Consider the following 144,179-nt stretch of genomic DNA (forward strand, 5'->3'; position numbering starts at 1 on the left):
TTGCAACCACAGAAGGCCACTAGGTTGGTCAGGCAGGACTTGCTCTTGGTGAAGCCATGCTGGTTGTCTGGTATCACCTCCCTCTCTTTCCATAGCATCTAAAAGGATCTGGTCCATGGTATAACCTGGAGCAGTGGTGAGGCTGACAGGTTGGTTCATAGTTCCCTAGTTAAACTCCTTAGGAGTCAGAAATCATTCTCACCTTTGTGACTTATATAATGTTCTGCTTTGCTTACCAGTCTCTATATTTGATATATATTTCATAGCCACCCATTTTATCTCTCCCAAAAGAAGAACAAACATTCAGAAAGCTTTTCACAAAGTTTCTCAGCATTGCATCACTGCTATTGAAAGGTTATTTTCTTTGTCATGCCAAGACCTGAACTACTGCTCATAGAACTCAGAAGGACTCCAGAGGGAAGTGGGGAGATGTCTCAAGCTCAGCATATACTTTGCTAATGCTGCTGCATCCACATCCCTCCTGTCAAAAGTGCCAGTGTTGATGTGTTACAGTATTCAGAGATTTCCATGTTAGGTTGCAGAAGTAGACTTCAGCCTGTGCCAAGGTAATGAAAGAAAAAAGTAAGAGTCAGTGTTTAAAAATAAACAAAATAAAAAATAAAATAAAATAAAATAAAATAAAATAAAATAAAATAAAATAAAATAAAATAAAATAAAATAAAATAAAATAAAATAAAATATCCACCACCAACACCCCCCAAAGCAAACACGTGTAGCTAATACTTCCCGCTTCACATTTTTGAACACCATCAATTTCTCTCAAGCTTTGAACGCTCTCAAGAGACCTGTCAGGAACACGTCAAGCAATAAATTTCACTGGAAGCCTTCCAAGGAAAGCTTCACTTTGTATTGATTTTTTGTGACTGGCAGTTGCTCCATCAGTAGGTCTTCTTCCCTCTTGTAATGAGGTCTCTGTTAAGGTGAAGAAAAGAAGCTCATGCAGGTGGCTGAGATGTTTCATTTTCGTGCAGGATGGCTTTAAGCATGTTATTCAGCACTCAGTCCCTGTGTGGTCTTAGGCAATTTGTATTTCTATCTTCTCTGTACATCTGATGTAAAATGGAAATAATTTTCCCTGCATCACCCAAGCTGTTATAGGGCACAGAGATACTACAGCCTCAAGAGCCCTGCAGTACCCACAATAGGTTAAGTGTAAACTCAGTCGTTTGAGTAAAGAGCAAAACAGTACGTTATTCTAAATGTTATCCCAAATGATACCTACCAGAGGAAGTAGCTGATATGTAATAATCCCTTGTCTAAAATGTGATAGAAGAGTAAAATGCACAAAACTTTCATCAAAAAGCCTGATTTTTTTTCTCCCCCATCTGAGTGTGAGGGAGAAACTTCAGGAGGGTCCTGCAGATCTCAGGTTTCAAGGGAGGATCAGGGGCCATTTGGAAACCAGCAGGAACTCATAAATCAGACAGGAGGGGACTCTGGGTCTATGGAGGAGGGAAAAGAGATCACTAACCCCTTCATCTCACATGTTGACATAGCCACATTGACTGGACACCTCAAGATAAACTGCCAGACATCTTTTGAAGAGAGGGCCCTGCTGCTTACTGTCTCTTGCCAAGAAATCAGCACGTTTTGTCTGCATCTCAGCTGGAGTTCACAGCTGTGGTCACAGAAGCCATGAAAGTGTCTTACCTAAATTCCTGTCTCTCTGTTTTGCGCTTTGCTGAGCACTTTCAGGTCTCCGTCACCACAGTTACTTGCTGTCGCAGTCCTGCCTCTATCACAGATCACCGTCTATCAGTGAGTCTGCTCATTCATTCCTTTGAACTGCCAGTGCATTTCAAACTGTGCTTCCTTCACTGTTAAATGGGGTTTGAAAAGCCCATGGTCCCTTGCCCTTCAGCTACAGTCGCACTGTAGCACTGAAATCAGCCCCATTCCTCCCACAGCTTCTGGCATGCCAGGTCCCTGCAGGCTGGGGACATGAGGAGGGCACAGTGATAGTGCCCAGTTCTGTTTTCTGATATGAAACTTGTTATTTCCCGTGGGCAGGATTCTCTTTTATATTTACAGATTCAATAATTAGTACAATCATTTTATTTCATGCTCAGGTTTGAATAAATACAAAGTAAATGCACTTCGCTATTCAAATCCTACTGAAGTTTGCTCTCTAACTACACGACTGAAAAAGCAACTGAGTTTGTATTAATCAAATTACAATAATAATAATAATTCTAACAAAACTAGATTGCAGACCTTTCACGGTAAACAAAGTCTAGATAAACACATTTCAGTCTGAGCAGATTGTAGCTAGCAAATGTAACCTTTGTCTCTGGATGACTGGTGTATTTGGCACTTAAAGATATTGGGCTGAATCATTACAACTATTCCAACCCTTCAAATTACTTGTGCAATGAAAAGTAAAAAGAAAGATAAATTGCAGTGCATTAAATATACACTTGCAGAAAATGTGCAAGTCGCTCTGGTGCTACCAGAGGTTCCCACTCTCTGCTGCTACAAGTTTCAAGTGGATATGGGATTAGGCTCAAAAATTCATTCCTTTCCAAATTAAAATCATAGAATCGCAGAATTGTAGGGCTTGGAAGGGACCTCTGGAGATCATCAAGTCCAACCCCCCTGCCAAAGCAGGTTCCCTACACCACGTCACACAGGTAGGTGTCCAAGCAGGACTTGAATATCTCCAAAGGAGACTCCACAACAACCCTGGGGTTGTGACAGAAAATGACAAAGCAGTGTGTAACTCCTGTACTATCATCCAAGCTTAGCAGGGGGTTGTGTTCTTGAAAACAGACAGCTAACCAAAGCAATGAGAACCTTAAGGTTTTTTAATTGTAGATCTGAAGAAAAAAAAGAGACCAGATGTCTTTAGTTTCCTGAGAGTGACCAAAATGGGAAAAACAAAACAACAAAATCATTACTCACACTGAGAGTCACACTTGTTGAGTGATAGGGTTACAGTCCTATCCCCAAAAGATTCCATATGAATGCAAATGATTAAGCATAAACATGCAAAACAAGTCAGAGTACTGGACAGTTCTCAACAACTTATGAAAAGACTGTTTTTCTCCTAACTCTGCAGTGGTCCTTCACACCACGGCTGTACTCGTTTCTACACCAGATTCTTGGTCAGAGTGCAACAGAAAACAGTTCCCATATGGTTGGTCTTTTCCTTTGGTATACAAGCCCAGGGCCACTGTGTCGAGGTTTCACTGCCAAGGGCTTGGTGGAAAGTTTTGTACAATGAACAAGGAACCTCCTACCAAGGGAGTGCCCTTTGCTCTCAGAGGTGATTCTGAGGATTACCTCTTCTGGGATGATGACTAAAACTCGTATCTGAGACCTAGGTCCTCACCAGCTAGGAAGATCGAGAGGTCCAAGGTCACGTGCAAATGAGTTTGAACACAGGTTGTACAGGAAACATGTCATGACTTCATCATTAAAAAATTAACTTAAAAAAATGGAAATTAATCCAATTTATAAGTCAAGTGTCTCTATGTATTGAAATATTTCTCCACTGATCCATCCTGGGTTCTAACACTGTCGTTTCATGCTGATAGCCTTACTGCACTTCTTGCAGTGCCCAATTCCCAGGCGCTGCTATCATCATGCACTTGCCGTGAATTATTTATTTGATTAAAAGGTTATTTAATAACATTGCTTGACAGACAAACACTCTTTCAGGGCACTCAGGCAAAAGGCATTGCTGTCTGCTTCTTTCACATAACGTCGTAACTCATGAATAACCTTTATGATGTTTTGCCACATAGTCTTCTAATGCTGCTGCCAGCATCATGGCTCACCAGGTTGTCCACTGATATTTTGGTTGTTTTGCTTGTCATTTGCTGAGACACTATAAATGTATTTGAAATTGTGCTCCTATATTAAAGATGTTGAAATTGCCTTCTCTCTAATCTAGGAGTACTCATGTGGGAACAAATATTCTTCCCAGTCGCACTTAATCTGCATCTGACCTTTACAGTTACAAAGACTACAAAGGAATCATAGAATGGCTTGGGTTGAAAGGGACCTTTAAAGATGATCTAATTGAACCATAACAATTTTCAGTTCTGGGTACACTTTAGTTTGAAATAATTTCTTCTTACGGGTATCCATTCTACATAAGGCATATATTGTGTGAAGAACATGGATGTGTCTGTCAAGAATATATGCCCTGTGAAGAAGAAATAAACTGGGTGTTTCAGCAAGCATCTTAAGGATATCAACAATAGGATATGAAGTGGAGACAGCAACAGTGGGTCACTGTCACAAGCACAGCATGCAGACTCTTGTTCATTGGTGGAAAAAAAATAATGCCTGATTAATGGTGGTGACTATGTTGAAAGACAGCACTTTGCAGATGAGAATTTGCTCTCTCATGGTTTTATTGTGCTCTTTCTATTCATTGTCATTTCCGCAGAACTAAGTAGGAGGCATTACTTTCAGAGCAGCCTACTTACTATATAGTTTCATTTCTACATCAGACCAGAACGTGAAACCATACCCTCAACCCAACAGATGTGAATACTACTCTTTCTGTTTTTAGTCATTTCTTTCTGTATTTCTGTTAAGCCTTAAAGACAACCCTTTACTGAAACTGGTTTTCCAGGAAGGGGTGGTTGGCATCATGCAGTCAGTGCAGCTTGTCTTGGAGACCAGCCTTGGTGGAAACTAATGTGCTACTCAAACCTCATCAGGTGCTGTCACAGACTCATATAATTGTAGGGGTTGGAAGACACCTCTAGAGATCATTGAGTCCAACCCCCCTGCACAGCATGCCCCCTACAGCAGGTTGCACAGGCAGATGTCCAGGCAGGTCTTGAGCATCTCCAGAGAAGGAAAATCCACAGCCCCCTTTGGGCAGCCTGTTACAGTGCTAGGTGCTGCTCCTTAACACTTCACTCAAATACGTGCATCTTTATCTTGGTATTATCGAACCAGTGAAAATTCACAAGCTCAATTCACTCCAGTGGTAGCTGTGCAGACTACATAAAATATTTGCTTTTTCCTTCATCTTCCTCCAGCTCTGGTTGTTGGCTGTGCCTTCCCAGTGACACAGAACTCTTTAGTGTCTCCCTGTAGCAGTTTTCCCAGCCATGAGTGATCATTGCCGTCTGCACAAACAAAATCACTGATTTAATACCCAACCTGCTTTCAGCACCAGGTGCAGACATATTCAGTTTCCTGCTTCTGCCTCATGCAGTTCTGCTTATAAATCCGCATAGCAGAAAATCGTATTCTTTCTGTACATGTTCCCCACACTTCACAGCCTGCAGGCATTCTATGGACAAAAACCAGGGCTGAGTTGCAGTATCTTTTTTTACAGTAAAGGTGATGAGGCACAGGGACAGGTTGCCCAGAGTGGTGGTGGATCCCTCATCCCTGGAGACATTGAAGGCCAGGCCAGAGGGGTCTCTGAGCACCTGATAGAGCAGTAGGTGTCCCTGTTTATTGCAGGGGAGTTGGGCTGGATGGCCTTTAAAGGACAGCCTTCAGACTCAAATGATTCTAGCCACCTGAAAGACTTTGGAAGCCTGCTGATGGAGAGAACCTGTTGAACCTACCCTGCAGGGCTGTTTTTTTCTTTGCACTCTTAGCACCCTTTTATCAGCCAGCCTCAGTTGTTTGGATCAAATTCGCAGCTATATTCCATTTCCAAAACTCAAAGAACAACTTATCAAACCGTGGCAGTTATCCAAGCAGTGTTTAATTTTCTCTTGTCACAATTAGGGTCACAAATTGTAGGGATTTAAAATGTTCAGGCCCCAGGCACCAATTAATAACTTAAAGCAATGCATGATAAAATCAACCAAATTCTGCAAATGAACTTCAGCACAACTCACACAACCGGAAAACAGTCTTTTCTTTAGTAGAAATAAAAAACAGAGACACATAGTTGCCTCTCTGTGCCCCAAATTGTCTCTAAAGACAAAGTAACAAAAGCATTTCATGCGTCGCACCGTCGCCGGCTTTAACCCGCTTCTAAGCCGAAGTACGGCAGGGCGATCCCCCGCCTCCTCCTGACACCTAGCGTCGGGATGCGACAAGGACAGGCGCTGCCTCCCGCAGCACGGGTGGTTCTCGTTTCACTGCAAATGAGTGGTGAATTTCACTGCAAAAGTGGTGAATGCGAACCAGCGCTGTGCCGGGAGATATAATGCCCCGCTGTGCCTGGGGTGCATCCAGACCTGCGCTGCCACCGGGCGAGGGGAAGGGGTTGTGCAGCTGTGCTCTGCTCATCCAAGGCGTCCTTGGCAACCTCTTACTCATGCCTGAGAGGGGGAAAAAGTGCATCGTTAAGATACAATTATTTGATAACAGGTCTGAAATTGCTTTCCCCTCTCTAGGAAAACTAGTACAGGTCCTGAAGTGAATTAACCAAGTTCATTCCTTCTGAGGAGGTAAGTAAAATAGTGAACACATACATTCTATCCCTGGTACAAATAAATAAATAAATAAATAAAAATAAAATTAAAATCATTGCAAAAATAAAAGCTGTCCAAGGAAACAGACTTCACTGAGTGAGTTTTAGTGCTATAACTTCTATGCAGAGTGCAGGGATGTTGGAGCTGTAATTTAGATACTCAGTTGGATATCGAAGCAATGGTCACTGCTGCACAGTTATGGGCATTTATAATTTCTGTCATTGTCATTGGACCGAATGAGTAATCAAAGCATAGAGATTTTCAGATCTTTTAACAGCAACAACATTAAAGAAAATATAATAATAATAATAATAATAATAATAATAATAATAATAATAATAATAATAATAATAATAATAATAAAGGATTCAGAAAGCAAACAGTAGCTCTGTTCCTAAATTCCCCTCATGATATGGTAAACTTATCCTTAGTACCCCACTTCTGTTGCTTATTTTCAGGTTAAAAAGCAAAATCTGCAAGGGGAGCTTTTCTTCTTGACTGGCTGGTAAGAAGAAAAGGAGTACACATTTAGATGCATGGTGTGTATTTTCTGTTTGAAACAGTATTTCTGGCTAAAGATTAAATTTGCTATTTTAGCAGAGGTCATGTAAGAATATAATGAAAGGCAAAGGTTATAGGCAGATCTGTGTCTTTCATTCATTTCACTGGCATGGTTTGTTAAAAAGACTGCTTTATAGCAAAGGGGGAAAATACACCCCCTCAATTTTTTTTATTTTTTTTTTCCTAAGAGGAATGCTCAGAAATTGCTCCTGGGACCACAGCACTTTCTTTTCCCCCTCTGCACGCAGACAATATTTAGGTCAAACTGTAGAGCTCAGACTTGAATCTCTGTGGAGCCAAATTCTGCAATCCAACAACACCCAAAGAGCTGTCATATCACAACTACATCATGACTACAGATGGTGGAAGACAGCCTTTTTAAAACTGAAGGATATGCCTTTTCCATGCCCGAATATCCCTAGAGAAAGAACATGGTACATTTTCCTTGTAAGAAACCAGAGGAAACCGTGAATTCATAGGCCATATGAGGTCACTTTTTCTTACAAACCAGAAAAAAAAATAAAAAAATCAACAGATGGAGTATCCGAGAGTAATTTGACCTGGCATTGCTTGAAGCCAAATCAGATTGCGAGAAAGACACCTTGTATTGCAAGGGACAGAAACTAATCACACAGCTAATAAAAATAACACTTGCCATACTCAGCTACTAACGGGAAATAAAACTGCCAGTGGAGAAGCAAAAAATCAAATGTCCAAGAAACTCATTTATAAAGTCTTGGCATGCAAAGCACTGATAGGTTAACTGAGAATGCTCCATCACCGTAAATTGGTAATGCCATCATCAATTTAGAGTGTTGAGAGTAGAAGGACCTAAGTTTTAGAGCCAGTGGTCTATAAGCCTCTTCACCCAAGGACAATTACGTCCAACGTGATTACGGAAGACAGACAGGGCAGGAAAGAAGAAATCCTGGATGACAGTTTCAGGCACTTCTCCCTCGTGTGGTGAAGGGCGAAAATTACATCCCAGCCAGCAATAGCCATCACGCCCGAGCCCTCTCCAGTATTTGCCATAATCACCTGTCAAGGTCTGTCCCCCAGAAAACAATAAGGATGCCCCCAGCAACACTTTGCATCTGGCACAAATAATGAGTGCTCATCTGAAAGCTGCTCAGAAAAGAAGAAATTGCGATGAAAAGAACAAATGGATGCTGGCTGTCTCCTCGCTGCTTTGCCTGAAGGCGCTAACAGAAAGGTGACTTCAGAAAGCTACAGCTCAAGGAGCAAAAAACATTTGTTTCAATCACCGCCGTTCACTCTCTTCTATCATAGATGCTGCTGTTTGAATGCTTAACAAAAGGGTGATATGATTTGCTCCTCTTAGTTTACAGAATCACAGAACTGTAGGGGTAGGAGAGCAACTAGTTGATAACTGTGTTAAAATTTATCCTTCCAGACCATCTCTTCTGTTTTATCTGCAGCTGCAGATGGGAAAACGTCCTGTGGTTCTTGTTTGCCAAAGCAGATGGAAACAGAGTGGCATTCTGTGGAAGTGAGGTACTGGTATAGTGGCAACAAAGGAAGTAAAATAAAGCTGTTGGTATTCATCTCTGATGATGATGCATAATTAAACAAAAAAAAGATAAAATGATAACCACTAAGTTGGTGGGGCCTAATTCCGTCCAAGAGAAAGATGTGTTATATTACACACGCTATCACTCGTGTTCTTAACCCACATTAGGTGGCTTTGAGCAGAGGCTTGCCACAAGCATTTCAAAGCACCTTAGCTTTATTGCCTCTTAAACTGCAAAATAAGTCAAACTAGCACACAAGAGTAAATCACAGTCTGAGTGCAGCCAATTTACCCAAAGAGCAATGAAAACTTCCTCCTAGATTTCTCTTTGAATATGCATTCATACATTTAAAGGGATAATTTGTCACAGCCGATCATCAGGCAGCCTACCTCCAGCAAAACATTCTCCAGCAAGCATAACATGCTCACAGGTGCAATTCTGAGAATCTTCATGGGGAAACAGTGCTCAGTGTTCCCACCCATCCCTCTCAAAGGCCTTGAGTGTGCTCTACCCCGTACTGAGTGAGGTTTTACCAAATGGCCCTTAAATTCACCGGTCGTACTTAGGTAGAACACGCAGGAGGCAACGCAGAGTAGGCTGATGATTCAAGCTTGTCATTTCACAGGGACAGGCTGTTAGCTGTGAACTTCATTATGATGTGACATTTCCTGCTGTTTGTCCAGCTTAGTCTCAGCACTCAGGTGAGATGCACATTATACATTTCTATTACAAAGTCATATTTGAAAATGGACCCTAAAATAGTGACCAGCAGTAGATTTCCCTTGGAGCAGTCAGCACATCAGTGAGGGGGAAAAAAAAAAAGAAGCATTTTCAGTGAAAACATGTGATTCTACACTACCACTAGTGTTTTCTGCTTATATAAATGGTGTTTGCCCGTAACACGAAGACTGAGGCAGTTGGGGGAAATCATGTTTTTCCTCTCAGTTTCTACACTTTGACAGTGGCCACAGAGAAAAATAAACCAGCAGGCAGTGGAATGTCCCCTGATGGTTCTCCATTACATTGTCAATAACATGTACACAGCAGTCATCCATGCAGGTCATTGTGGCTCAGGTGGAGATTTTGAATGTGCTGTTGTATGTGTGTAACCTAAGAAACTCTGTTTGTTTGTTTGTTTGTTTTCTTTACAGGGAATTAAACATTTGTACCTCAGGACTGTCAGTATTGAGGATTTTTGTTGAAGTTCCCATTCATGCTCCTATACAAGAATTCAGCTTTCATTCAGAATCAAAGCAAAGATGTCCAGCTAATATTTTGCATTAAAAACCTTAAAAAAAAAAAAAAGAACCAATATCATTCTGAAGTTAGAAATCAGCTTTCTTGACTAGGGACTTCTTTGAGCATTCAGTGTTAGCCAGATTCTCTTTTGCTAAACATGTTAAGCTTAAAGAAAAAGAAAAAAAAGCTGCCTTACCTTATGTTTTGTACTGGCAAGTGGAGAAACACTGGCAATATTTTCAACATTTGCTCTAAAATAGGAGAAAAGAGACGGGCATAAAATAGGGAAGTGCTAAACTGGAACAGCTCATGGTTCAAATGAAAGCTAAGAGGTAAATGTATGTTGGGTAACTCTCAAAGGCTCAACAGATCCATACATGAGAATGTGCAAAGACACATGTTCCTATTGCTCCTACAAAAAACACAAGCATTAAGAACTTGCACTTCCACAGTGTTTCCCCTGTGTTCTTTTTCCATCTGGATGTTTGAGGCTACAGGAAGTAGCATTTTACATCTGCCCGCTTTAACCCAGCTGTTTTGAACTTGGTCCTGAACACACAATGAATAAAGGCACGAACATTTTGTCATTTGTTTATTTAGTTGTCTTTGGCTACGTATCAGTAAGCATGGCCTTGAGGCGTGATGTTAACCTTGTTGCGTAATGAGATACTTACCACATTAAAAAATACTGGAGCAAATCCCCAGATCCTGGGTGTACCAGACCTTTTAGTACTGAAAATTAGTTTGCAGAGCCCAGGTCTATTGAAGAGTAAGTGTGAGGAAGTGCTAGAATATTATAAGACCAACCTCTCCATGCTTATGCATTTCATTATGATCCCTGGACAGAAGGTATGACCATGCAGTACCATGATGCTGTAAAACACATCTTACCAGAGTACTTGCAGACTTCAAAGATATATATATAAATGCCTCCACCTCTAACTCCTTGACTATCCGTCTCTGAGGAATTAGGCAGCTATATGCCTGCTGCAGGAAGGGTGCAAAGCAGGGAGACACAGCTCCTGTGAGAAAGATTTTCGTTGTCTCCTGCTGTTGTCATCCTGTTGGTTCTCTCATCTGAAAATATCTTGGCCCCATGGCATAAATATATCACTTTAGTTTTTATGTGTGTGGAAAACTGAAGAAGTAATGAACTTTAATGAGACCCGTGTATTCCAATGCTTTTTCGAGCTTATCTCACTCTTGGACGTGGCGAGGCTGCTCTTGGAACAAGACTTCCTAATGCCTACCAGAACCAATCCCAACAATATTTTTCCCAGCGTTACCCTGTTTTCATAGCATCACCAAATGGTTTGTGTTGGAAGGAGTGTTTGAAGATACCCTGCTCTTTCCTTTTCCTCCTCTTCTTCCTTATCTGTACGTGTAATGTATACATTTGCAATGTTTGTACTGAAATCAATGCTCTCCCCATTGTAAAGGCGAGGCTGAAGGAAATGACCCATGCCTTTGTGCTTTGCTGAGCAGTATTAGCTGGTATTAGTCCTTGCTGAAAGCACACGTCAGGGGCAGCTGCTTTCCTGCACTCTGCCTGAAGGTGAAGAATTCTGGATGGCATATTTGACAACAGAGATGACCTGATGGCTTCAAAGTGAGTTGGTCCTTCAACATATCCCTGTGCTTTTACGTTTTCTCTGAATCTCATGCTCTGGGTGGGTGGGGGTGTGTTGGGGGGTGGTTAAGTGGCTGAGAAAAGTGCTGCAGTGCCCTGCTCATGATCCGGTGTTTGTAGCCCTACCTCCATGTGCTGAGTTCTCTTGCAGTCAGATTGCACATGAACACACAGGTAATTGAGTGAACAGGTGAAATAAATACTGGGATGCAGCTGCAGAAGGGTGCAGAGCAAGGGCAAGGCCTGCAAACTGCAGAAGTGAAGTGGAGCTTATCAGTGGTGGGGTTGGCTTGCAGAAGTGTCTTGTCTGGCTACTCCAAGCAACGCATGAAGCATGGCAGCAGATTATGCTGTGTGAAGGGATAATCTTGATCTGCACCCTCAGCTGGAAAGTCACAGTGATTTAACACAAATGGAAATGTACTCCCACAGAAATGAGCTGCAGCTATCCTAGCAGCCTGAAGATTTGTTGCACCATGCATATTATCCTTATCTGCAAGTTCAAACCTGTTTTACACTTGTTCCAAATGCATTGCCTTGAACATGCCTATGATGCCAGTCCCATCTACCCTGCTTTCTCTCTTCCTCTCATAGCAGACCTTTCATTTCTTCAGAACATCCCCCCTCCCTTCTTTATTTTTTCCTTATCTTTCACATTCATCTTTGGGAACAACTGTAGGAAACACCAGATCTCCTAAGCTATTCACTTCAGAAGTCATTTCACTTTGGCACTATGTTGATTTTGCTTGAGGTGTACCAAAAAAACCCCCTTTTTTGTGTTTCCATTGTTTGTCATTTTAAACTCAAATGTTTGGCTTTAGTAGTATAAATAGCTGTTCCTAACCATTTTCCAGGACTAGGAAGCCACTGAACATGTAGCCCACTTGTACAAACACCGTCTGGAATGTCTGTACTAAGTAAAGTCCTGAAGGATTGTAGGAGCTTTACAAAATTCTAGTAACAAAGTGCAAATAAAAATTCAGATACTGAACACAAACACATTCATTTAAGCCTGTTTATTGAAAACCACGGCAGCATATATCTTATATTATAGTGATGTACAGTCACTGGGAATATAACTGTCCAGCTGGTGTAAATGTTTTATTATAAACTCAAATTCTACCCTAAGACAAATTTGATATGGATTGACTTACCATTTTCAAATCAATTGCTATGTTCTTTTCATCCAGACTTTCTTCCTGCATTTTTCCCTCTGACTCAACAACTTCTTTTGGTAACAATATCATTTTCATAAGATTTTGGACCATTTTAACCTGCCTTTGGAAATGGCAGCCTGGAGAGCGTGCCCCTGGGAAGAAAGCCAGGCTGCTGGCATGGGAAGGACATGGGGGGGTAGGGGTGGAATCTTCACTTTTTCCAGTCATGCCTTTTTCCTTAGAGCACTGCCCTCTGTCAGTGACCACACAGTGGCAGGAGAAACTCCTTTGCTCCAGAGAACATGCTGCAGATTTCGCACGGAGATCCCACCCACATGGAGATTGTCACTCAATGGCAGGAGATTGATTAGGTACCACAAATCACTCTATAGTATGTGTAGGACCCCCTTACACCTCAACAGTATTAGAAAGGTAGCATGAGCTGTCCAGTCTACCTTGTTTTCCCCCAGGCAAAGGGTCAGAGGCAAGCAGTGTGGGTGGGAGTCTGGGGCCTTTGGAGAACGCACTGGAGACACCTGGATGGGTATCAGGGAGCTGTGGCCCAGCCACCAGCTGTGGTTACCTCTCAGTCCTTCAAGTAAGGGTGTTACCATCACAGGACTTCACACCTGTGCCTGTGGAATAAATACTTCCATCTTCTGGAAACCTTTTTCTTTTCCTTTTTTAACCTGTAAAGGAGTAGGGCCCTCAGGAAGCACAAATTCATTTCCCAGGTCTGCTACAGATTTTTGTATGCAGTTTCTGCCAAGCCTCTTTTTTTTCCCTGCTGTGTAGGAAAATTATTTTTGATTAACACCATGATCACTGCAGTGTAAGAGATGGAGGACACCTGCTACTACCTGCAGAGACAACCATGCTGCTTCTTCCCTTTCCTGAGCTGATCTCCTGCTTTAAAGCAGGAAGGTCTTCTACTATCACAGAACTTTTCACCCCTGCATGAAGCAGCTCCTACATCTTACAGCAAGAAGCTGTATAGTTATTAATTAGAACTGCTGTATTGGTGCAGGACCACACAGCCTGTGTTTGCTTGGCCTGTAGCTTCCCCTCATGGAATCACAGAACATCTTATGTTGCAAGGGACCCCACAGGGACTGTCAAACTGAGCATCTTCTGACCATTCATGAAGTAGAACTCCGGACCACTTCCAGCTCGAATTGACCTCCTGGCAGCGGGATATCTGGTGGCAATTCTGTAGCATCATGAATCCACTCCCATCCTTGCAAGGAATTCTTCTGATACACCTCAAGGTCCCACTCCTCTTTTTTCTCTCTGCACTTAGACATTAAATTAGCCTTTCGCACAGTACTAGCTGATGACTTCCTCACTTGAAAATATGTGTTTTCCATGAAAGCTGGAGTTTGCATCACATTGTGCTTTGCAAAATCCTGCATTTCCCTCAGTTTCAACTACGTGAATGTTCAGATCATAAACTTTTTGCTGCATTTTGCTTCTTTCCTTACAATTACTGTAATTCTTGGCTGCACCGTCTTAATGACCTCACATGGGCTCTTTGCATGTCACACCTTTCCTCAGTGCTCAATTCAAACAGCACCTCTGTCCCTTTCACAGCTTGTCAGGAAAAGCAATATGCTTGTAGAGGCCTGTGCGTGTTACTGCTTGTGGTAAATAATACAACGAAAAGACACAAATTTCCCCTTTAATGCATCTGTGCTGAAAACAGAAATATTTCATCACTTTTAATATGTGTATGTAATAAGCAGGTATCACTCTGTGGGGCACGGGGTGGTGAGGAACAGACAATAGCCAGCAGACACAAATATATCCCCTCTGAATGTCAAGTTACTAAAGCAGCAGTGTGCAGAGATCCACAGAGGATTTAATTATATCCACAAGCACTATTAGGACTTGTACCATGACCCCAGTTTTCACCAGTTATATAATAATGTTTAGGTTGGCAGCTGTAGCTGCTGCTTGCCTTGCTCCCACCAGCCAGGCCGCTGTGCCAGAGCTCTTCACAGCTCCGATCACATTGGCTGTGACAGCTCCATCATCCTCTTGCTAATGAAATGTCGCTGCATGTATGTGCTGGCTTCTGCATCTGCTCAATGAGGATCTTTCATTTACGGTGACATGGACCCAAACCATACCGACTGACTGATCCCCCCAAAAGTGGAAGATCAACATTCAGCCATGGCCCTGGTGAAACCCTTCCACACTGCAAAGATCTTTTTGCATGCTATCTCTTCCTTTGGTAGCCCCTTGCCAGCCTGTTTGTACATTGTATATCCAGGGACTTGTATTTTCTATTGTGTCATGCTTCTATCCCCAGCCTCTGATGAGTCTCTATTTGAGACACTTCAATGTGATGTCCCAAAGGTGCCAATATCCTGCAAGAAGATAAGGCTGTCTGTTTCTACCTGGATTCAAGTCATGCAGCCTTTATGGTGTAGCTGGGATACAGGAATGTTTCTACTAGGCAGCACCTCCATAGTGCACTACCCCTTAGAGATGCTCTACCAGAATAGGTGGCATGGTTCGTCCCTACCCTGTTTAAGTGCTAAGCTCTGCAGGAGAACCTCATCTGCAGAGGGGGGTATGACAAACGTTAAACAGGATCCTGGGTAAACTTGGAAGGCAAGAGAGGAGAGCTAAGGAAGAGCATCCGAAAAAAGAATGTATGTGAATCCCTGGCTTTGCCAGCAGTTCCTGTACACTATCAAATGCCCTGTGATGTTCTGGAGGTTGATGTTCCTGCAGTGACGTCCCAGTGTCCCACCAGACCTGCCCTGTGACGAGTTCCAGCACTGGACCACATGGGATTCAGGTCAGGATTAAAAAAGCGTTTAATTATCTGTCTAAATAAACAAGCATGGGTAACAAGTTGTATTTTTTTTTCTTTTTTTTTTTCTTTTTTTAATAAGGAATGTTGTCAGTCCTACTTTATTATGCGTAATAGAAGGAGATGAAAAAAAAAATCAATATAAGCACTGCACCTAACCTACTTAAACTACAATCACAATGTTATCTGAATGCCTTACAACATTGTTTAAATCCAGCAAGTAGACAAGAAAACAACAAATCTATGCAGGGTTTTTTATACATATGGTGAGAAAGTTTGCAAAGTGTCAAAATATATTTTCTGTTCTGTATGCTTCTTGTACAAGGAAGTGATGTGCAGAATACTGTATACTTATGAGCAGAGCCTTGACTCATACAAACAATAATCAACTTGAAAACATAAACTGCATATCTTAAAACATTACTCCAAATATCCTACTGTTGCTCATATAAAATCAAATCCAGCACCTATTAAAAAGTTCAGCCAGCTGATTCTCTTTGACTCCAGTGGGCATTTGACCAAGCCCACGATGGCTGTGAAGTACCTGATAGTCTAATTGTATTCATATGAAAAAAATCACATTGCATAGATTTAAACAGGAAGACATGCAATAACAAGACAAGTCACAGTATAGCAAAACCTTGTTTCTTTGGTGAAACAGAAGCAGATATAAAAAGTTACAAAGATTTTAGACTCATTCACAAAAAAACAAAACAAAACAAAAAAAAAAACCCAAAAAAAACCAAAACCCAGACATTCACATTATACACTATACAAGATAATATAAATAGAGAAAAGTATTATGTGCACTGTTTGGGGGCAGGGGTGGGGAATGAACCAGCCAACGCAGTGATGCATTGCCAGGCCGAACACACAAAGGTCAGGTACCCAGGATGGAGCAGTCACTGCCATTTTTTAAGAGATATTGTCTGGGACTGTAATCAGAGCTCCCGATAAGCCATGGCAAGGCTGCCTCAAGGATAGCTCTGCCTAGGACAAACTCTTAAATGTTGGCTGTGTTTTCTATTCTTTTCTTTTCCCTTACAACTTTTTGTATCATCTCCCCACATGACACAAAGGCATAAACCTCATCTCATCTGTCTCTGTTTTTGCAATGCTATGTTAGAAAGTGTATCCCAGGGAACTTACTGTTCTTTATTTTCCCTTTTTCTTTCCTTTTTTTTTTCCTGTTCCCAAAGCTGTGCAGGGAACTTCCCAGAAATAATCAGACACAGTCCTTTATGCGGAGAGGTCCTTTCAAACATTACCTTCTACATTTACTGTACACATCCAGGTCAGTTGTCACACTGACCAGGGTAAGAAATCATAACAGAAAACTCCTACGCACACACTGCACCAATTACAACCTATAATCTCTTTGTGCACACACTTCTTTCTAGAAAGCCAAGATCCTGATTCTTCTGCAAGTCACACAGATCTCACCCATCTAACCACAAACAAATGACCCTGTTTAGCAGGAATTTTGTTCTCTAGGGAAATAGCAAAAGATGGTTCCAAAAGTGGAGCTCAGGGGCTAATACTGCTCTGGCGAGCTCTTTTAATCTTCTTTGCATGGGTAAAATAACATCCAATAAATTAAATCAGTATGGCTTACTTCATTTATTTATGTACGCTTCACAGCTGCAGCATTCATACACAAACATTCATTACTTTATAAAAAGATTAAAAAATGGTTATATATACAAAATTATTTACTTTTTTGATTTTGTTTGTTTTTTACAAAAATTGATCCCCCAAACACTAGGTCTATCTCCATTTTAGAATGCAGAGACCTGTAATATAGACCTTGTAGTTAATGTTGTGAAAGTCACTTTTTTTTTCTTCTTTTTTTCTTTTTTCTTTCTTTCAAAAAAGGTGGCCCTGGTTGATAAAGTTAATGTATTAGCACTTGGATTTTTACAGGCCCTCCTTGTCATATACAAGTCCTCCATGCAGTCCTTTCTCACGAATGATGAGGCTGGAATGGAGAGCAGAAAAGAAGTTCCACATTGCAGTCCCTAGTTCATGCTATATCCCCACTTATGTGCTCTAAATTTTGTGTCACATGGACACACACTGTACCTTGAATGATAACTGGCACAGTTTGCATTTTAAAGAAAATTCATGTAACTTTTGTGTTTATCTTCACCTGTTAATAGCAAATTTCAGTCAGTAAAGTTATTTCAACCATTTCCAGCCTAGGTAAACATAAAAACAATGTCATAAACGACTGAAGACCTCTGAGGCCATTCTAACCATAAATATGCCCGAACTTAGTGTGACTTTTCATTTTATATACAGGATTTTAAAAACAACAACAACAACAAAAAACAATTAAACAACATTAAAATCATCTTATTTACATTTTCATTGGTGCTAAAATTGAGCTGTTTAAATATTGCAAAAGGCTGGTAAGTATCATAAAATGATCCACACTGATGGCATATAGAAAACTAATGATCATTATAGGCTGGAAATGGTTTCCTTTTATCCCCATAAGCACTTCTCCTCTATATACTTTCTTAAATTTTCTGATAAACACTTTTTGTTTTTTTTGCAAAATGCATTGTGAAATACCGGAGTCCGTAGTTTCAGAACTATTTCATAATACTCCTAAAAGTGATAGAAAAGGCACAGAAAGTTAGAACTTTGGCTGAAATGGTGGAAATCCCCATTCACCATTTAGCACTCAGCGCCTTGAGTCCTGCCACGTCCTGATCCAGCGATGGTAGTGTTTTGATGAGTTTAATGATGTTCCCTTTCCCGATGAAGAATGTTTATAATAGTATTTCTTAGAATAAGTCCTTTGGTATGTGGACGCTGCAATGAAAAGGAGGAAAAATAAAAGGAAATCAAAATAATTCGAGCATGAATCATACATCTTTACATCCTTTTCTATTTATACTTGGATAATGAGAGGGCTAACAAATGATTAACTAGTATGATCGCGTTATGGACAGGAGAATCGTCTCTTACACAAAGTTAGAACACTCCTATAGGAGTTAGTGTTGCTAGTAATCTATTAATTTCAGAGACTTCATAAGAGTCCTGCTGTTTAATTTAAAAGAATCTTAATGGCTTCTGTAAAAACAGAAAAGGAACTTTCATATTAGTTCATCTGTAATATGAGACTTTGTTTATATCTCCTGCACTTCTCTTAAAATATGTGCTTGTAACTTATCATTACTTATAATTATAGATGATGGTTTTTATGTTAATGAGTGTATTGATCCCAGTCCAACACGGACTCATTTTCGAAGAACTTACGATTCATGCATGTAATTTTAGGCATATCCCATCTTCCATTCCCTTGGCAACGTATAGTTGGAACATGACGCTGGATGAAACCATCTTTGCAGTGATATCTAATAAGGGAGTTAATCTCATAACGAGGTTTCATCTTCCCAAAGGTCTTTGCATTTTCTACAACAGGAGGCTGACCACAAGCAACTGAAGGAAGACAAAAAAAGAAAAACAGAGCCCAAAACATCAGTTAGTGAAAGCTCTTCTGAATGTGATAACTGACTTCTATACCAGGGGCTTCAGCAAGACTCCAAAGAGACATGCTCAAATAAGAACATGGAGATCAGTCTTTTCTGTAGCTCTCCTGTTCTTGTAGAGCAAATGGGAAATCACAGGTTGTGCTGTTAATACTTCCTTTTTTGCTTTAAGTTACTGATATAAATTTGAAACAAAAAAGTTTTCATACTCACACAAAGATTTTCACTGGAGAGGGGTAAAACCTGAAAAGCAGTGAAGTTACAGCAAACATTTAAGAAAAATATCTTATTCTCAAAACTTATCATGTCCTCCTCAAAAATACACTGTTTAAAGACACGCTGAAGTCATGCATTCATCAATGCACAGAGAACATATTAACAAGAAGCTGAAAATGGTAACTGGGCATGGTGAAGTGCACTAAGGATTTTCGTTCTTCTTTACTTTCCCAATCCAAAGAGGCAGAGAACAACCAAGATATTAATGTACATCTCCTGGCATTTCTCAGGTTTCTTTTAACTATCAGCTTTAACTGTGTGTAAGCCCAGAATGCTTTTCAGATCCCAAAAGTGCAATTACATTTGGACTAGATCTTAGAGGTCTTTTCCAACCTTAATGATTCCATGATTCTGTGATTAAGCTACATGGTTTTGGAAAGTGTGGAAGGGAAGAGCAGCATCAGGACAGATGATGCTCAGTACTGAAGAGGAAACTGGAATCTAGAGCAATTTACAGACCACTTTAGGGGTAACCAAAAGTTAATGCATGTTACTGTTGTCCAAATGCCTCTTCAACACTGACATGCATGGAGCACCCATCACCTCTCTAGGAAGCCTGTTCCAGTGTCTGGCAACTCTCACAGTATAGAAATGTTTCTTAATACCCAGCCTGAACCCGCCCTGTTGCAGCTTTGTTTTGTTCCCATGCATACTATCTTGGCTGCCCTCATCATTCACAGTGATGTCATCAAAGGAAAGAATTGGTAGTATTTTCAAGACATGCAAGTATAATAGTCGTGCTAGGTCTGTCACTGTCTCTTGAGATCTGCACATAAGAAATCTGCCTGGTTTTAACCACAAATTTCAACTGGTTTTAATTCTGTGCCTGACACAGAAAAAGATTAGGAGGATATGTGATTTGTGGATAAAGGTGATTTTGAGGGAGTTAACTCAACTCTGAAATCACTGCACCAATCATCAGAAATCAACAACGTTTTGTCCCTTTGACATTCTAAAACTGGAATAAAGAATTATATGCCATAGTTTCCATATAATGTTTCTACCTGTTCCTTTCTTGCAGGTGTAGGTCAGGTGGTAATTGCATGGAACATCATTCCACTGCCCATTTTCATGCCATATTATAACAACACAGTCTTCTCCAGCAGAAAAGAAACTATCTGGCTGGTTTGGTCGCCAGTTCTCATATTGCTGCAGGAAAGATTAACAAATTCATTATTCCCAGAGTTGAGATATATTTACATTCCATTTTACAGAAGAGCACACAACATTACCTTTAATGAACAGCAATTTCAATTGTTTGGTTCAAGCAGTTCAGCCCAAACTAAACAAAGCTAGATTTACAATATCTTCCCACTCAAGTAACAGATGCAATAAATAGACTACTATCCCTGCTAGTCAATGACTGCTACATGGCAAACCACAGGCTGGCTTCTCAGATTCAAATGACCTATTCTCTAGCTTCGTTTAATGAAGCAATGCAATGGGACAGCTTGCAGAATTAGGTGTAAAATAAATTAAGGTGTCAGAGTGTGTCCCCAGATCACTGCAGGTCAACATCTCAATCAAAAAAATGAATACAGTACAGAGCAGACTTTTCAGTGTAAGAAATGATTATACGAATTCTTCCATCTGAAAAAAACCTTAACACCACAGACAACTTGATCATATGAGGGCTGCTCTGATAGTATTGCTTCCTAATTTTCTCTGTTGGCTCAGGAAGTCAGAGTCAGATGTTGGTGGGATGGCAGAAGAGGCTGAATCTTCCCACCAATATTCTCTTATATGTTGTTGCCATGTGACTGATAGCAGCAGAGAGACAGTGTGACAGAGTGGCATCTGACGTAGAAATGGAGATGAAGCAAAGATGTGGAACTGAATTCCTCCATGTGGCAAAAATGGCACCTAGTCACATTCACTGACACTTGCTGAACATTGATGGAGAGCAACCAGTGCACAGCACTGAGAACAGTGAGGCCGTGGGTAGTATGTTTTATCAGTGACATCAGCAATGTGAAAGACAAGCAATGTTCCGGGTGGCCATGCAGACCGCTGCAAGCACAGCATGCAGTCTTCAATAGATTATGTATGCTCTGATGTCCTTGCAGTTAGCAGAGGTGGGATAATCTTTATACCACTTCTTGTTTCATCTTGATCCCAAGTGAAGCTCAATAATTTGAGACTTCCCTAATGTTATGCAAAGGAAAGCTTGAGTAGATATGGGAAACTATTCTTAGCATTTTTTCTTTGGGATTTCTGTGTGTCACCCCATGAAGAATTTAATGAAAGATAAAAATAGATATCTAAAAGAACAGGAATTCAGATAAATGCCAGACTTCAACTGGGCAGACAGTCCCTTGTATGGTCAAAATGGCAGAGTTTCTATATTGCTTATGTTTTCCTGAGTGCTTACATCTTCTTGGCTAGAGCCGGGCCATATAAATGTCATAAAAGTTTAGCTTTCTATTTTCTTAGCTTTATCAAATAACCACTATTCACTGCCGGTGTGAATACATTCTAGAAACAGAGTTAACAAATGCCATGTGAGTAGTATTTACCTTAAATTAATCAGGCTATGAAAAACAAAACAAAACGAAACAAACAAACAAGGAAACCTTGACCTTTTCCTGCTATATGTCATCTCTTCCATCAAAGATTTTAATTCTCTAAGCAATTTAACAATCATAGTTTAAATAAATTTGTTCTGTAGTGACTTTATTACCTTTCCAATTCATAAAACATCCTACAAGTGGAACAAGATTAACTTCATCTTTCCTTAGTTTCACCTGTGTCTAACAGGCCTAAACTACAATACATACTAACTTTTTTACTCAAGACCAGAATTGAGCACTTCACACCAGCTCCCAGCTGAGCCACACAAGCTCCATATGCTGCTACTTGCCTTGCCCCAAGGAGCTGAAAACTTGTGTTTGCTTTGTTGGCAGGGCTGCTGCGTAACAGCAAAGGATTATATCTAGACTCTGTGGTTTATTCAAGAATGTCTGATATCCTCCAGCATGACATGCTGTTACCTCACATCTGATATCATCATTACACAAATTTATTTTGGCACAATACCTCCGATTCGGCTTGGTTTTAGTGCCAGAACTGCTAAGCAGAGGAAGTTCCAGAGTACTGAATTGCTTTCTTAGGTCTCCACCCAGATCTTCTGTAGTTTCTCAGTTCCTTATTTAGCCACTGATTACATGATAATGGTTCAAAAGGATTCTCACAGTCCTAGTGGAACAAGTTGCTAGAGAAATAAACCGATGTGTGCTTTTTTTTTTATTATTATTACTATTATTTTTTCTTATGGATGATATTTTTGCATAACCAGCAGCTTGAAACTGTTTTCCACTTTCAATATCGCAAATTAGGGGTGACTGCAGTATGTGCAGTAAAACTATAACAGCAGAAGATCAGTGGGAAAGAACCAAAAAGAGGCAAATTCCTTATGTCAGACAGTGTATGGTACTGTTGGTTTCAAAGACACTCCTTACAATCACGCATACAAAGTGTGCTAAGTGTAAACACTCTGCTCCCTTCACACACACTAGAAAAAAAAATAGTATTTTAAACATTCAATTCATAAATTTTCTGTCAGAACGCAAAGCTCTGAATATTCTAAATAAGATGCCTTGAACGTGCCTGGGTCACTTAAGATCCTCATATTTTGGTGCAGTTAACAGAATTTTACAAAAGTTAAGTCTTACTAAAAAGAAAAAAGCTCAATATTTCAATTTCATTCCCTGGCAACATGTACCATGCGAGACTGTTTTCTTTTTAAGACCATGTCCAAAATAGATCAGCCATGGTCAGAGAGGAGCCAAAACCCACTGGCACTATCCCATCCAGCCTGCTGCTACTCCCACATCAACATGATACCAGCAAAACCACACTCAGCAGCATGGTGTTTCAGTGGATGAAGTGCAGGGCATCCTTCTGCCAACAGTCAGGCTTCAATCATGGCCATTAGTGATGCTTTTAGCTGTATCACACATAAAGTACAAGTTGTATTTCTTGTATTTTTCTATCTGTATATTCATTTGTCTCTTTGAGAGCTACATCTCCATTGTGTCTTACCATTAGCTCCCACTGAAAATATGAGCTCCTGTTATACAATTTTGCTTTTTCAGAAATCTTTTTTGTGTAGTCTTTTGATGAAACTGAAGCCCACATAATAAAAAAGTACCAAAAACCTCCCCACAGGAATTAGGACAGAAGGCCTATGGGTTACAGGCACAGCTGAGGCAGGGCACCAGCTTCTCAGGCTTCCCTGGCTGACTGATCTCCAGTCAGTGACACTGTGTGTTTTCTTGTCTTGTGCCTTGTAGTAAAAGTTCCATGTACTTGAGGGAGATTTCCTTATACAGGACTGAATTAAAATTGCAGTCTTAATCAACCTTACTCAGGTGATAGGATAAAGGAGGAAAAGAAAGCCAAGATGACACAAAGAGCTGTAAAACTACTGATTTGAGTGGCCAGTCACAATTTTTGTCATTCAGATTCACTGTTACCTATGAGATCCTGCCTCGTGGGAGATTTGTTAATTATTATTATTTTATTTTTTTTTAGATAGCCAGTCTTATTTGAGAGACTAATTTCCTTCTTAATGAGTCATCCATTCATCTCTTTCAGATGTTTGCCTTGCCAAGATGAATCTCCGACCTAGTCTCTGACCTAGCACTGAGACATTTCAGCCCTCCCTTTATCTCCAAAACGTGCACCAAGTGGTTTAGATCAATGACTGGGTTCTGCATTCCAGAACAGACAACAAACACCACCTTTAATGAAGCACAGCTACTGATACAAACAAAACATTACTGCTTAACCCCTTTGTAGTGCAAAGCCAGTAATCTCTTGCATGTAACTAGAGCTAGGAAACAGCTTATTTGAAATACAACTACTATTTAGATTTATGGGCTTAATGACTTTACTCCTGGATTAAGGAAGCATATTTTCAGCATGTTTAAATGAGCTTAAAGCATAAACTTGTCTTGGCAACTCTTGGCACTTGTGATGTCCACCACGATTTTCATTTCATTTCAGTTTATATATATTTATAGACTTCCCTACCTGACAGCTTCTTAATGCAAGATTAATGTAGCTAAACAATAAAACAAATAAACTCAACTAACTAAACTAAATTAAATTAAACAAAAAACAAGCAATGAAGTAGGGAGTCAGCTGACTGGATGTTCTCTGTGCCATTTCATCTTAAGTGAAGCACAACATCATTAAACCAGTATAAGACACCATTACAAAGCTTATTGGCTGCTGTCTCTATTTCCTCCCCCCCTGCACCCCCCCCCCCCCCCCCCAATTTTGCTACATAACAGGAATATACTTATTCACAGTAGCAGACAAACTCTTAGAAGTCTTCTTCAGAAAAGCCTTGTGAACATGATCCTCACTGTGGAGGTTCTGTTATAACTGTCTTGCAAGCCCTGGTCATTACCCTGCTTTATAGGTTGGATGAATGACAACATATCAGCACTAGGTCTCAGTAAGTATATGGATCATCTCAGAAATCCTTGGCTTGTGGCTCATGCTGTTAGTCAGCACTGATACAGTTACATGAGACACTCATGGGGGGGGGTGAAAGGCACTGCATTTCCTTTCAACAGAAAAAATAAAAAAATAAAAAAAAAAATCAAACAGATTCCTGTGAAGATTTGGCAGTGAATAAAATACTTACATTAACTTTGCCTGGTCTTTAAATACATTTATACATTGAGAAAAATGTATGTTACAGCATAGGGTCTGTTTCACTTCATTTCACCCCAGTCCTGAAAAAGATTTCCTGTTTAATTTTATGAATGGGAGTAGTTTGGCAGAACTCACCAGAAGTATTCGTGAGACTAAAAAATCCATTCAGTGGATGCTTAAGCACAGGCCCTGTTTTAAAACCATGGGTGGTGTCCTAAGCTCCATAGGGTAGATCCCATGCATACTTCAAGCACTTGATAAAATAACACACTGAAAGAAGGATCGGGCTATGAACATTGGCAAGTCTCTGCTGAGAGAAATTTAAGTAAATTTGAAGACAACAACTATGTCTAAACTTGCCTATGAGCATGTAAGATAAATGACATGTCATGACCCAGATATTCTGAATATTAATCAAATGTCATGACCCCAATATTCTGAATATTTAGATCATTGTTGAACAACCTCCCTCAGACCCTTAATCTGGGCTTTTTTCATGTGATTTGGGAAACACAGAATTTGGATCAGGCAGGCACGCAGTCCTTCCCACTGCGGTCAGTCACACTGTAAGTTACATTTTCAGAAGGAGCTTTGCTAAGGGCCTTTGCAAAAGATTTACCTTTAAAGGCCTTTTTGTTGTTATTTTTGTTTTGTAACATAACAGTCAGATAAACTGCAAATGCTTTTATGTTCTACACAACTTGCAAATACATAATCAAAAAGAATTTTGTGTAGCTCTGTGAACATCCTATAGAACTGATCATGTATCGATCAATAAGCACTAAGATTTTTGCAAAAATAAACAACTGGGAAAAGAAATCTAGGAAACAGGATCGGAATATGCGAGAATGATTTGCTAGCTGATGCATCTGAAACGCAAAAACAGTATCAAACCTATCTTTTGGGGGGAGCACAAGTTGTCACCTATGGCAGAAAGTTCCCACTAGATGGCAATGTCTACTCACAACTGCCTCTAGCTGCTTGCGGTAGTTCCAAAACGATCGTTACGCAGAAAGGATCTTTCTTTTATTAACTCTTTAACTGAAATAAGTGGACAGCACCTCAATGACTTTGACTTGCTCTGGACCAAGTCCTCTTAGGGTGTTAATTTTCACTGCAGCTCACACACTGAGCATGGATCATTTTTTATGGGTATACTGTGGGTTAGTTGTCCAGAATGCTTCTTAGTATAGCATAAGAGAATGAAAAACGAGTGGCACAGAGCTGGTGAAATTCTTTTGCTAATGGGCAGGTGTTTTACTGGAATAAAAGTATTTTACAATGCTAAATACTGGTTGACAGAATACATGTTCTTTGGGAGTCACACCAACATAATTATATGTTATGAATGTGATGCAAATTGTATAGGGTGGGACTTTCTCCTTTTGTGCACAACTTCCAGAAGAGTCACTCAAAAAAGAAAATCTTTCACTTTGTCATTTTTTTCAACAGTTATAGCACATCCGAAGTTGTCCAAGAGCTTTAGCCCAGCTGAAACAAGGCTCTGATGCAACTGGCCCCGCTGGTAAAAGTAAGACAAAAAACCACTTTGTCCTAGAGGCCCTCCTTACTGCCTGTGACATTCTGAACTAGAAACATACCTGTCATTAATAACATTATATAGTTCTCTTCCATTTAAACACAGGTCAAACGAGCATCTTAAAACGAGGCTGTAATGACTGACTGCAGCACAAAATCAAAACATTTGGTAGATTTAAAATCTCCTTCTGCAGGGATCCTGTGGGATATTGGCACAATGAGCTTTTTGTTTGCAGCTGACTACAGTACTTTTTAGTTTGTTTGCTTTATTTAACCCTCGGAGGCAGGCTGCCTCCCTGCAGTACCCGGAGCCTTTTGAAGGGCTTCACATTTAATAATGTTACTCTTTCTATGAGGACGCAGTTATGGATTTGCTCAGGTCAGAGCTTTTTGATTCACTGACCAATAAGGAGAGGAAAAGAGAGGGCTTTGTTTTTGCCAGAATTAAAACTTCTGTTTGGTTTTGCTTTGTTTTTTATGTGGCTACCTAGCACTGACAACTGGAGGGCCAGCACTGTGAATTCAGGGCGTAACGTTGTAGTGCCAAAGGGAAGAAAAACGAAATGGAGTCTCTGGACAGTATTAAAAGCAGCAATATGCCCCATTACTCTCCCAGTGACAGACAATCTGGCCACAGACACTAGCCAGCTCTTTATTACTGTGCTAATCTTATGTAATGGGAGTGAGCTCACTGCCCTACAAAGCATTAATTATCAACAGCATTTTCCAAAGGATATGAATAACACCCCTTGTGAGATGGAGGCCCACGGCACAACCCCAAGTAGCTATATATGTGCTTAATCCATAACATGAATAGCTCCAAAGGACTCCTTCACCAGTGTGCCAGCTCACAAGGGTCCTTAACAGTGAAATGCCAGCAATCAAAACACAATGCAGAAGCTGCCAAGAACAACACCAGATTTTTTCTGTGTGGATGGGTGTGCTTTACAGCTGTAAAGGTTACTATTCACAGAGCTAAGTGAATTATTTAAATTCAATTTCCCTAAGATATATTCAAGTGTCACACTGTGTTCACTCTTTCCTAGATCAAGCCAATTGTTAAATATCTCCACTGATATGTCAAGTTTTGTTACTTCTTAGTTTGCGTTACATGAAATTCAAGACATGCAAGGACTGAGGTAGTTATGGCCAAACTGTTATTCTCCTACAGTCCTATGACTGTTAGGGCCTTACCTCCTTCTGTATCACCACGACTTTCCAAATGTTATTTGTTTTTGTTGTTTCAACATTAAAGTGTATTTGAAATAAATTTATCCATGATTGAACACAGCAGAATTGTTCACTATCACAGAAATGTAAGAAAAAAAATCTACAGAAAGTGCAAGAAATAATTTTGATTCTGTAAACTTTTATGTAAATAAACTCTCATACATGTATTTTGATTCCCTTGTAAATTACGAATACTAACGGCACATAACCACAATATGAAAAAAGAAGAGCATAGCAAACAAAACATGCTCTGTAATATTCTATTATTTCCTTCTGCCTCTTCCACCTGCCAATGCAATCATATCTGACATGTCCTGAGCAGAAATTTGCTGGATTTTGAGGAAGAAATGAACAATAAAGCCCTAGGAATAGTGGGGTGCTGTAAGTGCTCTGAGTTTGCCTCAGTGCCATCACCTTTGAGGTTATATGTCTGAAAGCTGGGATCTAGGCAGACAAGCCTAGGTAGTCCTAGTTTTCCATCTCAGTGGCCCAGATGGTCCTGTGTGCCACCAGTGTTCCAAATCTGCAGCCATGGCCACTAACTTTCTGCGACCACTGTGGTGGAAGCTGAACTTGCAGCACAAGCCTAGGTCTTGGTTTCCTGAAAGAACATGCCACCGAAAACCTAAAGGCCCTTTCTTAGTTGACTGGCAAAATTCTTATCCATTGATTCATTATTGAGAATCCATATCAGAGAATCTAAGCTTTCTAATACTACTAGACTAATGATAAAGAAGAACTCATCACTCTCTCTAGTCCTGTTACAGCATTTGAGCACTCATCTCATATGATCGTATAAGAAGGCTATGCAGAAAGAAAAAACCAACAGTATTTTGGGAGCATATGGAGTTAAAATAGCACCAAGAATTAATGCCAATGCTGGATATGACTATGAAGCTCACAAAAAGTAGCTAATGTGTATGTGTGTATTCAAGAGCACATAGATGGAAATGATGCACAGAGCATTTGGACATTCTGGTTTTCGATAAGGAATTCATGTATAAGCTTTTGTCCAGTTGTCATAAATAACAGTGGCTGGCATTTAGTTTCAGTTTAAAAACTCTAGAAAAACTCTTTATGTCAGGGGAATACCCAACAGATTTGGCAAATTTTCTACTAAATTAGCAGTCTTGAATAGAATTCTGGAACTGGGCTACCAAAATAAAGAACAGCCAAATTACAGATGCACTCTGATATACATAAGTTTTAATAGATGCAACAATGTCTGCTCAGAAATTCCTAATAGAATATGAGTTTTTAAGAAATAATGCTTATTTTTAAGATTGCAAACTAATACTATCATGACTTTTTCATCTGCAAATACATAAATGGTGTAGATTTCTGAACTACAGAATTGAAATTCACTGGAATTGTAGGTCATCATCAGGGAATTACATTTAATGCATACTGCTGATTATGTCATTATTTCTATTAATTAACAGGGAAGTAACAAATCACTAGCAATGGAAAACAGCAATATCAAAGTTAAACCACCCTCAGAGGGTGTCTGTTGTTGTTAGCAAGGTATGAAAAGCTACATTAAGAAATTCAGAATTAACTTATCTAGCATGAATGAGGCTTGATGCTGCAGCCCATCTTTTGTTACAAAAAGTACATGAGGAGAGTTAAGAGAAAGTGATGAAAAAAAGCTCCTCCACTCACATCCTGCAAGGTTATGTGGCTCAAAGGACAAATGAGCACATTGGTTTGACCAAGGAGACACCAAGCAACTAATTGCACAAGAAAACATCATTTTCCTACTTTTTTCCCCATACTGTCACCTCCCACTCATGGTAATTTCCCATGAAATGGCTCATTTGTAAGACATTTTAGAGAACTTTAAATCTTTGGCTATTTACATGAAATGGCAATAAGTGAAGCCTGCTCTGTTCCAGGTGTCTGTCTACATAGGCTGCAGCCACACAGAATGCAGTAAAGTACACATGTGTAATTGTGTGCATACGTGAGCATGTGCACATGAGTAACCTGAAGTCCAGAAGCTTCCCTCTTTAAAATTTTATGTATGGACAGATAATTGATTAAATGCCTCCTGAACCACCTAAGGATGGCTGCTTCCCCAGCCTTGCTGCACAATTGCCATGCAGACTAGGACAGTCTCCAAGAACACCTGGGAGGCTCCTTCTTGCATTCTCAAAGATCCAGCCAATGCAAGAGTCTGTATGCCATTCCTTCATAAAAAAGAAAAAAATGCATTCTGCTCTGTATATGTGAGGAAGAGAAGTGAATTTCTGTATGTCATAATGTAAGAGCCGAAGTAAGACACTTAAGTAATGGTCTTAGACAAAAAGTCTAAGAGTTCTTCTGTATGGAAACTCTCAGAGTACATAATGTAAAATAATAAATAAGATTTTAGAACTACATCACAGAATATTAACTATCCCAAAACAAGATGGTGCACTGGTTATTGTTTGCTTGAATGCATATTTAGTGACTACATGTTTTCATGCAGCTTCTCTCAGTTCTGGTGGGAACTTTATAGGCCACCACAAAAAGCTGAGTGAATGATTTAATTTTAAAGGCATCTTACCAGTGGGCTACCATCAGTCCAGCGGAAATCACGCTCAAACATCTTGTCATTGAGGCCAATCCACTGGTAGTCATGCCCAATACCTAGTGGGAAAAGAACCAGGATATTTTTATTAACTTTCCCATAAATGGCAGAGATTTCATCAAAGAAAATTAAAAGAATTTGCTCAGAATGAATCAGACATCCTGTTCTTAAGATTCTTCTAATACCTATGCAAACAACTATTTGCAGGCTTTTTTTCTGCCTTTTTTTTTTTTTTTTTAAATTATTTTATTTTCAGATGTCTATGAAAAAAGCAAATTCTCATCTAACAATTTTAAACAATCTCGCCTCGTCTCTCCTAACTACATCCCCCAAAGAAAACAGATTTGTTTCCTATCAGAGCACATACCAGGAAACAACACTGAAAAAGACTCATGTGTTTAAGTCTACATTTTTCAAGTTTTATTTAGGCTGTAGACTGTGACCAACGTCCAGACTGCGCAGCATTAGGACACAGGATCCTTTATGCCTACCTAATATGGTGGCATTCATGTTATTTGAACAAGAAATATAGAGCCACCAGAAAAAAAAAGAAAAAAAAAGAAGAAAAAAAAAGAAGTTTCATTATTTTCAATACCAAATATGTATCATTTTCTTTGTAAGAACTCATAACAGTAGAGATAAGGACATCACACAGCAGAAGTAAACACCAGGAAAACAAAGTGCATCATTTCAAACACTCAAAGTGCATTTTAACATGGAAATGCAAACTCTGAATGAAAAGGAGGATAAGTTGTGAACCCTGCACTTGTTCAGAGAGATTGTAACAGTACATACGATTCACGAAGACTTGTTCCTCATGGGATAAAATGCTTGTCAGGTGGGCTCCTTGCAGGCGGCATTCTCTTTCAGCTGTATCCCAGGTACGTCGGTGGGCAAAGTATTTGTAGCACTGTCCTTGGAACTTGTGCCAACCATAATCACAAGTCTCTGTGTCTGTGACAAATAAACAAACCACAGTTCTGATAATGGGCATGAAAAATAGATATGTTTCACATGGACGGATTTTTCACAAGGAGAAGATGAAGATATCCACTGCCTGTAGAGTGGTATGAACACAAGCAATGAGCACTCATCCTTGAGTACTAATTAAATTTTCTAGTTGTTTTGTCTATCCACTTCAATGTAAGCTGCAAGTATATTACTTATGTAAGAAATATACCCATAACTGGTAACTGTGACCTGCTGATCTAGTTATGCTGTTCCCAGGGAATTCCACAAGGACATTTTTACTCCATTATGCAGGGTGAATGAAATGCCTTTATGTTATACTGCAGTTAGTCTATATACCATCTGAACATTCTGAGTCTTTATGTGAGGACTAGGATTTTTATTTGCAAGTTTTGCGAATGACTGCACTGAATTACCTTTGTCTGGAAGAAACTGATAATGGAAAATAATCTTAAAGGAAAGTTTTTATTATTGTTCAGTCCACAGATGCAAAGTTGCAGTATTATCTTTCTGATTTTACCTTTCCAAATCCTTCACAAAAACCCATCTTCCTGGAGAAACTATCAATTAATGAGCTTTAGGCATCGGTTTCAAAAGAAGGCTATAAAGCTGAAATACAAACTAATGTACACTGCCAGTGCTCATATGAGCGATAGTGCTGATAGGAATATGTAACAGACAGAAGTTCATTCCAGCCAGTATTTCCTTTTATATAAAGAGAAATAAACATGAGCCTCTGAAGAGTAACAATCTGTCAATTTGATATTGTTTTGTCAAGGTTAGGCAAATGCAATCAGAATAGATGGTAAGGAACAAGATTTCCATCCCAAGTCTGCTTCTGCACCAGCACTGTAGGAATAACAGGCATAAATCAGGATTTATAAGATACACAATAACAAATACGATGCCTGGGTTAGTCTGATCTGTGCTTGATAATGGGAAGAACCTGTTATCGAGAGAGCTTTAGAGAGGAATGGAAAAACTTCAGAGGAATCTCAGGAGTATTCTGAGTGGTGGTGGATAAAGTGCCCCAAAAAGGACACTTCAGCACAAGGTTATGACATGTTCTGACTACAGCTGGTTCCAGCAAACTCAGCACATGCTGCTCACTCTGAAGAGTCTCAGTTGCATGACGATAAAGAACAGGAACATCTCCAAAGAATATGCAACTTCCCACAAGGTTTTGTATCAATTACCAGCAAAGCTTTATCTGAAAGCAACCATCTTGCCTTTCCAGTAGTATATATGCATTGTGGGTATGAATCTGACCTCTTATTTTCAGTAAGTCAATATACATAATTGTTAATAAGATGCTCTGGCCTAAAGGACCCTTTGCACTTTTTCAGGACAAAGACGAATACTACAGAATATGCCAATGACATATGTCTTTATTTAACTATTATTTAACTATTTAAATTTATTTATTTATTTAAAATTATTTACTATTTAACTATTATTTAACTATTACTTTTTTCAGGTTTAAGCTGCTACCAGATGAGAGTCAGTTCTGGAAAAAATAAATTCACAACAGAAGGCTGATTGTTAATTCACAGAAGGAAGAAGCTGCTCACATCCTGAAGCATTAATGTGTCAATTTTCTGGAAGTTTTGTTGCTTTTTTTAATCCTCTGAGATAAAAACTAAACTTTAAAATATATGAATGGATATGTGCAAACATATCACTACAAAGGCTTTCCCTGTCAGCTCTTGGCAACATTCATAGCAAAGCAGTTATTGTCGTAGGAATCTCATATCAAAATCTTGTTTTAAGTCATTAGTAGAGACATGGATATGAATATGAAGGCATAACACAACTTACACTGTTATCTCTTTTCTATTTTCAACAAGTTAAGCTGCAGAAAGCTGCCTGTGCTTTGACTAATACCAGACATGAAAAAGGAATGTAATCTATACTACCAGCTTGTTAGTTTTTGGTGTTTTCTGCTTTGCATTCTGTAGGAGGTGCAGGCTGTAATCTCTGGGATCTATGCCATTTCAAAGTTTAGTCTGCCTTTGGCTCCCTTGAACATTTGTTTAACTGTGCAATGCTGACTAACAGTGCTGTGTTCTCTCTGAAGGCACTTCAGTTTTTATTATTCATCTTGTTCGGGGACAACCTTGTCCCACAGGAAAGAAGCCAGATAACAACAAGGCAGTGTTGCATATTGAGAACATTGTGGTTGGAGAGCAGATCTGGTCTGTGCTAGTCTGGCTTTGGCATAGGAGGAGCTGCACAATTTGAGAGTTCTGCAGAAAGGTTGAACGGGAGCTAAAGAGTCTTGAAACAGAAGAACTAAAAGGTGAGGCTGAAAGAATGAGATGTAAATGGCCTGAGCATAAATTACAGGTTCCAGAAATTCTCTAAAGGCACTGGACAGCTAACTGAAATACACGTACACAGAGCTGACATGCAGGCACCCATGCTGCCCAGACAGCTCCTCCCTCCTATACCAAATGATATGTTTGTTTTCTAAGAACAGCTGAATAACTTCTCCTGCACCTGCTTGTAGCCCAAAACTATTGAAACAAAAGAGACAGGAGTGAAGTCTGAAAAATAAACAGAGTGAAAATGAATTAAGAGATGATAAATCAGGAGGCTGGAGGATGAAAATGTGAACCAGCAAATAAAACTGCGCAGACTGTTTCATCTCTATTATAGAGAACTGAAACAATGCCTTTTAAAGCCTTCCACAAACTAGGAAAGTCTAATTGAAGGTGGTTGTAACCTTCCGACCCAGTCACCTGTGATAGCAGAGTAGGTGGGAGAAACTGCTGAATACAATACTCCACGTTCATTGTATACTTATCCTGGGACATAATCACAGCTTTCTGTAATATGCTTACTCTGGAATATGACGGAAAGACCGACAAATTGCGTGCTAAATTTATGATATTTTAAAAGTTGCCTGAGTAAGCCTTAGGATTTATTACAACTTACAGGCATTTCCAGTGATGTGTGCAAGGAGACACCTACATAGCTTCTGCTCTTTGTAACTGCGATTGTATACATATAAACAACATCTCTAAAGACTGTACTACAAAAAAGAATATTTCTCTGCCAATTCAATACATAGACAGGCATGATAAATACATTTTCAACAGCTGAGATACACTCTGACAGTACGCCCCTTGTCTTTAAATCAATTCCATAAGAGGCATAAAACTAAAACAGGTCCTAGAACATAAAGAGAGTCTTACTCAGCTGTGAAATTGATCTGTGACTGTCAGCTTTAAAGTATCTAACAAACGTGTCAGGCCCATTAGCTCACAGGTTTTGAAGAACAACCATTTCTAAATCTTCAAAATAGTCCCCTCTCAGCTGCAAGACATCAGCTAGAGACCATTGGTTTTCAGATAATATCTCTGCACTGAGCCTCTCTCAAATATGTCCATCCCAGCATACCAAGTTCTGGGGACAAAGCGAGTCAAATGAAACAGAGGTAATGACAAGCATTTCATAAAGAACTTATGTATGAATAATGTTATTTAAAACAACAACAACAAAACATTGCTCCTGATACAATTATAAAGAAAAGCTGTTTTGCTTTCAGAACCTGGAACACAGACCAGCTGGCTATATTATCCCAAAGAGGCATGTCCAGCAACAAACACACAGGCACCATTCCAGCACACAGGGACGAACATGCAGCTGCATTTGGTAAATAGGCTTAGTTAGGTGCACCTGCAGAGGTCCTGCAGTGGAGAAAACCAGACTTTGAGTCTGTGTGCAAGACACCCAGCTCGTCTCCCCTCCTCCTTCTTCAGCCATGGAGTATGCGAAGCAACACTATGGGCAGTGGAACTGGGAGGCTCTGAGCTGTGACCTCATTTATGCAGATGCTGGAAGTTCTCAGAAGGGCTTTCCACAGAAAGATGCCAAGGCAATGACCACTGGCTCCCCTGGGATAAGGCTCATACCGAAGTCTACTTCAGTCTGCAGTCATCCTTTGAAAAACCTTTTCTGGATATTTCTGCATTTAGGAAATGACATGCAAATGTCAGCAAATGGCATGCTGTGCTTTGAAAACATGCATGTGATGGAAAAACAGAGTATTTTCTAGCAGAGGTCCTCCACTCCACTTTGATCTAGTCTGATTCAGAAGTAATGCTGGCGTGCTGACCTACAAATCTAGTTTAAAAAGGAAACACCCTCAGTTGCTCTATTTCTAACATCAGACAACTTTAGCTCTCTTCAGGAAGAAGTTCCCGGGCTCAGATTGTCTTCTGAACCGCGTCCACCTGGCAAGAAAAATGTCCTGTCGGAGAGCCAGTTACAGCTCACTGGTTCTCAGAACTGATTTCCTTCACCCTGGGTTAGATCACCCTGAAGGCTCCTCATCTTCCACCACCTGCTGGAGCTCCTGGGTTTGTCCCCCAGTTTCCTAATGATGGCACATACTTAATACTGTGGGGGAAGGGGCTGGGCTCTACGTTAACTTGGAAGTCTGTTACCCTAAAAAATCTAATTCCGAATTTCATTTTCAGAAGCAATGTGCATTCACCGCTTCCTTTCACTTTTGTGAATAATCAGCACCATGTCTAAGAAAACCCTTCAACTTCACTTTTTCTGAGGCTCTCTAAAATGAATAGTATATACTGCAGAAAAATAGGAGAAAGCAATGAAATATAATCTTAGTGTGCTCAACTCCACCTTTCCTGTGGCATTGAGGTACATATTCTGTTGTTCTGGCTGGTCTTTAAATCTAGTGAGGTCAGGACTGGTGCCTTGAAATAAAGCATGCTTGCCAGACAACTGTGTCTCAATTGCCAACACAGTTTTATTTTGTCTGGTGGAGTGGAAATTTGGCACTGAACACTTTTCCCAAGTCTCAAACCACTGCAGGACTTTAAGCAGAGGAAATTTAAATTCCAAAGCTCAGTGAGCAGGACTCTGGTTCTGATTGACAAACTAGGAAATGTTCCCATTAACCACCTAAAATGCACTCTCAGGTTGGTCATAAAAAGCAGCTGAAAGCTACCACGGTACTCAGAGCCAGTCACTACTACGGATTTGCTGAAATTAAAGGCAGGAGGAGGGGAGCAAAAACACTTATTTCTTTTGTTGTGAGAATACTGACAACTTGCAATTTTTAAGAGCAAATTCAGAACTCCTTTCAAATCACTACTGAAAAAACTAAACAGTGAAAAGCACTGGAGCAAGTCAGCTTCAAGAGATTTAATCCTAAGAAACATTTGTACAGGTTGAGCTATGAGAGTTTTCAAACTGCCTTCCATTCACTGAAGATGAGAAACAAGCCTGAAAATAGAAAGCATATTGAAGGCTTCAGACACAACATTAATTACACAAACCCAAGGGCCCAGTTCATTCATTTGTGAATGAAACTACTCAGCTGAAAAAAAAGAAAAAGATATTTTTATAAGCATCAGAAAGTAAATTTTAAGGTCCCATTTCTTTTTCCTATGGAGATGACTTCGTTAATTTTACTGACAGAACAGATTTTGCTACCCCTTTTGCACTCCTATCTCTGCACACTAAGTATCTTGCAGCATAAATATTTGTCATAAATACAGCAGCATGTCTTGCAGGCAATACTCTAACAGCTACAAGAACACAGATGTTTGATCTCATTTCAATTGTCCCATTCAGAAAATCTTTTAAAACTTACTTGGAACTGTGGTCCTGAAACATACTTGTCCTAAAATAATACCAAATTAATCAATCTAGAAAAGTCTGGGATGAAGTTCTCAAGGTTATGGTCCCCAGAGAACTGATATTTATATACTCAGTATACTGAGTGGGATATTTCCTACTTTCCAGTGACAGTTGTTCAAAGTGATGTGTTCTGATGTCTTTCACACTATATGTAATTACTTTAAAACAAAAGTTCAGAAGGCAGTAAAACTTGTTCCACTCATTATCCCGAAGGCATCTCTACAGTCATGAAATAACCTGATTTTGTGTCTGCAAGCCAATTTGAACAGGATGTGCTTCCCTTTAAGCCCAGTTTCAGTTAATATTCAGTACAGCAATAGTATGAATTTTGATTGGTTAAGCATGTGGACAATGCTCGTCTCTCACCACCTGAGAAAGATGGTGTAGATGTAACGCTAAACAGTCCACAGCTACAAATCATGGGAGTCTAACATGCTCAAATTTTGTTCAGACTAAAAAATGTAAACTCATCACTACGATTTCCCATAAATTTTAATAATTTCTTCAATCCTTTATCTTCTAGAGGAAGCTAGCTTTATCTGGCTACTCTGGAAAAGTATTTAAATGGGAACAGGTAGGTGTATAAAGTTGGAAGTGTCTTAGCTATCTGCTGGTGTCATTCATCTCTCTAAAAGAAGTTGTATTTTCCTCCATTGTTTGGAAAACAATAACAACAAATAACAACAACAACAAAAAACACAAAACAGACATTCTACTCTTCATAATGAAGATAGATATGTAACATAACAATGTAAGAGTAAATGAAAAAGGATGAGAGTATAAACTTCAGAGTTGGACAAGAAGAAATAACCATAACCATGGCTTCTGGAACTTAAATTCACTTTAGTTCTCATGGAAAAGATGACAGTATTTTTCCTTTTTCACAGCCACATACACACAGCCTAAGTCATTCTAGATTTGAAAGTATATCTTACCTTGCTCACAGAGAGCACCAATATAGCTTGGTAGACACAGGCAAGTAAAGGTGTTGAGGCCATCTATACATGTGGCTCCATTGCGGCATGGGTTAGACTGGCATTCATCAACATCTACAACATAATGATAAAAATGTTGTCATAATTCACCCAGCTATCAGAAGGGAAGTGTTCTTCAGCCTTACTCATAATTATTACTAGGACCTGTTCACACCAGAAAAAAATGATGTACTGCAAAAGGTCCAAGAGAGTGGTTTTATTTGCATGACAGCTGATTTCATATACATTTCCTTTCTCTTCATCCAGAAATCAAGCAGCAGTTTCCTCATGAAATATGACTTTAACAATGCACAAACTCCTGCACTCCTGCTTTAATTTCTAAATCTTCAGTGCTGCATTATGCAGCTGAGAAAGAAGTCATCTTGCACAGCAGGACTGTTATCAGTAGAGAACTTTTACTTGCATTTATGACTATCACACAAAAAATTCTCATCAAGTACAAATATCTACACAAATCTCGGATGGAATGAACAAAAAAATATAATCTCTGATCTCTGGCTGGTAACCACAGGATTCCTCAAGAAAGAGAAAGATCTAAGATGCGGCATCTAACATGTGACTTTTAGCAACAACAACCCACTAATGAACTACATTTTCACCAGTGCAAGCTAGCAAAAACACTGGCTAACTATTTTTTTAATCATCTGTCTTCCTGCAGAAAAATAAATGAAACCGCAATAGTACTTAAAAATGTTCTGCACTGATATCAATTTTTGGTTGAGTTTTTTTTCTCTCCAGTATGGGGTAAGTGGAATTCATTTTAGCAGTATTGCATAAGGGTTTTTTCTTTCATATTCAGTTGGTGACAAACCCATGGTATTGATTAAGGAATTAAACTGAAAGCTTTTCCAAAGACTAAACTTATGTAAAAGGTATATACAAAATAGCCAAACTGTTAGCTTCATCTTAATTTGGCCTGCTGGTTTGAAAGGAAAAACTGTTTATGCTGAACTGGATGGGTGAGTTTCTCAAAACCCACATTCATAGCACAGAAATCCAGGTGTCACAAGCAGCTTGAAGAGATCCCCTGATAGAAGAGTTACTAAAATACCAGAAATGCATCTGATAATGGTCATACTTATAATTTTCTTGAAAAAAATACCAGCTAACATTCAGTGGTTACATTTGGGTCTAGGCTGTTTTACCACTCTTAAATATAGCTACACAATGCTTTTAAGAAATTATCCTGAATAAATTGACTTGATGTATTTATGAATTCATTACTTGGCTTCTAGGTAATTCAGTTATAATTCCCTTACATTTGTGTGTGCACATGATTGTGCACTCTACAGGCAGAGAGAAAATGGGACAGCGGGCCTATTATCATTCTCTTCTTAAGAAAGGCTTTAGTGCAGAGTGTTTTCACATATCCATGTTTTCTTCAACTTAAAAAAAAACACAATCTACTTTCGCAAATCTCATGTATGAAAACTTTATACTTGAATTAATTTGCAGACAATCCAGTAACTAAATGAAATCAACTTACCTAATTCACACTGCTCACCATTGAAACCTGGCAAACATGTACAGATGTAAAATGAACCACGTGGATAGCAGGTACCACCATTAAGGCAAGGATTACTTTTGCATGGATCTTGTCCTGTTAAGCAGAAAAATAAAGTTTACTCTGTGGACTCAAAGAGCTGATTTTTTTTTTTTGAAGTTTTGGAAAAATAATTCTTACTTCTTTTTTTGCATTGATATTGCAAGACCTACAGTTGTTATAGAAACTATAATAACAAGATAGAATATTAAGGTATTTTTGTAAAATAGTAAAGCTATTTTCAGGCATCACTATTTATAACTTTAAAAATTACATGGCATTTACTATGAACCAACATAACTGATTTTTCAGAATCTGTACTACATTTGGCAGTCACAATATTCTACTGAAGATTTAGTCAGCATGACACGACAATTAATTATAGCTGAAAATAGTTAAACATAAGCAAAATGAATGGAAAATGCTTTTGCTTTTTTGGAATGGGGTTAGTTTATGTAGAATGACTGGGTACACAGAACATATATCTCTTGAATATACTGGCTGGCTGTTGATGTTTCATTTCACTATATTCAAACAATCAGTGCCCACAGATTCTTATTTCTTCGAAAGTGTTTTCATTCATGCACATTCCTCACCTTTCCTTAAACCACACTTCAAAAACACAAATAAAGGTACTGAGTACATTCGTAGCCGAACTAAACATTAAGATAAAAGCTTACCTGCTGTGAAATCCTCAGGTTTTATGGGAGTTATCATTTAAATAGCTTTTTCTTGCAGAGATGACTTGTAGTGAAGTGTACTTCAATTGAGTTTAAATACCTAGGTATTTGCAATTGATTTAATGCCTAGGAGCAACCATTCACACAAAAATTCACTAGACAACCATTTCTATACATCCACTTCTCACGGTTCGAGGAAAATCATGGAGACAGCCCTTCTGGGATGTAAGAATAAAGGCCTAGCTTACAAAATGCGTTTTGTAACCTAAACTGATTTAAAGACAAGAGAAAACTTTATGTTTTGGTTACATTTTCCCAAAGTGCTTTGGCTATTCTTCACAAAATAAAAGATAACATCTGCTTTACCCTTTCAAGTAAAACTTTTACAGAAGTGGTCTTCTTAAGGTACCAAATTCTCTATCTACTCACTGGAGGTAACTAAACTCTGTTTAAAGCTTCCAGGAGAAAATCCTGCCTTCATAAGCCTGGGCATGTAAGTGGGTGGATTCTTGCTTTAGAGGTTTTTGAAAGAATCTAATAGTCTTAAAATAGAGGTTTCTTTTAGGACTGCTTATATCTAAATCCAAAAAGCAGACCAATGTTAAGCACCTATTTTTACTGTGCATGTGTTCTCCTACCAATATTTTTCTAGTAAACATGTTCGAATTTTATAAATTTAGCTACCTGGATTATCTGAAGATATATAATAGAAAGCTATGTGATTTTAAACTTGCTTCGTTCTTTCTTCAGCTATAACTAGATAAATTAAATTGAAGTTATACTCATCATAAAGATTCGATCTACACCATCTTTGTACTTGATTAAATGGTGCCTAATAACCATTAATATTAGCCAAAATATTGTAGCAAATTATGCCTAACAAGATTTATAATTTATGAAAGACAGATGATGTATCAACCAGGTAAGCTATGGATAAACTGAATTCACAAAGTCTCAGTTTTTTCTTGGAAAATTACCTTGTAGATTAAGAAAACATATTTTTAATAAAAAATTCCAGTGTTTAAATTGCACGCTAGATCTGCTCTGCAATGTGTTATTAAAAAATACTACCTGTAAACCAGCTGTATAAGTGCTATCATCATGCCAACACAAAACAGCTACCAGATAAAACTGGATAAAATAACTGCTTCTTCATAGAAAACTGGAAAATTGAATAATCACAGTTGAATTCTCTACCACAGTCATCCTGACTTTTAGAACTTGCTGGGCATCTCAAGTCTGATCCAAAGCTCCATGATGCAAACACTCACTGAGCTTGAGTTTCGGTCTCCCATCCTCTTTCATTTTGTCACAGTAGGGTTTACAATCATGCTGATTTCAAAGCTCGAGGTTCTGTTGTATTTCATACAGTGCTTTGATTTCCATACCTCTTATCAGAATTAAGACATTCATTTACAAATATCACAACAAAAATATGTAACAGTGATCATATGTGGAAGTTACCTGGAATTTGCACTGCTGTGCCTTCAACCGAACCCACACTTGTGCCAATCAGGAAATCTGATCCATTAGTGACATCCGGAAGGGAAAATGATGAAGTTACAAGTTCAATAGTATTTAGCTCCTCAGAGCTTACTGTTGACTGTTCATTTGAATAAGGATTGTTTCTAGGGGCTGCATTGTTTGTTGCAATGTTAGAAGAAATTGTTGTGATTTCCTGTTGACCAAGCAAAGCTGACTGTGTTTTCAAGCTTATATCCAAAGGCTCTAAAGATGAAGTTAGCATTGTAACTGTCTCCTGGTCAGGTTTAAATACTCCAACTTCTATACTGTTTGGTGAATCTGAAACAGGTGTGGATGAAAACCTTGGTCTCTCTCTCTCAGTACTCCTATCACTTTCTTGGCTGGGATTTTTCACTCTCTCTGATGAAAATTCAATAATTTCTATTGTGCTAAGTTTTGGAACATCTGTGCTTGTTTCTCCAAAATTCAGAAAAGCAGTGGGATAGTCATGTATTGATGGAGAATCTCCAGAAACAGTAGCATTTTCCTCAGTAATCAGATCATTTACAGAAGATTCCATCTCCTCTGACCTCTCAGTTACAGTATGTTTATTAAAGTGAGGAGTACTTTCAGTAGTTATGCTTTCTGATTCAGGCTCAGGAGAAAACTCTAGCAGAGGAGACTCCGTTGTATCTAGATCTGTAGTGGGTGGTTTATAAGTTGCTGCAATATCAGAACTAACCTCTTTGAAAGTTCCATCCGATGAGTGATCAGACTCATCTGAATCCTTTGCAGATGATGTACTTGGAATGATTACCTCAGGATATTTAGATACTCCGTTAACTAACCGAATAGTTACTGAGGATGTAGGATTTTGAGATACTGAGTTAAAACTCACTGCGTCTGTTTCTTCATACTCTGCTGATGCTGATTTTGTTCGTATATACACTGTCGAATGCTTTTCTTCACTATTGCTAGATGATACAGTTGCATGTTGGGACATACTCTGCGTGGTGACCATACTTACATCAAATGTGTCAGTTGTCAAAGCCTTTTCTATCTCCATAGTTAAATCTGGCGTAAGGGAAGGAACTATAGGCTTTTTATCACCTGATTCTTCTTGGCCCATTCCAGAAAACCCAGAAACAGACATTGTTTTGCTTTGATCTGTTATTATTTGGTTGTTTGCTGAAGTGTAAGGCTCATACATGTCATCTGCTGTGCTTGTCCTTCCAACATGTTTAGCCTCAAACTCAGATTCTTTAGACTCATGAGGCATATGCGGGCTTACCAGTGAGGGTACTGTTGGAAGGAAAATTCCCAATTCACTGAGTACAGTAGTTGTGAGACTTTCTGTTGCAAACTGCATGGCATACCCTGAACCTAAATCCTTATCTACTGACTTTTGTCCATGTCCAGCTGTTACTGATTCACTACTTGGCTGAATTGAAGTAGTCAAAGAAAGATTATCACCAGATCCAAGTGAATTCTCTTCAATTATAGAAAAATTAAGTGTTGAATCATACTTGTCCTCTTCAGCTTTCATGCTATCATCACTGCCATATGTTGACCGTATGGCAAGATTTGGCACTGTCTGCACACTTATTATATCTTCAGGCATTGACTTTGAGTGATCCATGTCTATAATAGTTGTTTTTTCTGATGGGATTTGAAGTCGTTCTTCAATTAGTGTAATATCACCATAAACAGAAACATTCAGTGTTACGCGTCTTCTATCATCAACCACTGGAATAATATCCAGTGACATCCCAGCATCACTTGTCAGCTCTTCCGATGTACCTGTCTTTGGGTCAGCAGCTGTTTGATTTTCCACAATCTCTTTTTCTTCTGTAAAAAGAGGTGCTAATCCTGTGATGACAGTCTGGGATCCATGTCCTGGTGCATCTGTTGTTATAACTTCAGAATAAAGTTCCCCAGGAACTTGAGATGAAGCTGTTAGTTCGACTTCTGTCACAGGAGGTATTCTCAAATGAGTAAATGTATCAGCAGAAAATGAATCTGAAACACCATCCCAGCCAGATCCCTCTCCAGAACTTTCAGGTAATACTCTGCTTGGCATTTTTGTTGCTGATGTTGCAAGATATTTTCCCTTTTCTAGATAAGGAGTTTCACTCAGTATTACAGAAACAGGAGTTATATCATCTGTAGTCAGAATATGTGAAGATTCCTCATGAAAAACATTTCCAGTAGTAGCTGTTGGCCTGTTTGTTTCATTTTCTTCCCTCCCGTGGTCCATTTCCTTACTGTACGGTTCTTCAATCACAACAAAATAATGTGTTATCTCTTTGTCTTTAGAGTTGGAGTGACTGGAACTCTCTTCTTCTAAATCTGGGAAACTGGTGGTCACTGAGTATGCAGTTTCTGTCAGCAGCTCTACTGCAGTAGTTGTAATTTCTTCATTAATTCCAGCATTTGATTCAGTGCTTCTGCTTTCAAAGACTAGTGTCTTGTCAGTGGAAACTTTGGGTCCTACACTTGCAGGATGAAAGGGCTGAGAACTTAAAGTATTTGTGGTTTCTTTGACAGCCAATGACTCTACTGAAGGAACAACAGTAAATTCATCTCCTGATCCTTGTCCTGATGATAATGGATCACTGATGAGCTCATTGTTTATTGATTTTTCTCCTTTAGGTGTCAGGAATAATCTGGGAATATCTTCTGTAGGGAAAATACTTTGTACCAACTTCTCTTCTTGCTCTGTATCCGTAACTGGAGAACTTAAGTATTTCCTTTCAATTACTATAGACTCAGTGACTCTGTCATTATTAAATGGCAACAATATTTTTTCACCAGATTCAGCTTCTACTTTGTTTTCTTCTGAATATGGTCTGATAGTGGGATGATTCAAAAATTCTACATGTTCATGGTTAGCCTGTGTACTTTTGAAGAATGGATCTTCTGTTGCTTCTCCTGAAGATTCTGTTACTTTTGGTAAAATTTCCCTTGGCCTGTCTTCCCATGAAAGCACATCTTCTGACAAAGGAAGATTTGTAGCAAAAGATGTCACTGTCAGCTCACTAGCTGTTTTCTCTTCTATTTTTGTATCTGCTGCAGTTTGCAAAGTGTTTATGTTATGTTCAGTACTTGTGACTAGCTCACTAGGTTCAGCAGTGAAGGCATGAACCACAGCAGATGGCATGCTGACTGCTTTTTTGCCATATTGCTCTTGTGGTTCTGGGTTCCCAGAGGGTGAAACTGATGCTTTTGTAAATGGTTCAGTTAAAGTTTCTGCTTCTCCAGATCCCTGATCAAAAAATGAAAAATGGCTTCCAAGCATTTTTTCCGTAGGTCCATTAGACATTAATTTTGTGGTGCTGCTGTCAGCTTTGAGTTCTTCTCCAGAGCCATGCTCAATCATCAGAATTTTTCCCAAAGAAACAGTTGAAAAGCTACCTCTTCCCTTTTTGCTTTCTGTAGACTCAGCTACTGCTTTTATGCTACCATGTGTCACCACGGTGTCAAGAGTGCTGTTATCAACAACTGATTCTGAAGATGACATGACCTCAGAAGTTTCTAAATCCTCTGTTCTAATTACTGGTGCAACATGGGATGTAACCTCTCTTCTAGAACCAAGTCTTGATTTGATGTCAGAAGGAGCTGTGTAAGTTGGTTCTACTTGTGTTTGCTGTCCTTGGTTTTCTGTACTAAATACATTCTCAGACATTTGAATTGCTACTTCAGACTCAGTTGTCAAGCCATCTGACCCATTACTTGAAAGTGACGTTGTTGGTTCACCTGTTTCTATGTGCTCTTCATATTCTGTTGTAGTATTCTTCAATGAAACATTGATGACATTAATATTTCCTTCATGTTTTACTATTTGTGTTTCCATGACAGACCTTGATGGAACTGAAGTCAAAGTAGCAGACTCAGTGACAACATCTACGTCTCCAGAACCTGAATCAGTAAGTAGGGAGTCTGTACTTACCACTTTTCTTGTGGGACTCCCTGAAAATAAGTCTGCTGGTTCTTCAGCTGATCCTTCATTTATAAAAAGCTTCTTCTCCCTCAAGAAAGGAGTGGCGGTAACCTTTCTGGTTTTGGAATGCATGGTACCTGTTACTGGTACTGTTTCTCTGAGAGGAATGGGTTCCTGACTTACAGTTCTGATTTCATTAGTAGTGCTTCCAAGCTCATCCAGTTCTGATTTTCCCTTTGCATCAGTGGCTGAAATTTCCTGACTTGAATAAACAGTAGTCTGTACTTCTTTTTCATCTTCAACTTTCTTTTCAGTTGCAGCAGAGCTGCCAACTACTTGCTCTGTAATTAATTCAGACATAAAACCGGTGGAAACAGTTGCTTCAGAACTTTGATCAAAAGTAGAATAAAGATTTCTTGCTCCTCCAGGCGAAGCAGAGGTGATTTCTGAAATGGCTACAGAAATTTCTGTTGGCAGTACCGTGCCAGAACCCAAATAAATATCTTGCACTGAAAGTGTTTCTGCAACTGCTGTTTCTGTTGTCATGGCTGAAGCTGAAGTGCTGTTCTCTTCTACATCTCCAGAACCTTCTAAAACTATAAAAGAAGGAGCACTAATTTCAGGTTTTGCTGTATTACTTGTTGCTTCCAGTTTGCTTTCAAAAGGGTATTCTGCATCAAGTTTAATAGTTGATTTATAGTAATTTCCTGGAGTAGCTGTCCCGTATTTTGGAGAAAGGTCTTTCACAGCCATGCTTACGGTAGCAGTATCAAAACCTGCACTCGGAGCAGCAGTTACTGCAGAACCTTCCACAGAAAACACACTAAGAACAGAATTTGTACCAGAATTGTTTTCATTATCTTCGTGACTTGACATTGTCACAATTTCTGTGAGCACAGACCTGGGGAAATCAGATTCAGTGAAGCCATCTCCAGAAGACTCACTAGCAATCAAAAGCAAGTTTTTTGTTTCATTGGTAGAGCTCTCCTCAGTTCCATGCCACATTACAGTCTCCTTATTTTTTTGTGGTGACTGCTCATACATAGAAGTAATCTCTAAATATTTGTCTGTTGTGGTAACTTCTGACTCACCACTATATACTGTTTCTAACATTGCAACATCTGCTGTTGGTTGCGTGACTTCAAATGCCCCCATTACTTCTCCAGCTTTGCTTGGCTGCATTGTACCAGAAGCTTCAGTTTCAGATATTATAAAGGTGTTTGTTTCATTGATTTGTGAAAAGGTTAGATTTTTTGAATGCGCAACGCTTTCAATTTGGTCACTTCTTGCTTCCTCAGCTTTTGTGCTTTTAGGTGCGCTTGTCACTTGTTGCTTTCCATTGATGAACTGCAAAGCTGGAGGAGTTGTAACTTCAGTAGTATTTTCACAGTCTTCTTCCTCCTCTTCAAAGTCCATAAAGTTTGGAAAGAAAGGATCCAATATTATATATTCAGATGAATCCTGCACAGAGTCTGAAGTACAGGGTTCAGTCTGAGATGATTCTGCATCAGTATGGGATTCATCTATTGCATGAGGAAGAATGTGGCGACTGAACAGATCCAAAAACTCATTCACCGGATGATCTGCAAAAAAAAAAGAGCTTTTCATAATCCCTAAGTAACAGTCATGGTTGTGCATTATTGCAGACACATGAAGTATAAACAATCCTTCAGAACAAGAAAAAAATAACAGAAAATTAAAACACAGCAAATTCAGTATATTCTTCCACTCACACTATGTTAAATGCTGCCGCAGTATTTTACATTCTACTGAGGTTCTCTGATTGAGTTCACTGCTTATGTAATGCTGTCCACACCAGAGCTAACCTTTCCTGTGACATACAGGAGAGACAGGAACTATTTCTAGACCACAAGACTATGGTTCCAACTGTCAGCACAGGCTTGTGCTGATTACTGATGTTAGCTAACCTTCACTAAAACTGAGCTTAGGTGAAGCTAAGTGAAGTGAAATCTAATTTAAATGAGGACGTACAGAACATACCTCTATAGCTCCATTTATCTTCAGTATAGAGTAACTCATGTCACTAGTAATACCATGAAAACCACACCACATGCTCTATTCTTTACACTCAGATTCTTGGTTAATAGTTAATAGTTTCACTTCACAAAGTCATTGCAAATTGCCATTCTAAATTATTTAAAAAAAAAAAAAAAAAAAAAAAAAAACAAAAAAAAACCAAAAAAAAAAAAAAAAAAAAAAAAAGCCAGATTCAAAAATCAGTCATTATTCAGTCAGTAACACAGTAACATAAGTAAAACCTAGTTATTTTTCTTTCTGTTTAATACTCACTTTAAAAGACTTACACACTCTAAGACTACAGACCTCCCATTTTCTGTTGAGGTAGCCAAGCAGACAAAAAGGAAGAAAGAACTTCTAAGTAGACTCTGTTTTATCTATAAAAGCCCTCATGAATTCCTCTAAGACATATGATCATAAAGTCTTCAGGCACTTTATAAATGCACCTTCTCAGAACACAATTTCAGACCCACTAGTCTAGATAATAAATGCTATCCTCACTGAATGTAATCATATCTATCCATGCATCAGACTACAGACTCAGAGAATAAACGATTTTCAAGCTTTGACTGATACAACACTTAGCCAACTTATTTGAAACTGGAAACTTTGTTCTAAGATGTGACTTCACAAACATATTCTGCTTCTGAGGCTACATTCAAAGCCATTTTGTCCAAAGTGAAATCACACTTTGTAGGTATAAACATGAGTAACAAATGAACAAATCAACATACAGGACTTCTTGCAGTGCCGTAAGTGATGGTTACTATCCAGAGAATATGCTTAGGACTTTTAGCAAACTAAATAAATAATAAATGACAGAGAACAATTTACAAGTATATCTTCCTCATTAGAACTCATTAGAACTCATTACACACAACTAAAAAAAAAAAAAAAAAAGAGAGAGAGAGAGAGAGAAACTAGGAGGAAAAGTATTTCATTTGTTTGAAGTAATTGTCCTACATATGAAGATCATTTAATGTCTGGGACAACTGAGCTCTCAGAGATAATCAGGTGATAATTCTGGAGAAGAATTTATTAAATCATGTTGAGCTGATGCAGAACACAGTGAAAAGCTTACCCTGTGCTTACTGCTAAACTTAGAAGTACTATGGAATCTTCATTCTGATAAATCTCAAGCTGAAGAGTAATGGCATTTCACAGAGAACAAGTATTAAGTGCAGTGAATCAGAGGCTATGACCTAATTGCTAAAGAATTTGGGAAAAATTAAGGTCCATTCAGTTTGTATAGTGTTAAGTTCAGGGTTCCCACTACAATGAAAAATGCTGTCTTATACCTAATTTCTGCCCAGCTACAGGCGTATTTTCCCAGTGAAGCCTGTGGTGTCAAGGACAAGCTCTTGTTAGCACAAAATTGTACACTTTGTTATCAAAATCCTGAACAAAAAAATACACAAGAAATCAATAAATGAAAAAGGGAATGGTAAGTTAAATCTGCTAGGGAGCTTTCAGAACTTCTGGTTCTTGGAAAATTCACTATTATGTGAAATACCGAAATACGGAACCAGAGAATTACAAATAAAAATATGCACAAACAAGAAAGATAGCTGTGTACACAGTCTGTAAGGGAATATATATAAATACCCCAGTATATAGACTAACAAGGCATAAGCATCAATTAAAGTTTAAAATACAGCTGTTCGGACTGTGTGCTTGAAAAGAACTATGTGTATTAAACAAACAAACAAAACAACAGAAAACAAACCAGAAAAAGGGGGGGAGGGGGGAACGGGGACAGGATAGGTTATAATTTGTAGGAGGATACCACGACTAACAAGTTCTGACCAGTGCACTGTTTTTTGTAGGAGTGCACACCTGGGAGTCCCTCAAATTACTAGCTCATGCTAAATCACAGTAGGTAATAAATTTAATGAACAACATCTGTTCCAAATTTACCTAGAAGACATATACAAATTCTTACATATGCAAAGATCTCTATCAGACATTGCTTCTACTTTGTTAGCTTTTTCAAGATCTTACATGCCACAAAGATCCACATAAAAGAGCCTTGGCTATTGTGTGATGTTCCAATATTAAATTTTAAGAAGAGCCTTTCATCAAATACTAAGTGTTATAGTCTTGTTTTTCCCATGAACAAAATTACCAGCTCTTAAGAAAATAATAAGAAATCCAATTGAATTATTTTTTTATTAAAATTTCTTCTCCTTTCTGGAGTTCTGGTTATTCAAGTTGCCAACACTCAGCAGTACCAGCTATAGTAAATTCTCTTAAGCCTTAGAGATGAGCAATAATCTAACAAAAAATACAGCTCGTGCACCACATCATCTTGTCCCCTAAGAATAAGCAAGACTTCAGGATGAAAACTTACATACAATCATAAAATGTGAATAGGAAGGGAAAAGCTCTATCTATCAAAGTGGTTTATTGATGCTCAGGGCAGACACACAAACACTTGCAATAGCCTTAAACTGTCTAGATGTAGCTGAAAGATGCTGTCTATATTTATGTTTGTGCCCATTTCATCTGCAGGGAAAGACATATAGATTGGAGCATGTTATTAAGAGGTGAGGTGAGGACAAGGGAAAGGAATTCAGTTTCTAAATGCTCTTTTCAGTAGTTCACACATTACAATGACATATAAGACCAAAGTAGCACTTGTTCAAAGTGCTCTTCTATCACTCTCAAAAGAAGAAAGTAAAAACAAGTAGTCAAAAAGTAGTCTAAACAGGACTAGTAGGTCTAGACTGCCAGTTCAACTGAGATTTGTCAGTAAAGGCCTATGCTGAGAAAACTGAAGAAGTATGTAGTGAAATAAAGATGAAATAAATAGGTGGATAGGTTTACTTGCAGCCTAGATTGCTTTTTAATTGATTTAATACATTTAGATGTTTTATATTACCCACACAGCAAAAGCATCTATCTCAGAAAGTGCATAACTGTGTATAAGAAATGAAATTCCCTTGCTCCCGGTGCTTTTTGGACACAAGAGGATTTGACTGCTACTACTGAAAACCACAGAGCAATGGATGGAGGTCGCATTAATTTCTATTCCATCTCTTCTCATGTTCCTTGGCTCTAAAGTCAAATTAGTTTTCCACAGGCTCAAAGAAAAGAGTTGCCCAAAGTTACTGCTGCTTTCCACACATGTAAATAATGCATAACGTGATACCAGTTGCTTTTTGTTTGTTTGCTTGTTTTAAACACTATTAGCATACTACAAAGAATTCTAGAAGGCTTCTCCAAGACCATTTGGGAGGGGGGCAGGCATCAGAGAAAGCTTTCCCTATACAAACCCTTCTGATAAGCATCTGAATTAGAGTAAAAAGTTAAATGAAAAACAGATTTTGATTTTTTCAAACTTTTAAAAGCTTAAATATAAAAAACAGTAGACTTATAGATTAAGCATTCTTGTAAGTCTTGTACATAATAGAAAAATTAGCATTCAATCTGACATTCTGCAAACAGCACAGTTTCTCTTGTGGATTCCTGCAACTTCTCCACCTATGGGGAAACTTCAACAGTTATGTGTCAAAAGTAATAGTTCGTTATTTTGTAGAACTAGAGGTCTGATAAACCCATGATATCCACTGAAATATTCACACAGTGTACTGTGGACTTTGATTCAGGCCCTGACCAAAAACTGTATGTTTTTATTGTATTTCTGTAAATGTGACACTTAGTGACTGTAAAAAAAGGTAATGTAATAACTTGCAATGAAAATTCAAAAAAAAAAAAAAAAAAAAAGAAAAAGAAAAAAAACTAGCAACATTTGGCTCAGAAGGAAAAGTGATTAACCATTTAAGATAAAAAATGGAGAATCCTCCCTCTTTTTTTCCCCGAGTATGGCTGTTACATTCCATGCTTTACAGGTTACATCACCTTGTTTATTCCCCATAGCTATATACTCTGCGCTTACTTTCAGATACCTCCTCTTCTTTGCTACCCATATTAGATGGGTCAAAGAATTTCACTAAGTCCAACCTTACACAGTGGATAAAAGATGCTTTGAAAAACTGAATCAAACAGACAAATCTGTGGAACACTTAAATAAACATACATGTTGTGTCTGATTAAGACTTCCTAAAGAACCCAAACTCACGGCTTTTATGTGCTATCTGAAAATTCACATATATTTGTAGGACACGCCTGATAGATTAGCAAGTGTGACCTACCAACAGCAAGCACAGTGTCATCAGACATCAATTCAGAAAACAGATAATTCCATTTCTCCTATAAAATGTTTAGTACTGCTCTAAGTATGGGGTCAAAACTGAATTCTTTCAACTGTAAAAAATGTCACTGAGGGCTTACATCTGAGCTTTGGAGCAGATGAAATCTGAGGAATGATTCTAAGAGCTCCAGGTGACTACTGACTCCCCAGAGCCCTCGGCTCCACTGAGGAGCAGCTCTGAAGCAGAAGCTGTCTCCAGCAGTTTGAGGACTACAGCTTTCTGAAAATCTTCCAGTGAAAGAAAGTCCAGTCAATCCTACAGCAAAGTGTCAGTCTCAATGAATATTTTGACTTAAAAGCATGCTGAAGGCGTGGAGAAGCAATTTGACAAAATGGCCTTTCAACAACAACAACAAAATATAAATTCTTTTAAAGTTTCAAAAAACTGGGCATATAGAATTGCTTCCCCTCCACCTCACCCCCACCCTACTCCCCCAAAAAAAGAAAAAAAAAAGAAAAATAGTTACATTTAAATTGGTATAGAATGCTTCTGTTTTACAGAAATAAACCACTCTGATAATATCTTTTGGGCTCTTTGTTTCATAGAGGGTTGGCTTTTTAAAAATTATTATTATTATTCTTTTCATCTCATTTCAAAAGAAATAAGATTTTGAAAAACAGACATTTCCTGCTGAAGGAAAATTCCAAGTGTCAGTCTACAGTATATGCAATTCCTCTAACTTGTGCCATCTTGTAATATCATTAACCTACCTAAGCATGGTCAAAGTGCAGCAGTGCTCCAGGCATACCTCATCTCTCCCACCAGAAAAAGGTGGGAATGCTGCCAAGGAGCTGGTCTGAGTTGTTAAAGAAACATGGCTACTACAATACACACCTAAGTTAAAGACAACAAAGACAGGTCCAGAAATAATTAAAACTTTTGATTATTTTAGCCTTTTCACTCTCCATTAACATGGACAACATCTATGATGATGTCTAGTTAAAGCCACTTCTTGATTACTATTAATTCTAAACAAATAAAGGGTTTTATTTAGTTCACTTATAAGTGCTCCCCAGTTAGGTATATATTTCTGAACTCTGGATCCCTTTCGAAAATTTTAAGGATGTAATCCACATTTCCACTGGGGATCTTTGGTTGCTTTTTTGTTTTCCTTTCTAAGTTTAATCAAAATTTATTTTTTGCTTTCCATCTGACAGTCAAAAGAGAAGTTACAATTCCTTAAATCTCATTAGTCATTAAAATAAAGAAGAAAATATAGAAGAAAAAATAAAAATATACAAATTGAATAGAAATCTGAATCATTCAAGCAAATATCTGGAAGCAAATATTGGGAAAGAAAAGTTTGTGTGCATCTGGATGGGTAGGAGTTGAAAGCAATTCAAAGTGGGTGGTCAGCTTTGTCTACTCAAATTCACTTCACCATGCTGCTTTACCTTATTTGGGTACCTCTGTTTCATGTGAGATACAGCCCTGCTGAAAGCCTCAGTATCAGTTGCTGGCATGTTCTTAAGCTACAACCTTTTTCTGACTGCGCTATTCCATATGTTCACACTTGACTGAATTGTTGGCCATGACCAGAAACACCTGTGTAAAGGGTGTCACTCATCTGGACATCTGTTTTGTACAGCGCTCTGGACTGCATCGTTTTGCTTCAGCATCTCTGCCAAATTTTGGAGTAATAGACATGATGATGCAAAAACCATGTCAGAAATAAAGGAACTGTTTTATTATAAAAGAATATCATGAAACCTTTTGGCAGCCTTTGGCATTTCCTTCAGTCTCATTGCTTCCTGCTTTCCCCCCCTGACACAATGGTAAGCTTGTTAAGAAAAAACAGATTGAGTATAATGTCAAGTTGTTAAAAACGGCAGTTTTGTAGTGTCAAGTCTGAGCCCCTGCAAGTGCAGGATATACTTTCCTGGATTATGAGTGAGTATTTGCCATACAATATCCTAAAGACAACTATTTTGTTCCCATTTCCTCTCTGCTCCAATATTTCATTAACAAAACTATGTTCCAGACTGTGATGTCTCACTCCTGAGCATCCTTCCAAAAATGACATTTTACTCTATGCCTATGGAGAAGACACTTCTAAAACTCTGCAGGGCTAAACAAACCCAAAACAAACCACTGGCAAGTACTACATCCTTTTATGCAGCTGAAATCCTAAACAAAGCAGAGTCAAATTGTGCAGCCTGGATTAGCCACTCTGCCTGTTACACATAAAAGTCCAACACTGGGGCAGACAGAAGACTTGGCTGGGAAAGGAAAGCAACTGCTCACTAAAATGTTAGCTTTGATCCCATGGGTACTCTTCCACTGTAAAGAAGGAAACAGGCCTTGCCCCTTGCTAACCTTGATTTACATGAGGGCAACCCCAAAATGCTTCTGTCGCTACACATTTGGAACAAGACAGAATCAATTCCATCTCTACTAATGTGGGAAGTAAGTGCCCCTTCCCAGCAAAAAAAAATGACCTGAAGCCAAGAAAAATTTGGACCAGTATCAAAATGTGACAACCACAGTGCTGAAGCAGATGTCCATGAGACATGAAATGCCCTGTAGTTAATGCTCAGTCCCCTGGAAAACATCAACAATCTTTGGCTTCAGCAACAAACTTAGACTCCCTACTGTAGTAGTTCCCAATAAATTTAGGTTGATTTCATATTAACGTAGGAGTAATACAGCTTTTTGGTGTTTTTTTTTTTTTAATGTGCTCGGTTCCACTTTCTTAGCCAGTGTCATTTGCTTCAAAAGTGAAAGTTTATATGGATCATTTCCTGAGGTTCAAGCTCTACAACAGGCCACTGTATTCATACATATAGACACACAGTTAGGTATGTCATACTGCCCCACCTGATCTAGTTCACAATGCTTTTTCTACAAAATATTGGAGTAGATTATACATATGTGCTGCCATTTATTGCAATGCTTCTCTGAAATTTTATCCCCTAACATCTCTCAAACACTCCATAAGCACACTTAATGTTTAATCTCTGCACAAGCCTACTGGTCAAGTACACAGCACTCAAAACTATGGTGAATCAGACACACTGTTTAGCTGCAGTCCCTGTTCCTTCTCAGGACAAATTTATGGCTATTGCTTTTGTGACAAACCGCACTCACCTATCTATTTAAAGGCTTGAATTTTATTCACTGAAATATGAGTAAGGCTTTTCTGGAGTAGTCTATTGTGGGCCATATCAATCTTGACCAAGACCTATATGCTTGTGTTACTATACTTATCTTTATAAAACCTTAAATGCAAATGTATGTTGTCAAATATTGAGTGATCGTACACATAGACATTGACTTACTTGGCATGTGGATTTTTGCACATTTTATGCACTGCAAATTTACACAGAAGATACAGAACAGATTCTGTAATCACAGTTTCAATGGACTGTTCAGAGTATCATCTCTTGATGTGTGGGATAAACAAAAAGCCTTCACACATATGAGATTCATCTATAGGGGGGTAAATAAGCATGGTTGCTGTAGGTATTACAAATCCAGAGCAGTTTGGGAATGTACTGGACCCTCAGTTTTACCAACAATATCTCAAATGTGATTCTTACTTTCAAAAATACTTTTAGGAAAATAGTACAGTGTCATGCAGGTAAAAGCCTTTGAAAAACTAAATACTAAGATTGATACATAACTTTTTCTGAATCAACTTTGGGATGTCTTTGATCTTCACCCTTTTTTCCAGTCTGCAGGAACATGCACATAGCATGAGGTTGTAACTACAGTGGTCTTATCTGAAAGCAACCCCCAACATATCTGTCAATAATCATCTTATTGCCCCCTAAACTGTCAGCGGGACCATACAACTTTTCCAAAGGACTTCTGGAATTTGCTTGTAATATTTAATGGTGACTCACTACAAGCCTGAAAAGCAAATGCATGAACAATCCAGGAGTCATTTCAGTCACCACCTGACTGGGAAGAAAAAATGAAAGAAAGAAAAAAGAAAACAAAAAAAAAATAGGTAAAATCCCGCAGTCAGTTCTTAAATTAAAAGAATGTCATTCTGTGTACATATAAGTATATCCCTTATATTTTGGCACAGAACTACATCAAGTATGTGGAAATTCTCCTTCAAATGCCAAAAAAATTCAACTTGAAACTATGAAACTTTCACTGGATGCTGAAAAATCAAAAGATTACAGTTAAAAAAATAAAAAAATAATTTAAATAAAAGAGTGCTCAAATACAGCAGAGGGTTCTGAAAGACAAAATGAAACCCAAAGAAGACAAAACTTTCAACTCCTTATCAGGAAGGGGAGGAGAAATTTCAGCTCTAATCATTAATGGAGAGAAATGTCCATATGATTTTTGATGCAGAATTGTCCTCACTGAAGCAATTACAGTAATACAAGACTGGTCAGACAAGTCCTCAACAATTCATCAAGCAATTTTTTTAATAAAAGTGAATTACCCCAAAGAACAAGATGGATGACTTCAACTCCATGTTCCCAAAGGCTACAGAAAATATGTAGCAGACGCTCTAAACACATCCTGACTTGTGCCAGGAAATAATTCACAAACCTCTTGAAAGAAACCAGTGGGCATTATGTATGGGCATTATGTATAATATTGATCAAATTTATCATGTAAACACTAACAAAAATAAGGTGATAGAAAAGGCCAGCTGGATCAGCAGGAGTGAATTCAGTCATTACATCTAAAATGTGCAAAAAAAAGCCAGCAGTAAAAAAAGAGCACTTAAAACTACACACTCAGAAGGAAAGAATATTGAAAACACTTTTCAAGTGCTATTATCAGATTTAAAATACAAAGTGACCTATCTTAAAGGAATGGCTTTCTATTAACAGCTTTATTATTTGAAGCACTTACAAAAACATCTTTATGTTTCTGGGACCATATCCTGTATTCACTCAAGAGTTTCACTGTATCCCGTTAACATTTCATGTAAAGCAAAACATTACAGATAATGTTTTCTGAAAATGGCAAAGAAGATGATATTATCCTTGTAAGTAGTAAGATTTCTTACAAAGACTTTAGAACAATCACCTTCTTTAAAAAAGGAAAAAAAAAAAAAGAAAAAAAAAAAAGAATCACATTGTAAATGTAGTTCCCATGTAAATGACAGTTCATCTTTTCTGCCAAAGGATTTTTAAAGACTTTCTTCACATGTAAACAAAACTCCTAAAGGGATTCTTCTTCCTTTATAGCAGATGTATGAAAAACTACATTGTACCTATGAATAAAATTCCTTCATTTGTCTCATGAATAAACAAAGAGCTACAGGAAAGTTAGAAATGTGTAATCCCTATGTCTAGGACTGAGACGTTTCCTTGGAAACAATGCAAAAACAGCAAGGAATGTGTATGCATCCTCTGAGCAGTATTTAATGTGAGGGCAGTGTTCCTTGTATCTATGGAAGTCTATAAAGGAATGTGAAAAAAGAAATCATTGCTCTTTAACAAGAGTGCAGGAAGAGCCACCAATACTGGCTTAAAAACTTCTTATTAATTCACAGTCTTAGTTTCATGTGAAAACTTCTGAATATTAAGTTTCAGCTCTGTTGAGTATGGGGCTGTTATTTTCAAAGTATAAAAGGCTTGGTTTTTTAACTGTTATTTGTTTGCTAGCACTTTCTCTCATGCCAGGCATCCTTGCTGGGGCATTTTAAGTATGATTTATATGTGACAGTGGCCAACTTCAGAGCGCTTCTTAAAACATCCTTCATGGCACCAGTACAATACGAATATTCTAATACAGAAAAATTCTATCTGGTATAGTTAAGTAACAGGTCTATCAGTTAGGATTAAATATGTTGCTTTAAGTCCCTATGGTACAAGTGTCTTTTGAAGTAAAAAATAACTAATTATAGAACAAAAGAGAAGCTGTGAATGTTGTAAAGACATTCAATTACCTACTGTCCCCTAAGCAATTCTGGTCTCAGTCACCTCACTGGAATTACTGTGGTGAAATTACATGGGGGAAGATGATAACAGAATCTGGACACGTTTCTTGCTATTTGACCTGAGTTACTCTAAAGAAAATGAAAACTTGTCTGTCTGTATATTTTACAAGATACAGATAATTCAGTCATTCATGCTATGAAAATTATTTGAGGAGCTATCTAATATTGACAAACCTGTTTCATTCAGAATGTGCCTCAAAACTACTAGGTGTTTTTCTTTGCGAGCTGAACAAACAAACCCAGAGCTCAAAACAAAGCTCTACTAGGAAAGACAAGATTAATAATTCATCAGTTGAAATAAAACCATGCCCACTGACTGCTGCTAACAGCAGGGAATGTGACGAAGTCTGAGGCTAGATAAAGCCAGCAGCTGCCGTAGCCTTACTGTCAGCTGGAACGTTACAGTTACTAAGCAGACAAGTCCAGATTCCATTAAATAAATGGGAGGCTTTGCATTTAATAAAATAGGAAGTTGGGTCAGCCCAAGTGGAGTCACCTTGCTACTGCTCCAACACCCCCTCAGAAATGAGCTTAGCTCAGCACAGTACCAACAGAACCTTGGCCATAGAGACCACATCAGAAGAGCTGCGCTTAAAAACAAAATGGCATTTTGCTCACCATGATGCTCAGGCACATTTTCAGTTCTCTTTCTCTTAAATGCAACAACTGATATCAGGAATCACAAAGTTGCTAGGAAAGCTAAACAACCTGTGCAGGCGGGATGTTCTATCCATAAATGTTTGAGTATGTTAGCAGGCACTGCATAAAGCAGAACACTTAATGTGGGACAGCATTTTTTTCTTTACAATAAGCTTAGGTTTGAGATAGTTCCCTAGCATAAACTATGTCTCAATAGCATATATCTATCATTTGCAGGAGGACATAAATTATTTCAGCACATAAATGACACAGTCTCTTCTCCCTCAGCAGAACAATTATTATGCTAATAATTTCTGAAAAGCACACCAGAAGTTGCACGTAGCACACGTTCACCTACTACAAAGAACAGTGTCCAGGTAGGTATTTGCCACTAGGTATAAATAAAACAACTTAAAAGAGAACAATGTGGGCACAGGTGAAGACAGCTACAAGTGCAGATGCTGCAAGCTTCTAAAATGGCTCCATCAAATGTGAGGTTCCACATGGAGAAAGCTGGAAGCCATGTAGTCCTGATTCTCCACACCATCACCAAGCACCATCACAACAACCCTGAGCAGTAGAGCCTGCTCCTTGCAGGATCCCACAGCATTTCCACACTCCCCTCAGTAATGAGAAAAATGAAGGCTGAAAGGGGAAATGGTTATTCTCTGTGACTGAACAGAGAAATAAAAGTACCAAGGGATAAGTGTCAAGAAGAAAAAGGACCTATTCAAGCTTAAGACAATGCTGGCAAGAATAAACATGGGTTTGAATTCGCCAAGAAACAATTCAGGCTAGATGTTAGAATCAGACTTAAGGGGAGTCACAATGATCTGGGACAGCCATCCAGAGGGAGCAGGGAAGACTAACGGATTAAATGAATTTTAAGATGGACCTGCAAAGACCCTGTTCTGCCTCTTCCATTCAGCTTTATGACTGTGACTCATTAACATCTTGCATTCTACATTACTCCTTCTCCTTCATATTTCACAATATTCTTACACTTCTAAGAAAGAAATATGCATGTCAGGGCATTACATGTTGAAACACAAAGGTTTGTAACCCTCTTTCCATAAAATTCCTTAACTACAAAGCACAAGTTTCTGCAATTTCATTTTGCTCAAAGCTGGAGGGGACAAGAAACCAGACGGAGTTGGTGTGAGTCCCAGGGTCCAATAAGCACTTTGAAACACATTCGCTAAGCAAAGACTTTTAAATGTCTCCAAAAAATGCAGGTGTGCAAATTACTCCTGATACAGACAGGAGTTATGTTTCCAGTATCACTGTTAAACAACACCCCCACAAGCATTTTTCAGCTCATAAAATCTTTATGAGCTGAAAAGTTCCTTGGGGTTTTTTTTCCTTTTATTCCCAGCTGCTGATACACTACCTTCCAGTAACAGCACCAGTGCTCACCACTGCAACAGGTAGCAGAGCTGTGAGGAGATAAAAGACACAAAGAGACAAGATTTCCCTCTTTGCCTTGAGATAGATGATTTCCTTGTCCTATCCTGTGCAATGAAGAAGTGCTCATGTGGTCAGACACCAGGGTGAGAGCCACTCTGCTATGCCACTGTGCAGCAGGAACAGCCTGCTGCTTCATAAAGGAGAATGAAGTTCCAGGCTTTCTCCATCATGAAACATCTGTGTGATTACCTTTATAGGAACAACAACAGAGGAATGTTTCCCTGAACACAAATATATTTTCCTCACTAACTGGAACACCTGATCCAGATATGGCCATGTACCATGACCCATCAGAAACACCATGCCTTATATTCCTCTTAAATCTGTACATCCGCCTCAGACGTGCTCTTGTGGAAGTACATGTATTGTTTATACATGACATTTTCTCACTGAAAGGTGACATATTCTGATACAAACAAGTTGTTTAATCCATCCAGTGATGCATTCTTTCCTGTCAGCATTTGAGTGTATTTATCAGAATTTAAGCTAATGAGGATGACCTTCCAACAGGTCCCTAAATTAACTCTGCTTCCATAGTTAAATTTAATTATCCAAAAGTAACTGAAACTTCCCTAGAGAAATTTTTAATGGATTGCAAACATGCATTTTAAAAGCTAGCATAAGAACTGTTCAACTCTTGGATGGCATGAGAAAAGAAGCCCTCTAGAAAACTGTTCCTGGGTGGCTGGCTCAATAAATACAAAGACCTATTTTATCTAAAATCAGAAATATCTGACTTACATATGGTACCGCTACAAATTATTCTGAGATGGTCAAAGAGAGTCTGAAATTCTTGTCAGTAGATTCAATTGACTTTAACACCACCAGCGTTCAAGTCTTTTAAGTGCAGCCTGAGTCTACAATAATAAAGAACATAACCTCCAAATTCCATACATCCACAACACATTCCATGCATCTACAGCACATTCCAGCTGAGGACTTCAAAGCACCTCAGAGAAGGTGATGTCACTTTAGCAAGGCCTTGAGATCAAGTAGAAAGGTACAAGAAATCCTCTTTCTCCTTCCCATCCCTGAGTGTGGCCATGGAAATGCTTCTCACTTCAATGGGTAAAGGAGAGATGCCCACGGCCTCCTTATAGCCCTTGGGGTGAGTTCTCTTCAAGGAGTGTGAAAAATTTCTCATGGCTCACAAAGCCAATAGTACCTCCAGAGAAATATTGTTATGACTACACTACAGATAGTAAATAGAGCTCCAGAGAGTGCTATTCAGCTGTTAGTACAATAGTATGATTATACTGTAGTTATGTGGTTGGGAACCAAATGTGATAGTGTATTTCCACTGAGCACTGCTTCCGGAGAAAGCTGAACAGCAACAAGGTGAAGAACGATTTTTTTTAAAAATTAATCCCATAAATATTCCCAGCACTTGTGCACACACAAGAAGGAAAATACCACATTCCACAACAGCTGTTGTTTGAATGGTCTGATAAAAAGAAATTGTAATTTCTTAATATATACTTCTGGATACTGACTTTAAAATCATAAGGGCCTTTTCTGATAACCTCCACTGATTATGTTATTTAAGAATGCTAAACTGTATTGCCTTGTCATGAATGTCAAAGCAAAGACAGAAAAACTCTTGTTTTACAAGCAACAGATAGTGAAAAATATGTCTTGCTGTCATTTAGCTGAGAACAAAACATAAGAGGTACAATTTACATAGCTTGACTATGACTGCAGATCAATTTTCAGACAAACAATGAAAGAATAAGAAGTTGAACTGTGTCCGAGTGAAGGGTATATGTTAGTAATACTTGCCAAATTCATTCCTCTTTAGCACCTCCTATATACATTTTCTTCAGTACAAAGAAACGTTTATGGACTGCAGAACAATGAAGTGAAACTGGGCTTGGCAGCCTGTTTCAAACACAGTCTCTCATTTCTGAAGAAAGAAAAGAAAGCCCTAAACCATTCCCTCAGACAAAACAAATCTTTGGCAGCTCTGACTTAATTTGTTGTAAGTAGGTATAGGGTGGCTTTTCTCTGTGATTATCTATATGAAGGAATTACCACTGTCACATTCTGAAAACAGAAAAATAAAGGAAGTTCCTTCTTGACCTTTCACTGGATATGTGATAAATCCTATTATGTTTAAGCAAAATGAAAGTACTGACATACTATATTAGGATTTTTTTTTTCTATGCTGATAGACTACATCACTCGTAAGGGCAGAATTTCAAGGCTGTCAACTGTAATTCAACATATAACCATTAAAATTATGCACACATTTAACTAGAAAAATGTTTGTGAAGACCCAAAAGGTAAACCCCAAATAAAGTTGCTTCTGAGGGCTGCATTGCTCTAGTGAGAGAAATCACAGCTGCGCACTGATCTGCTGTTCCTTAGATAGTCCAGAAATTAGGAACTGGACTAATTCCTACACACTCCATTCCAAAGAAGGTATAGAACAAGACTCTCCAAGGGAGACAGAGAAAAATCCAGAATCATACACTGTTGTCATTGTCCGAAGAGAACAAGAAGATTCCACACAGTGCCAAACCATCCTACTTCTTCCCATCCACTTGGAACACATAGCTGCCTGAATACATCTACTCAATTGCACAACAAACTACTGCATAAATCAGCAATGGAACAGAGAAAACGGTTTCACTAATACACACCCCAACTATTATCCAAACTTCCTAAGGTATAAAAATATGCAATTTAACTCCAGTCTTGAGGAATTCCATTCTGACTTACCGGTCTTGTCTCATTCAATTGAGATTTCCAAGACACTGGCAACAAGCATAGCATCAGTTAAGATAACGATAATATATCATTGAAACAAAAGTAGTGTTTAAATTTTAAAATAATTACTATTTTCTGAAACAGGTTAAGTCACTGCTGATATGACTTGTATAATTTTATGTCTAGTAAATAAAAGTACAGAAACAAGCACAAAGTAAATAAAGATACCAAGTCCAATGGGAAAGTCAAATAACAATAAAGCACATATCAAGGGATCTACTTCTACCTCTTGATTTTTAAATATAATTCTACCAAGCATAAACCTGATAGAACCAGTCTTCCAGACTTCCACAAATTATTTCTGTTGGATACACTGCTCAAAATACAAACGTTATGGCAAAGAACCAATGAGAAACAGTTTCTTGCGTAATCACTCAAAAGCATCACATACAGTTAAGCTATAAAAGAGATAGAATTGATTTTTGCCGTTTCTGTTGAAAAGAAAATAACAATAATTAAACAGAATGCAAACTGAACATACTAGATATTTGAGAGTTTTCCTTCTTATCAGTCATTCTACATTTAATTTTTAAAAATAAAGTTTTAGCAAGGCTCCTTAAATATGTTCATTCTACATAAAATAGCTTTCAACTTTTGAATTATGGAGACATATTTTTAACAAAACTAAAGAGTTCAGTGCTATTTCAGAAATTTCTGTTCTGGATACCCATGGAATTGAAGCTGCATACACATGTACAATGTCATCAGCTAAAAAACAGAATGAAATTGCACAAATTGCATCAATTTACGTCTCAGATTCTGTAAAACTGGAAGAAAAAATCTAAGAAAACTTCTAAAAACCCTTCTCTAAAATCACAGGAGATCCATCTTAGGACACAGCAGGATGCAATAGCCTTTTTTAGCTGACTACATGTACATGGCATTGTTAATTGCTACAGACTAATGGAATGTTAAAATAATCTAGTGCTTTGTTTAGGGCTAGTAATGCATGGAATGGAAGCTGTGAAATTAAAATGCTTGTTTCACAGATAGCTGAAGTTAAATCAGTGACGTGACAACATTAAATAAGAAAACTGGAATTCAACCACCATTAATCTTAGCATGAAGTATAACAGTTCAATATTAATCTCACATAGAAATTAACCTCACCTGAAAGCATATATATAATACTTTTCCAATCATTTTGAATTGATAGAAAAATAGACCTACCAAAACTTAGCAAATTGTTGTCTAGATAAAACTTGTGCTTTGCATGCTTCAGTGATCCGAGTAGCACTTCCTGTATATTCTAAAAGTGTCACACCAGCCTGTTATGATACACTGTCCATCACGATGGATTGCAGGTCTAAAAGGCAAAATCTTACCTGTATCATTGCCTGTGATTTGAATAACATACAATCTTATGTCAGTTCCACTATCAGGGTGTGAAGTAGGAGACACCTCTTGTGGTTGTAAGGCCTCTGTGGCCTCGATCACTGTGGGTGGTGCAGTAGGCCGTGCAACTGCAGTAGCAGCTGATGATGTGAAATACTCCTTATCAATTTCTGGTTCTACCATCTTTCCTGTCAGATCATCTTCAGCAGTGGCTTTGCTCGGAGAAACAGATTCATCAATTACTATGATGTCACTGCTTGTTACCTCCTCATCTTCGTCTGGAATAATACGTGGTAACTTTGGAGAAACAGAAGGTTTGGATGCCGATGTAGAATGAATTTTGTCTACAGTGCTAATAGATGATGTAGTTATATCACTAAGAACAGTTGTTTTATCTGTAGCCAGAGATGAAAATGGAACTGTTTTGACTTCTTCCATCTCTTCTGATATTCCTGAACCTTCTGGAGTTTGACTTGAAGAAGCTCCCAAAGTCAAAAGACTAATGCTTCCCACAGTAGAAGGACTACTCAGCATATTATGGGTGGGCAATACAGAATCCCAACTTCCTTCATCTCTGCCTTCTTCCTTTGTGGTGCTTCCTTTGCTTTCATACACTTTTGCTTGTGTACCAAACGTTACAGGCATCTCTTCTGTAATCTTCTCATCTTGGTCAGTAGCGGTCTCAGCTCTGGGAGTCACTGTGAGATGCAATATCCTGGTGCTTGTTTCAACAGGCCCAGAAACTTGTCCATATTCTGTAAGCATTAATGCAGGCACTGATAATTCTGTTGTTGGATACATCTCATCATAGGCTGAACCCATTTCGTCGTGTTTTTCCTGAGCGGTTGTTTGAGATGATTCAAATCCTGCTGTCGTCTTCTGTTCATGCATTTGGACAGATGACATAGGTAAGGTAGACCCTGTGGCAGTACCTAGTTCCCTGTCTTGATCTTCTGTGGGAATCTCCTTCGGAAACACTTCACTAGCTTTTGCACTTGTTGCTTCAGTGTGAATTATATTGTCAAAAGAAGTCTGATCAGAAACTTGCACCTCTCTGATGTTCTCACTACCTACAGTGACTGGAACTAGGGAAGTATCACCTTCTCTCTGTGTAACTGTAGTCTCTATCTCTGCTATATCTGTAAATGTAAAGGGTTCCATTGTTTCTCCTAAGCCAACAGATGGTTCTTCTCTCTCCTGAAGTGTTGCCACTGACTCCTCAGTGGATGTCACACTGCCTGTCTGGCTTTCTTCTGTCACTGTGTATTTTGAGATCTCCATCCCCGTAGAGACTTCATCTTCAGCAGAGGTTACTGGTGATTTCTCACCAGCCTTCCCTTGTTCACCTTCTGGGGTAGAAAGGGTCATTTTCAAAACATACCCTGATGTTTCATGATCAGTCACCTCCAGGACAGTGGGTACAGCAGTTGGTAACACAGTACCACTTGAGCTGAACAATTTCATTGTTGCACTACTTTCATCCACTGATATTTCAGATACAGTAAACTTTTCCAAACCTAAAGAGCTGCTTGTATTGAAGACATCTGTAGTACCTTTACTCTGATCCAAATCAGCTGATACAGCCTCTTCATCACTTTTTGTTTCTGTTGTCTCCATGCTTGTCTTGGTTTCATCCATTACTGCTGAAACTGGAGCTCCTGGATGCTTTGTGTATTCTATAATTTGCCCTGGAGATGATGTAGGCTCCATTCCAGAGATACTATCTTCAGTGTCTAACTCAATTCTCTTAGTATGAGATGTTTCTTCTGTCATGTATCCCTGATCCTTATCTGTCTGCAGCCACATGCCAGAAACTGGAGGAGTGTGTGTGAACTTCTCACTTCCAAAACGTCCCTCAGATCCTGCCGTAACAGAAGCAGGAACAACAGCTGTGACAAAAAGGACTTCATCATCTACTGTTCTGACTTCTGGCTCCTTTGTTTTTTCATGCTTTTCTAAAATAGCCGATCCTTCTGTGTGCTGAGATGAGTGAAAAACAGACGTGATGCCTTCTTCAGACTTCTGTGGGGCAATGGTACCTTCTGTGAGAGCAGTGACCTCAGATCCTGTCTCATTGGCAGTGAATACAGAAAAGGATATAGGTATTCCAGATGATGTGGAGTGATGCACATCTTTTAAGTCCTCTCTGCTTCCCTCAGCCGACGCCTCATTATCAAACACAGTTGCAGAAGAACTAAATTTAATGAATGGAGTTGACTCATCTATTGTAGAAGATTGTCCAGTGGTTACCGCAAGCTCATCTATGAGTGTCTCTGATACAGGAGGCACTTCTGATTCTGGGATGCTAACCAGAGCCACGCCAGAAACTCTATCAGGCATAACGGTGTACATGCTCTCTCTTCCCTCCCCCTCTGTAGTAAGATCATACTGATCAGTGAACAAAGCCTTAGGGATTACAACAGTTGTAAGTTTCTTGTCAGATTTTGCTTCCATTGAATTTTTTGTGGGTTCCTTTGTTGAGTGAGAACCAAGATACAGATTTTCTTTTGTTAGTGAAACTGAAGTCCCTGTCCTGGGTAACTCTCTCTGAGAAGCTGGTACCAAGCTATCTGTAGCTGTCATCACAGGACCCACTTCTATTTGTTCAGTCTGATTATCAGCATCATGTTTTTGTGTATCTCCTGTTTCAATATCTTCCCATGAACCAGTGGAACTCTTAGCTACAGCTGTGCTATCCTGAAAAACTACAGAGGTCAAGAAAGCGTCCTCAGTGCTTTCAGACCTACCTTGTTCCTCGGACAACTCTGCTTCAGAGTAAGTGTGCTCCACTTCCAAAGCTGCAGATGTGCTCTCTGTTAACCTAGGTGAAACATCATATTCAGTCCTTCCCAGCGTATCGTAAGGGCTTATTTCACCATCTGTGACAGTCTGAGGTAAAAGGGTGGTTAATTTAATGTTCTCCATAAGCACCTCCATTTCCCTTTTCTCCTCAGCCACTTCAGTAGTCATTTTTGTATCTTCAGTCTCTAGGGTTGCTTCCTCCCAAGCAGGGACCTCTGTTCTGGTGACAGCCTCTTCAGTAACTGAACTCTCAAAAACAGAAGGTTGAAGAGTAACTTTAGCAGATGATAGTTTCACACTGTCAGTTTTCAGAGTTGTAACCAGCTTAACAGTTGTAGGCTCTGTCACAACTTTTTTACCTTTAAAAAAAAAAAAAAAAAAAAAAAAAGGAGAGAATAAAGAAAAGTTAAGGAATCATTCAGTAAGATTACAAACATTTACAACTAGTTCACATGTTCCTAGAAGAAATCACATGTTATGCTGAGAAACAAGTATAGAGGCAAAAAGCTTTAGACAACTGTTGAGAATAGGGCTGAGCTTTGAGTGACATAAATATTGTATTATTTAAGTTGCAAGTAACTCAGTGTCAGATGAAATGAGAACAGGAACAGTATGTTTTGTAGCTGTTATTTATATAATTATCCCTGAGTGCCCTAATACTATACAAGTATCCATTTGACAGCTAAGTACTGATCAGGAAATATAGAAGTTTATTTCACAACATCATAGATGGGTGGTACTGCAAATCTGCAGGTTTTCTTCAAAGCTTACTATAGCATACAACTCAAATGTATAAGGGGACTGAAACAGCACTTCAGTTTATTTTCAGCATATAATTACTGATTACTAAAAGGAGTCCTCACAGGACAGCATGCGTGAGCAACAGGAACAAACATGCCATCAGAAAATACTATGTATTAATATGCTGAAAGAACTGCTGCATTGCTTTAAATTACACTGACAGAAATTCTGATTATGAGGAAAGGTAAGAACAGTAAGTCATAAGACTATAAACTTAGTGTTATGATGATGTTGATTTCTGGAAAACACTTCAAAGATATAACTTTGAACCTCCTTCACAGACAAAAATGCTTCTATGAGAGTGCTGTACATGGAAAAGCAGAGTGTTGAAACTCCCAAATGATGTGAGCAGTAAGGGAGTAGCTATGCTGGCCAGCTTACTAGGCACAAATAACTTTATGTCATTCCAATGAATGATTTAAATGATCATGGTGCCATTTTTCTACCCAATCCTGACACAGACTGCTACCCCAGCAGAGCAGGAACTGCACCATTCCACTACAAAGTTTGGTACTGGAATTTAAAGCCTTGAAAAAGGTGAATTTGTGCTTAGAAAGCAAGATTTACTTAGGAAAAGTCCTAGGTATATATGTCTCCTCTTCTGCCAGTTCTTGTAGGTCAACAATCTTCAGAAGAGCAAGAGGAATAGAGAGGTCAAAGATGTGAAAGTCATAAATCAGTGCTGCTCATTTCCAAGTGACAAAGAGTCAGAAACTTTGGGTGGATGCCAGCTAGGAGCAAAGTACAGTGTTTTGCATCACACCAAGCATAAGGAGAATGCATTAAATAGATTGCATATTGAGAACTAGCAACTTACCACAGACATCACTAGACATTTGTTGTCTTTCAAAAGAAAATACTGCTTAACATCTATTTGAGCAAAGAAATCTATTCCTCCAACACACAAATATCAAATCAGATGCAATATTCTGTGACTCAATCCTGAGACCAGAAGGTTCTTATTACTGCTGTGAGATAGTAAAAGAGACAAGGAAGCTCTACCCAGTGTAAGAAAAGAATACCAGTTACTTATTAGGGGAAAAGTGCATTCTGAAACTGGATTTTTTCTGCCTGGCACAGAGATGAAGATGATCCGAATAATGACCTGGGACTTCAGTAACACTGGAAAAATTAAAGGAGTTAAGAGTATGCAGAAATAACAGAATGTAAACAAGGGGAAAATATTTAGGAAGGGTCAACTCTAGCCAGATATATTTGTATTGTGACTGTTATACTCAAGCAAACCCAGTATGTATGCACAGATCAGTTACTTTCACACAGCTATGACTAGGGTGAGCCTTTGATACTGAATATGTGGATTCCGCCTGTGCAAGTGAAGGTCATGCAAATATTTGTTTAGTTTCACACACCAAACTTTGAAAACGTCACCTTTGCAAAAGGGTTATTTGATCTGCCTTGAATGAGGCAGAAGCTGCTTGCCAGATGCTGGCAGCATAGAATATCTAGGTAGATTTACAGAGCAGAGGGATGAGGAAAAAGAACTGATATTTCAGCTTTCTTGAAGAAGTGAAAGTGAAAAAGGAATACTAAAGGTAAAAACACAGGATACTGCTAGGTTTAAAGTGATGTTGTTTGCCAGCAGAAACAGGAATAGATTCAGTCTCTACCATATAGCTAATCATTTGTGTTTGTGTGGCTTTGTAAAGAAGATTTAGCCACTTATATACATTTTTTGTACGCCAAAGTTGAGCAGTTGAACAAGTAGGAGCAAAATTCTTGAAAGCTCACAAAGTAAAGCCATTCCAGTGGCTTTTGAGTTCCAGGGTACTATGACCTGAAGAGGATACTTACTATTTGTTTCAGTACCTATGATTTTTGAATGTGAGATGTTGCTCCCAAAACCAACAACGTAAAAAGAACTATGCCTTACAGTGTTTTTAATCACTGAGTGTACAGGGTGGTCTAAAGCATGAAGTTTCTCTTCATAAGCAGGAAGTAAAAAGTAAATTAGAATAGCTCTGCTCACTGGCAGCAACTAATTGCTATGCTGACACCAAGGAACCCACAAATCTGTCACAAAGCTCTTCAGTACAGCAAAGTGGGAAGCGCACAGCATAGTCCCACATTATCCCTTTCAACCACAGGATTCATTTCCTTAATGGAGACTGAATTGTTTTGCAGCAAATATCATCAATTGAGTGCCCAATTACCTTAATTCCTTTAAGAGCCAATTAAGAGCGCTCTTTGAAAGAATATCAGTATCAAATACTCCCTTATAAAGCTAGATAAAAATGAGGGTATAAAAGTTTGTTCTATAGACAGTGAAAAGTTCCTTCATCTGCAGCTGGGAAATTTAAGTAACTTTCTGATCTCCTAGAAGTATTTGCAAGTGCCAAAAGTGAAAACATGTGCCCAAAGTGCCCAAAATGAAGTTACTTTTTGTTCCCTATATTATATTTTCTGCTTATCACTGATAAAATCAGTACACGGGCAGTAAATTTGACCAAATACTAGGTGCATTTGCTTCAGCAAATGTGAATTCACATACTGCTATAAGAAAAGTATATATATATTTTAATAATCAATCAATGAGCAGCCAAACTTTCTCTTTTCCAAGACATGCAATTGCCAACATACAAAGAGTAGTTCTGGTTTAAATAAACTTCAGGCCCTCCTAAAATTGTCTCATCATAAACGTGATATATAAGGCTTTCAATGCACATTATCCAGATGCACAGACTTTTGAGTTTGTGTTTTGAGATTCTTCATGGAGAAATCTATTAGTGTTCTTTTTTTTTTTTTTTTTTTCCCTTTTTTTTTCTTCTTCTCTTTCTGTGAGAAAATAGAAAACCAAAGAGAAAGTTGCCTTTTTAGTAGACTGAGCATCAGTTTGAACTGTTGTCCTCTCCACCCAGATGTTTTGTATTACTGTCCTCCTTGCGTCATGCATGCAATATGCTATCTCCTCTGTCCTTCTTCTTATGCAAGACATGAGGCAGATTTTCCTAATAAAATTCATGAACATATTAGCAGCAAGAAATCAAATTATCTCACCAACAGCTGTTCATATAAAAGACTATCTTTCAGGTTTTTAATCAATTCATTTTATATTGAACACTCTAAATTAAGTTGATTTTGGATAGAGTATATGGTTTTATAGAGATACTGCACATTTTCATTCTCTGTTTACTTATTTTATGCTTTCACTCTACAGCATTTTCTTCCCCTTCTTTCCCACTATTGTTTAAAGAAGGATTTGAAATAATGGAGTAATATTAAAACTTATTTTTTTTTCAAGGAAATCACACTGCACTACCTTTTACATGGTTTAACTTTGGAATTACCAAAATAGGATTTTAATATGTTCTGTTCTATTTAATAATATTTTCAGGATACCTAGGTGTACCTCTTGGAGGAGAAAATGCATTTTTAAAAGATTACATACATTACCTACATTATGACTTTTATATACACATTTTCAGCACAATCAGTTCCACAAAACTTTAACCATGTGTCTAAAATGAGCCACTGGAGAAGTTTCTTTGCACTTGGAAATATTGCTTTTCTATTTACATTTAGTTATGTATGTAAGAACCTGGACGAACACAGACCCTACGGAAGGAAAAAGAGATTTCTTCAAGTCATTGACAGCACCCAGGACAACTAAAAAATAGACAAATACATAAAAAGTTTTAAGTCGCAATAAAACCTGGAAATGCTGAATTCTTTCTATGCATCACAGAAGCGAAATTTTTTTCAGAATAACACTGACCTTGAAAAGATGCAAATTAATGGTCTGGCATCTTCCATCGATGGGTGACATCGATGTATGACACCCACACCAGCAGTTCACTGTGTTTCATTTCTACATATTATGAGATGTCCATTTCTATCTGCTGCTTCACTAAGTTTGCTCTGTTTGTTCCTTCCCTGCCACCTGCCCCAGCACACAGGAAGTTGTTCCAGCTGGAGTTTAAACTACAGGCAGAACCTCACAGCTTGGACAAGTCTAAGAATAAGACCAGAACTGTAAAAAATAAAAGCTGGAACTTTGGGTAACAGACAGAGCCAAAAATTTGTCAGTAGTACACTGACTAGGTATTCACTCTCCATCACTATCTGTGGGATGTGTGCTACCATATGGAGGCCTCAGCACCTGATGTTACAGTTATACAGCTTCCCTATAACTCCAGAAGTATAATCCCACTTGCCTACACTGTTTTGGCATCAGAACACCAGCCAAATTTAATGAGAAAAATAATGAAAAATCTGAATGTGGCGTCATTTCTCACTTAAAAAATACATGCCAAATCAGAGAAACTAGATGGGATTCTTAAAGGTAATAATTCAAATCAATAACTAGTTGGCAGTCTGCCTTATTTGAAAGGAAAAACTGGAGAAAGAAAGGTTATACATCCTCCTGACATCAGCAGCTAAGGCTGCTTCCTTCCAGTTAACAAAGCAGCAAGAACACTGCAAACACAAATACTGCTAAGTGAAATCATTTGCTGTTTTGTAACATCTGAAGTCAGGCAGCTAAGGGGGGAAGGATGTTATCCCCAGTCTCCCCAGATGTAACTGTGGTTTTGAGAACAAATTATAATGTGCCTACCCACAAAAAGATCAATAGCAAAAAGTACTTCTCTTTCCATGTTATTTATAATTAAACTGCCAAAGGAAACATAATTTAGTTGAGCCTCTTTACTCAGCTCTTCCTAATGGAGTCTACATCCCAGAGCTAAACAGAAGAAACAACCTTTGTTTTCTGGCTGCAAAAATAAATGAGGGAAGAATAAAGAAAGCCAAGACTGTCACTTCAGTCAGGAACTGGTACAAAAAATCTCACTGCTTTGGTCTCACCACCCACTGTGAAAGGAGACAAATTACCTGTATGTCCTGTGGGTGGTATGCAGCTCTGAAAGCAATGAACACAGGCAATAAAGAGCAAAAAGGATTTATTCCCCCTGTACTTAAGGACCCAAAGGGTCAGACTTTCTACCTTTTTCATCTAAGAGGATGAAAGGAAAATGCCTCCCATTGCATCCTCTTTCCTTCCCTACTCAGTGTTTGTGCTCAGGGGTATGCTTCAGCAGCCCACCTGTGCACCTCTCAGAGAAATGCATGTTTGCATTCTCTGGCAAAAGAAGTGCATGCACCTGAAGCTGTACCTCCAGAGGCACCAAAGGGCTGCAGCTGGATTACAGGGCTTGGTCCAGGATAAATCAAATCTTGTCTTTATAGCTCACATGATATTTTTAAAAGGTTAAGTCACACCCAGACACCACCTCCTCCTCCTTCTACAGGTATTAAGAAGGTGTGTAGCACAGAGAACTCCTTGCCTGTTTTTGGTGTGCTCTGAATGCTTTTGCAAAATCCCTTCACTCTGTAAGTGTGACAGGCTGAGATAAGAACCACTGGAAGTTGTCCTTGTGCACAGCCTTTCTGCACAGCCTTCATGACATTCACCCATAGGCCCGGCAGGGAGCTTGGGGAATTAGTCCTCCAGCACCCAGCCCAAGTTATTTCTGGACAGCTCTGCTGCTTTGTAGGCCTTGGCTAAACAGTGTACTTGGGAGAGACATAGAAATCCACCATCTGAGCAAAATAAGAAAGCCAGAGAACTGTTGTATTGCAGTAAGGTCTCAGCTTCACAAAGGGAAAGAGAGCATGAGCACAGTGTTGTATACACCAGCCAGTACCATCACCTACAAACATTTGCCTGCTCAAAGTTATTTTGTCCATGCTGACACTTAAACTGAGTTATGAAGAGGTGGAGGATGCTGGCTCTGACAAAATATGTATTTTACTGTTTCTCTGAAGATAAACTTTTATTAAAAAAGAAAAAAAAACACATCCATGTTAACATTCTTGTGTGCTGAGTATCACTATGGCTGATCTCTGCAGCCATTTTCAAGCTGACAAAAAACTCACAGATCTCCCTTAGTGCTTAGTTAATGCCTCTGACATGAAGTTAGAAATAATTCTGTCATCCAGAAAATTGGGGGGACATGCAGCCATCAATGGTTGCTGTGGAGAAGGAAAGCACTGCTCAGTTATTAGAAGTTTTCAAAACCAAGACACACACAGCTAACAGATAAACAACGTTTCTGCCAGCTTTTGAGTTATACCTAAAAATGTTGTTCTTTCTACTGTCAGACAAGTTAAGCACAGCTGATACCCCTGGGCAGCAGTTTGCTATCATGACTGCTAATGATGGAGGACATTTTTTTCTTTCTAACCTTTTCTTTTTCCCTGTTTCCGTAGAAAGCACTGCTATCAAGTTACCAAAACCCACATCCTAGTGAAACACACCAAATGAAATAACAAGAAGTAGAGGGTTCAGGTTGGAGAGTCTTTGGGGCTGATAGGGGTGAAGTATGCATAAAGATAAGTATTTTCCCTTTGGGTCTTGCAAATTTGTGTACTATTGCATACTAAGAAGACTGTTGTTTGTGGTATTTCTTTGTAAAAATGCACTGATTTTGAACTTCAGATGAAGCAGCAAATAAGCAGGACCCATTCACAAGAAGTAGATAACCTGAAATCACTCCTGATGCAGCTCTACTGAGATAAAACAACACAGACCCTGTTCATGGATGACCACATAAGGCAATTCTCCCTCTGACATGGAATTTTCCAATTCCTGGCTAAAATTAAATCATAAAGCCAAACAAAATGGTGTAATGAAAGAGAATCAGTGAAGGTGCATGAGATAAAAAGTCAAAATGAAAAAGCAAATTCTAAACAAAATGGCAATCCAGAATAAAATATTCCAAAATTTCAAACAGGAGTTTTGAGTCAAGCAAAAACGGTTTTACTGAGGAGCTCACAAAAACCATACAGGTATATGAAAGTATTCAGCTTTAATGAACCAGCATTTCTCAGCAAAACACATTTTTCAAAGCTTCACTGTCCTCCGTGTTTATCTATTTCAGTTTTGCTTTAGATATCCATATCAAAAATTGCATAGATATTGTTTAGTGCATTTCTGGAGCACAATTTATTCTACAGATAGCACAGTATAAAATGCCTAATCAAAAATCTGCTGAAGTCTATGGCAAGGTTCCCACACACTTCACTGAATTAAGCGCGAAGAACAAGAGGCTGGAGTGTGAATGGGGTTAAATAAATACCCTATCACTTTATGCAACAATTAAATATTAAACACATATCCATTAAAAATGAAGGGTTTTTTTGCTGCAACCAAACATCAGTGCTCTACAACTGTTCTACCATTAATTCTTATGTGGAGTTGTTGTTGGGTTTTTTTTTTTGTTGTTTTGTTTTTTCGTGGGTTTTTGTTTGTTTTGCTTTTGAACTGTGACTAGAAGCCCTATAGTTTAACACCTGAAAAACTTCCCCTGATAATGGCCTCCAAGGAGCTTCAAGTACTTAGTCAAGTGTCATGAAACTTTTCCAAGCTTCATCAGGTACATCATTAGGAACCTCTTAGGAAAAAATAAAAATAAAGTAGAAAAGACGTCTAGCAAAAGTCAAGGGATGAGATGAAACACACGGATAGTATTTCAGAAACTCAGAGCCATGTGGTTTCGCTAGAATAAGAATATGGGTGATCAAAGTGAAGAGCGTCATTATTTTTTAACAAGATTTTTAGATTTTAAATCATATATTATTAGTCTGGGTCATTCTGTTTTCCAGAAGTAAAGACACTTTGTACAATGTAATTCTGTAACCAGAAAGCTGAAGTTAAAAAGCTGAACTTTACAATTAAATGTTGTCCAGGTCTGCAGTTTTATTGCAATTAGTACCTACTGGTTTTAATTTACAGCTTCAGTTATGTTTTCTTTTAATGTGCATTTTGATCACTGTGAGTCTGAAAGTTAGATTTTCAAAGCATCATTTGATGCTTCTTCTAACTCTACTGCAATCTAAACTTATATTTTGATATCCATCTTACTTTCATACATCATACTTTCAATAGCAAGTTAGGATTAAAGACATTAAGGAAAGCTGAAGAAAGAGGTATCCCTTTTCTTAAACTGAAGACTTGTCTTCATAATGATTAAAACAGCTACCTGCTTTGCCACCGACCTATTGCTTCAGAGCACATGTAAATTTGAGAGTTAGACTCATTCCTTCTGGTGCTGGGTGGTATTTGCTGTTGTGGCCTTACTCAGGGAGGAAAGTGTTGCTCAGCATGAGAAGTGTGAGATGAAGGTCTTCAGTCATTGCCACTGCCCTTCAAACTATATCATCATGTGGGCACAGCACTCAAGGCTGAATCAATGTGAACTTTGCTGGCAGAGAAAACGGTATGGAGACGCCTTAAAAACCTCAGGTCACTGCAAGAACATCTGTGCTGCAGACTTTGGCACTGGTGCTACCTGGACAGGCAACTTGTTCCTTCCTTGTTTGCAGAAGCACTCAATGTTTTTTCTTGTAGCAGATGTGCATAGCCACTTCCCACTTTTATTCTTTTTCATCCACCGAAATGTTTTGAAATATCAGACGCCTAATGAGCACAGCAAGAGCTATGGGCAATCTATTAGAGTTAACTGCAAATAATCAAGGTTTTAGGGAAGAACGCTTAGTTGTTTATCAGTGCAGGAATCTAGAGTGCAAGCTTACTATCTAATAAACTATGCTGGTTTGGTAGTCTCTGTTTTCTCATAAAAAGATCCATGATCATAGGCTATAGGCAAACCACTCAGTACTTGTGTCGGCCTTTTAGAGGGATTAATGAGTTTCATGTCTACTAGTCAATCTTACCTGCAGCTTACAAACAATACATATGAAGAGGCAGGAGGGGTATGACAGAATTAAAACACAGTTCTTAATGTAACTAGTCCTTATTCCTGGTATACTGTTCCTCTGAAGTCCTCCAGGACTACTTTCACATGCAAAGTTTTGCAGCGTCTAACTCACAAGCAATAAATAACAATAATAAAAATTTAAAAATGTATGTTTGAGTGTGTTAGAACAATCAGACCATAACATTACATTAGATCTTGGGATTTGTTCTCAAGCAGCAAGGTTTGTTCATAAAGGAGCCTTCAGTGCCTTGGCTAGAGAGAGTCACATCTTCAATTAGCTCATCATTGACTAAGCAGGGGACAGCAGCGGTTGCAGATTTCAAGCAATATTGACTTACAGCCATAGAAGTGAGCCCCTCCAAACTGTACTTTTTTAGTTAAAGGCCAACACAACACGTGCAGTCTTTACTCTGTCTGCAACCATAGGAACTTCACCAGAGAGGCCTGAAGGAAAATTATTGAGCGGTCTGACCTCCCTGTGCTGGTGAGGAGGATGCAAGACTCAGGATGTTCAGCTGGGAAGACACAAACTCCAACCTGTTACACATGACCAACCTTATAATAGTATCAGTGTCCTCTTGCACCAGGAACAGTCCTGTGATAGAAGGGATCATAAAGGACAGAAACAAAGTGATAGAATCCTCTGCTAATAGACAGTTAGCTGGTCTGCAGTATTTGAAAGGTCTACATAGCAGCTCACGTTTAACACCATGGGATGTATAGACGAGTTATCTGGAGGTGAAACAGAGGTGGAGGTGTAAGTAATTATCAATAAGGATGGAGAAAAATGTCAGAGAAGTGCTCTGGAGGAGGCTGCGCATATGAAGCCCTGTCAGTTCTAGGAAGGTCAGAGAGACAGGCAGGGATCTAGAACTGCAGTGCACAGGTGAGATGATGCTATAAGGAAGAGAAGCTTATGGTAGAAGCTGGGGAACCTCTGAGACAAATGGAATCTGTGCAGGGATAGACTGCACCATAATAACAGCAGAGCCAGGCTGCTTGACCAGAAGATGGAAGAGGTTACAGAGAAACGTTTAACCTCAAAGACCAAGGAAAGTTGATGGGCATGGAGAAGATCTGATTTAGATTGATGCAGTCTAAAGACAGATGTGGCTTCATGTGCTTCAGAAAATATAAGAGTAATCAAAAGCAGCAGTAAGAAAGGCAATTTAGACCATCTACAGTGCCAGCTGAAAAGTACATGAAAAGTTAGGTGGGTGAGAGCAGAACTTACAACTGCTTTAGAAGCATAAAAAGTATGACGGGAGGAAATGACAGGCAATGACAGCCTCCGGATTACTGGCATTTCCATGGGTAGGGCTGTATGCAATCTGTAAACAGCTTCTCTTATTGCCACCATTCAGAATAGTGTCAGGTTAGATGACAGGCATTCCCTTGGTCAAAGAAGACATTTTTTTCTGTTCTCATGTTCATTGACATTACATAGAAGATATCAGGGTGCAATCAGGCACTGAACTACACAGTATTCCAGAGTCACAGGTCCCAGGGTGACTATGTATACCATGTATCACTGCATAACCACAGCAGTACTCAGCAGGCTGAAATCTTACCTTAAAATTTTGCATCAACAAGATGTTACTTAAAGACGTTTGTCTTAGTTTGGCTTTTCTCTCTCTCTCTTTTTTTTAAAAAAAAAGCCATAATGATAAAACATTTTTAAGGACTTGTGCACTTCAAGAACTGAAACAAAACATAGTGAACAATTTTCAGACTTAGAACAGTGAGTGTACTGAAAATTATAACTAAAAAAGCTTACGTTCATAGCAGTAGGCATCAAACTTGCTATCTGGGTAAGGAAAGCCTGTTTGGTTCTCATAGCGATACAGGGTTCTCACCCCAAGCAAACCTCCACCACACTGAGGCCTAGCCACAGAGGCGGGGTAACGAACACTTCCATCCGCCAGCCAGCCGTAGTCACATTGGTCAAAGCCATTCCTCCAGGCAACATACATGTTTCCAACAGAAGCAAGAACACCATCTCTTTGCCGACATAGCTCTTTTGCTTCCTCAAAGGTGAGCTTCTCAGGAACAGAAACATGAACAACTTCATCTACAGGGAGAAAACAAAGACAATAAAGGTTGAGAATCATATTCCATGTTCCAGCCAACTTAGCTTCTCTCATCCTGTCCATATCCTTGCGAGTTTACTTTCAAATTTTGCTTAGATAGCTTTTGCTTACCATTATGCTCAAAGCAAACAAATGAACAACAACAACAAAGAAAAGAAAAAAAGACAGAAAACCAGAATGTCACATTTTTGTACAAAAAAGTGCCTAGCAGAAGGCCCACCAGTTTATACTCAAACTATACACAATGACCTACATGATGGTTGGAAACTGTGTCTCTAGGCAGTGGTAACAAGAGCCCTGAAGCTCCTCTGTGACCTCTGCTGGATCAGACTTTCCAACTCAACTTCGCTAATTAAATCCAGCCCAACAGAATTTACTTTCTCAATATAACAAATCCTTTACATCTGCAAGCCTTTTACCTGACCTTTTTAGTCATCACTAAAGTCTCTTTTGGGACACAGACAAAGAGCAAATGCTCCTCCCTGCCAGCTTCGCAGCAGCTTTGAATATCATATTTACATCAACCTTGTGGGGAAACTCAGATGAGGGAATGCAATAGACACGTTATGTGCACAAAGCCCTTTTTGTGAAAAAGTTGAACTAATCTAGACTACCCCTACTATAGTTTTGTTTCCATTAAATAGTAATTTGCACTTAATAACCTCTCAGTTAGAGACTGAAAACAAACAGTATGTCTAATATTTTGTTTCCAAGTTAAAGAGTCATTATGTAGCTGATTTGTTGCCTTGTTCACCCAAACACTATAAGCAAAATCAAGGCTCTGATCTTTCTGTCCTAGGAATGAAGTAAACTGACTTCTTTCCAGTTTTTGCTCAGGCTTCAGAAAGGATTGATCAAACTTCACAAACAACACATCCACCTGCAGAAAACAGTGCAAACTCAAAATATCTGTTCCAAGATAGCAATTCTCTCCCACACCCCTTCTACGCAGACCAGAACACAGCAACCACTGTTGCAGGACAGCACTGCTTATTCACACTGGACATGCAATCCATCCCACCTCAGCTGCTGCCTTACGACAATCTAGCAAAACACAGACAGACTACATCACCCCAAGCAATTTCATTCACATATTACACTTGCTTCAGGCTTGAAAGGAATGCAAGTGTGAAAGAAGGCAAAATGCCAATATTCTTTTTCCTCCTAGGTAGAAACTCTGGTTTGTTATTACAGCTGTAATATCAATTCCACAGTGTAAGTTTCTTTATACGTGTCATAGGGAGTTTCTAAATTGGAAGTAAAGTAGCAATTGAAGGACAGAACAAGTCTACCAGGAAGCTCTCATGATAAAGTGGATAATCATTCACCCTCAGAAGTACCAGAATGCTTCATCCAGCTCTCCAGACCACATAGATAACACACCTTTTTATTGAACAGATCTGCAGAAGACAACTTCTTCTGAACCGTGGGGCAGACTGCATATCATGGCCAACACAGAATGATGGGTTCAGCTATCCCACAGTGCCATCCAGATGGCAGTGTCATTAAACATTTCCTTAGTACAGCTCCCCCTTCTCTAAGGACTATATGCTCACATAGCAGCCAATATACACACAGAAATTATGTAGGTTGCTCTGTAGGTTGCAAAGAACTTACCCAAAAGGCTCAGGAAGATTTTTACGTAGACATTTGCCTGGATCTGTCTGTACATGAAATATTGATAATACAGCAATCTCAACAGGAGAGAAGCATGCCTGTACTGAATCAATTCTACTGACTGAACACCAATTCATTTGGTTCATATCTTGAAGCTGGCTGTATTCATACAGACACAATCTTACCAGAAAAAAAAATCCAATGATTAAAAAAACCCACATATTTAAGAAAAAATGCAGTCTAACTAGAACAGTTCAGCAAGCAAAGTAAAAGTCAGGCTTCTTCTCTCCCACCTATTTGGCATTTAAATATCTGAAAATCTGAAGAAAAAATCACTTAAAATGTAAAAGGGTATGAGAAGAATCAGTAAATTTTTTTATTTTCCTTTTAATCACTTGCCATTCACGTATTTCAAAAACATTAATGAAAAAGAAAAAAACTAAATACATGCTAAAACTCAGCAGCTTGCAACTCCTCTGAAGAGTGATTTGCTATGATTCCAGAATTCTTGTTTAAAAACAATCCACCTAAGTGCAGAAGTCAAATTCCAAACAGCAGTCACTCATCCTACAAACTATGACTACACAATATGGCTGTCCAGTCTGAAAATTAATTTAAGTTCTATATGTTTGTTTGAGTATGCACTTGATGTGTGTAAAAAACCAAAATGTTTTTTTTTTTTTTTAAAAAAAGCAAAGGTTTAATAAAGACCTTGCTATAGAAGTCCAAAAATTGTTAAAAGCTGTCTTATAGTCTTATTCCAAAACCGCATTGGGAAAATAAATAAAAAATTAAAATAACGGGTTTGCCTCTTGTCAAGCACTTGAAAAGAAAGCAGTATTCAGTATATTTCATCAGCTGGACAGAATCAGTTTCATTTACATCAGCCCAGAAACACATGATGCAAATGAGTCTGCACAATCCTTCCTGCACATCCCACATGCAGCCCACTGTGTATGTATCATTAACATGCATGATCCATGTACAGAATTATTTGCACTTCAGAGATCTGGTGACTCATAGAGCACAGAAACAATTCATCAGGACCCACTGTTTGTGTACACCAAGTGCAATCACTTGCAATATGCAGGGATGTAAAATGTCCTGCATTTCCTAAAACCAGCCTTACCTTACTGCAGATCATGCAGAACTCTCCTATCTCTACATTTAGATGAGATACTTTGCTATCTCTGTCACTTCTTACATTATTAGTAGTTGGTCAGGAAGTGATGCTTACCAAAATAGCAAAACTTTGCATGCACTTGCTGCAAGGACTACTTAATAATCCCCCACTTCTTTTCCCTGCACTTCTATCCCCACAGCAGTGTGGAAATTCAGCTCATAGTACATGAGAAGAGTGTTCATCCTAATTCAATGTAAACCCATGCTTTCCATCAGAAAGAGAACTTGGTTTGAAGTCACTCTGTTCTCCATATTAGCTGTCTTTTTTCCTCCTTATTGCTTGTTCCCCCCTTCAAACAGATCAAACACAATGAGGAAACCAGCTTTTTCTCTTGAAGACAAGCTTATTCACTGCAACCCCTAAGGAAAAAACTTAAAATCCACAAACTTATCAGCTAGTTTTATAGCAAGCTTCATTCTTTTGAAGGCTAGTTCACTTATCCTCTCTCATCACAGACATCTCACTGAGCCAGGCATGTCTGTAGGTGTGAATTTCATGAATCACACATCTTAAAAGCAAGCCCAGAAATAAGGGCAGGCATAGCCAGGAGTCAAAATGCAACATGTATTGACTAGGGCAAAAGTAATAAAGCTAGATTTAGTCCTCCAGCACAGACCTCACCAATAATTTATCTTCCCATAGATGAAACCACAACTAAGGGACTGGTATATTGCTATTTCCTAGAGTAGCTCTTTGAGCCTGGCTATGTGGCGCTCTTCTTTCAGAGTATAGCATTAACCCCCTCACCAGTGTGGCAGGCACAACAAGCCACTTACATGTGCAGAAGAAGGCATCAAGTGCAAGTCATGACAACAGTTTTACAGGATTCCCCCAAACTGCAGAGAAGCTTACAAGAGGACCTGTGTGTCTCTCACTGAATATGCTGTAGACAAATGTGGTAGCACACATGTGGTGGCTGTACTCATTTGTGCAGTGGTAGCACAAATGTGGTGTTGATAGTGACTGGTAAATACCCACTGAATCTCCTACCAGTTATCCACTCATTTCTGGGGAAGGACCAAAAGACCTTTACATATATCAGTCTTAAATATATTTAGCCTTTTTGCCCATTTTATTCTCCCAGAGCAACAAGACTCTTTGTTAACAATATCCCATCTGGGATTCAGCAACACTGACTAGGAAAAAGAATTCACAAACATTCACCAATCTTGTGGCTGGCTGCTCAGATTCTACGACTTCCACTATCAGCACTGTCATTTAAAGAAAGACAAAGGAAAGAATCAAGGCAACACAGGGGAATACTAAATACACAAGAAACTAATAGTTCCCAATAAATTTCATTTTTGCCTCCTCTCTTTGGCCAAAAGATCCTTGCAAAATGCAGACTGATGGGGCTATCAGACTGCTTGTGAGCCATGAACAGAGAGTTACTGCCCACATCTACCCTACCTATATACACACACATGAGGACAACAGAGACCATTACCCTTGTTTTGCTTACTCTGGAAAAAAAGCACATACACATCTGGGCCAAGACTGACCTGAGAAGTTAACCACTATGTACAGTTAGTTTGTTTAATAGTCCAGCTCTTAAGTCAGCCTTCATTTCCCAAGCTGCACAGACAAGATTTGTTGTCTAAGCTGCAATTCTTTTCCTCCCTCCTGCCTCTGCTAAGGGCTTCTTCTCTGGTACACCAGACTAGTAAAGTAGTATCTTTAGCAGCAGCCCAGTCAAAGGTGAAACACTTTCTAGGAAAGGAAAACCTGGAAAACCAGCCTGAAAGTACAGCTTCGCTCAAGTTCACTTAGAAAAGCCATACAGACTTAATGCTGCCTTGAACATTTTATCACAAAGACATAAGCAGCTATGTTGAACTTTAAAGTAGAACTTTAGACAAGCTGAAGTCTTTTTCCCTTACACGTTAGAACAAGTTAGTTGATTCCTTTTGATACACATCAGTAACAATTTAATTAAATTCTCCTGATTGTCTTAGATCCATTCTATGCAAAATCACAGGCTGAACAGGAATCTATTGCACTTCATAGGACTGGAAGGGTATACTTTTCCCAGCAGCTTGCCCTCAAGCATGCAGAGTACCTTGGCAACTGCTATATCCCTACAGAGTTTTGTCACTGCCTCATGCAGTGGCAAAAAATGAAATCTGAACTGCATATGATTTTTTTTTTTTCTTTTTGTGCTTTACTTTGATAGAAAGTATTCAGAAATACTCCCCAAAGACAAGATTTCTCATGTTGCAGCTCAAATATCACATCATTCATAGAAAGCAGAGTGGAATTACCTTCTGCCTTAATTTCCACTACGTGAGATCTTGAGAACTCTCATCAAATCACATGGTTCAAGGCTGGAGATACCTCCAGTGAATACCAACACAAAAACTGTGGCCGCATCACAGGCCTTGAACTCAGAAGAAAAAAATATTTGTCCTTGCTTCCTTTTTAAAATCCAATTGTCACTCCAAAGTCAGAACAGACCCTAGAGAATTTCAGCTGCTCCAAACACAAGAGGCTTCACACCTGAAGCTGTACTTTAGATCACGACCTTTTAAATAGTTATTGTTCTCACATAGATTTCCATGACAACAGCAAAAAAAATGCATGAGATTAATTTGAAAGTATTTAACGGCCATCTGGTTTTGTTTTCTTTTTCTTCCCAACACTCTCTGGGGGGCTGAAAATGGTGCATGAAAAGTAGACTTTTTAATCTTCCCCACAGCCACCCAAAAATAACTTTCTTAGCATGACTTCCCATCTGCATATTATATATGTTTATTAGACATATATGGCTTCTAACTGGCTTTGCCCAGAAGATGATGCTGCATGGAGTAGTTTGTGCTTTGGCTCTGCAGCACACTTTCACAGCCCCTTGCTTCATCATTAGGCTTTGGCAACCAGATTTCACTTTGTCTCTATTTCTGACAGCACATCAGTGTCAAATCAATCACATTCAACCTTATCTGAAGACAGAATGGAAACCCTCATTCCTCACCAACCATCTCCTTACAAGGGAGTCTCCTACATCAGACATTGGTCTGGGCACTTCTGAGTTGGAGATGTGTTTGGAGAACCTCAGTAATGTCTAGATCTTTGGCACTGAAACTCTTTACATTAAAACTTTACTTAGGAATCCTCTTTAATACTTAAAGGTAGATATTCTAAATGTTTTAAACACTTAGCATATTGGAATATGCAACAAAATATGAAGGATTATAAGTATATGAGCACACAGTACAAGCCTGGTACATATTTAACAAGATTTTAACTCCAGTTTTTATCTCCACATTCTTATTTTTATCACTGTTAGCTCAGCAAATGAAAATCCTTCCCAGAAGTATTATCCTGTGTTGTTGTTTGTTTTTAGCAAAACTCAAAGTATTTTATGCATAATTGCGCAGTCTTCAATTTCTATGGGTTTCCTTAGAGCAAGGAAATGGCAAGATTTAGTTCAGACAACTGGTTTTAATTTAAGCTAATTATTTTGTGCTTCTAGGAGAAATCCAAGTTTTTGGCTAACTTATATGGCCAGAAAGGAAGAAAACTGACATGGTGTTGCTTCTACAAATCCTCTATGTAACAACCCAAATTAGTACTGCAAATTCAATAAAAATTTATACTACAATGTATTTTAAGTAAGTATTCCTACCACCATTTATGGCCTTCTAGGCGAACAATATCTCTAGTTCTGGCCAACGGACCATTAACTATTCAATAACTTCCACACTGACATCTCATTATGGTCCAGATTTTGATATCATTAATCAAACAACCATCTTATTCCATGAATAGTCATCCACCCAACATGAGCTCTCTGAATAAGGACTTATTTAGCCCAAGTGTAAGAGTTGGCACTAAAACAGAACAGACTATGTAGATAAGAACTTTCAAATTTGGATGGAAATAATCATGTTTAAGCACAGTTCTATAATATGCAAAATATCAGCTGTTTTTAATGAAGTGCTGACAGCACTCAATACAAGGGATGGGTTGCACCTTTCAGAATTAACATTAGGTGGGGTAAATATGGAAATAAGAAATTTGACTGAAACTTAAATCTTGAACTGCTAAATTTTCCACCAGTGGAGGAGCATGCTATAATATAGGAGACAAAATGAAGAAGCTGTTTTCCTGCAGTGTTCACTTTCCAATAACTTCTGTTGGCAGTCAGCAGTTTATTTAAATTTAGTCTGTCTTCTGCAGATGAGTGGTTGTAAAATGTAATCCCACTGATGTAATTTGAAACAAGTTCTGCATCTAAAATTATCATTTGATCTTAAAAAAAATAAATAAAAATAATAGTAAGAAAAAACATAAACAAAAGGCAAAAAGGAACTTCTTAAAAAGGAAGTCTGACTCGGAGGCACAGGTTTGCCTGAAGTTGGTGCAAAAAAGTTATCCTGCATTATACCATAACATGGCACCACATCTGTTCCTCTTCAACAAAGAGAATAAATTAATTCCTCAGCATGTCAGTATAACTTATCTATATCATATAACATTCCTGACTTGCAGATACTATTTTCTGACTCAAGTTCATTGAAAACTGAGGAAATAGACAAAAAAATAAATAAATAAAAAATAAAAAAATTGTTTGGCTGTTGCAATAATCGAATAATCTGGCATTAAAATTGATAGACAAAAGCAACAAATTCCCTGGCAATTATCTTCTGCACCACAGCTGCCTCTTCACATAAAGGACTTTCCAGTTACATAAATAGAGAGCTTAAGGATAAATTTTATTATGTGATCAGTATTGATCTGCTAGTACATTCTTGAAGTCAGTAGTGAAACTGTGACTGACCTAGTAAGAATTCGCCCCTTCTCAGATTCAGATTATTACCACAGTTAAGTATTTTGTGTAGCAATACCATTATGTATGACCATAGCCCACAAACTACAGCAATTGGGACCATTCTGTGACCACGTGGTCTTCATGGGAGAATTCAAACACCCCAATATCTGTTGGTAGGACAAGACAGAAGGGTGTAAGCAAACCAGAAAATTTCCGAGATGTTAACTGATCATTAGCTGATGATAACTTCCTCCTCCAAGAGACAGAGGAGACAATGAGGAGAGGTGGCAGGGTAGACCTACAAGGAGGGGCTAATGGAAAATGTGAACGAAGATAGCCCTGGTTGTAGTGATCCTGAGATGTAGAGTTCAAGATCTTTAGGACAATATTGAGGACACAAAATAAGTGTGCTGCTTTGCATTCAAGGAGAGTAGACACTGTCCTCTTTAGGGATCTGTTTGGTAGAGTATGTGGAGGGAAGAGAGGCGCAATAACGCTGCCTAGTACTCAGTAATTGTTTTTTCCAAGCTCATAAGTGATACATTCCGAAAAAGAGGAAGTCAGACAAGAACACCAGAAGGCCTGAAATGAACAAGGAGATCCTGAACAAACTCAAACACAAAAAGGAAGCCTACAGTGAATGAAAGCAAGAACAGATATCCTCGGAGGTATATAGTGACAAAGTCCAAGATCAGCGATCAGGGTAGGAAAGCTAAGTCCTGACAGAATTAAATCTGAATTGAATCTGGCCAAGGAGGTCAAGGGAAACAAGGAAGACTGCTATTAGTATGTCAGTAATAAAAGAAAGAATAGGGAAAATGTGAGGCCCTCCCAGAAGAAAATCAGAGACCTTGTTACCCAGACTATAGAGAATGGTGAGGTATTTAACAGCTTTTTAGCCTCAGTCTTCACTGACAAATGCTCTAGTCCTACCACCCAAGCCACAGAAAGCCAAGAATGGTACTGGGAGAATGAAGGATCTCCCACTGTAGGAGAAGAGAAGATAAGGTTTGAAACCACCTAAGGATCTCAAGGATGCCCAAGTACACAGGATTTGATGAGACACATCCAAGGGTCCTGAGGAAATTGGCAGATGAAGTTGCTAAACCTTTATTCATATCATATTTCAGAACCAGTGGTAGCCCAGTGAAGTTTTCACTGACTGGAAAAGGAGAAACATAACCCCAATCTTTGTGTCTGTTGAGATCACAGAGCAGATCTTTCCGGTAACTATGCTAAGGCAAATGGGAAACAGAGGTAACTGATCACATGCAGTGTGGCTTCACTAAAGGGTAACTGCTTGACAGATTCTGTGACCTTCAACAGTGGGCTTACAGCACTGCTGAATAAGAGAAGAGCAACTGGGGTCAACTAAATGAACTAGTGGAAAGCATGTGATACTGTCCCCACATGACATCCTTGTCTCTAAATTAGAGAGACGTGGATTTGACAGATCAACCACTCAGTGGAACCGGCAACATGGAAAGGATTGCAGTCAATAGCTCACTGTCCACATGGAGATCAGAGAAAAATGCTCTTCTTCAGAGATCTGCCTTGTTTAACATCTTTTTTTTTTTTTTTACATAGGCAGTGGGTTCAAGTGCACCTTCAGTAAATCTGCTGATGACACCAAGCAGCATGGTGTAATCTCAATGGAACACGATGATGGGATGCTATCCAAAGGGACCTGGACAGGCTGAGAAATACCTGTGCAAACCTCATATAGTTCTACAAGGCCATGTGCAAAGTGCTGCACCTGAGCTGGGGCAATTCCAAATATGAACATGGGCCAGCTAGTAAGAGGATCAAGAGCAGCCATGCAGAGAAGGACTTTGGGGTCATAGTGAAAAACTTGACATGAGCTAGCAACGTGTTTGCAGCCCAGAAAGCCAGGCATGGTCTGCTTCAAAAGATGCCCGACCAGCAGGTTGAGGAAATTGTTTCCCTCTAATGCACTCTCATGAGATGCCACCTATATTTAATTCTGGGGCCTCCAGCATATAAAGATGTGGATCTGATGGAATGGCATCCAGTATGAGTTTCTCCATAGTGTTACATTTCTCAGTACTTAAGAGATTCATTTTTGAAGGATGCTTCAGTTTTTCATTCCAGAATACAGATTTGTCAAAACTGCTTCTGAAAGCTAGGAACAATCTACTTTGACTGTGTAAGTCTAGATTCAAGAGCTGATTCAGAAGTGAATTCCATCAGGGTTTATGAAGGAATGGAGGAATGTTATGGATTCTTCATGATCAAGCAGAATTGTCCACTGACAGACACAGATGAAACATTAGTAAAACTAAGACAATACTGAGCATTAATGAAATTCCATTGCTTAATTTTCAGTTCCCGAGCTTGTACACATTATAACTATCTTAAGGGAGGCTGTTGTGAGGTAGGGCTTGGCCTCTTCTCTCGACTAACAAGTGACAGGACTAGAGGGAACGGCCTCAAGTTGCACCATGGAAGATTCAGGTTGGATGTTAGAAAACAGTTCTCCAAAAGAGTGGGCAGGGGCTGGAATGGGCTGCCCAGTAAGGTGGTGGAGTCACCAACCCTGGAGGTGTTCAAGGAACGTTTGGATGATGCGTTGAGTGAAATGGTTTAGCAAGAACTATTGGTGATGGGTGGACAGTTAGACAGGATGATCTTGTAGGTCTTTTCTAGCCTTCATGATTTTATGATTCTATGGTTCTAGCCTTTGTAAGACCTGCATTGTTCGTATTTGACAACTGTTAAAAAGTGAACACAGACTGAGACCAGACAGCTTCTAAATGTAAGAGAAAAATACATACTTGATTTCAGTGACTAAAGTCTCTAAAAGTCATTATCAGGAGAAAATTCTGCATGATTTATTTCCCGTCTTGTATAGAGTACAGATGAGCAGTGAGTACCTTAATTTTGCATATCTGCTTATACAAAGGTAGAACTTTTTAGGTTTTTACTCAAAACCACAGCTGACTTAACTAACCACAGTAAACTGAACACATATCAATCAAGAAAACAGCTCAAAAAATCTATGTTAATGAACTAGAAGTATTTGTTTAGAAAAGAACAGTGAAACTGGTATGCAATAAAAATCTGCCAATACAGAATAAATGTCACCTTCTCAAACCACTGCAGTGAATGGATCTGTGCATATGAAAATAGACCAATCACAGGAAAACTTAATGTTTTTTTCCTTTCACTATTCAACCTTTTGGTGAACCAAGACTGATCACAGATTCATACCATAGATTATGAAGTACCATAGACTTCACAATCCATGGTTTGTAATCAACGGATTGGATTTCAATTAAATATCCTTCTAACTTTATGTTCAGGACACATAAAAACGCCAATTATATACATTATGAACTATAATACATTTAGCGGCATTTGTATTATATCCATCTTCATATATATATAAAACATATATACAGTTTCTCAAACGTTTAATGTATTTCTTTGAATATCCTTTTATAACATCTAAAAAATAAGACATTTTGACACCAGTTTTGTGTTCTGCTGTCACGAACTATAGCATCTTTAAACCTGACTGCCTCTTTGTAGACTTCACATTTGCTCTTATTTAAAAGTCCAGTACATCACAAACTATAGGTTCACTCCATTCAGCAATTCCCTTCAGATTTGAAACAGCCAAAATGCATTGTACACAGAACTTATTCCTTTGCTTTTCCATATTGGAATCCATATTGTTTTGAAATTTGTCATGCAGAATAAATATGGATCTATCTTACCTTGCATGTGTTCAACATAGCAATACACATCATAAGTTTCATTAGGAAAACGGCGTCCATACGTTCTCACTCCTTTCTTTCCCATTTTATCTCCAAAGCAACCAATTCTTGGATGTCTAATTGGATATCTGAAATGCAGCATGTCCATATTTATTAACATGGTAAGTCAGAACACTGTCTTTACAGGCTAAGTGTACTAATTTGGAGAAACTCTGTCAAAGTGCCTTTTAAATGTCTCACCTAACAGTCTGGTCAGACAACCAGCCAGCATCACACTGTTCAAATCCATCTTCATATGCTGCTTTCAGTTGCTCTGGGCTTGCTATGACAGCACCGTTGTCCAAACAAGTCTGCTGAGCCTGTGTAAAATTCAAAGTGTACCTGCTGGTAGCTGCACGATAGTGAAATACTACACCTGAAAAGATAACAAACTCAGATTAATGACACATCTTGCATCATTTCTGCAATCATCATTATATCGTAACTTCACCTGGATTTTGTTACAATGGTAAAAACAGATGGGTACAATTAAAGCACTAGAAGGCTGAGATATTCCAGCAATTAAATTACGCCTGCCTATCCCCCATACCAGTAACTATGTGACATCCTATCTTTTTAATAGTTTGAACTATGTTCAGCATACTCTGAAAAAGTAATAAAACCATTTAAGCATTTCCATTTAAGTATAATGGAACTCTGTGATAAAAAGGAAGAATGCACACTGAAGTTCATCCATATGCTATGGGCACTACCTGCCACACTGGCTATTCAGCCCATCCAATTGCAAGTCAAATTGTGTGACCAGGCAAGACTGAACACACCTATTCACAGGAAAAAGCAAAAAAAGAACCAGCCTTTTGGAAGTAGCCAGATGCACTAACTGCATGCAGAAGTGTCAATAGTGAATGGGGCGACCCTTGAGTTTTCAAGGTCTGCCAGCCACAGGGAAGTATGCAGCCAGTGGGCACCCCAAAGAGCTCGTTCTCCTGATTCAGACTGTATCACCGGTGTTGGCCCTCATGTCCGATCCTACACATTTACAGATTATTGCAAATGCAACAGTTATAAATACATGCCTGTTGGCCTATTTTTCATAACTACGCTTTCCTGCACACAGTACCAACAACAGAGACAAAACAAAGCTTGATTTTATTATGGCTTTTTCTGGTTCTGGAAAGAATCTAGACGATTTCCAAAATTACAAGAACATGTCAGATGTCTGGAGTGAGCAGGGTATGAGTAAAGATGGTTTTGGTTAAAACACATTCTGTCAAGGAGCCATGTTCTGTTTTGCATACACTTAGGATTCCCACTCAGTTTGACAATGGCTGTGCCTGTACACCTGAAACAGCCCATAAAGGGCACCAATTCTAAGACGGCAGACAGCAGATATTCCATCTGGCCAAATCACATCCCTCTCCATGTCTTTTACAGCTTAGCACCAAAAGGATGCCTCCTGATGATGGTTGAAAAATAGCTCCTAATGTCATTTATTGCAATCAACATCTTCAGAAGCATTTTAGCACCATAAATAACCCACTATGCAGAATTGCTACAAAACAAGAAAAATACATCACAAAATGTTATTTTTAGAGATAATATTATTGGGGTATTTCCTGACGAGGGAGCAGTATATTGTTATAATGACCTGGGAAATGTTGACATTCAAGCAATAACAGATTTAATGATAAATCTTTGTTATTAGTATATTGTTGAAAGATGCAAGTCTGATAACTTTCTAGTAAGCAGCAATATGAGTAACTTAATAAACTGACCAAACTCCAGCATACTTAGAAATTGTAGGTGTTTTTCTTAAAGATTAATTTAGTAAAATAATCCTATTATCAAAGGCCTAATTATGGACAATAAGCAAAAAATACTAATTTTTTTCCTTATTGTGGTTTGCTAAGAAGGTTTCTCAAACAAAACATAGAACACACTATGTGTACTCACACACAGGTAGTTCAAAGCTCAGTCATTAGACATTAATTTTCATTAAAGCTCCTGGCAGAGAAACAAGAAATGGAAGAAGCACCAAAGATTTCAACTTTACTATGGACCCACACAACAGCTGCAGCCACCACCTGGAACCTCATAAGCCAGTACTGTCCCCATAAAGTTAATTTTCAGAGTCGCTGACTGAATACATAATGCAGAGTGCTTCTTCCAAGCAGCAAAGTAATTATTTCAGCTTCAAAAAGGGACAGGGACAACTTCCCATGACTCCCTTTCTTCTCACTTGAGAATGAGAAAAGCAAGTGTAAGGGTACAGACAAGAACCACAGCACTCCAATGGCCTGTGCACTATGGCACAGCCTCAAGAAAGCATATGTTCTTACTAATGTAAACTCTGTTCTGGGAGACACAGAAAAGAAACGTCAAAGAAATTTACCAGCTCCTATGCCCTTACACTTCCTCTGCTGTAAGGTATCTTCCACTGCCTGCTTTAAGCAAATTTACAGATCATTTGTGTTGCTTTAACTTGTGCAAAGCCTTATCTAGATGTATGTGTTTGTATACATATAAGAATGTGTGTAGCAGTATTTTGGCTTTGTTTACTCAATAACCATGCAGTTTCGTATCACATGTCCATCACAGAACACAGCCTTACAAAACAGAAAGTTAAAGTAACTACAACTAATTACTTTTTGGAATTTAAAAATTCAAAATAACAAAAATATTAATTGGAGATTTAAGAGCTTTACTTTAATATATTGGGTATTTTATAACAGAATCAATACTCTGGGCCACATACCTGCTTGTATAAACCAGAATGACTCTATTCTGTGGTACAATAGTAAATAAAAATTCTGAGGTACAGCTGACCTGCTTGGTCATGGTTTTATTCACAAGCTGGCCAACTTGGCCTATTTGGATGCTTCTGTACCAGTAATATACAGTATTTGACACTGACTGTTATAAAAAGTCAAACCAGAAATGCACAAGTATGTGAAGTAATTTGCTCATTTGGCTTGTTGTTTTAACTAAAACAAATTTTATAGACATTTAGAGTCATTGCCTCTAATACTTTTTCCCCCTGCAAATTCACTTAACTGATGTAACATTACTTCATCCAGGCACAAGAACACTGCTTTTCCATACAACCAAAGAAAAGCTTATTAACTTAGCAGGAGAAGGCAACATACTTCTCTGAACTCGCGTAGTGTTAAGCTGCCTACATATGAGTGCATTCTCAACAAGCCCCTTATTTCGGACAAACTGAAAGCAATCAATGGCCCTGCTGATGACATGTGGACCTTGCATTACCTTAGTAAGGCAGGACTAAAGAGTTAATGCTAACATCAGTGTAAAGAAGCTGCCGAGAAAATGCCTTTGGTCATTTGTAAATCCTGGAAAGGAACTTCGAGAATGCTTTGTTCTCTTCCCCCAGATCCAAAAGGTAAACTTCACCTATTCTCAGAGTTTTAAGGCTCTTCCACTTCCAGTGAGGAGCCAATGGACATAAAAGAGCCTCCAAGATGAATGGGAAGGAGGACTAAGCCTGAGCAACAGCTGCAATAATTAGAAGACCCCCTGGGGCTAAGAAGATTAAAGTGCAGGACTTTCATTGTTTCAGTTAGACAGAGAGAAGGGAGCAAAATCCATTGTCCAAGTTCTTGCACTTTACAACATTTGTAAAGGATTTTTCCCCTTTGTCCACTTGCCCTCTGAATGAAAAGGCAAGAAAGGAGTTGTCCTAGGAACAAATAAAGCAACTGGAAAACAGACTACAACAGCGTAATGTTGTCACAGAACATCTGGCAAAGACAGTCTAATTACAGGAAGGAGCAACAGTGTCTGCAAAAAAAGAGCACTCACAGGAAAGTAATCTCCAGCATCCAAAATTCACTCCTGCTGTCTGAGCAGGAGAGCATGAAGTGTTTCACTTAACAAACTAGGACCTTCCAGATTAAGAGACTGATACTATGATTTCACACCTTTGGGTTGCAGCTTTATTTAATCACTTGCCAGGGTATCATGCTACAACACTTCCTAGAACTGGAGGGAAAAGATCCTTCAAGACACTTCCTGCTTTATTGTGGCTAATAAACAGCTTTCATTGGTGAGCTCATGCCGCTGCAACTTGCCTGCCTGGAGTCACATAAAGACTAAACTTCAGAAGTAGTCTTGTACCACAAAGAATATGTAGAGCAAAAAGAAATTATGGTAGAGGTTGTTATTATATTCATTTTTATTTTCAGGTCTCAGTCAAAGTGGTGCAGAGACTTCCAGCATCCCTCAATGCCAAAGCTAATAAAGTTCTAAACAAATCAGGTGATCTTCCTTGCTTCTATACAGAAATCAACTTACATTACAAATACAATCCAAAACATAGGCAACAGGGCAGAGCACTACATCAAAGGAAGGAAAGGATGGTATTTTGAGCTTCCTGTAATAATTTATCTTTGTTCCCCACTCCAGACTCAGCAACCATCCTGCGACTCCCATCTCTGGCTCTGGCAACCTGAGAGTAGGCTTGCATTGCATCCACAACATCCTGGCTGCCAGATGCCTCCAGGATCCTCTCTGCGTGCAAAGAGAAAGAATAAACCGACCACCCAGTTCCACTTGCTGGCTCTCTAGGGACAAGACTTCTTGCACCAACTTGCACACCACCCCTCTGCCCAAAATCTTCGCCTCCATCTTCACAGAGTAATGCAGCAACATGCAAGTGTACCCAGGCTTCTCCAAACAAGAGGGTCCAGGGAAAGAAAGTGACTAACGCTCAGCCTGAACTACATTCTTCTCATGGATGACTTGCCAAAGTGGAGGACTTGGTTACTACAACTGAATTACCTCGGAACAGACAGCCTAGATCACCTACTTTTTTTCTTACCTCTGCATAATGATGTACTTGGGCACACATGCATTCAGTGAGTGTCAAGACACTGCTACTGAAATTTAGATTGTTTAAAAAATAAATTAAAAGAAGTGCATAGCCTCTCAGAACTGCTCTGACAGTAGGAGATGACTGACAGGATAAAAGTCAGTATAGCCATGCATATCAGCGTCTACTTTACTTTATCTTCTTAAGGGAGGAGGTGTGTGGTCCTCTGCAGATCCTCAGCCTGACCTCAAATCACGGGCAGCCTGAAAATGTGCCAGGAAGTTGCTACCCCACAAGTCCCTGTGCCTGGGCTGTGGCAGAGGTATCACAGCATCTTCATTCCTACTCCCTAGGCGCAGAGCACACAGAACCAGCTATTTCAACACAGAATTCAACACCCCTCCCTTTGACAGCTATTGTATATTCTGCTCTTTACCTTGTAGCTAAGAATCCTCTATCTTCCCTACCATCACTTCCTCAGGAGACTAAAGCTTAAAAATTAAGCAGCCCATTTTTATTTAGTTTTCAAGGAAGTATGGATTTTCAGCATCAACAGGTGATAAGGATTTAAGAAAGATAAATCAAAAAGATAACAAAACTCCAACTCTTCAAATACCATACTTAGGTGCTAATAAAGGGGAGTTCTGGCTTTAGAGAGAATAAATCAATTACATTGTCAACGCACAATCTCTTAGGGCTCAGAGCACAATTGAGAGGCAGTGTTCCCACACTGGAAACAACATCCATTTATTATCATTATAATGCCTGCAAGAAAGAAGAGTTTGCATAAAAATGAAATTGTGAATTACAGTCTACTCTGCCTCCCTAATTGCTGCTTCTTCCCATTAAAGAGGTCAGTATTTTAAGCCTAGGATTTTCCTTATTGTCTTTTTTCTACAATCCAATTTGTAAAAAGCCTCTCAAGCAGTGGACTCAAATAGAAGCTAACAAAAGAAGGCCCGTGAAAGCAGTGAACTCCCAAGATAGCAGTAAGAAAAGGGTAACATTATTGCTGAAAAAATACTCTCTGACAAGATTTTCAAAAAGAGCAAGAAAACCGGAAGGATCACATTTGCCACTTCAATTAAATGTGCAGGTATCTCCAAGGCAAATAACCAAAAACTGGCTCAAGTTAGTTCAGATTCTTTCATTTTGCTTACACTTGGCCAAATACTTTGCTTTTTAGTATCTCACAGAACTACAAAAAACAACAGTTCCATTAAATACTCAGTTATGTTTGAGAATGAGGAGTGCTGCTACTCCACTTGTCCAAGTCAGCTTTTTATAAGGAACTTTACATCTACTTTATACAAACAAACTTTATTATACCTAGAGAAGTTGAACAAATGTGGACAGATATTGTAGTACTTTTACGCTTTGTTGGATTCAAACTTACCACTGTTTGCTACTGAAGGTTAGGAGCCTAGTTTACACTATCTGTCTAAGCCTCTCTGTTTAGGGAACAGGAATGAGAACTGCTATAGAGCTCATCTCACCCACAGCTCTCATCAGAAAAGAGCTGAATGATTAGCTTAGACTAGGCATCTGACTTTAAATCACTGAAGATAAAGCAAATTCTACCCTGACTTCAGACCCAGCACAGCTCTGAAATGTGGGTGACTGAACACTCAGGGATGATGGTCAGAAGGCCTGAAGATCATTGCCTGATGGCAATCAACGTCTCCATTATCTTTATCCATGTATCTATACTGGGATGCAGGTGAAACGCCATATGTGTCAAAAAGCAGCTTGAAATGGGAATGGAGAGACAGCTTAGTGCCAGCTAAGGAGAAGGGAAAATAATTTCTCCTCAGCGTTTAGAAGGATCTTGATAGTTGGCAATTTTGGGGTAACAGCAACAAGGAAGCAATTACAAACAATGGCAAAACAGGCTTCCAAGGACAGTAGTGGCAGAATAGAATAATTCAGTTGGAAAGTACCTATTAAGATCAAGTCCAACTGCTATGGACTCATAACAAGAGACAGTTCATTATGTAGGTTTAATGATATCAAGAAGAGTCCTAAAGATAAGCTCAAAACACCATAGAAAGATAAAATTACAACAAAAGGAAGATCTGCTCATGAGAAAAAGAAATTTTCAAACAGTAAAAGGTAAAGAGATCCATCATCTCAAATGGAAAGCAAATAAGAATTATGTGTTCCACATATTCCACTTTTCCTATGGGATCCAAGTGCACTATAGCAGTGCACTGGAAGTCCAGAAGGCCAACTGTATCCTGGGCTGAATCAACAGAGTGGCCAGCAGGGAGAGGGAGGTGGTTGTTCCCCTCTACTCTGCCGTTGTGAGGCCCCAGCTATGTACTGCCCTGAGGACCCCACGACAAAAAAGATGAGGAGCTGCTGGAGTGGGTCCAGAAGAGGGCCACAAGGATGAACAGGGGGCTGGAGCCACACTCTATGAAGAAAGGTTGAGGAAGCTAGCAGTGTTCATCCTGGTGAAGAGAAGAGTCCAGGGAGACCTCACATTGTGCCCTTTCAGAACTTTAAGGAAATTATAAACAAGAAAGAGAACAACCTTTTACATATGCAGATACTGATAGAAGAATATATCACATGTAACATCGTTATCTGCAACACCAAAGGAACAAAATTTCAAGTGACCAAGCATGTCCTTCTGGTTCTATATTGCTATGGCTTCCCCTTAATTTATTATTTGATTTAACACAGAGAACATTGCTTTGGCATTAAAATAATTGAAACAGAATATTTAAGGGGAGATTATAATCAGAAGGGAAATCAACTTTTTACACAGGTTGATAATGACAGGACAAAGGGGAATGGTTTTAAAGTAAAGGAGGGTTGATTCTGATTAGTTCTCAAGAGGAAGATTTTCACTGAGAGGGTGGTGAGGTGCTGGTATAGACTGCCCAGAGAGACTGTAGATGCCCTTCCTCTGGAGATGTTCAAGGATAGGCAGGATGGGGCTCTGGCTAACATCATCTAGTGCTCAATCTAGTGACTTGCAACCATGCCTGTGGCAGGGGGGTTGAAATGTGATCATCCTTGAAGTCCCTTCCAACCCAAGCCATCCTGTGATTCTACAGTTCCATGATTCTGTGCTTCCTGAATCATCACATAAATATTCCTTCCCACCTCTAAACTGTCCCCAGACTGAAGTTGGCAAAAGCCTCCAGTAAGTTAGTCATGTAGGGTTCAGCGACACAATCAAGAAATTTACTGTAATATCAGAGTCATAGTAACTGCTTTGTCTACACACTTTTAACCCACTGAAAAGGTGAGGCAAAAGGCACTTGCTCAGACCTCAGAGAATAAGTACTACGCAAATGCATTTTATCTTTCATTCCATGATCATAAAATATGCATTTAAGCAAGATGAGTGATAATCTTACCAAGCTCTGCTTGAAAGTAGACCAAAGCAGTGCTGAGCCACACCAGTTCTCAACTCGGAAATTACCACAATTAACACATACTGTGTTAAAAACAGGTGGTAAAGAATGCACAAAGAACACACATCTCTCTTTCAATAACTGTCATTATTTTGGGGGGCACACTCAAAAAGATGGCATAAAGTAAATCATTTTTGTGGCTAATACAATTGGCTTTTGCTTGTTTGTTTGTTTAAGATAATAGCTGAACTTGCAAAAGTGCTGAAGACCTTATTGAAGAAAGGGTACAAAATTTAAGAAACAACACTAATATGAAATCTTTACAAGTCTGAAAAATTATATTTGTTTAGTTAATGTAGAAAATGGGAAATCAAGTGCACAAATGATAATTTAACAATGTTATTTTACCATGTGGATGAAGACAAAGCTTGTCCTATTCCCCGAATTTTGACATCAAAGTATTCACATGAAAGAGTAACTTCAGAAAGAAAATGCTGTGTTTGAAATTTTCTGTCCATTTAAAAAAGATCTGAACTATGCATCTCATTGCGGTATTCTGAAGCAGCACTAACACAAGCTAAAGAATTGCCATAAATCATCTGATATTTTATTGTAGTGAACATCTGCTGCTCCTCGATATAGATATGTAGTCAAGGGAGCACTTTAAAGGACTAAAGAATGCCAGGTACATTCATTACTGAAAAATAATGTTCAAACCAGGATTTCTTTTGCTTTTGCCATTAAGACTACACAGCTTATGAAGTTAGAAAGACATTAATGGCTACACTGATTTATTGTATTTCCAAATTAAGACCACACCTTCAAAACCCTTCATTGAACAGATGCCAAAAGACTGCTAAACTTAGGTTAGGAATAGTGGAAGAACAGTATAGTATTAAGCTTACAAAAAATCTTAGCCAAAGCCATGATTTCCAACAGAAGATCCTAATGTTTGTTTTGGGACTCAGTCACTTGTGTAAATACCTAAGTTTCAAAAAGCACCTGAGTGCAGAGAAGTGCAAGGTATAGACCAAACTAAAGCTCATGCAAGCTGACACATCCACACAGCCCAGTGTTCTTCTAAGTAATTTTGGTCCATAATTTGCATTTACGTGGCACAGTGCCTGGGCTAACATGTCCTGCCTTTCAGCAGTTTAGTAGTTCGGGCTTAATGCCAAACTGACAGGGCTATATAGCATCAGGCTCTGGCACAGTCTACACGTGGTGCTGTGTAAGCAGGACCTTAGGAGAAAAATGCTTACAGATCAGATGCTACTTTTGCCACTGACACTCTATTTAATAAAGTTTTGTTTTTTATGATTCTTTACAGGAACAATTATCTTCCTCAAAGTTTTGGAGGCTATCTTCTTATAGTGCTTGCATGACAGCTCATAGGTCTGGGTCATCCACACAGAAGAATATTAGCAGCTTTCTACTGACTTGTCTTCCTGCTGCTTTTGGTGGGTGATTCTCCTAGCTATCCAACTTTTATTATGGAGACAAAAGAAACTCTTCCTTGGTGCTTGATGTTTCTATCACAGAAAGAGCTGTTTGAATGTTAGACGGTTTATGGTCCCACAAGAAGGCAGCCAGAGCTCCAGTAGAGTGAAGCAGTTGCTTCTTTTCATCCTACAGAAATAATTATTAAGAAACTGCTTCTGCCTGCCATTTCTGTCTTCTTATAAAGACATAGACATTTTCAGATAGATGTATTATGTTATGTACCCTAGTTAAAAAACACTGGCTTTGGAAAACTTTAGAGGCACCTGTTAAGAAAAATAAAAAAGTAATTGTGAAAGCAGGAGTTCAAACTGTAAAGGATATAAAACCAATCAATGTACTACTAGGACAAGTAAACAGCATTTGATCTGTGAATCAAGACTACCTTCCCAGAACATGTGCAGGAGAAATGAGAAAAATATAGGCTGGAAAAAATTCTTAATCAAAAAGATAATGGGACAAGTAAATAGTGAAGGAAGAACAATTTCTTAAAAATGGTCATATTTACGCCTTGCAGTTATATGTACTAGCTGTTATCAGCTTGACTGGGATTGACTGTAATTACTGCTGACTACAAATGAAATGAATGAATTCTTACCATCAACAGCCAGTGATACAATGCCTTGTGTGTCCTCAACTCCATACATCACATCACAGCGGTACACCCCTGCATCACTTGCACGCAGCCTAGAGAAAGTCAGTGAAGCATCACCAGTCTCCTCTGAGTTAGGTGGAACAGACACCCTGTCCTTGTAGTTCTGGCCTATTTTGATGTTCCCATTCTGGGCCACAAGGACTGTGGTTTCCTTTGCATCTTTTCCGCTTTTATCCAGTTCAACCTTTGACCATTTGATTCGAAGATATTCGGCTGCATAGCTGGAGGCTATGGTAGGTGTGGTTGAAAAGAAGCATGGAAGGACTGACGTTCCAGAGAGAGATCCCTTCACCAGGGTTTTTTTTTCTGCTTTAACTAGAAGATCAGGAGAGAGAAGAAGACAAAGGATATATCACATTAGCGACCAGCAAAATCAGAAACAGTTATATTTCATCACTATTTAATGATTAACAGACTTCTAAGACCTGAACTCCATGAACCCTAGCTGGTTCACAACAGGTCTGACCAGAGTAAGCCAAAACAGAGTTGGTACCAACATCATTAGGCCTTGACTGAGATCTTTCCTGTCTGGGAAAATTAGTGCTTTTTGCTTTGTTTTTTCCATTTGCTGTAGTCATTGACTGTAACACAGATGGGTATTGGCTTCCTTTGGAAACTGTTTTGAAGGTTACAGATGACAGCTCAATTTTCAAACTTCACTAGACTAAAACCATTTGGTGAGAGACAACCAGCTACCTCACATTTGTTGCTGGCCAAAAGTAGGTACTTAGGGGAGCTAGTGATGTTTACACCTTGTTTTACCTTATAGTAGCCTGTTCACATGCTCATGTCCTAAATGTAAAACACAGCCCAGAACTTTGCATACATTGCATCCCTTACTCCATTTCTCTTTCAAGGGTTAACTCTTTTTATTGTATACATGCTGAAACAAAAGCCTTTTCAGAGAGATTATCCTAAATTGTCATTCTTTCAAAATTATTTCCTTGTAGCCCAGGGGCCTTTAACACATTACAGGAATGGGGTATTTTAGGATGTTAAAGCAGAGAAGGAAGCAAAGCACACAGAAAGTCCCTGCTTGTCTCAAACCTGACTTGATAGGACCTTTATCATTTTTATGACATCTCCAGCTGCAAACACTTTACATTGAAATGCTTCCATCTGACAATATCCCAAGGGGAAGGTTGACTACTGTTCATCCAACCTGCACACAGCAACTGTCTGCAAGCAGAATTTCTGTTAGATTTATGTTGTTATGTGATGTTATTGCACCATATTTAATGGCTTAATGAAGATTAAAGGCTGACATATAATAGAATCTATATCTCCTCTTTCACTGACGTGCAATCAAACATTTTTTCAAAGGCTAAAAATGCTAATCATTAATTTGAAGTCACCTAGGATTCAGACAGTTTAGAAACAAAATGTATTCAAATACCAGGCACAGGCATGAAATAGGAGATACCAGTACTTGAAAAGTTATCTAGCTATTTATTTACCATCAAAAATATCATCACACTATAAAGAGCAGAATATTTTGAAAGAAAAACATGGGAGAAGGAGAAAAGAAAAAAAATAGATAAATAAATGAAAAACTCTTTATTAAGCTGATGATTTTTAACAGATGCACATCACACAGAAAACATTAAAGGTAACATCTACAAAGATGACAGTCAGCAATCACCAGTATGACAGCCATACATTTTTACAACAAAGTCCTAACCAGAAAAATACTGGCCCAGCCAAAGATGACCAAGAAGTTGGAACAGAAGTCCTCAAATCATTTTCATTCATGACTACCTAAGTTAAGATTCTTAGGAACTCAATGCAGAAACACTCAAGCTAGATATTAGAACTGATTAGACCAGAGAGAGTCTAAAAACAATGGTGTAGCACTCTGCCAATACAGCTGCTCTGCATCCAAAGCTCAGCTGAAAAGTTCACACAGAACTGAGCTGATTTACCAGCAACATTCTTCACTCTGATTCAGGAATGTAGTGAGATTTTCAGCCTTACGAGCAAAGATTGGTGAGATAGTACAACTCACATTTAGTAAACACAACCTAATTGTTTCACACAACCTGAACAAGATCTAGTAAGGATGTATTTATAAAACACTGAATGACAAAAACAGGACCAACATGTAACTAAGACTGGACAATTTACTAGGCTATAAGACAAGCCTGCAGAAGTTACTGAAGACTACAGACTAGCTCAAAAGATTTGATTGCAAACACATTTCTTTGGGGAAAAAAAAAAAAAAAAAAAAGAAAGAAACAGGAATTCTGGAAGACATATTGATTAAAAAGAAATAAAAACTTGACATCCCTAGAGCCAACTGATTGCTAAAAACTGTAATGGGCTGGTTTTATTCCAAGATTTACAGTAGGAATACATCACTGACTCTTATATCACCTTTAATTCCTTGGAACTTTATTTAATTACAGTTGGGTAGAGCTAGGGAAGTAGAATGAATACTCAGTCCTATCAGTTGTGGTGGAAAAACTGCCAAATCACACAGGTGGGAGATTAAAATCAGTTTCAAAATATTTAGTTTTTATTATGATCTCTTGTCATCTATATATATTACAGGAACTTCTTAAATGAAAAATGATCTAGTTATAATTACACTGACTGACAGAATTTTAATAAACTTTCAAAAGAGTTGTTTTCGGTTATGTGTGATCTAGAATATCAGTACCAAACCCTGAGGAGATTTCCTCTTTAGAATTTGTGTCTTCTCATCAGTAGAATGAAACCCTTGACAGCAAACACATATCACAATGATATGCAGATTAGATCTACCCTAAACTGGACAATATCCCAGCATAAGGGAGAACTATGTACCTATAAACAGACACATCTAGCTGTAGAAAGCACTAAGAAGTGCTTTTAGAAAGTACTGTGTTTTGACTAGCAGGTGAGAAAAAGAGACAGGGGTAGAAAATACACTTTACTGGGAAAAAAACATGTTTTGCATTGAAGATTAGCCGATATTTCTGTGCAGTTGTGCAGTTTCAGAAAACATTGATAACATTCTCAAATGAAATATGGTTTTGATATGACTAAACTGATTGGCAATTAATATGAGCATTCCTTTCTGTTGCTAACTACAACACATCACTCTTGAGCATATTTAAGTCCTTAGGGAAAATACACAGACAACAAAGAAAACAAAATACACAGTTAAGTCCAAGTAACCTGGCTACAGATCTACCTTTCCAGAACTGCCAGTAAAGTCAGTGGGAGCTTTGTAGTTGATGATGGGTCAGTAGATTCAAGCACAGAGCATGACATTTAGTCAGGTTACCAACAGACTCTTGGTGTCTCAGCAGTTGGTTTTTGTGTCTTCCTTAATTTAAATATTTAATGGCTTCAATATCACAATAAGAAGCAGGAGCAGAATGAAGACCTTTCCCATATGGTGTTCTGACAGAAAACAGTCCTGTCAGGGTAGGGTTTTCACAGACTAAACAACGCCCTATATTCCCCAAACCTAAAGCTAAGACATGTTAATCAGTCTATTATGGAGATGATGGAACATGGGAATATTTTTCCCTAGATGCCTTATCTTACCAATGACATGTATTCTTATATGTTTCTCTTGAAGCTGAACACAAACTACAGAAAAACTTCTTGCTTGAGCACAAGGCATTTTCTCATAATTCTTTGTGCAATTTTTTTTCAATCAATATATCAATATATTTCCTGTCAAGCACAATTGAAAAGACCAATGAGATTGTGTGTTCTCTTACTATAGCTGCACTATAATATCACTATTATGAAATGTCTTGTCATTAACCTTCATTCTTTCAATAAAGATATTGAAAAAATAAAACTTAATACAAAGCTTGTACAAACTTGTATGAAATTTTGATAGTGGATGTAACAGAAGACCAAGACCCAAAAAAGTGCCCCACTCAAGTTCTTTACAAGGTGATCTGCAGCCTTAAGAAACAGAGTAAGAGAAGGAGGCAAAATAATGAAAAAACAATTATTGTCATAGTCTGCAAGAAAACCATTCTGCCAGAAAAACATAAATCCCAGCTGCCAAACTCAGTGTAACATGCATACAGACGTGCAAACATTATAAGCGATCGCACATGTTTTATAGCACCTACATAACATTAACGTGATATGCAAAAATGATGTATATTCTTTATATGCCTTCAAAAAGACACTGTCACGTACTGTAGCCTAGGGTGTTTGTATTATCTTCTGAATTATAGGGCTTTCATGAAAGCACACTTATTCATGACATGATAAATAGTAGCTTATAATGAGTGAGGTAAACTTCAACAATGATCATAATCACAGGGTCTAGCTTGTGAACTACAGAATTGTAATACCACCTAGTTCAAAGTGAGTAAATGGTAGGCCAGGAGTAGGTATAAACCTTGCTCATGAGCTTCTGTCATTAATTCTTCACACGCACCACAGCAAATAGCAAAGGTCTCTTGGAAGGGCACTCCCGCGACCCCAGAAGCTTACACCGTATTTCCTGCTGCCCTCCTATTCAAAAAATGCCTTCTGAGTATTTCAAGCCTTAAATAAGTCATGCAAAGGCATTCTCAGTTCTCTAAGGAAAAATACTTCTGTTGCTACATAAAATCTAAGGAGCAAAACATGCAAATATGCTAGGTATTTATGAATGTGACCGTTCAAACAGATGAGAATGGAAGAGAAAACAAAGGCAGGAATAATACTTAGTGGTGGACACAGAAAACTTTGTGCTTATAGTCTTTTTCCTAAATTAAGCTTCAGTTTTGTGTCTGAATGAGCAGGGAGGTGATCATCGTCCTGTACTCAGTTCTAGTAAGGCTTCAACTTGAGTGCTGTGTTCAGCGTTGGGCCCCTCACTAGAAGAAAGTCATCAAGGTGCTGAAGTGTCCAGAGAAGAGCAGTGAAAATGGTGAGGAGTCTGGAGCACAATTCTTGTGAGGAGTGGCTGACGGAACTGGGATTGTTCAGCCTGGAGAAGGCTCAGGAAAGGCCTTAACACACTCTACAGCTTCTTGAAGGGAGGCTGTGGCAAGGTGAGAGTCAGCCTCTTCTCCCATGTAACCAGCAACAGGACAAGAGGCAATGGCCTCAAGTTGCATCAGAGAAGGTTCAGGTTGCATATTAGGGAAGAGTTCTATCAAAGCATGGCCAAGTGCTGGCACAGGCTGCCCAGGGAGGTGGTGGAGTCACGACTCTGGATGTGCTCAAGAAATGCTTAGATGTTGAACTAAGGGGCATACTTTAGTGAGGCAATACTGGTGGTAGGTGGATGGTTGGTCTAGATGATCTTGAAGGTTTTTGCAACCTTGATGATTCTGTGATTCTACAACCTAATAAATCTCTTGGATTCCAGAATTAATAACTTTGTTTGCTTGGTTTTTAGAAAGGGGTGTTTGGGGGAATATCCAAAGAAACCCTCTTGGAGGCACTGGAAGATGAAAGGAAGTGCTTAGGAAGATGCTCCAGTAAGCAACTGAATTAATGATGCCAAAATGAAACATCAGACTGAATGACAGATGATTAAAAGAATAGAGCTGCACAGACTGGATAGAAAGGTTAGCTTCTAAACAGTACACATTTTCAAACATTTGTGTTCTCAATTGATGTTTAAAGTTTTCAACAAAACATTTTTCCTAGCAGAAAAAGACAACTTGCCAAAGTTTATTTCTTTCATAAAATAATTGTTGATTTTGACAAATTTCCCATATGAGCTTCAAAAGAATGATTCTAAGCTTTCAGAACAGTTTTACCCAAAAGTAAACGCTGCCATTAATCATAGGCAAGTGACTATTCAGTTAATCCATATGGTTAACCAAACCCATTTTGCAAACAGGAAGCAGGGAAATCTGTTTCAGAAAAGATTTCAAGGCATCAATTTTGCAATCAAATTCAGGATTTAGGAAAAAAAAGTAACAAAAAATTGAAATGTAAGAAATTCCCGTCTAACTTTTCAAAATGCAAACACAGATTTTATTATGGTTTTTTTCTTTTTTTTCTTTCTTCCTTCCTTCTTTCTTTCTTTCTTTCTTTCTTTCTTTCTTTCTTTCTTTCTTTCTTTCTTTCTTTCTTTCTTTCTTTCTTTCTTTCTTTCTTTCTTTCTTTCTTTCTTTCTTGCTTTCTTTCTTTCTTCTTTCTTTCTTTCTTTTCTTTCTTTCTTCTTCTTTCCTTCTCTTTCTTTCTCTTTTCTTTCTTTATCCTTCTTTCTTCTTTCCTTCTTTCCTTCCTCCTTCCTTCCTTCCTTCCTTTCCTTTCTTTCTTTCTTCTTCTTTCTTTCTTTCTGTTCTAAACAGCAGGACTGGGAAGGTTTGTCTCCAACCTTGTAATAACCTTTCTGAGGATGAATATTACATAAACTTACTAATATTTCTACAAAACACAAAGATATGGATCAAGCCCATACTCTATTGGATTCACATTATAGTTTACCTCATTTATGTCCTCTTCAGCATGGCCATATTCTGAAGAATTTCACATTTGAGAATCTCTCTGGCTAAAGTATGATTTTCAACTTCAAAAATAAAACTCATGAAATCACTCTAATCGGCATTCTAGGAACTACAATGGCGTTTTGTTTCTTGCACTCTATGCCAAGAGTTTCAATGGTGAATAAAGAACAGTCAGAACTTGGTCTATTGTTCCTGAGATGACCATACCAGCACATCACAGAAAATTTGATGTGTTATTGAAATTCTATTTCTGGAAGCCACGTGAACCATTTATAAACCATTTCAGAGGTGATGAAAGGTGGAGTAAATTGAGGGGCACCTAATGGTGTCATCCCTTGTTCTACCAGTCAGTCTCACCTCTCCACAGACACGATGCACTCCCAATCCCCTAATTCTATCAGTTCAAGCAATTGCATAAATCAGTGAGGCAGATCAAAGATCTGATACAGCTGAAAAACTAACTTGCAAAAAGGGTTATCTTGATGTCTTTCAGGACACATCATTTACCTGACTCAGCTGGATGTATATCCCCATAAATACTGTCAACACAAAGAAAAACATGTCAGCCAGCACCAGCGTATGGAGAAGGGGCAGAACTACCCCATGTAGTGCTAAATGATGTATGAGATTAGACTGACCATTGAATTATGCCCTAAATAAACATGATCAGATTTTCAATAGGTTGTAACAGAATTGTCGCCTTTATATGTAATGTCATATTGATTTGTCTCGCTTATTCTCTTCTTACATACTCTCCATCCAAAGGTTGATTACCAGGTAAAATCTCAACTTCATGCCTCTCATCATGTGAGCGATGTACTAGCATTTACTCAGTTTTAAAGTTGACTAATCACGCTACAACTTACCAAATACAAAGTTTTAAGTTTCCTATGTAAACTGGTATTGTTAGTCCATGACCTCTTCTGACAATCACTTGCTTTGCCTTCCAGAATATTTCATATGAACAAATAATTAAATACCTGCAGACCCAAGAGCTATATACATCAATGTACATTTACAGACATTTTACTGAGTAAAAAGTGGGAGGGGAAAAAAAAAAAAAAGTTTGATATTTAGTAACCAAATGAGTCTTAGCCCTCAATGAATGAGAAAATGGAAGCTTAGTTTTAGCGCCTTGCCCTTCCCTGAAGCTTTGAGTCTATTGTCTCTGAGAATGTCATCTAATTGTCTTGGTCTGCTGTGTGTTTAGCAAAGAGTGGAGAAACAAAACTAGATTTAAGGAGGAAGTGATGACAGAAAACAGTGAAGGATAGTGCTTGCAACCTGAGTGAAGAAAAAAAAAAAAAGAAAAAAAAGCCCACCACTTTTTCTTCTACAGTCAACACTAAGCACAACAGTTTTTATCTTACAGGAAGAACTACCTAAAAAAGAACTTTGCTAGACACGGTATATAGAACTACCATGGGGGGAGAGGGGGGAGGAGGAAGGAGAGGGGGTTGGAAGGAAAAGTGTTAAGAATATATTTGATTTTCCAGAGGCTTCCGAGAAGAAAAAAGTAGAATAAAAATTCTCTTAATTTGAGGCTTGGGAAAACTATCATCCCAATTTTCAAAGTCTGCAGCTGCTGCAGGGACCTGCTCCCTACTAATTTTGAGTCTAAAGTTTCAAACCATAGCAATCATATATGAATATACACTTCAACATTAATGTGTAATCTCCACAAGAAGTAAACAGGGCTCCCACTTTCTATCCAAAGCTAAGACAGGCAGCTGCTTTAAGATGTTCCTGCTCCAGGCCCCAGCAGCCAGGAGCTCACCGCAGCTTGCAATCAGCTTGGCCTACAACAGACCCAACAGCAGAGGGTCTGGCAGACTCAGTGCCCACCCCACAAGAATGTCTCCTTAGGCTCATTCTTCAGTTGTCACAGAGGCAGGCAGAGACTGGGGCACTTGGTTCCTCTATATTTCACTTGTATGTGGCACTTTTCACCCTGAATATAGCGAATGTCAGATACACACAAACTCGTAAGATTGCTGTCACATCAATTACATGAGTACATGCATTGGGATCTGACTGGTAGGTGTGCAGAACTGCTGTTTCTGTAGACCCAAGACTCCCCCAGTTACTTTGCCACCTCTGCAGCCTGACTAGATCTGTAGCAGCAAGCTGCTCTTGCTCTCATGCACCAGCACTGCTCACTGCTGAAGCCCCCATGACAGCTGTCTGCCTTTCACCAAAATTATCCTAACCTCCCCCTCCTTCCCCCCCCCCAAATTAGTCTCCACTTTACCCATGAAGGGGAACTTATCTGTGGGCCGTGCCAAGTGAAGGTGTGAGATGTATCTGACACAACAGGTCCAACATTTCACAAGCAGAGGTTAAAGCAGTTAAGTCACATTCCTGAACATTTGAAGAAAGGAAGCTGTTTCGTTTTATGCTTTGTAATGCCTTTATCACATTATCACACTGTCTTATCATTACTTGAATTATTGTAATGGCACTGACTAACCTCAGGAGGCATAAATAGATATGTGAAAACCTTGCCAAAAATATGCTCACCCACCAAGAGTTTTCTACGTAAATCAGTTGGGAGAAAACAGGAACAAAGTTAGTTACACAGTACAGCAAATAGTGGCAGAGATAAAATCAGAGAACACATTTTTCCAGTCCTGAGAAATACTTTATCAATTGGACCATGCTGCATCCTGCTGTCACTGGGATGAATTTTAATAAATGATTCCATGTATAACAGACTTACCTTTAGGTAGCATATATGTTATAGCTAACGTAGAGCACATCCATATGATGCTTTTTATATTTAACAACATTTTGACCTATAAATAAAGAGAAACAGAATAAGTGGTTAGTATAACATCGAGTCCTTGTGAAGTGTAGCAAGTCAGTACAACTCTATTCACCTGGTTGATAATAGAAGCAGTCTTCAGCTCAAAAAATGCTGTTCAAAATGATGTTCAGCAGGACAGTGAATAATAATATTCTGATCTTTTTCCATTTTATACACTGTTTTAAATCTAATCCCACACAGCAACAGCAGTTCTTAAGTACAACATGATGACTTCTTCCTCCTGTACAGCCGCCAATTCAGACGCGGCCTCCAGTAAGCTCTGCATCAGTAAGACAGACTGCCCTATCAATTAGCATCGGCAAACAACCTTAGTCTGAAAAGAGGTTCCCACAATAACTTCATGAATTCTGAGTGTGATCAACATCTGCACTATGACACTTTCCATCTACAAACGTCCTGCTTTTAAAATTGCTGTACGTATTATTTCATAGAGGAAATTTACTATAGTGGCAATGTAATATAGATTCTAATGACTATAAAACACCAATTCATTGTAAATTTAAGTTTACTGAGTCTGCAGTAAACATGTCAAACCCCTTTGTTTGCTTACCACTTCTTTTACAGGCTCCATGCTCTAACAGCTGAAAACATATATAACACATAGCATTGTGAACATGCAATGTATTGTGTAAGTTCTCATTTTTATCCCAGTTGCTAATTACACATCTACAATTATCCTGCAAACTTAAGAAGCCTTCTAGCAAAAGCATCACAATTCTCATAAATGTCAACTATTGGAAACACAGAACCATAAAGGTTGGAAAGGACCACTAAGGTCAGTCAGTCCAACAACTGACCCATCACCACCATGCTTTTATCAACAGTCCCTTCCCCACACAGTTATACATATGCACTACTGAGGCATCACAAGGAATAGCTCCCAGCAATGATCTGACAAATGCCCTTGAAAAGTTTTAAATCACAGAACAGAGACGTTCCTGATACTGCTGTCAAAATGCACTGCCTGGCTCAGAAATAGGCAAGAAATCTGAACACTAAGATAGATTACAGCTGAACAGCAAAATAGGGATTAAACAGATCTGTGTTATTGCTATGAACCTCATATTACATGTACATTTTCTGCCATTTTTTACATTAGCATTTTGCTTACTTAGCATTTATGTGTAATGTTGTAGGGTTAAAGCCTTAACTAATACACCCACAGACTTCCATAAGCTATGCTGAACACGAAAGTGAAACACACAGAGTAACTTCTTCAGAAAATTACTGATGATGTGATCAACTCCAGGAAATTTCCCTACACCGATAACAGCTGCAGCCCACACTTCACATGAATCTGTGTGAATTGGCACCTGACCTGTAAGGACTAAATGGTTCAGAAAAGACGCAAAACATCTCTAATGAAGACTTTCCAATGAGGCAATCTCTAATATAACAGCATCATGCTCAAAATTCCCACCCAAAAGGGTTCAAAATCCAAGCCATTTTCATTCCCTGTATGCAGATGGCCAGGGCTGGCTGGTTGCACTGGGAAACATACACTGCAACCTATTCCCAGGGCGTGGAGGAAAGAATACAGCTGCTTTCCATGGAGCAGGTTGCACACTGCCAAAGACGCCTCATCTCTGCTTCATCCATTTGACAGAGCTCACAGCACGGTGTGATATCACTGATTTGGCAATATGAACTTCACAGAAATTGCACTTTTTATGAGCAAGTCCCAAACAAGAACCAAGACATCTCTGACTTTATTCAATTTGAGCCCCATCCTCCACTAAGCTTTTTCTGAGAACTCTTACACTAGATGGCTGGTTTTATCCTTCTCCCAGGTTATACAAGCAAACTTGCAAATGGAGTACACACAGGTGTTTAATTCACATCTAACTTCAAAAACCTATACTGTACCTCAGAATATTATGCCTCCATAGAGCACTGTTGAGAGTTAGAAGGTTGCACTAGGTAAGAGCTGCAGACATCAGAGTGCTTTGAATGCAGTGGGACAGTTTTCAAATAAAGGCAGCCACATGTTTTCTCCGATAAACACTCAATGATCCCTGCTATTACACAACATCTCACAAAATGAGAGGTCACTGTGAGCCTGCAGATGTGCACAAACCAGAAGATGCTTCAACCATCTTTGTGTCCTGAAACCACTGTAAAACACCCAGGCCATTGCCAACTAACTCCTACAGCAACACAAGTACAGTGAAGGCAGCACATAAAGGAGATCTACAGTGTTCTCCAACCAAAAAAGATGGTGAATGCAAAAGCTCTGCCCTTTCTGAAGACGTGGTAGTTCCAGACCTTGCGAGCTGTTCTATCCACATGTGTTTCCCACGTGTCACACACTGGCTGCATCAACAGCTAAACAGAAATCTAGAACAAACTACTTACAAGTTTAGTTCTTTGTGTTTACCCAAACACTCCACACCCCTTCTTTCTCAGTAGGCAACTGTGGCTTTTGAGACCAGAAACAAGGCAACTGGATAATGGGATGAAAGAAATTCACAGTGGAAAAAGAACAAATGACTTTCCAGGAAGACAGGTATGCAGCACCTAAACAGGGTAGGTTGCACACTTCTCTGCAGTAGCTGCCCCTCTGTCAATGGACAACATGTACCTATGCAAGGTCTTGTGTCCCCAGAAGCTCACAAGTACTGCAACAACCAGTCCCACATGTGGGTAATTTCACCAGACCTGCCACTTATCTGCAGATGCTGGTAACAGCATTCTTAACACAGTTTGAGGAATCTGACTCTAAAAACATCTTCAGCTTTCAGCCACTGAACACAGAAAGGCACATATACACAAAATGAAATGTAGAAGCAGAAAAGACAACCACAGAGAGATGGATTCCAAGACACCTTGTGGCTACTGAGGACCAGATGGTAGCAAACCATTAGAGTATTCATGGTTGGGACGGGATTTTGACTTGGCCTTGTGATGAGGACTGATGAAACTGTATCTGCTATAGTAAGAACTCACACAGCTCAAAAACAAACAAACAACAAAAAAGTACTGTACATGAGCACAGAGCTTAATATGAGACACCTGCCAAAATTCCCCACCCAGCACTTCAAAAATCTCTCACTCAATTTTCTCAATCTCTTTCACCATGAAGCCTTTAAGCAATGAAAAATGCTGGGGGAAGGGTTTCAACCCTTGGGTTCATGAGCATCATGAACACAACTGCCATGCAACATGCCATGCATAGGTTTTCACAGTGTGGTTCTCCATGGGTTCCTATAAACACTCCTGGGTTACAAAGTGCTGCTCTACAACAGCTGCCAGAATTAAACATGAAATTGCCTTGCTACCCAAGTCTGAGAAACTGTGGGCAGATGCAAACAGCAACACCCAGCCCAGCCCCAACGGGCAGTCCAGACTGGAAGGAGAACAGGGGTCACAGAATCACAGAATCACAGAATTGTAGGGGTTGGAAGAGACCTCTAGAGATCATTGAGTCCACCCCCCCTGCCAAAGCAGGTTCCCTACACCATGTCACACAGGTAGGCGTCCAGGCGGGTCTTAAATATCTCCAGAGAAGGAGACTCCACCACCTCCCTGGGCAGCCTGTTCCAGTGCTCCGTCACCCTCACTGTAAAGAAGTTCTTCCGCACGTTCGTGCGGAACTTCCTATGCTCCTCAGGCACACACCAATCTCCCTCAGGAGCAGCCTGTGAGGCAGAGGAGCCAGCTAGCAACCAGTACCTCAGTCACTCAGGACACTGTGATCAGATGGGGCTGCTCCTGCAACAAAATCTTTGCTCCAGGAGTGGTTTGCATTTCTAGTCCTGCCCTCTACAAAAGCCTCTACTGGCTGGCTGCAGCATTAAGTATGCACTAAGGAGCCAAACTCTTTCCAGTCATACCTTCTCCATGAGCCTTTTTTTTTTTTCCTTCCCCCTTGGTGTTGCTATACCTAGAGGAAGAGAAAGCCTTAACACTACAGACACAGCAAGAAAGTCCTGCCAACTGAAGGCTGCACTATTTGAGAAAGTGTTTAATTTCCACCTCCTATTAAAAAATAATAATAACAATAATAATAAAAAAAATCATCTTACTTCATGTGACCATACTTGGGTTGCCCACTGGCAGGAGTCCAACTGGACTGGTCCACTTGCGTTTGGAGCTGCTGCGCACAGACTGATTCATAGCAGTCATTTGCATCACATTTCCCAACTGGATGCAGCTCTGAGCTTTATGCAAAAGGCACCACATCCCTGATAAACTTTACATCTCTGAAAACTAACAGTGGGGGTTCTCCTTTCTGGGAAAGAACAGAGCTCCTATTTTTGCAGGCACTGCTCCTTCCCCCACAACAGCAAAGAGTCATAGGAGCAGTGAGTTCTGATCAAATTCCAGCTTGTGTTTAGTTTACAGTGCAAGCTTGATCTCACACCAATGCTATTTTAATTTAACCAGATGGGAGAACATCATGTCTCTCTAATTCCAGGTTAAGAAATCTGTGAACTGTCCTGGTGTGGGACAAACTGAGATGTACCATACAAAAGGTTTCCCTGAAGGTGGAAAACTGAGAAATTAACTACTGTCCTAGAGGTTACAGTGTTATAGAAGAGTTATATGCAGCTTCTCAGGTCACATCGCAACTGACTGAGCACATGCTCTGCAATTGTATGAGATGCAGAGCTGTATGTTGAGTATGAAGAAAGTAGTCTGCCCATTTAACCTCTTTGCCTGTATAATAAAATAAGGGGGGAGGGTGGGGAGAAAGGAAACACCTAAGAGAACCTGGCACTAGAGTCATAAGTCAGAGTTGCTGTACCTACTAATGGGAAAAACAGTAGACTGCATAACTTTCCAGTGCAGCCCAGGCAAGCTGGAAATGTCCTATCCCAGATGCAGTGCTTTTCCTACTGTTTCCTGAGCACCAGGCACTGGGACATTCTCAGCTGATGTCTGTTCTGAAGACTGTGCACTTTCTTTTCTGCTGGCAGGCTTTTGGTCCCTTCATGCCATCTGACTGTTAAGTAAGTGCCAATACATACCAGCTTTACTGTAAGTGCAGTTTAATTGACTTTGCTAATTTCACCGCATCTCTCCCATGTGATTAATCAGCACACTGGGTCATCACATGGTCGTCTTGGCTTCCACCTAACTCATCACTGTCATCTGCTGAGCCTGTTATCACTTCCAAAGGTCCTCCTATGGCCTTCACCAAGGCTGTGGGGCATCCGCTGTATCCTTACAGGGCAGCTCAGCCTTGCTCAGCTCTGCCCACCTCTCCCAGCACCTCCACGCGCCCCAGCTACCAGGGAAGTGGGCAGCTGAGGTGGTGCTCCCCGGGTAGCTCAGTGCAGAGGGCAGGAGGACAGGCCGGGCAGGGACAGGCACTCCAGCCGTGAGGTGGGCACTGAAGCGCTCACACAACATGTCCGCCTCTCCACCGAGGGAGCGCACGGCTCGTTGTGTGAAACCCGTTACCATCAAACGATCCGCTGCCCTTCAGGGCATTAAAGCGGGGCTCTCAGAAACAAAGCACACGTTTACTGCTGCTGCTCCAGCACTGCCCCGACGGCTGACCCGGAGCAGACACGAATTGTCCCCGCTGCCTCACGGATGCCCCGGGCCCGCCCGGCACCGCCAGCCCTCGCCGGGGGAGGCGAGCAAGGCGCCGTCCCCCGCCCTTCAGTCACACCGCGCCCACCAGCCGCCGCTCGGCGACCATTTTATCCCCGTTATCATTCTCCATTTCTCTTCCCGAACGTGAGCGAAGCCGCTGGCGGGAAATTAAAACACTCATACAACCACAGCCCCCCGCCCCGCCACCGGTCAGCGGCACCGCCGGCCGCCGCCAGGGGGCGCCATAACGCTGCCGCCGCCGCGCCCCGTCCCGTCCAGTTCCTCGAGAGCGGCGGGGCCGCACCCGGTGGCATCGGGACCCCCGCCCGGCCCCGCCGAGGGTACGGCCCTAAGGCCGCTCTCAGCGCCCGTGGGAGGGGGCTCCGGGCGTGGTTTCAGCGCGCTGCTAGTGAGCCCCGCCGGCTGCCCCCGCTCCGGCCATCAGCACGTCCCCAGGGTCCGCCCCGCCGCCGCAGCCAGCGCTCCCCGCCCGCAGCCAAGTCTTACTCATCCCCTTTTGGAAGGAAACTTCCTTCTCTCTCCCCACCAACCCCCACCCCCTCCCCCTTTTTTTTTTTTTTTTAATGAAAGAGAAACCACCCAACATTTACACTCTGGTTGTCCTGGGATGGGTTTCTGCAACACGTTTCATTCCTTTAAAAAGGAGAAAGAAAAAAGAAAAAAAATTTTAAAAAAAAGAAATAAAAGGTGTGTGTGTGGGGGGGGGGGAGAGAAAGGAAAGGAAAAAAAATGCCTTTGGGGCTTAATCCCGGTGCCCGAAGGGAATGGGGGTGGCCGGGAGGACGTGACAAGTGGGACAAAGAGGGCTGGCCCGCGCCCCGGCGCCCCTTTGTGTAGCGGAGTCACCTCGGGGCCGCTCGTGGGGGCGGATGGAGGGACAGAGGTTGTTCGCGGGGCCCCATCCCCTGCAGTGGGTACCCGACCCTCCGGCAAGCTCCCCTCACCCACCCACCGTACACACAGACCCTCTTTTTCCCGCCGTCGGAACTCCCTTAATTCCTTCCACGATGCTCTCTCACTTTCTTTGTAACACAAAGGCGAAAAGCCGAGGGGCGGCGGGGGAAAGCAGTGCCCCGTGCCCCCGAGAGCCGTCCGTGGGCTTCACAGGGGTTGCTTTGCTCCGCTGACCCCGCGGTCTCTCTCCGCGCCCACTGCCAGCCCCTCCCGGTCATGGAAATGTGGTTCGGACGGTGTCCGTTCTCCCGCTCCTCCGAACTGATGCTGCTACCCGAGAGCCCCACTCTGCCCTGCCAGCAGCGTTCAGAAACACAAGGGGTAAAAAAAAAATAAAAAAAATAAAATAAAAATAAAATAAAAAAGAAGAAAGATGTAAAGACAAAAGAAAGAAAAAAAAAAGAGAAGGAAAAAAAAAAAACGGGGTGTGGGGGTGTGGGGAGCACACAAGGGCGGAGGAGGCTGAGCGCACGCTTTTCCAACGCAAGGAAACCTGGTGGCCGGAAAGGTTCCTTCTGGCCATTCCCTGCTCCTGCTGCACGAGCGCTTTGTGTCTGCAGTACCCGTAGGAAACAGCTTCCTTTTCTTTCTCCCCCCGGAGAGAAAGTGCCCCATCGCACATCAAGGTACAGCTCTACCTTCCCGAGACAACCGGTACGAAGACTTCTACCGGGGCACCCAGTTCTCTTTGTTCTCCTCTTTGCACCGAGGGGTTTCGTTGGGTGCCCGGGCATCCCTTCTCGTCTCCTCCGGCTGTCGCTGAACTTACCCCAGGTTGTTAAAATTCACCAATCATTACTATCCTCTCCCTCTTAAGGTTTGCCGTTCAACTCTTTGTCCTTACAGGTACCGACAGCGAAACGATCTCTTTAAACCTCACGCTAGGTGTTTGCCGGAGACCACACGTAAAGGAGGGGGTGGGGGAAAAGCGCGTTAAAAAGAGTTATAGTTACCTTAAAAGGTAGCGTATTGCAGAGAATGCAAAAAAATCACAACGCGGTGGCCAGGCTAGTCCAGAGATCCCAGTGGCCGCATGAACGAGTAAATTCCCTGGTTGGTGCTGGAAGGAGGTGCTGGTTCCGGGGGTCTCCCCTTCGTCCCAAGCCTGCCCTCCCTCTCTTCCCACCGGCGAGCACCTGCCTGCGAGCCGCGCCGAGCTGCGGGCACACGGAGCTCGCATGCAAGTTCAAATGCGAGCCTCAGCCACCCATCATTATTATATCGTTGTACCGTCAGCGCTGCAGAGGAGGGGCGCTGGCTGGGCGAGAGGAGGGTTCTCAGGCTCCACCAGAGCCTCCTCGCGATTGCAAGACTCCCGCAGCCAGCAGCTGGGCGCGGGAGAGACCCCGGCTCCGCACCGCCCCCCGCGCCTCGCAGCCCCCGCGGGCAATGCAGGGGTCCCGTAGCCCCCCGTGAGCCGGGGAGCCCCGCGCGGGTCCCTCCGCTCACCAGCATCAGCCCCACGGAGAGGGGCAGGCGGGCGCGAGAGGAGCATTGTTCCCCAATTAAACAATTAACCGGGGAGAGAATGGGGAGACCTCCTCCGCTCTGGCTCCCGGAGTCGGCTGCAGTGGGGAAAGTGGCTGGGACCAAAATCCCTTTTTCCCCTTTGCCTCCCCAGTCTCAGCACAGGCTGCAATAAAAGAATATATGGGTGATTGTTCCAAACTTCCCTTAGCGCTGCCAATTCACAGGCAGCCTCGGATCGGCAGCCTCCCGAGCCAAGCTTCTCCACCCTAGTTTTACGCATCTCCAACCACTTTTCTTTTCTTTCTTACTTTTTTTTCTTTTTTCCCCTTTCTTTTTTTTTTTTTTTTTTTTTTTTTTTTTTTTGCCTTAAGATTAGCCTTTGCATTTTCTGTCCCGACCTCTTGGAAATGAAGTCATAAGCAGAAGTCTAAACCATGCTTCAAAAGGGGACTTTCATCAGTTAATAGTGTCCTCATGCTACACAGGCAGCTCCTTCCCCAAAATGTACCTATCTCACTATGTGTCAGACACTTAGGGCTTACCACGCTGGCACAAGCTCCTGCAGCAGCATGTGCCACAGCCCCCTCCTCCAGGAAGGTGCAAACCTGCAGCCAGGAAAAATATGCCTGGAGAAATAGGTGCGTCTGATCCGCCGCTCCAAGGCACGTTTCTGGCAACCCCAGATAGCATCTCCAGCAGTGAGCAGGAGGGGTTTTCCTCCAGTGCCTCTCACCCTTATTGTTCCTCCCCCCGTTGTCTCTGGAGCTTTGCTGACAGTGGGTTTGAAACCAGCCCAGAACCCTTGTTTCCAAACACAGCCCTGTGTCTCAGGGAGACAGAGACCTGCTGGCTCGGACCAGTTCAGGTTTGGGTGAGCCATGGCCAAGCCCCAAATGGAGCTGGACTATGGCGTGAAATCCTTATCACACCTTCTCACAGTTCACTGCTTTTCCCTCTTTAGCCAAAGGGAACCCACAATTGCTTCCTTGCTAGGAAGGACTGCAAGGAGTGGCTGATGCCCATCTCCACAAACACATCCCCACCTGTCTGATATCAGGCCCTCTAGTTCCCTGCTGCCTGGGTGATCCCATCTCAAAATACTGGACCTCCTCCAGCTGTGCTGTGGTTTTCTTGGTTCACTTCATGCTTTTAATTGAGTGCTATGAGAAGCTGTGGGCAACACGAGCATCTGACTGGACCAGTCTCTCCTGTGTACCAGCCCATATGGCCCATCACCAACACTGCAGCTCCCGGTGGAGGTGGGACCCTGCCACCATCCCAGGCCACAGGAAGGAAAGCAGATTGCAACCTGGGCCATGGGGCACTTTTCCTTCTTGTCATTATAAATGAGGAGACATCATAGTCCAACCAAACCTTGATAAGATCTCTCTTCCAGTTCCTACCACCCTTCTCATTTAGCTATTCTCCATTCCTTGGCCTCAGCAGGCCAGAGGGGATTTATCACAAAGCAGAAGCTGTCTCTGCAGTCCTGGTGTTGCTTCTCCACTCGCTTCTTCACTCTCTACCACTGGAAATTAAGAATGTTTCTCCTGGTAAAGGAAAGGAAGAGAGGTCAGTGCCTCCCTGCTCTCTCCAAGCCCAGCAGATTTTCTTACAGCTTGGGCTGAAGAGGTGGTGTAGGCACTGCATACAACCACAGGATTTTTAGAGGATAAAGAGGAAGTGGGGAAGTTACTTCTTTAGCCCAGGGTCACCACTACAATACAATGAGGCTCAAACCCCTGGGCTACCTCAGGTCCACTCGCTGGGCTCTCATTTTCCACGACGGCTAAGAAAAGGAGATGATTATTTAAGGACAAGACCTGCTCTCCCGTTCTCCCCCACTCGATCTCCCCAAGCGGTGCAGTCCTGGTGGGAACCGGACGAGCGAGCCGCTCATTCAGGGAGCTGGGAAGAAAGCAGAGGCTGTAGAAACCACCCCCTTCCCCCGCTCCTCCTCCTCCTTCCCTCCCGCCGCGGGCTCCGCGCCCCCTCCCCGGCCCCGCTCGCCCCCTCCCCGGGCTCGGCCAGGCCCCGGCGCGGAGCTCCCGGCGCCCCCGCGGAGCCTCGAGGCCCCGGGGCGGAGGCCGGCGGTGGAGGAGGGGGGTGCGGGGCCGCCTTCCTGCACCTTCCCGGCTGGGGGAGCCGCGGGGCGAGGAGCTGTGCCCCCCGCGCGGGACTCGGCTGGGTGGGGAGGTCGAGGTGGAGGCCGCGAGACAAAGGCGGAGGCCATGAAGGTGTGGGTGTGCCGCCTGGCTGGGGAGTCCGGAGGGCTCTCCCCCAAGGGAAGGGGTTGGAGGCACTCGGGCATCCCAGGAGAGGCGATGAGGTGGAAGGGCAGACCCGAGTGACCTCTGGGTGCTTTCAGCCCCGTTCTGTGTTCCCCCTTTTCCTCGAGATCTCGCACAACCAAAAACTTCACCCCATACACAGGCTCTCCTTTTCTCCTCTCAGCGAGACTTCCTCCGTGAGCCCTGTCAGGGGCCTGAAACGCCGTCTGATTTACTGTGGATGTCAGATATTTTTTTCTCTGTAAATATTTTAGGCAAAGTAGAAACAGTAAACCTTTGCTCAGGCTGCCAAACGTCTCCCATGACAAATCATTGTTTTCAGATGTTCAGATTTGTGTGAGAAAACCCAACAAAGAGAAGATATTTAGGCGGTCTCAATCCTAGAGCATATATAGTTAGAGGAAGAAAAAGCCCTATTAGCTACATCGTTGTCCAGAGATGATGAAAAGTATTATTTTCATTACACACTTTTTAAGCACAGGTTTTATGTTACTGACTCAACAATGATTATCATTTTAAATGTGAACCACAGACCCTAAATGGCTCTTTATGAGAAACCATTGTTTTGAAATATCTGAAATTAATTAGACTGTGGCTTTGGCCAATGTGCAAATATCAAACTGAGCATCTGTGAAGAAAAAGGCTTCTCATCACTTGAAAGAATATTACGAATCTGAAATACAGACTATCAAGGAAAATCTCCCTCATCTCACATAGGTTCTCTTGACCTTCATCTTCTGCGGCTCGACAGTCACGTCTTTGTCTTTTCTTGTGCTTTTTTTATCTTTTTGGCTTTTTTTTTTTCTTCTTCTTTTCAAACTACTGTGTCCAAAAAGCCCGACATAAAATTCAAAGAAAAACGTAATTTGAGTGCCAGCAGCACCACTGTCAGTTCAGGCAAATCAAAGATCCCTCTAAAGTTACTCCATTTGGCTGATTTGCTCTGGAGGTCCCACTTTCCGTGCCCTTCTACCTACCAACAAGCCACACCGTGCCAGCTGCGCTGACAAGGAGAGAGCATGGGCCTGATCTTCCTCATAATTGTAAAGAAATGTATACTGCTTCCTGGTTCTGCTGTGATTCCATTATCTAAACCAGTGCCTTTTCAGAAACAGTAAATTCTTTTGAGACAATAGACATTGACAAGTTTTCATGCTTTAGTTAAGAAAAGCCTTTGCCAGTTGTTCTCTTTCCTGCTAGTCACACGAAATTTTTAGAGATAAATTGAAAACCTTCAAGTTAGTTGATTCTAGCAGCAGAAGTGAGCACAACCATATTCTGGAAAGAAACAGATGGTGGCTTATGTCAATGTTTCTTTTGTGGCAAAACCCTTCTCCACCTATTTATGCTCTGTATTCCTGTAGCTGAGGAGGGAGCACTAAGCTATGAAAAACTATGAATAGAGTATTTCATTTGGTATCAGAACAAGCCACAATTGATGGTTAGGTATTATTTCTGTGTTAAATGTAATGATTCAGACACCACATTATCTGCACAAATATATCCAGCTTCCAGAGCAGTTTTTGTTGGGAGGAGCTCCAGGACACGAATTCAGCAGCCTTTGACTGTGGCAAAATCCCTCTGCCCTGCACCTAGATTTTTCTCCTACATTTTGATGCTGCCTTCTGTCCTGCCCTGATACTTTTGCCCCAATACTATGAGATATTTTGGTTTGTGTAGGGTATCACTGTTTCCACAGCTAGTCACCCTGAAATCCATGTTGGAAAGCTGGCAGTGTTTAGTTCTCTTCCAATATATTCAAAAATATTAAGGCTTTATCTTCCAACTGTGCTCCAAGAGCAGTCTACTTTATGCAGTCAGATCCGACTCTTGAAGGAACAGTTGCTTTCCAGTTTTGGGGAGGAGCTGTTAGGGTGAGCAGGTCACAGACAAGGTCCTTATCCACACTGATCCCTGTGAGGAGTGAACACAGTACAAGGAAAGTGAGTAGGAAAGAAACTAGGAAACATATCAGTGCAGGGCAGCCTGGGCCATAGTCAAGTGTTGTGCTAATCCCTGCTGTCTTGGACTTCCTCTGATAAACTCCATCCTGGACAACCATTATTTTTGTTTTGATAACTCAGTGGCTGCATCATGAGGTTGAGTGCAGAAGTAATCCCAAAGAATCAAATGTAGATTTGTTCCCTTACTGTTACCAAATGAAGCGAGTCTTTCATAACATTTTTTTTTTCTTCTTCTTTTTCTTTTTCCTTAATATGATATGAAGATACCACCGCTGTGCAAAGAAAAGCTTGCTGGGTCTGGTTCTGCACTGATAGGGTGAGCTCCTGAAATGGATCAAAAGAGATTTTCTTAACTAATCTCTTTTTCCTGGGCCTTCTCATCCCTCACTAATGCAATAACAAACATTAGCAATGAGATTAATCCTATACCCACTGAAGTCACTAGAAAGACCCCGCTGACTCCACAAGTATCAGTCAGTAGTTTCTTCCCCTTTGCCACATTTGAAGGAGAGCAAATAGATAAAATGGAAGAGGAAGGTCCTAAAAACACGAGAGTGTTAGGCAGCAGGCTTCTTTTCTTGTCCTCCATCACACATGAAAGTCTCTATGTTTCCTCTCCAAGGACTACTTTTGAAAGACTGAAATAAAAAGACAGAAATTTTGAAAGGTATTAGGAAGCAAGTAAAGAGAAAGATCCACATCTACAGAGAAAGTCAACCCATCTCAAGAAGTTGAGTGCAAGAAAGTAGAAAGGGTGAAATCAGGCCTATTACTGGTATTGCTGACTGGCTTTCAGATGTGGCCAGGATAATTTCTGTGACACCTTGATTTCAAATAATTTACCTAAAAAGGGCAACGGGGTCTGCAGATACTTCTTGCAATGTTATATGCACTTGAGAGAATTCTTGGGGTAGTGCCAGGAATGAAAGACCTACTGCTTCCTTGCAACCAGTCTTACACAGTGGTACAGGGATGTGTATACCCACCTTTTGTGCTACAGAACATCTCATTACAGGGCTGAGTGTGAAGGCAGGGCTGCTCAGGGCTCCTGCAGCAGTGCTAGTATTTTCTTGCTTTACATTCTGCTTGTTGTTGGTGCTGCTGGTCTCTAAGCCTTACATTTACACTTCTCTGAGGAGAATGGGTTTGGTGAGAACTGTTACACTCTGCTGTATGTAAAATGATTCTCAGTGCTTGTTTTTAAGAGAAATAAGAGGAATTGTGATGTTGAAGAAGCCTATTTTGCATTTAACAATAAGCAGGAATTGCTGTGCTAGCAGAGAAAACTGTAGAGGCAGGAAGCAGCTTCACCATAAAGGCCTAATGCACAAATTGAAATAGTTGAAGGAAGGAAGTTGGTCATGATTTTTGAAGCAATCTCATTGCTTCAGAAGTTCATTCTTTGGGGAAATTTGGAACTCCAGGGAAGATGAGCAGAGGAGGATATCTCTTTGGGGCAGCCTCAAACTCCAGGCACTAGGCAGTGCTGCTGAAAAGCCTGTGCAGGCTGAAATCAGGGCACTCTGCCCACCACCACCTCCCAAAGACATGTGCTTCTGTTATCTTCTAGCTGCTGAAGGAAGGATAAAATGAGGCTTTTCTGAGATCCAGGTATTAGTGAAATGTTTCCTCTTATCATCATGAGTGAGGTTTCCCAGGATGGGGGAGAAGGGGAACAACTACAGTGTTCATAATATTGGCTATAGGAGATAAAAAATGTGCCTTCTAGTGTAAAATCAGACAAAAGTAGCATAAACTTTGTGAGATTTTTCCATGCTAGTTCCAGTGAAGCTACTGCAGCTGCAGGGTCAGCACAGAGTGCAGCCATCTCTGATTCAACCTGGGCACCTTCTGCACAAACCCCCCGGCAGCCAGCATCTCCATGCCTGTAGCGCTGATATAACAACTGGTGCTATCTGTGCTGGTGGTGCCATGCTGCAGGGCACATAACGAGCTCTCACAGTGGGGATGCCTCTCACATTGGTATGGCTTGCCTGGGACCTGCCAGAATCTCCTGCCGTTATAGGTACCTTGCAGTCACCATGGGCTCTTCCTGCTTGTGCTGCCAGCAGTCATGACCTGTGAGCCAAGGAAGGATGGGCTGCGGTACAATGAACACAGACAGACCCACCTGGCTGATATTTTATTGCAGAGAGTTGTTTTGGATCTGCTTGAATTAAGAGAGGATCCATTTCTTTTCCTTGCTTTTATGCCCAGCTACATGCACAGAATATTTTGAGGAATGCCAGCCTGCAGCTGCTTGATTGTTCTCTTTGCTTTTAATCACCCCACACAGATGTATGAGATGCACAGGTAAAGCTGTGTCTGTTGTGGTCCTGGTGTGGTAGGCGAGGAATGATAGGGTTGAGGAGTTTGCTTTTTCAGACTGCTTTCTGGCTAGTTCCCATTAACTGTTCCGCATCCCTAAACTGCATGGGGCCTATCAGGAAAGCGAAGTAATAGGGAGTGTGTATGTTAGAGGAAATCCCAAAGCACAAAAGCAATAACTCATGGTGAAGTAAATGTTGGCTGGTCCTTTGGACAATGCTGCGGCATGGCAGTGATGATCAAGCTGTTTCAACAGAGTCCTTTAGGGAAAAGCTACCCTCCCCTCTTGCACGAAACAAGTTTTTATCACTTCAGGCTCAGGGTGTTGCAAGAAGAGGCAGGGTGTCCCCAGAATGCTCTTGGAGAGCAGCTGAAAGGAGCATGGGGGATGAGGTCTGCCTGCTTCTGAGCGTGAAAGCATAAAATGACTTGGATGCAGGAAGGCAGAAGCACCGTGAGAGACAAAGTGGCCTGGTTTTAGGAGAGGTCTGTCCTCGCACAGGCAAAGGGGTGATGAGCATTAAGGTGCCATGGGAAAGGAGGAAAACAGAAGGCACTGGAGCTGAAGGAGAATGGGTGTCAAAACAAACTCCAGAGAATGACAAAAGTCAGGGGAAAAATAACGTGTTTGTTTTGCTCCCTGTTTGCTTTTTAATGAAAATAAGCAGGCCAGTGTTTGAGGGTTGTTAGCATTTCATGCTGACCTGCAGCTGGTGCATTTTCCGCCCACTTCTGTCAGAATTTGACTTTGGTACTGAACGCTCATCAGACTTTGCCCCCTTGCTTTACTTAGGCTCAGAATTGCTTATACAGCAAACACTCACTGCTAGAGTCCTCATTAATCCACTCTTTGTTGAGGTTTCCGAGAGGAATTCCTATTTGGTAAACCAAACAGAATTAAAAGGAAGGCATCTGCAGTCGGGACATCCATCTTTGGTTCTCTGGGCTGCATTGTCCCCATCCGTCAGGCTGTGCCTGCTCGGAGCCACCGTTTCCGCCGCACGGCGCGGGATTCATTGCGGGTGCCGCTAGGTGGCACTTCCCTTCTTGCAAATTACGGCAATTAACTCGCCCCTGGTGCTGCTCATCAGCTCTGGCCACGCTGTTTGGTGGCTGAGGGGGATGGAAGAAGAAAAATAATTTTAAATTATTTTTTTTTTAAAGGCCAGATCAGTGAATATTCCCTCATCTTTGCTTTCGTATTTTAATTTGTTGTTGTTTTGTTTTGTTTTGTTTTCAGGCAAGCAGAGCTCATTGTAATTTCTTTTCCAGTTTTGCTGAAACTCGTCCCAGCTGTACCCTGTGCATGTACCAGGGACCCTTTGCTCCAGAGCTAGTGCCTGTTATTGAAAACAGACAGCCTTCAGTCCAGCTCGGCACTCATTCCTCCCTTGTTGCCTTGGTGTCAGGCTCAAGCAATACACTGCAAGAAAAGGCAAGACTGAAACCTATGGGCCTCCCAGCTTCTCTTTTCACAGGGGGAGCTTAACAGGAGTGAAAAATCTAGAGTTTGGCTCTAGTAAATGTACACTTTCTTTAAAAAGAGAAAAGAAAGAAGAAGCAGCAGCAGCAGCCAGGTTTTGCTGAGGATTATTTGACATTTCACCTTGTGCTTTAAGTTTCTATAAAGCCTAGTTTAGGTCAAACTGATTTTGGCAGAACACCAGGCATAACTAAGAGCTTCATATAGTTTCCATCTGAAAACATAAATCAAGCAGCAGGCTCGAGGGCAGCCCCGCCAAGCCGTGCTGAATTTCGCTGCCCTAGACAGTGAGGCTTTCAGTGAGTGCACTCCGATACCCGCCTTTGGCTAGGATATGTAGATATGTAGCTTGTTTGTTTTGCAAAGCATCTGGGCGCGAGGAGAAGAGGGAAGATAAGTGAAATGTGGCCTTTTCCACACTTGGAGGCTGCCCTAGGCTTCTCGGCCTATAATGAACAGTGGGTTCTTTTACATGGCATGGAGTGGCTCAGGGGGCACAAGGGATGCCAGCCGGGACACTGTGAGAAGATCCATACATCTTTTAATGTGTGTACAGGGGTTCTTACACTGTGTCATCTGTATTGCAACCAGATATCCACCCATACTTGTACTCTCTCATCACTCGTGTCCCTCTTCATCTGGCCCCTTCACTTTCCCACTGTGAAATAATTTAGTAGCCCTTAAGCTATGACATGGTTTAGTGGGCACAGTAGTGATGAGCTGATGGTTGGACAAGATGATCTGAGTTGTCTTTTCCATCCTTAGCTACTCTGTAATTCAAATAAAATCAGAAATAATGTTTGATTATTATTGATCTCTAGAGGTCCCTTCCAACCCCTACAGTTCTGTGATTCTGTGATTATTATTATTTTCCAGATTGTTCTGCTTATGTTATTATTATGTTATAATTATGTTTTAATTATTTTGTGGTCCTTGAGTCTGTGTGGGCTCTACAAAACCTCTCTGAATGTACAACCTCTGCTGATCACTCTCCACTTCATACGCTACTGTGGTAATTTCACTCAGATTCAAAGAGGGCTGGACTATTTCTGCCTTGAGCATTTGATATCCCTCAGAATTAATGCTCTTTAAAACTTCCTAACATACTCCAGCCCATTCTGCTGCTTTCAGCATCATCCTGATGTATTTCAGCACACCACTCCATACTACAGATTCAGTGCCTTATGGACAAATACTAATTATGTCACTGTGGCCATGCACTGCAATTGTTTCCTTTTATGCAATCCAGATACATAAGATGAGGGGGAAAAAAAGAGAGAGGAAAAAAAAGTGAACAAGAGTATGACATGCAGGATGGATGTAAGGTGAGGTTATTTTTCTGTATTTCTGCCATATTGCTAGGCTGGTAAGGAGAAGCAGCTGGGGAAAACTTCACAGGATCTTTCCTTCTTGTGAAGCGAATGTGCCTGGTGTCTTCTGCAGGATCAAGAGCTTCTTCTTGTTGTTTTTCTTTTTGAGACAGAATTCCAACTCAACTCTTACCTCAAGTGGTAAAGTTGAGGAAATCTTTAGACTGTTAGGCTTCATTCTTCTACAACCAATTGTAAAATGGTATCAATAATTGAAGAGCTAGCTTAGAAGTGGTTTTTAGAATACAAAGTATCAATAGGCCTTTCACTACCTTTGGGTTCACAGTCACCTGGGCATAGCATAATTCTTGTGGTTGGAGTGTGTCAACCATTCAGCCACAATGAGAACTGTGGCAGGAAAAGCTATGGAGACACTTGCTGATTCATAAGGCTGAAGGCAATGTGTGTGAAATGAACTAACTGGAAACCAGATCCAATGCTGTAAACAGGAGAAATCTCACAGCTGTGCTGATTGCGGACCATGACAGACCCCAGGCCAAGGAAGAGAGAAAACATGAGAGAGGGCGTGCTGGCAACTGAGAATGAGCACATATAGAAGCCAGCAAACCAACCCAGGCAGGATCAGCTGGAAAAGAGTGAAGTTTGGCCTATCTGTTGAAAGAGGCCGTGAAATCTCATAGATAATGTTGTAATAGTCAACCGTTTGTAAAACAGTCTCTGGAGCCTTGAAGGGAACCTTTTTATAGAGTCATAGAATCAGCAGGATTGGAAAAGATTATTATGATCACCTAGTCCAACCATCCACCTACCACCAATATTGCCCACAAAAACATGTCCCTTAATAAAACATCTAAACATTTCTTGAACACCTCCAATGAAAGTGACTCAAACACCTCCCCGGGCAGCCCATTCGAATGCCTCATCACTCTTTTTCAGAAGATAGCAATCTGTTCTGAGCCTCCTCTTCTTCAGACAATCCCAGTTCCTTCAGCTACTCCCTGTAGGATATGTGTTCCAGTCCCCTCCCAGTTTCATTGCCCTTCTCTGGACACATACACTCCAGGGCCTTGATGTCTTCTTGTAGTGAGGGCCTTTGAAGGACCCACTGAGATCCTAGGTCCAAATTTTTCTCATTTTCCGTGGAATTACTGGGATCATAAAGGCTTAGTTTGTAATTTTCACTTCTGGGATATATATGCATAACCTCACAGATGTAGTTTACCAGTATGTTTCTACACTGTTACTATTTTTCATGACTACTGTTTATTTTTATATGTTATTAGTAGACTAGATTCAAAAAGAAGAAGTCATTGGGGGTATCTTTATCTCTTAATGAGATCCTGTATTTTTTACAGGATACGTTATATCCTAATCCCAAATCCTGAATTCAGAAGGCTTCCAGCAGTCTCATGGTGCTTTGTGCTCTGAGGTGCTCAGTAAAAATGTTGGTCAAAAGGAATATGCTAACTCTCCTTATGCTTCTATAAAACAAATCCTGAGAGCACTGAGATAGAAAAACACTGTCTTTCTGAAAATCATGCTTTTCAGGGCCAATCTAAGCACAGCAGAAGACAGATCAAAGCCATAGTTTCTCTGTAATCCTCATAATTTCCTACTGGTAGAGCTGGTTTATGTAGTGGTAGAATGCACATATACACAGACTTTTATGAATATGGAAAAATGTCTTTTGAACAAAGGATTAGAGAAAGAAACACTAACGTGAGCATAGCTTCAGCTGTTTTAGGGCACAGCTGAGGCTGATGGAGGATTCAGGAAAATGATCCATTTTAGTCTGATTCTTATTTTGGGGCTCTGAGAGATGCATTTGCCACTGGCAATAGTGCTCACCAACCAAAGCCACCTCTGAGCTGAGAAGCTGCCACCAAAAGGCACAAGTACCGCAGCTCCTGTGCAGCATAAAGGAGCTTTAGTTCAGCTGCGTATCATGTGTCTTCATAAGGAATAGATATTAGAGGCCTTCTGCTCACATTTGCCCATATATTAACATTTCTACTGCTATGCAGCAAGTCACACAAGAATGTTTTTCATATTCCTAACTTGAAAAAGTGCCCCCACAGACAGCTATCCCATTGCTGGGTCCCAGATAGCAAATGAAAGCTCTCACTGAAAGGGACCTACACAATGACCTTTTCAGCTTAAACGCTGTACAGCCAGCCCTTTCTTAGAGCAGCTGGTGCTCTGCTAGCAGCCAGACAAACTGAAAAGAGTGGATATTTTAATATTGCAGCCATTTCTAGTTTGGCATGGGGCATCATCCTACAAACATTACTGATTAACCCCAAAGCCTTACTAATTACACATCCCTGAGCTGCACCCAAACTGGTTTGAACAGATGACCATTCCTTGGATCAACTTCTAAAAAATAAATGCTCAATCTCTTTGTATTCCACCAATGTACAGATGTGAGTATGGTATAAAATATAACTTGCCACCCTAACACACAGTGTAAAAGCTGCAGTGTCCACGTTTGCATACCTGCAAGTTCTGGAGCTGAAGTTTCTTGTCATTCTTGTGCCGTGCTTTTGTAATTAGCTCCACTCTGCTTGTGCTCAGAGGTCGTGTTCTTGACGCTCGTATAGAATGCCAATGTGATAAATAACAAGGAGAGTTTGATGCATGGGGCTCGCAGAAATATTGTGGTTGTCCTTTTAACTTGTATCATTTTTCATTGATTTACCATGAAAATGTAAGGCAAATGCTTTTATTGTATAATGTGACAGCACTTTGAGTTGCTAAAGAGACATTTTAAAGTTCAAAATGTCAGAAGCATGGGGACTTTAGACATGAGCACTTCAGTGTTGTCTTTTCTAACCTAGCTACAGAGAAAAATAAGTTCAGCCATCATAAATTTTCACTTTGTTTTATCGTCATTAGAAATGCCTCTACCTACAGCCCAGTCAACAGCAATTCAGCCGTGATTCATGGTTTTAAAGCCTGAATTGTGACAAAAGAAGTCATAAATTGCAGGAATTATTTTACTTTAAAGATGATGGAGTATCTACTCTGACCAGAAGGCTTTTAATCTATTATATTTCTTAAATAAATATGCCTAAGCAACTAATCACTTGCTATTAGCAGTCTCCTATGATCACTTCAGCTAGCATAACACTGTATCACTTAAATAAACTGGCAGAGTCCACGGGAGAGATTTATGGGACTTAATCTCTTAGCTCACACTTGTATTCAGAGCAAAGCCCAGAATGTAGCTGGTGGCTGATGTTTGTTGGAGCTGTTTATTTCATATATTAAAAGAAATTAAAATACTTGTTAGCTAGTTTTTCCTTGTATATTCTGTATGATAAATTAAAAACTATAATACGTTAAAAAACAAACAAACAAAAAAGAATGGGTTGGAAACAATGCCTCTGTATGATATGACAGCATTGGAAAATGCTTTTTTTTTTAATCGTGACAGCATGTTATTTTTCCAATGGGACAGTGGTAGTTAGGGCCAGCAAATGCTTTGTTGCCCTGCTCAGAGTTATAGAAGTCCAACTAATGTACAGAGGGACTTGCCCAAGAGGGTCCGTGCTGCCCCAGCAGGCAGATATTCATGTGTTCTGATGGCTTGCCGTCTGCATGGTGCCCAAGCAGGTCATATCAGAGCTCATATGATGAAGACAGGCCATCTGTCTGTTGTGTTGGTCAACACAGGTGATGTACAGGAATGTTTTTTAAAGATGTTCCGAGTATGAAGACAACAAAAGAAAAGTTGATCATGAAGAACCTTGATAATGCTGACAGGGAAAGACACAACTCTTAACTCAATCTTTTGCTGAAGGGTTCCAGTCCTTCAACCCCCACAAAAGCATATAGAAGGCCTGAGGGGCAGGAGAGGCAGAGTGACTGCGGCACATAGGAAAAGGCCAAAGCATCCGCCTTGCTTCATTCGCGTAAGTGAGTAGAGGTAGCCCTATCAGCACCTCTTGCCTATAACCACCAGAACCGAGGACAGAACAGGTATTTCTTAAATGCTAGTTGAAAACAAACTAAGTGAAGGACAAATAGCAAGGGAGATTTTTATTTTGGGCTGATCTAGCGTTAATTTCATTTCAGTCCACTGAAAAACGTATTTGGGATTAAGCTCTTTTTCTCATCCTTAAGAAATAATTTTGCTTTGATTTAAAATTTTAACTTAAAGAGATCAAGAATAAAAATCCAGTCTGAATGGAAATGTCCCAGATTATTTGAAACATTGCTTGGACTTCTATTTCTTTGCTGCTTCCAGCTTTTTTGTGGGCTTCTGGGGGAGTTTTAAAGGACAGACAACTTGGCAAAAGTTATATTTGACTTTGTAAAGTCTTATGATATCACCACATCTCTATTTTTCATAGAAAATTTTGTAGCCAGCTCTAACAAACAAAGCTAGTAGTCAGAAGAGGCGTATGGCAACCACAGTAAACACAGCTCAGAAAAGTGATCATTTCCCATTATTAAACAGTACATCAGCTGGAAGTGGAGATATAAATAATTTCTGTCTGTAGGACTTTAGTTTCTCCAAGTAGTGTTTCTTTCTGCTTTAATCACTACTTCCAAGTACTTTGCGCTGACAGAGATGTGATAAGACACCACAAAGACACAGAGAAGCAGATGGAAAGCAAACGGATCTTTTTCATACCTTGCAGTACCAGGATACAAATGTTAGTGTGCCAGCAGCTGGCCCAGGAGCAGCTCAGACACCCGAACCCTGGAACAACCAGGTCTGCCATCCCTGGTGTGGTTGCCAAGACCAGAAGAGAGGCTCCCTACATGCCCTAGGATGGGAAAAGGAAGGTGATGGAATCCAACAGTGTTGGGGCATGTGGGGGTCTGCAAGGCATGGCAAAGCCCTGTCATGCTGTGTACACCATATTTTCACTCCTCACATCCTTTGGGAGCTTTCATGCCTTTACAGATGGCTGAAGGATAGATTCCATGGTGGTCACTCATTGTTCATGTTCTTAGGAAGTTTCTCTAGAGAAACATGGCCTGATGTGTCCAACCTCTTCTACTACTTCAAGCTCTGTGATTTGTATGTGGTTTCTGCAAGCACTTTCTACCAGCCCATAGACTTCCATTAGTTTCCTTGGTGCTTGCAAGCAAACCACTAAATTGTGAGAGCTTGTGGTATTCCCCACTCTAGATTTTCTTTAGGATCTTTAGCTCTTCATCTTGAATGAGCTATTCTGACCTTAGTAAAAAAGGGTGTACATCCAGTAGTTTGCAGTGATTGAGTAGTTGTCAAGCACAATAGCATCCATACAAGAGTAAAATTTCTTGTAAAGATCAAGAGTGCTTTTATGTGCCAGTATTTTAGAAGATGGATGGCCCAGCATTAAAGTTTTTTGGTCTTGTTTTTGTTGTTGTTTTAATAGGCTCAAACTTTCAGTCTGCATGTAAGCACAGGTGATACCTGAAAAAATATTACGTTGAAGGTCAGTGTTTCTTACTAAGACTTAAGCAAAAGGATGGCAAAAGGAATCTCAAGGTAAGTGCCATTTCTCAACCTTTTATCCCAGCCAAGAAGAAATAGATGTGGGTTTAGATTTAGGTTGCCACTGTGGAGGAGAGAGAGGATAATGGAGCATCAGTATTTATCTGCTGACAAACTGCAGATCAGTTCCAAGTTCCTCTATCTTATCAGTGACTTAACTTTGCATACATTGACTGCAACCATCACTAATTTATTTTGCACATTTTAAGTGAAGAAGAGAACTGACGAAGATGGCACTCTTGTGCACCCTGATCCCTGTCCATGCACTCTGGGCTATTTCCAGTGCTAAGGTCCTGACCCTCATTAACTTTCATTTTTAAAGGCAGTTGAAGAGTTGTTCCCCACTCTGCATAGCTCTGGTCTTGATTCACTATGTCTGAGTGAGAGATCCTCCTTGATCCTTGTGCTCCAGCAGTAGTAAGTCAGGGCATCTTTGGTCCCATTTGAGAGAGCAAAGATGTCTACCTAGTAATATTGAAATGCATGTTAATTTAACCTATGGGGACATGCCTTCTCCCTACTCACATATTCTGTTCACAATACCCTTTAAAATTAATTGGCTAGGTTCTGTAGTAAGTAGTTTTCCAGAATCTAAATACTCCCTTTTATTTAGTTTGTGCTTGTTTTATGGAAAGCAACATGTTTTCAGGTCAGTGGTCAATGGAATTCTTTTTACAGCTGCCTTCTCCTGTTTATCTTTATCTGTCAGTAAAGTAAACTCTCTTCTAGTTGTTTAGAAATGAGTGTATTCTGCACCGCTGTATCTGGGCATGGCTCCATAGGGGCAGAGCAAGAGCCATCATTAGCATCATTACAAGTAGTGTCAGAAAGCCATGCACTGCCCAACAAGAGGCACAACCCTGCTGCCTGCTGCAGGATAGGTATGGCACAAGGGCTCCTGCATAGCTGACTTTGCTTCTGAGTATCCAAATGCAACCTAGTGTCTCCGCTTAAACCCTTAGCCCAGGGCTGGAACAGCCATTCACTGAAAAATATCACTGAAACACTCTGCATGCCTCAAAGTGATAGTCTTGTGTTTTGGAAGGAAAACAAACAGCAGACAACATGCCTGTGCTCCAGCCAGCTTGTGCCTTTCCCTTTCCATGAGAAAGCATCTCCAAGAGGCTGCATTTCTTCTTTTATTTGTCCACATGCTCTCATTGTAGCTATGTTCTTTTCATAACAACCCTATGCTAACCATACATTATTAACCCCTGGAGACAGAAACTTCATTTTAACATTTTCCTGTAAGTGCTATGCAAACCGAGGGTATAATACTGATGTCTTTTTTTTTTTTTTTTAAGAAACGAAAAACAATCTAAGGTTGAGTGTCCAAATCTGCATTATATTCTGGTAGAAAAGAGCATGCAGGTGGTAAAACATCTGTTCTCTCTCTGGGCTTTAGGTATCCAGCATGGGCTCATGCTTATCAAGTCTTTCCTCTTCAATATGTGCTCCTTACAGAAAGTTTAACACTTACTCGTTGGAATCTCTACAGCATTTTAAATTCAGATTAGTCATAGAAAAATACTGCAGGTGGTAAAACACAACATTATTTTCCATAGTCTCTCCAATGAAGATTCCCCTCTAAGTTACAATAGCAAGCACTTTGCCCTGTGCAAAGTTTGGGAACACTCCTAATAGAGACACCAGTTATGACCCAGTGCTATGACATCCTTAAGAACAAAAAAACATTTCCAGCCCTTGTTTCTGCACTTTAGAGCTAAAAAGTTTGTATCAAGAGATCTCAGAAAATCCTGCAATGTCGTGAAAGTCGCAAGATGAGGTCTGTCAGGGTATAATTAACAGATGCAGACAGCCGCTATCTCAGCATGACTAAGTTAGTTTTATGCTGGATAAACCCAAATTGTATTTATTTTTATTTCACAACACGTTCATAATTTTAATGAGCCAGTGTGAGATACAAACAGGAAAGCAAGGCACTGTGACCAATCCTCCCCCCTGAACTGCTGGGCTTGGTATGTTAATGGACAAAACCAACATAGAAATTTTAATGAAACTCAAATCATCCAAAAAGATTGAGCAACGCAGCTGGCGGGGAGGCAGCCACTATCATTACCCACTTCTGATCGGACCAAGCAGTTGCAATAACAGGATCTTAAAGAGTGTGGTACTTCACTCCAAAGCACGCTGTGACAGATGCCAACTGCAGTAATTAGTCAGCAAAATGCATTTGTTGGGCTGAAACAGAAGAGTTGTCTTTTCATGGAGAGCAACACTACACAAATATGTAGTAAAATGCATTGGACACCAAGACACACATATGGGAAATGGGGAAAAATGCATAGGTAGACAAAGGGCTCCAAAGCAATCCTGACCTGAACCATCTGCAGCCTTACTGTTTCTGCTCCTGAAGCTGAAAAGAATTTTCTCTACAGCTGGCCACTGTTGCAGTGCTCAAAGGTGCTCTACAGTTGTACTTGTCTACCAGCACTGTCAGTGCCAATGCTGTCCTAGCTTTCGCTGTCCCATATAAGGCTTTTTATTTGAAGCAGTCACAAACTTATGCATCTTATTTAAAAAGTAATTGTGTGGTGCCATCAGAATATCACACTGGAAAATCCTGATACAAAATCTCACCAAACTGTCTGAAGTCCAGCACACTTTGTGGCACCAAATGTCATATCAGGCCACTACTTGACCTCTGAAGACTGAAGAAATAGTCATTTTTGTGCTGGACCACTCAGGTCTAAGCTAGGATGGAGGGAGTTGGTGACTATATTTGTGCTGTGGAGCAGGAGGACCCAACTATCCTGTAGGAGAGGGCAGTACAGAGCACTGAGGCATATATATAATTGGCATCTCACAGAAATCCACTCAGTGCTTGCAAGCTACATTTTCCCAGGTTATTGTTCAACAGTTTAAGCAGGGATTTCCCATTTGCTCTCGCAACTGCTTTACATGCAGGCATACAACAGCCTGTTAATTGTAAATATGCTACACCCAAGGGAACTGTCATGTCTGGCTTAGGCTACAGTTCTGTGCTCCTCAGCACCTGTCCACAGCACTGTTGAGTTGCATGGTGACAGGTAGGAATGGGGCAATAGGGGTGGTGATGCCCCCAGCATTTGTCCAGCCTGCAGACCCTGCCATCTCAGGAGACTTCCCGAGCCAGTGTATAATGACCCTTTTCCGTACTTCCCTTCCCATTCCTCTGGGAGCTGTATAAACCTTCAACATCCACAATATCTTTTGGCAGGGAGCTCCAGAGGTCTATATTGCATTGCATGAAGAATCGCTTCCTTTTGTTTATTTTTGCTTGTTCCTTTTATTTGTTTTTATTTGTTGGCTGTTGTTCAGCTACCTTTGATGCTCCATTACTCACTCCCTCAAATATTCCCTGCAGCTTCTTGCTACTTTCCAAACCCTTTTTGCTCATATTGCAGTTGTTGTGAATCCTCATACGTATCCTCTGCACAGCGCAGAAGTCAGAGGATACTGGAAGTTGACCCAGGATTTCTACTCAGGGTTTTGAAAGGCCACAAACTGATCCATCAAATATCTTACAGCATGGTTGCACGGGCTTCTGGGTTTGTATCAGCTCTAGATTCAGTTGCTACACACAGTTAAACTCACAAGTGTGAGAGTTTATATTCTGAAATTATACAAAGCCTCGATCCTGTTTTTTGCACAGCTGGACAGCTGAGAGCATCCCTCAATGGAGAGAGCAGGCAGAGAGGGATGACCTCTCAAGCTGTGCCCATCACCAAAACACACCAAAGACAAACACAGGACAAGGACCGCCAGTGGTAACTCAGCCTGGACTCTTCCCTCTTGTGGATCTAAAGTCAAGCTCACGCCTTCCAAAACCTGGGCCAGAAACAGCTCCACTCCATCAAAGTACAGCTGGGGACACCCTCTTCTATACACTACCCAGATCATCAATGCCCATCTGTGTACCATGTGCTTTGCTTTCTATTCCATCATCTCTGCTATGCACTGCCCTGCTTAAATGTGGCCATCTTTGTGTACCCTAAAAAGCACCCAGATCACATCCTTGCTTTCCCAGACTCTGTGTAACATTTGGGATTGGCTTCCATGAGGTCAGGACTTGATTCATGGATGCTCTTAGCAAACCTGTCAAGTCATTACGTGCTGCAATTGAAAGCCATTCATTTTGAAAGGGCCAAAATAAAAATCAAGCCAGACAAATGCAGAAAAAGCAACACTGTCACTAGAATTTATGGAGATATTTTTGCGGTCCTCAGTAGGGTTTTCTTTCATGACAATTTTCTATTCAAATTATAATCACAGGACAGGGCGTGGAGTAACTTCTCCTTGGCAAGAGGCTCCTGGAGAGAGGCAGTGCAGGCATGCTGCAGGGACTTTGAGAGGGACTGAGACATGGGCATCCCCTGCACCAGATCTCTCTGGGCGTTACACTTTAGAAGTCGCCTCCACTTCAGCCTGATTTTCATATTTCTCTCAAAATCACTAATATGCTAAAGAGAGGAGGAAGGGATATGAGAAACTTATTGTGAAACCTGTGTGTATCTTTTGTGAAATCAGAGGCCGTGTATTTCATTTTTTGGCTTGTGTACCGTTTTGTGCTAGTGAAGTTTCATTTCTCATTTTCTGGACTTAAGCTGGAGCAATGAAACCAGCCAGGGTCACCTCCCACAGAGAAGTGCCAATGGTTTTCAAGCATAAAACTTTGGTTTCAGCTGTTTAATTTGGGGACTTTAACTTCAGAGTTGTCCTCTCAGGAAAATTCTGCAGGTTCCACAGATTCCAGACTGCTAGGAGGAACCTCACACATCACTGAACATTCCTGACAGGCTGTGTGTGCTCATGTGTCACAACAGCAATGCTGGCAGTGGACATTGTGACAGGGAGCGTTGCTGAGCTGGAGGACAGTACAGGGTCTCATCACAAGTCTGAGCCAACTGCCCCATTGAAAGTCAGATCCCTCCAGTGCCACCTGAATCTTTCTTCAGACTGGTTTACATCTTCTGTGAACACAAACCCCCAAGACATGCTCATACTTCACATTTGAGATAAAATTTAATGTAATAAATACATCCATTAAAATAAAATACGTGAAAAGATGACCTAAGTGCAGGTGGGCCATCAACTCAAATCTTTGATATCAGCAGGAGTGGTCCCCAGGTCAGTTCTAGCTGGAAAAAGAAGGCTGCAAAAACAGAGAATTTTGAGTTTCTTCTTTCACACGTGAAACTGAAAGAAAAATCACAATTAAAAAAATATATATATAAATTTAAAAAAAAAAAAAAAAAAAAAAAAGCACAACAACTGCTCATTCTGGACTTACTGCAGCTTATTACTGAGCAGTTGCAATAAATCACCATCCAGCTTGGCTGCTCAGCTTGGCTCTTCTCTAGCGGCAGAGTCGGAGGGGAAGATGCAGCATTCCTGGGATTTGTCATGAGGAGGTTTGTCACATCTTCCCAAAGCTTGCGTAAGGAGACAGGCTGCAGAAGGCCAAGTGTTAGGCAGAAATTATTTCACTTCCTCCGTGCTCTTGCAGCATGAAATATTTCTTGCCATAAATCAGCTCTGATTAGTTTATTGTGGATGTTTAGGTTAAACGTCTCAATTGCTCTTTTGTTCTTGGGAATCCAATCTTATTTTTATAGATATTTATTAGTACAGCTTCTAGACAGCTGATTTCATTTCCCATCCCATTCCCATATTTCTGGCTGTGCTGTGGGAAGGACTGTGTCATAAAGCTGAAATTCCTGCAGACAGAAGCAGCGGGACACAGGCGGTCTCCATTGGCCGTGCAGACGCGGGGCTGAGTGGTTAGCCAGGCTGCGTGGGCAGAACGTGAGGCCATGCAGAAAACAACCCTCCTCCCCTCCTCTCTCCCACAGCCTTTGGGAGAAATGTGGTTAACTAGGCACGGCTGCTGGGCAACTTCTAAGTTGCCCTGGGACAGGCAAGCGTACTGAAAAATCAGTGTGTAGAAATGTGTTTCTCTGATTCCGTGGGAAAGGTTCAGAGCATGGTACTATTTAGTCTCTGCATTTCCCTGGTTTAAAATCACTGTGCCATAACCTCGTGGGAGATGAGCTGGGATGGCCTGAACTGAGAAGAAGGCTTGTTCTCCAGGCTACTTGGCCTCAGCTTCCACACGAACTGCTCGTTGGGCTGCTGCAGGAACGCAGCTCACTCAGCCATGCTGCAGGACCTCCCATTACACAGCATCAGCTGTGGGAAGTAATTAAACAGAGGAGAGGCCATTGCAAAAGTACAGATGTGCCAGATGCTGCTTATTTCAGTTCTGAACCTTGCTTGTTTGATATCAGGGTCCTGCTGCCCATGCAAGGCACCTGAGTGCTCAGCTTCACAGCCCCACTCTTGCAGATCAGTCATGCTGCTATGCTCACTATGTCCACACCTCATATAACACTCACACTTGGCTTCCACTGCAGCTGTTGAAAAGAGGGTGGAGTGAACTTGACTTCAACATGTCTGGTAAAAGTTCCCTGCAGACAACGTCTAACAAGGTTTTGATTTTCCAAAGTAAACTTACAGCAGCTTGCACGAATGCGGAGCCCCTTCTGCTCCCATAGCATCCCTTGACAGAGTAGCTTGCACTGCCCATGGGCCAGCCCAGGGGGGAGCAAGTGGTGTTTATATCAGGGTGCAATCCCACTTGCCAAAAGCCTTTCCAGCAGGTTACAGGAAAGGATAAAGATTAACATCTTCCCTCTGCATGAAGGAAAAGTAACCATGTGCTCCCTATGTGGAAATGGTACCAGAGAGTGTTACTAGCATTTCCTCTCCAAGAAGTCAGAAGCAGAAAAAGAAGTCATTTGGATGATGTAGGAAACTTGTAGAATGTGAGGCTCACACTTCTCTCTGCATTACCCATCAAGAATCCCAAACCAAGTAATCTGTACCATAGATGGGTTCATGATTGAACACATCATTTCGTAATTTAACTTGTTGATCCAGATATCAGCTGCACTAAGGAGAAACACCAGGGATGGCATTCAGACTGTTTTCAGATAAACACTGTGCCGTGACCTCTTTTGCCTTGAAAGCGTCTGATAACTGTGGATGTCATGTTCCCTGAGCCACTTCTTTGCTCACAAGACCACAAAAGCCACACCGATGGTGGCTACCTGCTTCCCAGTGTTTATCCATCCAGCTTTCTTCCGTACTCATGCAGAAAGCAAGGCTTAGTGCTGGGAGTTAGCTATACTATTCTAGAATAGATTCGCTGAAGACAGTTGCGCTAAAAAACCATCATAGAATCATAGAACTATTAAGGTTGGAAAAGACCTCTAACATCACCTATTCCAACCAACCACCTATTACCAATATTGCCCACTAAACCATGACCCTCAGTACAACATCTAAACATTTCTTGAACACCTCCAGGGTTGGTGACTCCACCACCTCCCTGAGCAGCCTGATCCAGCACCTGTCCACTCTTTCAGAGAAGGAATTTTTCCTAATGTCCAACCTGAACCATCTGGCACAACTTGAGGCCATTCCCTCCTGTCCTATCACTAATTATGTGGGATAAGTCTTCCCTCGAGCCTCCTCTTCTCCAGACTGAACAATTGCAGCTACCTCAGCCACTCCCCATCTGACTTGTGCTCCAGACCCCTCGTAGTTTCATTGCCTTTCTCTGGACACACTCCAGGGTCTCCACATCTTTCTTGCAGTGAGGGGATCTGGTGGCAAAGAAGCTCCAGCAGGCACTACTTTCTCCTTCTTCCCAAACTCTGTCCACATCTCATCTCTCAGACCACTGTTGCACAGTCTCCTTGTTTTTACTACAGGTTTGGCACAAGATTGATGAAGTGGCCATGCTTGAGAGACGGGCCTTCTAATTGAGATTTGATTTAATAGATGAAAAAAAGGACAGTGTGGTGTTATTTAATTCACACAGAAACAGGTACTCAAAGCTGCTGCAATAGCTATATCCTGAAGAATGGATAACTACCTCTAGGTTCACCTATCAGATATTCCTCTGTTATGTTTTCAAAAAAAGACAGTTCTGTGTATGATTCCAGAACCAAAAGATAATGATAGTAGTTTTCAGCATAAAAACTAGGTGGGCTCTACATATATGTTTAATTCAGAACTACTATTAAAGCTTTTTGGAAGATGCAGATAAAATGCATTCTCTATTATCCAACAAATGATGGGGCATAGCCTGAGAAACTAGATTTGGTCAGCTCTTCTCTGAGCACTGGACCAGGCAGTTTTCTCTTTCACTCTCTACTTCCCTGTGACTCCATGGTATTGTAATTATGATGGTAAAATCTTTTTCAGACAAATATTTCTGCATGAGACAAATACAGCCATAAAACAGGTAAACAAACAAGTAAGAAGGCAAAAACAAAAACAAGAGCAACAAAAAAGCAGCGGTATTCTTCCTTCCCAGGAAATACCCTGACAACAATTTGTTCGTACTTTTTATCCAGGGCATTAATGAACAGCTCATTCAGGAGGCTGTTATACCAGCTTGACAAGACTGTCAAAAAAAGGCAATTTCTGGTAAGTGTTAAACCTTCTGACCATTTGGATTAGCGGGTAATGCAAGATCTGACAATGCTGCAATCCTGTTTCCCAAAGGGAGTGAATTAAATAGAATCAACTGTCTCTGCTTGTTTCTCATTGCTTTTTCCAGCCATATATGGGACAAAAGTGCTCCCACTTTCACTTTTTTGTCATCTCTCACATGGTCACTGTCTCTTCCTTAGAGAAGCCTTTCCCAAGCATGTTTTTATTTTTTTATGACCTTTTTTTTTATGCAATCTGTGTCATCTCCATACACACACAGCACAACACCCACCTGGAGCTACTAATCCTGCAATGCTTTTTCATGCAGCGCTTAAAAGTGTTGGCCGCTATTACTTCAAAAACCAAGCAGGCATTTCTCACAAAGCTTCCCAGATACGTGTCATCAGTGGATGTCATTGAAGTGTTTTGTTTCTGTTTTTTTTTTTTCTTTTTTTTCTTTTTTTTTTTTTTTTTTAATGTGCCAGTGCCACTAAAGGAAATGTTGATTGAGATTGGGATCAAGACTCATATTTAGGTCCTCCACAAGTAATCTTCCTTCACCTTGGTATCTACCTTTGCAGCTGTATCAGTTTTAAAAATAGAGTTTCATTTTCCTTACACAAGCAGATTAATACAGTTTATGAATTAAATTGACTTTGGAATGTAGTTATAGTAGCTGGAAATAAATCTAATGATTACAGAGAAGGATGAAAACTCAGAGATTGTCCAGCATTATATGGAAAAGAAATGACACAGAGAACAACAGATCACTAAAAGGAAATTTAGGAGAAAGATTTGATGAAAACTCAAAATTTTGTGGAGAGAATTGGAATAAAATTAAGAGCAGAAAAATAGTCAGCAGAAGAGAGGAAATAACCTCTATGAGAGTTTTGGTGCATTACTGGAGACAAGCGGAAAAAGAGGAGTGCTTCCAGAAGGTGGGGAGGCTCTACTCGCTGCTCCTCCTTGAGGAGGATAACTGTCTCCTGGCAGGTTTTTCATAGTTCTGCTCAGAAAATGTTCAAACACATTACCTTTGGTCTCTGGGCAGTCTGGACATACATTTATTAACTTGTTTTCTTACCATTCTTATTTCACAGTTTCAACATTCACAAAGGAAAATAAAACTGAGAGGGAAAAAAAAAAAAAAAGCCACTTACTTAGCATCTGAATTCCCATGAATTACCCTTCAGGTACCTCAAATCTGTTCAACCATACTGCAGAAGATGTCAAAGTAGACTGTACTAAACATTCCAGGGAACCACACTTATAAACACAATCTTGTGTACACTAGCGGTAAAATGCAAGGAAGAACAGCATGTCTAACATACACACACATATGTATGAATGTCTACTTTTGAGAGGGTAATTGAAGAAAATGATATGAATTGCCAAAACATTATCTCAAAGCCAGAATAATATTTTCATCCCAAAGGCAATACCTTATACAGCACTTCCTCAAGAAAGCAGGCAGTTTATTTATTTTGGTTAATTTTGCTTTATAACACTTTTTTTCTTCTCTTTTGGAAAACAAAAATGTTGTAAATCTTTTTTGAACTAAGTGATTTACTGGATAAACCCAGACCTCAAATAACACATTTTTATGAATAAAAAATGCACTCTGTTTAAGTAATTACATTGAAAGTATAAAAGTTTAGATGAGTCAAAATCTTTAAAGAAAAGGTGGCACATTTTCCCTCCTGTAAAACAATTATGTGTTTTATCTTCCCCTTAAGTATGGCTTAAACTGCAGAAAACATTTACCTGGAAAATCATTTTCAGAGTAATATCAAAGTGAAGCACTAATTAGGGACAGCCTTTGAAGTTTGATCTGTATTTTTTAACTTTAGTTAATTTCCTGTCTTGAAAAACCATTTGTGGGTACGTTTCTCTATCCCGCCTTTCATCATCGCTAAAATATTTTTTACATAGGAGAAGCAATTGACTGACATCTCATGTCAGGCTGTTCCATGTGACAGTTATAGGTATCCCTGGAAAACATGATCTTCCAAAAGGTGAGTTAGAAAACCATGCTCGCAAAGTAATTCTGAATTCAGTAACTCCACAGAATGGAAAAATGAATTGAATGAGGTTTAAGACCATAAGTCATACAATCACAGAATGGTTTGGTTTGGAAGAGACCTTTAAGATCATGTACTTTCAACCCTGCTGCTATAGGCAGGGACACCTCCCTCTAGACCAGGTTGCTCAAAGCCCCATCGAGCCTGGCACTAAACACCTCCAGGGAAGGGGCATCCACAGCTTCATTGGGCAGCCTGTGTCAGTGTCCCACCATCCTCACAGTAAAGAATTTCTTCATTATATCTAGTCTAAATCAACTATCTTCCAGTTTAAAGCTATTTCCCCTTGTTCTGTTGCTACATGCCCATATGGATAAAAAGCCCCTCCCTAGCTTTCCCCTGAGCCCCCTTCAGGTACTGAAAGGCCACTATAATAAGTTCACCACAGAGCCTACTCTTCTTCAGGCTGGAGAGTTCCAAGTCTCTCAGCCTGTCTCTGTGGGGAGCTGCTCCAGTCCTCTGATCATGAAGATTCATGGCCCTCCTCTGCACCCACTCCAACTGTCAACCCCACAAATACTGAAAGAAAAACAAAGTGACCGCATCTTATATCTCTGTATTTAACACCCTAAAAATTATGGTGGTTCACAAGAACCAAGAACATAAACTGGTGAATGTTTGTCATTGTGAAGATGGTGAGCACTGTATTTGATTTAGAAGCAGTAGTACTGTCTATTGATTCACAAGAAAATCCTTCTGTTCTGTAAGCTTTGGAAATATCCCACAAGAGCTCCATGAGCTTGGAGGAACTGCAGAGATTCCAGCTTTTCTCTGAGACTTCACCAAGAACGACAGCATACCATATTACCTTAGCAGTTTTTTTTTTACAGTATGTTATGAGGTGTTATTACCGAATTTCTGTCCCAAAGATCATGAGTTAGTTTGAATTGGATTTTACTTGGCATGGCCAAAGAAGGCCACTGGGCCTATTTCAGTGCACTGGGATGAATGAGTCTGTGGATAAAGTGGATGTCTCCACCACTCGCAAATAAATATGCATTGTAAAGAAGTTTTATTCTTTCTCTGTATTTTTTGTAATACTACCTCTGTTCTCACAAGTACTGTGTGCTCATTTTGGCCTTATAACAAGAAGGTCTTTCCTAAAGACATTTGGAACATGCTACACTCAGTTGGCAGACGTAATTTGACGTAGCAGACGTAATTCTGTCAGAATGTTTATTTGTCAAAAGTATTCCAGGGTTCATGAACAAAGGGGTGGCCAGCAGGGCGATGGAGGTGATTGTCCCCCTCTACTCTGCCCTTGTGCCTTGGCACAAGAAAGGTGTGGAACTACTGGAGTGGGTCCAGAGGAAAGCAAAGAGGACAATCAGAGGGCTAGAGCACATCTTCTATGAAGAAAGGTTGGGGAAATTGGGATTGTTCTGTCTGGAGAAGGCTCTGGGGAGGCCTCACTGTGTCCTTCCAGTACTTAAGAGAGAGATCGACTTTTTACATGGGTAGGTAGTGATAGAACAAGGGGGAATGGCTTTAATAAAAGAGGGGAGATTTAGGTTAGACATTAGGAGGAAATATTTTACTCCAAGAGTGCTGAGGCTCTGGGATAGTTGCCCTGAGAGCCAGGCTATCACGGTCAGACTGGATGGGGC

General features: G+C 40.1%; 1 protein-coding gene across 3 annotated transcripts; it reads right to left on the bottom strand.

Moving 5' to 3' along the window:
• Positions 1-16,510: 16,510 nt before the first annotated feature.
• Positions 16,511-116,762, bottom strand: VCAN (versican). 3 transcript variants are annotated; one of them, XM_015849762.2, is made up of 15 exons: positions 116,579-116,762; positions 108,999-109,074; positions 99,816-100,187; positions 89,762-89,936; positions 89,522-89,649; positions 77,901-78,194; positions 63,776-66,946; positions 41,471-46,993; positions 39,270-39,383; positions 37,724-37,837; positions 30,942-31,100; positions 30,123-30,205; positions 20,143-20,287; positions 18,630-18,812; positions 16,511-18,182 (listed from the first exon to the last, which is right to left on the bottom strand). In XM_015849762.2, exons 2-15 carry the CDS (start codon positions 109,066-109,068, stop codon positions 18,052-18,054), a joined length of 10,662 nt encoding a protein of 3,553 aa, XP_015705248.1. In that variant the 5' UTR covers positions 109,069-109,074; positions 116,579-116,762; the 3' UTR covers positions 16,511-18,051. The 3 variants fall into 3 exon arrangements, with proteins under 3 accessions (XP_015705248.1, XP_032297182.1, XP_032297183.1); XM_032441291.1 differs by lacking the exon at positions 116,579-116,762 and having other exon boundaries at positions 16,511-17,340; positions 18,042-18,182; XM_032441292.1 differs by lacking the exon at positions 116,579-116,762 and having other exon boundaries at positions 66,533-66,946.
• Positions 116,763-144,179: the final 27,417 nt, after the last annotated feature.

This window comes from Coturnix japonica, chromosome Z, assembly GCF_001577835.2.
Source record: "Coturnix japonica isolate 7356 chromosome Z, Coturnix japonica 2.1, whole genome shotgun sequence".
Classification (NCBI taxonomy): Eukaryota; Metazoa; Chordata; class Aves; order Galliformes; family Phasianidae; genus Coturnix; species Coturnix japonica.

Bases quoted from the DNA above. Each gene is read 5' to 3' on its own strand.
- VCAN (XM_015849762.2), bottom strand. From the start codon at position 109,068: ATGTTGTTAAATATAAAAAGCATCATATGGATGTGCTCTACGTTAGCT. The intron at 39,384-41,470 runs GTAACTTCCACA...TCTGCTTAACAG, and splicing joins CACAGCAGTGCAAATTCCAG to GACAAGATCCATGCAAAAGT. The intron at 31,101-37,723 runs GTAAGATATACT...TATTTGTCACAG, and splicing joins TGGTGCTCTCTGTGAGCAAG to ACACAGAGACTTGTGATTAT.